Source organism: Bacillus rossius, chromosome 2 (assembly GCF_032445375.1).
Source record: "Bacillus rossius redtenbacheri isolate Brsri chromosome 2, Brsri_v3, whole genome shotgun sequence".
Taxonomy (NCBI): Eukaryota; Metazoa; Arthropoda; class Insecta; order Phasmatodea; family Bacillidae; genus Bacillus; species Bacillus rossius.
The window spans coordinates 92,375,705-92,519,883 of record NC_086331.1 but is presented as its reverse complement, the minus strand read 5'-3'; the positions used below and the strand labels follow the sequence as shown (position 1 = coordinate 92,519,883).

The following is a 144,179-nucleotide window of genomic DNA, read 5'->3' as shown; positions in this document are numbered from 1 at the left end:
CCGAAAACGTGGTCAAAAATACAAAAACCAATGTTATGTCATACAAACTTCATTATAGGGGTTTTTGAGGTCGCTGATTACGAATTTAATGTTAAAATCAATGAATTAATGGCCGTTCATCATATAGAGGCTAAAATAACAAAAAATACATATAATTTGTAGTCTATAATATGCATATTAAATGTTTGTAATTTTATTGAAAATTGCTCATCATGGTAAATAACATTTTGTATGTAACAGATATCTCATTCCCATTTATTGTTACAGTCAGTGGAATAAGTGATTCAATTTGCTGCTCGATATAGTTTTTTTCTCTTACAATGCATTCAGTGTTTTCATGGAGAAACTGCAGTCTGATTGGCCTTCAAAACCTGGGAGATGAAGGCCTCTGATTCTTCCATATAATAATTACGTCGCGACATTTCAGTTCAGAAGAAACAAGTTGCAATGGTACAAAAGACGTTAAGAACACATTTGCATCCGAATCAGAATCGTTCTTGAATCTTTGCTTGTACTCACTGTGTCCCGAGCTCCCATCACATTCTCATTCACAAATTAAACTTAATGCACGCACATCGTCGGGATGTAAACTTTGTATCACTTCTTCTTGGACTAGTGAAATACTTTGACAGGTGTGATCTAACAGACTTTGAAACTTCACTTCTGCACTTTTCTCAGTAACTGTGATACTCGTACGCGGTAGACAACACCTCGATTTCGCTTCCCTTACTGCTTCATAGCTGGGATACAATTTGCAGTTGTGTTTTCGCGCTGTTGATCTAATTACACTGTATTGATGCCTACTCAATTTAGCTTCAACAATTGTAGACAAAGCCTCATCTGCAGATATTGTCTTCTCGACTTGCATACTATATAACGCTTCCGATATTTCGAAGCTCTTGTTGGGGTAGTTGTGGTTATGTCTTTTACTATGTTGGCAGCATTTATATTACCAGACGAACGAAGGCTCATTTGAGTGGCATAAGACAACATCGACATGTCTACATTTGTACGTAGTTGCTCTGTTCCCCTTCGTTTCGTTCGTTCACTACTTGAACAAAATTCCACGGAAGGGCATCCACGTTTCTTTGCCGACTCTCCAGAACTGGGATTACTTACCGGAATACAAATGTTCTTGCTGAGCCATGCTTTATTTCTATTCAGAAAATAGTCAATGTTTCTTGAAGATTATTTCCATTTAGTGTTTAGCTTAGAAAAAAAAACCTGGACTAAGCAGGCCTTGCACTCGCAGGTATTGTTATAATGCAACCCCGTTTCTCGGACAACACTTTCTGTAGGTGTTCCAGACTAGTTCTTATATCTGAAGTTAAGAAGCCCTTCAGCATCAAGAATAGTTCCCTCCTAGTATATGCCAGTTCTTCTTCTCCTGATCCTAAAATGAAAATTTTGCATGACTGCAATGCAATGGCACTTATTAAAATAATTGGGTGGGTAAAAAAGTTCAGATCGGGGAAAGAGGGAAATTGGTTTGCAGTAATAGAGTCCTTTCTTGGATTTTTTTCTGAATGAATAGAGTAACATAGATTAAAAACAATTTGGAATATTAAAAACATATTATTCACAAATTATTAATACAATTTTGGAGTACACGTCACAGAGCCTAAATTTTTTCAGCCTAAAATTAGGCTGGATGTATTTTAGGCTGAGTGACTGTAGGCTGAGTGACTATAGGCTATGTTACTTTAGGCTGGATGTATTTTAGGCTGAATGACTTTAGGCTGTACGACTTTAGGCTGAGTGACTTTAGGCTTAACGATTTTAGGCTGTGTGACTGTAGGCTGAGTTATTTTAGGCTGAATGACTTTAGGCTGTACGACTTTAGGCTGAGCGACTTTATGCTGAATGACTTTAGGCAGAACAAAATTCTGATCTTGGCTGTTAATGTATGTGAGCGGTTGTATTTTTAGGCTGAACGATTTTAGGCTGAATAAATTTAGGCTGAGGGACGGTTCTGATACGCAATGGCATAAAAGTTTAAGTTTTGTGCGCTTCGCATCTCATGTAGTAACATATTTTATTCCTAGGTGGCAGCACTGATACGATATATCGTAGAGGACGGTAGTGTCAGATTTCACCTGAAGATGGTGCCATGAGCACTACATTTTCGACCTTTTCATTCAGCGGCAATAACAGCTAAAGCCACAAAAATTAAACTTAAATGTATAATGAATTGGCAAGGCGAACACAACAAATATGTTGCAAATACTAAAAAGAATAATAGTAGTAATACGTTGAGAATTGCCATAGCGTTATGAAAATGTAATAATAATAAACAAAACATTTCACTTAATTGGTAGAGGTCGATTCTAAATGAATGTGTGCATTAATTACAAAAATAATCTATAACCTATTTTTAATAAATAAAAAAAAACATTTTGGCAGGTCAGTTATTTGTAGACTCAGTGCTATTTTGTGCCAAAAAATTAAAACCATACTGAACGGCTTGAAATTGTGTTAACAGACACATTTAGAATAAATTGTGGACGTTATATCCACCACGCTACCATTTGACACTGGCGTCCTTTTCTTTCTTAATATGTTTTGTATGTGTACCTATAATTCAAAGTTTTGTAATTATTCTATGACATGTTTAACAACAATTTTTCTTGAAGAATTGCACTAATAAGTTTTAGGGTTCGCATTGGTATATTGTAGGAAGATGTAACTTTCTTGCGACGCGATATGTGTGTCATATTACAATAATATTAAATTATTTTGAATAATTGTGAAGTGTGTGCATTTTGCATGGTTTTTTGCAGTTCAAGTTCAACAATGTCAGAAAATTTGTTATCTGTGAGATTTCTTGAGTACACGTCACTGAGCGTCAGTCTAAGAATACAACTTAAGATGGTACAATAATCACTGCAATACGAAATAATTAGCAACTAGACACATTTAATAATAAATTTAATAAGTCTTGTGGCAAGAAAATTCAATAACAATGTTCTTGTCACCATATCACATAATGTTTAAATAAAATAATGAAAGACTTTACGTCCAAGGAATGAACATTGGCTATCATAAACCACACATATAACAGACACAATTACCATTAAAATTGCATAGCTTTGTAGAGCTTTACAATAAATTCTTCACTGGGACTTTTACTTTTGTGAATAGTACCTACTTGAATTAGTCCCTGGGTAAATCAGTAAATAGATCAACTGAAATTCATTTCTCGGGACCTCTGGGCTAGTACATTTTAAGATATATTCGATTATACGTCAAGCACGAGTTCAGGAATACCAGTAACGTTTGAGCGATGACGTGAATTAAACTCACATATTTTAGTACAAAATACACTTCCGAAAAGTATGGGTCGACAATTTGACTAAACGAATTTTCCATATAAACAATATAGCAGATGGCAGAGAGTACGAGAGAGTGCAGCAAGTATATAGCATCGCTTTCTCTGGTACTCTCGCTCTTTCGCACTCTCTCAGCGCATTATCGAGACGGCCAGAATGCTCTGTACGATGAATAAATATCGTAGAAACCTGAGCACGACAGAGCACTCTAAACCAATTGAGACACGACCTGACACACGCCCTAATATATGCAATTTGCTTGCTCACTAAATAATTGACAAACTATCCGGTCATTATCAAGTTGTTATATAGTCATTAATATAATATTGTTTATCGTACTACCAAGCAATGTTATATTTATATGCACTTTTCATATTATCACATTTAGAAAACGCAGATTTTTTTTTTTTACATGTATAACCCCCAGTCTTTTCGTTCTTACAGCTGCAGCTTTTTGTGAAAAAAAAAATTGTTAACATGTTTACCACGTGATTTCTCATACTATGCAGCCCTGCCATATTCAGTAATTTATTTGGTTTGTTGTTAGTTAACAAATTTCGGTTCAACGTAGCTGGAGGAATGTTAGCTCTACTATGTAAATAGCTAATACTGGCCGTGCATGCTACCCTTGATAGCAACCCAGAGGTATGCGAGTCAGGCACCGGCCTAGCGTGGTAGATAACCTGCAGAAAACGAAGAAACGTAATACATCAACGTAACAATTTATTTACAGTAGCCTATGTGACGAGAGGCCGCGGTTGGTTACAGGATACTGCGCTCATCTTCTGGCACGTTTTGTTGTTGCCTGCCTTACATTAACGTTTTCTATATATCAATGATCAACGAATACTACACTAAAATAGTCTTGATTTTGCTTTGCTTAGCTGTTATCAACATCAAACAACTGTACTCCATCCCATACTTTTACGTTTCCGAAATCTTGTAGAATTATATAGGCTGTAATATATATTAATCTTGTAGAAATTATATATATACATAAATAAAATTAATCATTTACAGACAAATGCGTACTAAGAAATGCTGTAAACGTAAAAAAATACTACACTCATTGTCAGTGGCCTGCGCGTAGACGTGCGAGGCACTCAGTACGGATGTATAGCGTTTGTGCGCCTGAAGACCTCGAATATGCTAAATAATTCTAGCCGGTTGCTTTCAAAACAGTAAGACAATACTTGTTACTCCCCTACCACTTCGTTTTCTCCATAAATAATGTTTAGTAGTAGATTCTTGACCTGTTAGTGAAACGGTTTTCGGTTTTATATTTGTGTGATTTTACCAACGTCTGTATCATTTCGACGGCGCGACTTTAACAACATCTTAAATTTTTATTATAATTTTTAAAATTTATGTTTCTTTTAATAAGCAATTATACATTAAATGTTGTCACATTGCATTTCCTTTCATCTATCAATAACGGTATCTTCTATTTTTACATAAATACTGCCAACAGTATACACATGAAGCCACCACCTACCGTGCTTTTATGAACACGATGGCATGGCACTTTCCATCAGAATTATAAATGATCATACAGTTTTGTAGGAGCAGAAAATTTATAGTGTGTTAACTTGGTTTGACAAGCAATAACGATGTCACAAATCTATGCTTGTACTGTACAAATGAAACGATATTCTATACTTCAAAAAGCTTAAAAAAATTTCCATAACTCTGACTTAATTTGCAGTTCAACAGAATTCTGTCAAAAAATCGTTTTATATTCACTATGATAGTAATAATGGGAGCAGAGATAAACATAACAGTTACAATAATATAATTGCACACAAACCATGTTCTAATGAGAAAAACAATATTTATTAATTTCGTTTAATATATTGATTTATTTTGCTGTTTGCTACAAAACACGTGGACAATAAGTTACATGAACGACAAAAGAGTTACCACGAATTCAATCGTATCCTGTATCTAAGCAACAATTACTCACTTTTTTAAATTGATACCTTCTGAATAACGATTTTTTTTCTCTCGTGATGTATTTCAAGGCCATCTTTTTATTTACTTCGTATTTATATGCAAAGTGATGTGGTAATTTATCCAGTTCCTAGACAGTATCATTATATATACACGCAGAATAAAAATTTAAATAGTCACATAATTTGCCTTGGGCTTTAAAAAAAAAACTAAAGGTTTACTAGGAATTCCCCCGGTCAAGCTGTTATGTAGAATTTCTGCTGTATTGACTAGCTGTCAAAGGGAGGAATGGCCGGGGACCCAGACGTTATTCCCGACTTTTACTGGCTTTAAGCATGGCAACATGGTAGGTCGCGAAATAAGTTGTAGATCTCATTGCACCCTTGACATTGCCAACACGCCCCAGCGGAATTTTCCGAAGATGGCAGGTACCTAACGCCGTTAATGTTTCAAAAATGCCGAAAAACTAATAGCGTCACATACACATGCCATCACAAATAGGAAATAACAAGTATCCATCATACATTATTAATGGCAGGGATTCGGGAAGTTGCAAATCATTCAAAATACTAATCCCGGACTTCACAGCTCTATAACTGGCGTAATTGGTGCCATAACAAAATTTAAGTATGGTACACAAAGCATAGAGGTAATATACATGTGGATGATATCAAGACAACTTTTTATCAAAATGTTAACATAGTTGTGTCGTAGTAAAAAATATTTAACATAAAAAAAAATTACGTAAATAGGATAATAATGAAAATCGAGAAATTTGAAAATTTTACATGTAGCATTACGTTCATAAAAATAAATATTTCAGAGCGTACGATCTAAGTCATGGTTTCGTTTAAGTAATGCTATTAATAGCGATATAAATACAACATATTTTTACAATAAAAACCCCCATTTAAAGTGTCAAAAAATCCGCAATTATACAAATGAAAACTTACTCGAAAAACTGAGAAACAGATTTGTGATATGTAAGCGATTAATCAGTGCTTACAATAAGAAGTTTATATTAAATGCATTTGCAGGCAACACATTCTTTGTTCTACTGTTCATTTTTGATTTTCTTCATTAAGAGATTCTGTTAAGAGAAGAAAAACAAAGAAATTTCACTTCTATGCGGTCCATCGTTTGCCATATTAAAAAGGAACACAGTCTGTCGCCCAAGGTACTCACTTGCTATCATGTCGGAATTTTTATATGTAGGCTACGATAAGTATAATAGTAATGCCTAAAAGATAACAGTACGACAAATAATATTGTTTTAAAAATTTAGTGTACAGTCGTACTAAAATAGAACTATGGCCAATACCATAAAAACTCGTCCACGTACCAAAGTTTTCGTACAGTATATACGCTGTCATGCTCTTTACCTTGTTACCGAATTTGTGATAAACTTTAATATTTGTTAGTGTGTTACGATTATGTTTATAATTCCTTTATAATAAAATTTAATATTTACACGTTCTTTTATTGAGTCACCCCTATATTATTATGTCTGTGTAAAAACGTGGAAAAATTTCACAAATAAATTGTGCAAAGCTTGTGTTCACAGTTCGATATTGACTGCTTCCAACGTTATTATTTTAGGTTTAAGAAAATATAGCTGCTAAATACAAATGTTTAGTGATTTTTATATATGGTATATTATTCTGAAGTGTCTCGTGTCATTATTTCTTCGGCTCGAATTTAATCCTATTTCATGCATGCAAACATATGAGCACATGCTGCTTATCATCATTCTGTGGGTTCCCCAATCCCTTACCAGATGTCAGACATTTTGCTTTGCATCTCGAGAGTTAGGTTTCGAGAATAGTTCCAACACTGCTTCCTAGATAGCACTACAATCACTGAGCGATTGTAATAAAAAATAACGGTTTTACAGCAGTCAGATACTTAAAACATAAGACTTAAACATTTTAGGCTGAACAACTTTAGGCTGAACGACGTTAGGCTGAGTGACTTTAGGCTGAGTGACTTTAGGCTGAACGACTTTAGGCTGAGTGACTTTAGGCTAAGCGACTTTATGCTGAATGATTTTAGGCTTTACGACTTTAGGCTGAATGATTTTAGGCTAAGTGACTTTAGGCTGAACGATTTTAGGCTGTGTGACTTTAGGCTGAATGATTTTAGGCTGAATGACTTTAGGCTGAGTGACTTTAGGCTGAGTGATTTTAGGCTTAATGACTTTAGGCTGTGTGACTTTAGGCTGAATAGTGTTTCAGAGAGGGTATTAGGCTGAACGATTTTAGGCTAAGTGGTGGCAGTCCCAATTTTGTTGAATATAATTACAATAGTGTAATAAAATGCACTGATATTTTTATGCAATTCTGTTATAGTGAAAAAAGAAAATACCAAAGAAATAGTCAACAAAATTCTACCATAATTAAGATGTAAAAAATTGTTCATTACATTGGGTTGTTTTTGGTGAATTCTTTTGCAAGTTCTTGTTCAGTGCTTATTTGCGTTGGCAACAGTAGACCCTTAGGAATAATGTCTTATTCGCGGGATTGATTCTTGGTTATGGTCGATCCGGAATTTCTTAAGGGGGATATCGTCGCCTGAGAATTGGAGTGTTCTATGTCCATTGAAGTAGGAACTGAGATATAAGCATTTGAAAGTTCAAATAACTATGAATAGCATGACAAAGAGCAAAATAATATTGGTCTTAAATTAAGAACAAACATTTTTATGTACGTAGACGTGTGTGGATATAGTACAAATGAATACTAATATTAATTACGTGTCCATAGCATAAAAAACCTAAAAAGTGGACATGGAACACTCCAATACTCATGCGGCGATATGTAACTGACTTGGCCCTAGAAGAGCTAGTTTTCTCGGAGTTCTTCCCATTTCACTGTTGTATTCCATTCATGCTTCGATTCTACCCCAAATCACAGTCACTGGCACCGAAGACCTAGGCTGTTAAACATCGCTCAAATTTTTCAATTATTGCCATTTCTTTCATCCCATCATTGCATACAGTCTCGTGAACTAATTTAGGAAGTTTCTTCATCTCATTAGATAGCAATCATTGAATTGTAAACCAACACAAAACATAAACTTAATAAATTCCTTATGGGTTTGTGTGTGCCCACCTATCATATACTATTAATGATTATTTTACAGCTGGAAAATCTAAAACAATTGTCCTTCTTAGTGAACAACTTTGAAGGACTTTAGATTTGTTTCTTACCAGAAGTAAAAAATTCCGTATCAATAAAAAATCTCACTATACCAGCACTACATTTGGTTTTCATCAAAGATTTCTGAAAGGCTAGACCACCACTAGTAAACTTCTCCAGACTTTAACAGACATCGATGACGATGTCGAGAATGAACTGACAATAAGTGAAGCTTATGAAGGAATAAGAAAAAAGGCATCTGGTATTGGACGGGCTATGCACATTGTTGACAATGATGCGTCGGCTTAGACCCGCCATAGCCTCAGGGAGTCGCCACCAGTGCAGCAATGAAGGAAAAAATATCGTACACAAAGGGTAGCACATATTAGCAGCTAGTTATTAAAAATTCGTATTACTAAAACAATAAACTAAACGCTCTATTTTGAAAGAAAGGTGCATAATGTGGCATGCCCAACTAAAAGCCTCGATGTAATATGATAAAACTAAATTTTCATTATGTTCGCAAAGAAGCTTTAGAAAATAAAACAAAAAAACATTACAGCTTTATATATAACAACATAAGACAGCGATATAGACGCCATATCTCCAGGAATTGCATCCATTTTTCAGAACTAAAAAATATCAATTTTTACGGCCGCGACATTCACTTTAGTACAGCATGGAATTATCTTCAACATAGTTAGGGCAGCCCAACGCACTCGACCCTCACTTGTCAACTGCCGTGAAACCTCAGGATGTGGGAATTTATTATTGCCATATCCGGTTTCCAATGCAGGGATGATCTAACATTACTACCACATCGCCAGTTTGGTCGGGATTTTAAGTTCGAAATTTGCATTTTGACCACGTTTTCGGGCAAATCTCCCACTGTGCGGCGTGACGAACCATCATGCTGCGCTAGTGAAACAGTGCCCCTACACAGCAGGATACTAGCCGTCCTGCAAACATTCGGCCTCTCGTAACAGTGAACATTATGTAGTTGGATGGATAGTTTTATTTAAACCAGATTTATATAATGTTAATTTTTATCAATTTTTTCATGTTTTTATAATATAAGATTTACTAAATAAAGATTTAAAATGATCCTTTAGAATGAATACTATACCAAATATGTAATTGAATAAAGTCTCACTGTATTAAGTAAACCAAATTATTCACAAAAATATAAATATATTCAATAATCTAAGTTACTAAAATTACATTTTAGTCAATGATGTCAGATTTGCAAGGCTTACTATTTATAACAACTTCTTTATTCAAAATTACTGATGGAATTTCTAAAAATTGAAGAAATTTAAACTTTCTCAGAGCACATTTTTGGATTGAATAGGTAGCAAATTAATAATTTTTTAGCAAATATTTCTTTGGCAGACATGATGTCAAAATTGCGGACATGACATAATTCAAAATGGTGGCCAGGGTCAAGGTCGCGATGTCACCGTAACAAAAAGTGCAACATTGGGTGTGAGGTGCTCATTGCAAGATGGCGGGCATGATGTTATATTAAAGATGGTGGAATCCATCACGTGGAAATTCAAAATGGCGGATGTGATGTCATTCAAATAGTGACCCTGTTTTTGTAATTGAGTTTTTACAGCTTTGTCGGGGTAATTCCATGTTGGAATTGATGTATGCATGTTCTGCTCTGCCTGTAAATCCTATTGATAGAATATTTGCTCTTGCCTGAATATTCCCAGCTCTCTGTTACCTTTCTTAATGGTAAAAGCAAACACTTATTTTTGGTCTCTATCTTCGTAGCAAGTTTCTCTTAGACTTCTAATAACCACTCGGTCCTTACTATGTATAGGTAAAGTTTTTATAAAGCTAGGTGTAATTTTAAAAAAAAAACTAACTAGTCCATAGCTGTATATTAATGTTCACACCACATGCGCAAACGTGGCCCATAGTTGCATTATTTTGAATTAACTTAAGCCACTGAAATTTCACATTTAATTTGACATTTTCTGCTAGTGTAATTAAGTATTTTAAGCATGATTCTCCTACGACAGCTGACCAGCAGCTTGTAAACACGATTTTTTTTTTTAATTTTATGATAGGATATGCAAAATTTTAGTGAATTATATTTAAGTAATGTGATAATGTTTTTATTAAATTTTTTGTATATCTATTGCAGGAAATATAGATAATTATAATTATGTATTTTTAAAACAGTAAATAACTGAGCAACATAATATAATATCTCAACAATTTGTTACTACTCTATGTTAGTTAAATTAAATGGTAAAACTAAAAAGTTAACCTATTCTAGGCTTTTGCTCCATGCTTCCAAAATATAAATAAAATATATTAATTTCCCTTATATGTGCATGACCATTCTCTCATGCACACGATACTATATTTGTAAATATGTAGGTTCGAAATCATGGCAGTTAAACCTTGTCCCCATATTCTATGTTACTGTTATTTTTTCAATATTGAATCCACCTTAATGCTTTAAACATCCCCCTTTTCTCATTTTTGAGAACCTTATTTTGCAAAACAAAGCCAAATTTTTTTAGAATGGCACAAAGAATGGAGGGGTTGCGCAGTGAACCTGTTTTCCCCTGTTTCTCCTTGAACCTCCCTGGAGATGGTTTTCGTGCAAATAACCATTATAACTTGTGGCAACAACATTAAAACAAAATATTCTTATGCCCTTAAATTCCATAAGTATGAATTTCTAATAGCTTGTGTGCATCTTATTTAATTGTTGAACAAAGTGGTAAAAACAACACAGTACTTTAGTTACACCAACAACTTGTGTTTGTTGTGTACATTTGGTTCATGTTAGCATGCTCAAAGAGCAATGTTTCACGACGAGAAGGAATCCCAGGCAGCATCTTTGGGATTACTTCAATCCGTCTCCGACCATCTATGAAGAAAGTCTCACAGCATATGCAACTATGTGGAACAATCTTTGTTCATACTGTTCTGGTGAAAGTTTTCAATCTTTTTGTTGTGCTCTGCCCACATCTGATTACTTTATTTATTTATTTATTTATTTATGAAGTTAACATCTGTTGACATCAAAGTGATATTAGTTACAGATAGAAAGATACATCACCATAAGTCGGGGAAATTAAGGAAGGAATCATTTCCTATTAAATTCCTGTTCAGTGTGATGTGTTATCATATTTACTGACCTCAATAAGACACATTCCCGTGAAGTGACATCAGATCCAAATTGAAAGAGAAGTATGCAGGTCTAGGAGTAAACAAATCTTTGTACTTCTCATGTACTTTCAGGTTAATAAATGTCATTATTTTGAAAACTGTTTTGAAGGTTATATTTGAAAGAACGCTTTAATACTCTAAAGATATCATTAAATATTTTTCATTTTATGTCTGAACATGTTTGTAATGACATTTTGACAAGCATATCCACTTATACTGATTGTAACGTACGAAATTAAGTTAGAAACTTTGAGTAGATTGCTGTAAATTCATGTGGTTGTTATTTAGTGTAAAAATGTACTATCTTAAAAATCAAAGTTTTTGCTGGGATGATAAATTTATTTATTAAAAAAATATTTTAACAACCTAGTTAGCTGGCTACCATTTATTGATGCCAAAAATTATATTCGTCTGAACTGCTCTAGTACACGAGCAAGTGAAGTATGCGAGGTCACAAGTATATAGTTGTGTACTGAATTCCAACATGGTTTTAGTCCCTAAATTATTTACTCAATAGCTGAAAACTATTCATCATGTAAAATATTTATTTCACAATCAACTTTTTATTTTATGTCATTTATAAAAAGATCTTAAATATATGCCAATGAATTTAATTGTTTGTTCATTTTTAGTAAAATATAGGATAACATACTTAAGAGAGATTATTAAATAGTTATTTTAAGATATTTTTGGTAAAAAAATGCTGAATGTTAATTTGCAAAATAATGACTATGCTTTAACCCGAAATAACATAATCTTCAATATTTGTAAAAATATGCATAGCATTAAAACATTTCAAAATATATGTAGTTTTGATGCAGTTTAACAAAATGTTTGGACCATACAATGTGTAGACACAAGATTTTTTTGTAATAAGCTTGTAGTTCTGATTATAAATTCTCTGAAATTCTTTGAAAAGGTAAATTTGATCTATGGTCTTAATCAAAATTTTCCCATGGAAAACATATTTTGTCAGCCAATCAGAGTAAAGCATGCAAAGTGGGGCAAACCACTGTTCGTTTTTACAGCGTAAATATTTTGCAACATAACATTTTGTGATATTCAGTTAAAAAAAGTTTTTGGGTTAAGAGCTTCTTAAAATTTAATAAATACAAAATTTTTAAATAAAAAAAACTTAGTTTTATAATTATCTTTGGAAATGTATACATATCAACGAAATGTTAGTTGTATGTCTGACAACCTATTTTTATTAAATAACTGGAAGGGACACATTTGCCAGCTTTGCTTCTTTTTTCCATGTAGAGATGGGGGTGAGAAAATTTAACTTCATATTTTTCCAGAAAATATATTTATTTTTTCATATCTAATGTATATTAACATATTATAAGATTGTCTTACATTTATTTCACTATAATTTCTTTTCTGCATATTTGCACTGTTTGAATTAAAAATAGTGGTCAACATGAATTGTGCCAGTGAAATTGAGATGCACTTAAGAATGAAAATAAAAACTTTCTATGCTCTAGCTAAGAAAATGCGAGGGATTCAGTACCAGTGGTAATTTGACAAGTATTAATTCCAATTGCATTCACAATTTTGAGTACACAAAATGCATCACTTGAGGCATACATTCATATTGAACTGGTCGGTGGAACACATCTTAATATCTGGGAACAATTAAAGCGTGCTTATACCCCAAAATATAAAATACAAGAATCATCCTACATTCCAGGCGGTTATTAAACCAGTGAAAGAGCCTTAAGAACAATCGGAAAGTATTACAAGAATGATTAAAATATGGCTCATGAAACAAAGTGTGCTCACTTAATAGTAAACACCTAGAAGCAAACTATTTAAAATGGAACTCCAATAAAATTCTTAATAATAATTACTTCCATTCTCTATTGACGAAGAATCTATAAACATTAAGTTGGAAATTATTAGGGAAAAATGAGCACATCTAAAAATCTTTTTAAAAGGATTAAAAGGCTTAAGTTATTATTGCTAAAGCAACACTCCATGACTAAAGGGGTTGTATACGAGGTCCAAACTCACCTTATATAATTGTACTCCAAGGAAGCAAATAGTTTAAAGCAAATAGTTTACTAGTGTAGAGTGCTCACTGGTGGGTTGTCCTTGTGTGGGAGTCATCCCATCCAGGCACTTGTTCGACTCCAAACTACTGGACCTTACGACTCGCTGCAGTGTTGTAAACACGAGCGCCTTGGCCCACTTGCCGACTTGGTCGATGCGTTCGCGAACTCACTGACGACTCCTCCCTCTGTTCTCCAGGATGGCTGCCTCGTCCTGGTACCTTGCCATCTCAGACTTAGCACACAGCATAGGAAATAACAGAAGTCCCTTAAGTCTTACTGGTCATTAAAAACTAATTTCTGGGAGGCATTATCTTTATCTTTCAGTGGCAGTCACAAATACAGCCATAGAAAAATTCTTTCTCTGATTAAAAGTACCGCGATAATTCCTATCTGCCAAAACAAACCTCACTATCGACCCCTTGCTGCCATGTTAATAAATGATTCCTACTTCAAGTTTCAACTTCAACTCGCTACAGGAGTTGCTCTTAAAACTTGCTGGACAAGTTCAACTTTGTGAGATGTCAAACTAAAAGCCGGCCTCCTACAAAGTCTATTATCAAATCTTGAAAATGATGTAGCTTATACTCGAAGATGACATGGAAAGGCGAGGCAAGCAGCGTGACGTCACTGGAGATAGCAGGCGATGCCGTTGAGGTATAGCTTCTCCTTCGATTGTCGGGTAGCTTCTCTTTCGCTCTGAGCTGGAAGGTTTATATACCCCTCCAACCAACGGACTTAAACAACCAGAAAATTCTCAACAAGGCTCGCCTCGAGGCCACACACTTCCAGCCAATAAAGCTGTTAAATGCTCTAGGCTATTCTTTACAAACCCAGCTCGAGCTTAGCTGGTGCATAACTACAAGGCGTTTGTCCGCGCTCCCACTTGGGAGTTTGCAGTGAAGCGTGCCAACATGGATTAACCAAAGCAGAACCGGGAAAAAACATGAGTTGTTATGGGATGTATCAGGTGGATAAAAACCCACCTGTAGCAAGTATTTAACTAATATTTATTCTCTAGGTATCACAGACTGTTTACAATATCTGTAAAATGTAGAGCTACTATATTTTAGTAATAAAAATTGAAAACATTATAACTTAAAAAGTAGATTTAAAGCTGTAGAGAACTAAACTGCATATTTTCCTGGAAAATGTTATTTTTTTCTATCTCCAACGTAGATTTAGATAATTTAAAATTGTCTGATATTGTGGCAGTGAAAGCAGATTTAAAAAATAGTTTTAAAATTTAAATAAAAGGTAAGGATTAGCTGGAAAAATTTCCAGTAATTTTACCGGAAATTTTCCTCAAAACTACTTTTCCAGAAAGCTAATAATATCTCTTAGCTTCATGTAGGTTAAACCAAATTTTGGAAATGCCATAACCTGCAAAATTTTAGTGAGTTTGTGAAAATTTTAAAATTAATAAAAAAGTTAAAATTGATGTTCCTTATTATATTACAAAAATTAACTTTTGGAAAAGTCCAATGAATAAAAGAAACATCCTCCTAACCATTTTACTTTCAGAGAAAACATGTCACATTTTAATGTTATACATGTAACTTTTACATAGAAAGGTTTTACATGTAGCATTCTATGGTTCAGCACATTTTGTAATCCGGCACCAATCAAACCGCTCAGTGTTCACATTTTTTCGGGCTGATTCCGGCTGTTGACCTTTGCGACCAGGTCAGATTGCTGTGCTGCCAGCATTTTTAATTCGCTCTGAGTTTATCGTTACTGTCTGTTTTCATTTTAGTAGGGTTTTCTGTTTACATTTAAAGTTTGATGAGTATATTTCCTTTATAATATTTCAAAGAACCAATACTCAATCGTTATTTTTCTTTCAGTAGAGCAACTTATTACAACTTGTGTTTTAAATACCTTTGTATGTACTGTATATTAATATTTTTATTCCTGTTACAACTATATAGATATTTGTTTAATAATCAGGCAAAATCACTAATTGTGCATGGCGGTGTTCCCGAAAGTGCCAGATTAAAATAAATAAAAACCCTAATTTGAGTTGGAAAGCGCCTTTCTATACATTTTTCATTGTTAATTTTTTGTGTAAAATTTAAATCATAACATTTGTTAGTTTTAAATTATCTATAATGTCATTATTTTTTCAACTGTGCTGTTTCCTCAATAGCAATTTTTTTTTTTTTTCAGAGATGAGTTCGTCCTGAACACAGAATGGCATGAAGCCATAGTTTCTGTTACTATTGGCACAGCATGGATATTTTCACTTGTAAGTGGTTGGTTAACAGGTAAGAAGCTAAGTATATAGCTCATTTTTTGTGGTATTTATTAGGTTGTTGCTGTAGTAGACAGTAAATTGAAAGCTGTAGAATGATTTTGTGATCCCCATTTAAATTTTTTTCCGGACTTTAATATTACAATCTAGTTATATAAAGTTCCCTGTTTTTTTTAAAAAAAAAAAAGACAATGTTTTTACAAAGTAAGAAAACAATTAGATAACTAAAATTTGTATATTTATTACAAGTAGGCTTAATAATATGAATAATTTATTTAAATTATGTGACACAAAATCTTTTATTAACTAATATTCTTCCAGAAATTTAAAATATTACTAGGACCTACAGCTGCAAAACAATCACTTATGTGCAGTTTCAGTAATAACCTTTAATGGCTGATTTATTATTTTATGTCAGATTGTCACTTCTAAAATAAAGCTAAATTGAACTGACTATAAAATGTTCTATACAAATTATAATTTATACTCACACTACTAGCATTCATTAAGGAAATTAATAGATTATATTTTCTTGCAAACCTGTCAATAACACAATCTACATCCACTGGAATGTCTCCATGTGTGTGTAGAAGTACGAGGCTTGTGAACCAATCGTCTGAAATTTGTGACCACACCTAAGGTTTTGGTCTTTGAGAAACTCATCTTCAATTTTGTTTTGTTGATTGGAGAGCCGCAATGATGTGAAACAAATGATGGCTAATCCTTGTCGCAGACACTCTGGGCTTGAATTACATTTCTGGAACATCTGTTGCTTCAACAAACTCACTACACTGTTTGTTCCAGAGAGAAAATTTGCCCCTAAGAATTTTAGGTTGAACTTCCTTATTGACTTCTTGTATTCTTGCTTTGTTTTCTCTTGCCTTAAGGCAAAAAGGGTAGATTAAAAACATGAAAGGTAGAGGGTTGAAAACTCTCTTTAACATCAGTTAAAATATACAATAAAGGTACTATAAAGTAAGCCTGAAGGTCACTTGTTTACTTTTATGTTCTATCAGGTAATTTGTGCAATTTGTTTGGCAAACACAGAAGTGAGGAAAAAATATCTCCGTGCCACACGATACTACGAATGCTGTTACAAAGCACTGTTGATAGTGCATATGCTTTTCCAGCAGTAACAAGGTCACATAGTTCCAAATTAGCTGAAGCTAGGTGGAGTGGCGTCGACCTAACTCCACCAAGCGCGTATCAAAAACACAGAGAAAATGATCGGGTTCCTAAAATTAGGAATGAAGGCAAGTTCTAAGTAGTGTTGAACACATGAGTACCAAAAATATAAGCTTCTTTATTACGTGAGTATAAATGCAAATATAATCTAATATTTAGAATCAAACACAATAAATACAAGTATGCATATGAAAGCACGCAGGTACATTAAGTGGCAAACATAGGTAAATCAGAATCCTTGATTCGCATACAAGCACTGCGGACCAATGACGTTAAAGCCGACAAAGAAACTATTTTCTTTAATGCCAAATTAATACAAGCCAAAAGAGTACAATGCAATAATAATTTAAATGATTTGGGTAAGTACAGCCCGCGGCAATAAAGGGGCAATAAATACATTTAAAACACAAGCCTTACAAGGCAAACAACAGCGACGCGTCGCTATAACAAGAAAGATAAAACAATGGTAGCAAAATAGACGGCATAAAGGCTAGGCTCTTGGTGAACGGCGTTATAACATGCTAAAGGTACTGAGCGTACTCGGCGTGAAAAGCAAAGAAGTAAATAATGACCCATCATTGAGCTGAAGGCTCCAAGCGAACTGTAACAATTTTCGTTAAGGGTCAAACAGGATTACGGCGCGCCCACCACACGCAAGCAAGAATCTGGAAGATTAATCATCATCGCCGAGTACGTACCACATGGAGAGCCCAGCCAGCCAAACCAAGGCCGCACTACCCGCTAGGGAGTGCTGGTGAAGAGGCGGGGAGGAAAACTAAGGGGAAGGAAGGGGAAGTTGGAAGGGGAAGACCTACTTGGAGAAAGGTGAAGAGGGGAAAGGAGGGGAAGGAGTGCTAGGACGTGCAAGGGAAAGGTGTCAACTGCTTCATGGCATACAAAGTAGATAATATTTTAGGCAGATCTACACCGCACTGGATTACTCTGTCGTGATGTTTTACCAATCTTTTTTTACGAAAAAACTTGATAACTTACCCTTAACTTCAGTAAAATAACAATGTTTTTCTGCCAAAAAGGAGGAAAGAGTGAAATTATTTCCTTCTTGTTTCCATTTGAATTCATTATAAGACGCACCTCACTACATTTAAAAATAAGGTAATTGAGAGAATGGTTATAGCACATAGTCCTCAAAACATTTTTAGATTCTTCCCGAAATCCAGCAACTGCCCATTGCAGAAATATTCTTTGGGACATTAAAAAAATCAGTGGGTGCAAGGGAGTGGATGGAAATGACTTCAGCAAGTTGATAGCAGTGGATGTTGGAAGCCATGAAACACAAAGAGATGACATTTGATGGCCATTACCAAGCAAGACTCTGGGTTTGATGTGGAAGGGAGTGCGACGCAGATGGGTGAAGAGAGAAGCTTCATTAGATGAATGAGCTTCTTAGTTTTATGTAATGGTTGTTTTAGGCAGGGGGAAATTCTCCATTAATGCAATGCAGGCTCACAGCAACGTCCACCATGTTTCTTACTTGCAAAAAGTCTGGGTTTGACCCCCGGATCCCTAATGTTATTGATAATATAATATAGCTTATAGCCTCTCCTCGATAAATGTACTATCCAACTATGAAAGAATTTTTCAAATCGGACCAGTGGTTCCTGAGATTAGCGCGTTCAAACAAACAAACAAACTCTTCAGCTTTATAATATTAGTATAGATTAATAATAAGTTTAACAGGTTATGGGCCCAGTAACTCATTGAAACAGATAAACAGTCGGCCTGTTAATGTTAAAGTCGTGGCCGGTATTGTAAGCTGTAGTTGCGAAACAGTTTCGAGTGTGTACGAGCCTGAAAGCATGGCAACTAGTATCAGTACAACTTCATATCCACAGTTAACAGACACCAATTTTAAAAACTGGAAATACTGTGTTCTGTGCCTATTGGACGAAAAGGGAATAAAGTGGATTGTGAATCAAGAAGTGGACAAATGTACGGCTGATTCGACCAAGAAAGAAGAGGCTGAAGCTGTAAACAGGCGAGCTATGAATATCATTATAAACTGCGTGAGTGATCGTCATATTGATTTTGTTCAAGACTGTGAAACTGCCTGGGGTATGTTGACCGCCCTCAGTAACGTCTTCGAAAGAAAAAGCACTATTTCAAAGTTGCTTGTGCGGAAAAAGTTGTTAAGCCTTAAATGTACGACTTCTCTTCAGGATCATTTTAATATGTTTGACAACTTAGTCAGGGACCTGGAAGGGATGGGCTCAAAGCTCGAGCAAGATGATATTGTGTGCCATTTGTTATTAACATTACCTGAGAAATATGAGAAAGTAATTACGGTTCTGGAAACGATGGACACAGATTTGACTTTGGATTTTGTGAAATCGAGATTGTTGGATGCTGAATTGAAATTGAACCATATGCAGACAAGTGAGGTAGGTGAGAGCTCATTTATTACACGATTTAACAATAGATCTAAACATAAGAGGTGTTTTGAGTGTGGTGAAACTGGACACTTTATAGCAGACTGTCCAAGATGCTATAAAGGTAATTATAAATCATCTGGGCGAAATCTTAACATCTTGCGGGACCGAGGTTATGGAAGACACCCGAGTCGTGGGCATGAAAATAGAGATGGCTACACAAGTAGAAGTAACTATCTATGCTACTATGATGGAGAAGGTCAAACCAAAGAAGTTTCGTTTGTGGCAACTAGTGAAGAGACTGTGTTGTGTAGTGAAGAAACGCATGAAATTCAGTTTGTACTAGACTTGGGATGTACAGATCATATAGTTGGTATGCACGTGAAAAATCATATGTCAAAGGTTAAGGAACTCAAGCAGCCGGTAAATATCAGAGTTGCAAATGGCGAAGAGTTGATGGCGACACAGGTAGGAACCCTTATGCTTCACAAGAATGGGTTAGTCATAAAAATAGAAGCACTTATTGTCCCTAACCTGACAATGAACCTACTATCTGTTGTGAAGATTGTAAAGTCTGGAAAAAGGGTGATCTTTCATGAAAATGTGGCAGAAATAATAGATGATAGTGATCTGAAAATTCCTTGTGAGTTGGCTGGGAAACTGTATGTCATAAGTTTCTCACTTAGGGAAGCTGAAAAGTGTACCCTGGCAGAAGTAGAGGACCTGTGGCACCGGAGGCTCGGACATTTGAACCGCAAGAGCTTGACGTCAATGGGCCTGCCAACTTCAAACAAAGTGTGTGACTCATGTTGCCAAGGAAAAGCGGAGGGACAACCATTTCCTCATGTCAAGGTACCAAGGTCTCACAGAATTGGAGAACTCCTGCATACTGATGTGGGGGGCCAGTAACTCCTCCAACAAAGGATGGCGAGAGGTACTATCAAACTATTATTGACGATTATTCACATTTTGTTGTTGTGTACTTGCTTGCAGACAAATCGGAGGCAGGAGAAAATTTGATAAAGTATATCAACCAGTTGAATTCTCAGCTTGGGAGAGGTTCTGTCAGTCGTGTGCGATATGACAATGGGGTGAGTTCACATCCAATGAACTAAAATCCTTTTGTTCAGACAAAGGTGTGAGATTAGAGTACACAGCCTCGTATAGTCCACAGAGCAATGGAGTAAGTGAGAGGATGAACAAGACTCTATTTAACAAAGTTAGAAGCATGTTCGTTGAGACTAACTTGCCAAAATTTCTGTGGGGCGAAGCAATCAGAACAGCTGCATACCAGATTAATCGGTCACCTACAACAGTGCTGAGGGGGGGGGGGGGGTATTCCAGCTGGTGTGTATTATGGAAGAATTGATCTGTCTAAGTTAAGAATTTTTGGTGCAAAGGCCTAGGCTGTCAAGTTGCCACAGACAGGGAAATTGGAATCAAGAGCAACACCTGTGAGGATGGTCAGATATAGTCCGAACGGATTCCGGCTGTGGGACCCAGTAACAAATCGTGTAGGAGTGTCACGAGATGTTACATTTGATGAGACAGACATGGTTTTTCAGGAAGTAACTGTTGATCCTAACCTAATAGTTAGTATGGAAGAAACTGATGGATGTGAGGAAAATGTGGACCTGGATGAAAGTGAAGATATTAGAGGATTTGACAACAATTCACTGAGAACGACTATGAGCAACCTACCAGAAAGACAAAGGAGGACCACGTCACTACCAAGAAGACTGGGTGAATATGAATCGTATAGTGCGTATTGCTTGATGACTGGTGACCCAACTACATTCTCTGAAGCAGTTGAAACAGGAAATGGCTGGGAAAAAGCAGTAGAAGTCTAGCTTGATGCTCACAATAAATTCCATACCTGGGAACCTGCCAAGTTACCAGAGGGAGTTAAACCTATTGACACAAAATGGATATTCCAGACAAAACAAAATGGTCTCAAAAAGGCAAGATTGGTGGCACGTGGTTTTCAAGAAAATTGTGACTACGATGTGTATTCTCCAGTAGCAAAGATGACAACGATCAGGGCATTGTTATTGTTTGCACAGCAAAAGAACTTTGAACTGAGGCAATTGTATATTCCACTGCCTTCCTCAATGGAGAACTAAATCAAGACATTTACACTAAGAAACCAGAAGGGGTTGCATGTGATGCTGACGTATTAAAGCTGAAGAGAGCACTGTATGGTCTTAAAGGAGCTCCAAGATGTTGGAATGAGAGGTTTCACATATTTGCGACAGTCAGGATTGGAACGTTCTGCTAGTGATGCCTGTTGTTATCTCAAGAAAGACTTGCATTTAATTGTGTTTGTAGATGATATTTTACTTGTTGGTACCATTGAAGAAATAGAGAAATCTGTATGTCACCTGAAAGATGAATTTAATGCCAAAGATTTGGGAAACTTACATTCATTTTTGGGCATGGAAATTATAAATGATGGGACAAAAATCACAATATCTCAAAGATATCTGATTGCAAATATCCTTCAGAAATTCAACATGGAAAAATGCAAGGGGATGCAAATACCAGTGTCACATGATGCAATCCCACACCCAACGGGAGAGAATGTGAATGTACCCTACAGGCAGCTTATTGGATGTTTAATGTATGTGTGTATGGTGAGTAGGCCGGATATTATGTTTGCAACATCATTTCTAAGCAGATTTCTTGACAGACCAACCAACTGTATATGGAACGCAGCGAAGCGAATTCTACGGTACCTGAGTATCACCAAAGACCATGGTTTAGTGTTTAAGAGAAATCAGCATGAGAATCTGGTGGCATACACGGATGCTGATTGGGCAGGAGATAAGCAAGACCGAAAGAGTACCAGTGGATCAGCAGTGTTCTTCGCAGGAAACCTCGTGTCTTGGCAGTCTTCATAACAGCAGACTGTAGCACTGTCGACCGCAGAGGCAGAGTATGTTGCAGCAGCTCAGACAACATGTGAAATTCTTCATCTTGATGGTCTACTGAAAAACATCTCATCTAGTGTTTCTGTGCCTGTGTTATATTGTGATAATCAAAGTGCTATACATATGATAAACAATCATGAAAACTCAAAAAGGTCGAAACACATTGACATTAGAGTAAATTTTATTAAAGATGTTGTGTCAAAGAATCAACTTGTTGTGGAGTATGTGAGATCGGAGGATAATGTCGCAGATATGTTCACAAAGGCATTGTCTGTACAAAAATTCATAATGTTTAGAAATATGCTATCTGTTGTGCCCATTGATTGAAAGTTGTTCTGTACTTCCTTCCTGTTTACTTAGGGGCAATTTAAAGTGTAAAAAAAAAAACTTAAAATTGAAGGGGGATGTAGAGAATTAACCTTTGTTTGTGTTGTCAGCACTGGAATTTGTTTGTTTGTAGTTGGAACGAGTCAAGGAAATGGCGGACATAAATGTGGGTATATTGTGTTACCAGGGTGTTTTATTTAACCATTAATAATAAGTTTAACATAAATGTGCTAAAGAACTTCTTAAAATTATGGAATTAAATTTGTTGAGTATATAACTCTCTAAAATAACTCTCTAAAATAGGAATGTTTATGTGACTAAGTTCACAAGTGTAAATGTTATATTTTCAAAGACTTTTAAATGGTTTTTTCTGAGTCCTGCTAAATATTCATAGAAAATTGAACTAACAGATCAACCAGACTTCAGAGTTCCATTTTAAATACATTTATTGTAAAAAATATTTTATCAGAGAAATTACATTAGAGTTTTGATTTAGCTTACAGTTAGTGACTTACGAAGGTGCTTCTTAGCCTAGTAAACTAAAATGAATGTAGTAAAATTTATCTTCAAGGACGGGAAGATGAAGAGCTATAAAGTAATTTATCTTGTTTGGAAACTTCATTACCTTCACGTGAGATAAGTGAAGTTTGTCAGTTACGTAATTTATTTTTTCTCTTATTCGTACTGCTGGGGTTGAACTGCATAACAAACAGATTTTTTGTTTTCCTTTACATGACTTTTGTTACAGTTATGAAGGTGCTGTTTTGTGGTTAGAGTTTCTCACTTTGACCTGCGTTGGGGTTAAGTTTTCCCCAAGGTTACTCTTGGTTACATTATTAAAATCATCTGTGTTACTCTGCACTTGGGTAGAGTGGTTATGAAACCAAGGTTGCCTTAAGCTGAGGCCACACAGAAAGCTACGCTCTGTTCACGATGTTCACTATGTTAGCTGCACTAGGTGGCTAGACAGGATAGTCTAGTTTACAATGTCGGAGAGATGCATGCCATGGGATTCGAGTGATGATTTCGATGATGATAATGTTCTGCTGGCTCTCACAGTACATAAACGTAAAAATTAATTGGTTCATAAATTTAATATAACAAAAGAATTTGATGAATTTAATTATTTGATGAATCATTTGCTTGTAAAGATGAAACCAAATTCATGAATTATTTCAGGATAAATTGAACTTAGTTTGATAGCAGTCCCTTGGAATTAAATCTCAGGCATTGTCCTGCATATCCTGCCTTCTATATTCTTCCATAAATTTATTCCAAAAACATGGATATTTTCATAATATTTCAATTAACTTTTCCATTCAATTGACTATTTAAAGAACAATACTGAGAGAAATTAAACTTCATAAAAAGCAAACACAGAAGTACAGCCATGCAAAAACAGATGAGTTTGTTTATTTGCGCATGCGCGAAATTAACAACTTTTAGAAAAATAACAGAACTAAACACCTGGCGATGTTGCGAACATAGCGAACATAGCTTTGTGTGGCCAGTGACACATGAGATGCAGCTGGCTACATTTTGCTTGCGTAATAAACATCGCGAGCACAGTGCCTTGTGTGGCCTGAGCTTTATTGTTTACCTATATCTTGCCAACTTTTTTGCGGCTTACTTGCAAATGAAAATAGATAGCTGACTCTTTGTATGACTGGTGATTTACTTGTACAGTCTTTTGATTCGTGAAGTGATCTTTGTTGCAAGTGTGGAATGACTGTTTTGTGATTTAAGGGTGTATGTCCCGTTCCAGGTCATGATTTTAGATTTATATTAATTACTGATAAACTTTTAGACATTTTCAATCGTTTAACTTTCACGAAATGAAAAGTATATATAGTTGCATACTTTTTGCATAATTAGCTGCCAAAGTTACATTTTTAACCTTTTTGGGTTGTACAAATAAGGAGAATTTAATTTATTGCAGAACTGAAACTTTTTAGGATTAACTGCAATGCCACTGGCTACTTCAAGAAATGGTTTGCATTTATATCACAAAAACTCATTTCATGTTTCTTGGCTGTCAAGATCATAAAAATTTTGAGAATTTTGAAATGTCAGGTAAAATTAATTAATATTTTCTGAAAGAAATGTAAACCATTTCTTGAAGTAGCCAGTGGCATTGCAGTTATTCCTAAAAAGTTTCAGTTCTGCAATAAATTAAATTCTCCTTATTTGTACAACCCAAAAAGGTTAAAAATGTAACTTTGGCAGCTAATTATGCAAAAAGTATGCAACTATATATATTTTTCATTTCGTGAAAGTTAAACGATTGAAAATGTCTAAAAGTTGATCAGTGATTAATATAAATCTAAAATAATGACCTGGAACGGGACATACGCCCTTAACACTATTTATTTATTGCCAATTTATATTTTTTATAATTTTCAGTTTGAATTATTTAAATTTTTATTTTGTTTTTATAAAATTTTCTGCTTCATTTTTAAATTTAACACATTCTCTTTAAATTCCACTATCAAGGCATCTAATTTCTGATACTTTTTGTGTTTGTGATTTAAAAAAAAATATATTTCATATAAATGTTCTTGTTTTGATTTTGGATGCATTTGTAGTTTTCCCATGTATATTTTTTTAGTATTTATTTTAGTAAATTTGTTACATTAAGAGACAGTTGAAATCCATATTAGTTTTCACGCTCTTTGGAATATTCTTTTGTGTCAACTGTAATTTGATGCTGTTTGATTCTTATGTTTAACCGGAGTTCCTTGTATTGCCTGGAGTAGTCATTGTTTTGTCAGCTGGCATATTTTCACCTTCGAAAATTGCACACGTAAATGTAAAAAGGAGAGTTAATTTGAGTATGAAGGTCAAGATGAGTCGGCAAAAGCTTGTCCAGAAGGACACTTTAAACCCAAGTTTCCCATGTCACATTTGATCTTTCATAAACTCAGCTTAGACAATGGTTCAAGACAACTGAAGGGGACACATGCTTTTTTTGACTTGTGATTTTATTCCTTTTGCCAGTCTTGTCAACAGTCTAATCCACAAAGTAGATTTTTGTATAAAACGGCAAACACCTCTTACTAGCATTGAGAGAAGTATCAGAGTGGTAAATGGTTTGGATTAATGAGCTCAGTTAAAACAATTTTTTTTTAATCTGTGAAGAATGATAATTTTAAATATTTTGAATTTTCAAAATTTAAGATCTACTTTTCCTGACACAGTGTTAAAACATTGTTTATTATTTTAGGAATCTATGGCAGTTGCTGGAATTGAACACTGTTTTCATAGTTTTAAATTAACAAAGTTTTATATTTGACCTGCTATAATTTATGAAGAAACCTGTGGAATATACTTCTCAGTTTTAAATCACCCAAGTCTTAAATTTGCTCTGCTATAAAAAATCTGTCATCTTTGGTGATGTTCTTATTGACATAGCTTACAAGATTTATATTTATTCATCTGTAATTAAATTTTCCCATGCCCAAACCAGAAAATAAAACTTTTATGTGGAACAAACTATATGCCACACTATAGTAAACTAACATTCTGTTTTTAATATTATCATCCTAATTTGTTGTTTATTATGAAGAGAAATCGCCTAAGCTGTTAACCTGAAGTAATTTTGGACCCATTGAGTGTTGTGTGTAATTGAAATTTTTACTTATTTGTTTTCCATTTTTTTATGTACTTCAAAAGGTTAAATTGTTTGGGGTGAGGTGGTTTTTTCCTCCTGCTAGAGTGGGGCTAAATTTGACATGTATTGTTTATAGCAATTTGATTTAATTTTTTCCTAAGTCTTTTCTTCATTTCCTTTAATTAACACTGATGCATTTACAATTTTGTGAGTATAGACCAGTAGTAAGACTAGCATTTATTAAAAAGTTCTGAAACAGTACACTTCATAATGGTGTCACCTGAAGTGCTCACAATGTGCACAGTTACGGGCAATTTGTGTCATCAACTTTTTTCGTATCGCCGAATGCGATTGGCTTTAAAAAGCACTTTTTTTTTCATCCCTGGTTTGTAATAAGCACTATTATCCTATACATTTTTTATTAACTTTGGACTAGTGAGTTTGTATTACTTTTAACATTGTAACCAAAACTGACTATAAAAATTGCAAATAAAAATAACCCTTAAATATCTGTTATATTAAACATTATGTATTATTCTATACTAAATTTTAAGGTAATGCATCTTATACAATACATCCACCACTGCCAAATCTTTATTCAAATTTATCTCTTTGCCAACAGGCATTAAAGTCTTTTACAGTCTGTTGCCTCTGTGAACATTATAACTTTTTTTCTTATCTTTGAAAAATTATATTATAGAATCAAGTGTAAAACACTATTACAAATTATTTTGTTTGTGATCTCAGACCTAAGTACCATAATAAAGCCTACATGCTAGAAATGCTCTCTGAGATCCAATACATTATACTGATGGCTCTATTTTAATATTTGTTTCACTTCTCTTCTAAATCATTGTTATTCTAAATCTGTTATATCAATTTTATCTATCCGGCATCTCACTTTATTTTCTCAAGTAGGTTTTTAAAATTTTGTTTGCCGGTTTACTAGGCCTATCGCATCCTACACCTGCTGGTGGGGCTGCCACCTATAGGCTGCTAGGTAAGCCTGAGGTACAAGCAGTTTAGCAGGCATTCAAGATGCCTCGTCCATGCCTGCTACTATCTGACTGTGAGCCTTGCCGATGGCATTCCCTCCCACCATGCTGAGTTTCCAGTAGCATTTCCTACATTGGGGGCCCCAACACCCTCCTACAGGGTCTCCTTCGCCCGAGGCCGTTGGACACTGTAGGGAGTAGGGTTATTTACCGCCGCCCGACACTGGGCATTGAGTTGTTGGCTGTACGGTCTACTCCTTTACCCTATTAGGTAACCCTGGCCAGACATCTAGTAATGATATTCCTGGATGTGGAGAAGGCATATGACAGTGTGAAAAGACAGTGTGTTTGGCAGGCTATAGAAGAAGCTGGGATTAAGAAAGAGTTAATAAGTAGAGTGAAGAGTTGTATAACGAAAACGGTAGCAGTGTGAGAACTAGAAGAGGGATGACGAAGTGGTTTAAATAAGCCAACTGAGTGAAGCAGGGTAGGGCTTTTTTTAACTTCATTGCCCTTATGACCATGCACTAAAGAATTATTATGAGAATTTTTTTTTGTAAAGAATGTATTGTATTGTGTATTAGAAAAGATTTTAATTGTTGAAGATAATGTACGACTTCTCCTTAATCAGTATATCTATAAATAACTACATACTTATCATGTAATTGGCAGGGAATGTTAGTACTCTTATCAGTTTTGCTGTGAACTGATGAAACCTAAGGAGATTAAAAAAAACTAAATTTGAAACCATTGTTTGCTCACCAAAGCACAATGATTCTATTTACTACTAGTTTATTTTTCTTTCACACCATTTTACTGATTTGAAGTCCACACAGGACCACTTAATGTACAGGGTATCTTGCCCCGATTTTTTTAAGTAAAGCAATAGAAAGCATTGTTTATCCTTGCCACAAAGCATAATTATTTTTGCTCTTTAAAAAACTATTCAAATTAAATTGTAAGTGGAGGAGTCACAGACTGGAATTTAGTAGAATGAGATTGGTTTGGACTGCTGGCTTCTTTAATAAAATAAATTCCATGAATTGATGTTTTGGAAGTGGCCATCATGAATCAATATGGTTTCATTCTTGACATAGAAGGACTGGTATTGCATATAAGGAGGAGGTGCCTGTTATGATGAAACTGTTTTAATTCCAGCCAGCAACTTGAATACAGGGAGAGCCCTAGGGGATACATGATCTATGTAATCAAGCCAGATATATATCTATAGGGCTGGAGAAACTCCTGATTTCTGAAAGCATTCTTAAGTTTAGTGAGATTGCATCAGTAAGGGTGCCCAACCTCTATTTAAAAAACAAAAGCTTGAAAGCATGGAGAAACAATACCTAATTTTAAGCCAGTCCTTTGAGTAGCCCAGAGTGAAGCTTTTTTTTACCTATTGGGCACACTGGGCAGTCATTACACCCAAAATATAATAGTTACTAAACAGATCTCAAGAGAACCTTGTACCAGAAGAAATGAAAGAAGTTACTGCTTTCCTGTGAAGTAACCAAAATGTATTCTTCCTGGGCGATATTGACTTTGGAAGAACAAGACTGGTCTTCCATTGTTTCAGCACAGGCACTGCAGAACCATCCGGAAATCATCACAGCGCTACCTTTAGCAAAATGAGAAGCGCCAGGGAAGATGATTACAGAAATGATAAAGAGTGGTTTAATAGTCATCAGCGAGTCGTTGGGCTTCCCCAGTTCTCATAGTGAAGAAAGATGGCAAACTGCTCTGTGTGGACCACCATGAGCTGAATGATAACACAAAAAAGACAGCTACCCACTTTCTCGCATCAATGTTACCCTTGACACACTTGCTGGCATCAGGTGGTTCTCAATGTTGAACTAGAAGAGTGGCTTCTGACAAGTGGAGCTACATTCAGAGGATAAACAGAAGACTGCTTTCTCAACAGGGAGTGGATTGTTCCAGTTTAATGTTCTACCATTCAGGTTATGTAATGCTTCTGTAACTTTGAGAGACTGATGGAAATTATGTTGCATGGCTTGACTTGGAAAACATGCTGAGTTTACCTTGATAACATTATTGTGGTGGAAGCATCTACAAAATCTCTAGGAAGTGTATAACAGGCCTCCCCATGTGCAACAGAAGTGTTTCTTGTTCCAGCGTGAAATGACATTTCTTAGTTTTATGGTGTCCAAGATAGGGTCCGAACAGACCCTGAGAAGATTAGTGTATCAAGGAGTGGCCTGAATTTTAATATAAACATGAGATGAGAATTTTTTTTGGGTCTTTATAAATACTATATAGGTGGTTGTTACCTAGGTTCATAGTTATTGCCAAGCCTTTACACCAGCTGACTGAGGAAAAGAGACAGTTTCTGTGGACTTCAGAATGTGATACTGCCTTTCAAGATCTTAAGAAGGCACTGTGTTCTATGCCCATTCTCACCTACCTACACCAGCATTGAGAGTATTATCCTTGATATAAACAGATGGAAGCTGAATTGAGTTGGGCTCTGTACTCTACCAGTTTCAAGAAGAACAGGATACTTCAACAAAGTTTACATATTCACTGATCAAAAGGCTAGGAAAGCTTATGTACGCTAATATTATAAAGAGGAAAGATTTGTTTGTTTGTTTGTTTGTATTGAATAGGCTCCAAAACTACTGGACCGATTTGAAAAATTCTTTTTCCATTAGAAGCCGACATTATCCCTGATCAACATAGGCTACTTTTTACTGCGTTATTTATTAACCACATTATTTAAGCAACATATTTTAATTTTTCTATCCCTGATGAACATAGGCTACTTTTTACCGTGTTATTTATTAACCACATTTTTAAGCATCATATTTTAATTTTTCTATCTTTGTAATTCAGTAACTAGCAACTGTCCGTCATCGTGGTGTCTCTCTTGACGCTCGCGTTCCCACCACCGCCTGCCTCTGCTCCCGCGCCCCGCCCACACCCCGCTCGGCTAGCTAGGCAGCGTCACTGCGGTGCGGGAGGGGAGTCAATGTCACAAAATAAAGTGCCGCGCGGTCGGCTCCCTACGCAGCGGTTGTGTGCGATTTCGTATATTTTTCCTTGAAAATATTTTGAATTTTTTATAATTTTTCAATCACCACTTCATATACAGGCTAATTCCTGTTCAACATGTAAACAAATAATTTAGTATTAGTTGATGTAGTATTTAGTTTTCTTTATCATTTTAAAATGCCCAAAAGATCAAGATCTCAACTTTTTAGAAATAGTTTACAGGCTAGGGCAATAAAAATACGTCGTGGTAGAGAATCTCCATCAGAAACTGGAAATTGTCTTGCAAGTCAGAGAGAATACGCGTCGCAATCGCGTGCAAGAGAGTCAAATATTGAGCGTTCACAATGGCTTGCTGAACAAAATTTGCGAACGTCTCAAGTCCGCGCGCGAGAGTCGAGTATCGAGCGTTTGCAGCGGCTTGAAGAACAAAATATTAGAAACAAGTCCCAAGGTCAAACCTTCGAATTAGTAGGGATCGACCTACGAAAGGAATGTTTTACTCATGGCCAATTGTATGTGGGCCTATCACGAGTTGGATCTGCTGATAATCAATTTATTTTGCTGCCACAAAATAAAACAACGTCAAATATTGTTTACAGGGAAGCTCTAACCCAATAAATTTAATGATATATGATTTGTAATTAAGTAGTTAAGTATGATATAGCAATAAATTAGTCAATATTAAAAATACCTAATTGAAATAGTAACAAAAATTATTTTAATATCCTAGCTTTTATTTAGGTATCTCTTTTTTAGTAACCTCCTATGCAAAAATAAGGGTGTATATGTGGTGTATATATGTATATGTATCTAAATAAAAAATGTGAAAATATACATAAATCAACAAAAAAACATAAAAATACATAAAACAAAAAAAATTTAGAGAATAAAATCGTTGTATAGAATAGTAGCTGCATACAAATAATAAAATAATCATCAAATTTATTATATCGAAACCTTCTAATATACTCTTTTTTAGTAACCTCCAGTGCAAAAAGAAGGTTGTATGTATTATGTAAATAATTAAAAAAAAAAAGAAATAATATATAAAACAACAAAAGAAAAATTCAAATATAACAAAAATATATGTACTGTAGATACGTGCATAACTCTGAACGACTGCAACAAATGTTATATTTTTTTAAATGGGTACACCAACCGTGCGAAGCCGGGCCGGGCAGCTATATTCAATACATTAAGTGTTCCCGACGCGGACAAAGTCGCGGGTTTCAGCTATGTAAATTTTTTGCGAATCAATTTTCACAATGAAGTACTATTTGTAACGATTGAATAAATCCCACGCGAACAAAGTCGCGTGCCACGGCTAGTTGGTCATAATTGGATTCCTTGAGGATGGTGGATGGGTTTGTTGAAGATGGCATGGGAGAGCCTAAATGGAAAAGTGGGGTTACCATGCAACTGCTCCCCCCAAGGAGCCTAGAGCTGGAAGTGTTGGAAATAAATACATGATTGGACCTCTGGTGTTCACTTAAGAACGAACATGACACTAGTACACATTTCAGTGCTACTACTGGTGTCAGTGCTACTTCTTGGTGTAGACAGTGGGAAATATGCTCAACTAGTAGAAAAGGACCACAGTACCAAAGTTGTGGAAAAATGAGAACTTACAATGTGGGAACTCCAATTGAGATAATAGCAATTGACATTGCTGAACCATTTCCAAAGAATTAAGATGGTAACCGGTACAATTATGGTGGGAATGGATTATTTAGGCTTACTGTGTTATATAGCTTTAACAGTTAGAAATTGTTAATGCTGTAATAAATGAATGTGTTCATTTTTTCCAACATTTATTATATAGATATACACATATACTCTGTTTATTTGGCCTATATTATGCACATTAATGCATTTGTGAAACTACAGATTTTGAAACATTGCCTGAGCATTTATAAAAAAAAGTGCATTTGATGAACATGAAGTGCACCTCTGCAAATTTATCAAGTATCAGAAACATAATACACCCTCTACTGAAAACTATTGCACCTCGTTCTGTGCCGTGTTTTGTAAAATATAATTTAATACTCTGTGTGAACAATTTAAGAACATACATGTTTTATAAAAATGAAAGCCATGATAAAATTTTGTTTATAAACAAGTGGTGCATTAGCCATATAAAATCAAAATTTTATATAATAGTTTTAAATTTAATTGCAATATAAAATTACAAAATATGAATTTGTATTTGGCATCATTGTAGTCTTTTGTATAGGACATGAAAGTTTCGGATTTTTTTAATCATACAGTGATTTTTGTATCACAGGCTATTTAGTACAATAGAAGTGTTTCTAGGCAGTATGCTGAAATGGTTGCAAGCCTGCCACACACAACTGAATGCACCACAGTAAAACATGTCAGCCGAATGAGTTCACCGTGTAATGATTACTGCGTGTCGAGGTTGACAATCAGCAACGACTGCGTACAAAGATGTGGCAATGTTGCTCAATTTTCTTTTGTCCTCAGCCATATATAAATTTAATGGATGGACATACACACACAACTCACTGTATTTAAGTTGAGGTACTTCGTACATAAATTATGAATTTTCTTGTTTCCCCACAATTGTTCCAAAAAATTTTGAAGAAAGATATGTGGCATCAATGAATTTTTTAAAATCTACATTTAAAAGGTAATTTTGCTACAATAATTACTTTTTTTCTGAAAAAAAAAAAAAAATCCTTTTTCTTTAAAAAAAAAAAGCCTAGGATGTTAGTAAACTACTGAAACAATATTTTTGTGTAACTTCTTTACACATAACCTCAAAAACCAATACAAAATCTCCACCAGGTAGTTTTATTGTGAACTACAAAATGTTTATAAATGCTCAAATTTTTAGCAATTAACACAACAAAACTAAAGTCCATGAAAGAGAGGAGAAGCTGTTTTGTGTTTGCTGGAGTGCAACTGGACCGCCCTAACAACCGATAGCTGAGGCTAACAAGCAGGGCTGATGATTATAATCAAGGCAGTATCTCAACAGGGCAGCATCTCAACAGGGCAGCATCTCAACATGGCGGCATCACCCCTCTACACTTAAATTAATAAGAAAAAGCATGAGAAATTCTCAATAAGCATACTATCCATGCAACTTACTCTGTTAATGTATCAATGTATAAATTTCACAAATATCAAAATCCAAGTAAATGACAATAAAACTCTGCCCACAGACATGAAATTTGGCTGCGGGGGCAGAGCTTAAGTTTTTCGATTAGTGCTGGTTGGTGGACCGGGAGCTTTAGGTCACTGAACAGGCTCCTCGAGGGACAGTTTATGGAGTGGAAAAGGATCTCGATACTGCCTCAAAGGCGTACTGATGCATCTAGCTTTCGAAGGGTCACGACACTTCCTAATATTAGTTTATTAAATAATAATTTGTTCCAGTGATTCATGATGAATGTTAATGGTAAATGAATAATTATTATGTTAAATAATGATAAATCGAACCTCTAGCAGCAAAGTTTTGTAAGTGGCCATTTTTTAATTCAATTATTGATTCATTTGTCTGATCTCGCAACCAGTATTGTGTTTTTACCCTGTCCTAGCTGAAGCACAAAGTAAAGCATGTCAAAGGACGTAATTGCTGTCATTCCTGAGAAAAGGGCAGGTTACAATTAACAACCACGTTGTTATAGCCAGTAATTCCCTTTACCTACCATAACTGTGGCACAGGAAAGAAAACAAAATGATTTATATGGTAGTGAATGGGAAGGGGAATGGCTATGAAATTTCCAGGATCCTTCACTCATAACTAATTTTTATACATAGTATTCTTAACGGTCCTAATGGATATCAGGTTTTTGGGGGTTTGTAGCTCCACCACTCGTCTTTAGCCTATGTAGGGCAGGAAGGGAGATGAGTCCTTTTCAGTAATACATGAAGAGGTTAACCATAAATGCAATAAGAACTGTCTTCAGGGGTCAGTTAGTAATTAGTTGTCATTAACAATAATGTAAGGGTATTAACATAAAGTTTATGAATGATATTGTGCAGTGACATTGGACATATGAAAAAAATAAATATTAGAGAGAACCATATCTGACCCTAGCAGGGATATGACGTTAAATTAACAAACATTTTCGTTGACCAAGGTAATTTATTGGTTCCGAACCGCATCCAAAGGAACGCTTCTGTTCACTATGCTTGTGTTGTCATTTACAGGGTTACCAACTTCCATTTCTCAGGCTTCATTTCTCACAGGTGCATTAAATTGAAATCTTATCTTGTTGGTTTTTATGTTAACTTTCCTTTTAATGATTTTTCTAGGTCTTTAAATAAAGTTGTAAAAGTTTGAAGAGAGAAGCCCTTCTGAAGTTTCTATGTTCCACATTGACCTACTGACTTTCAGCTTAGTGCGGTATATTATTCTGCTGGTCGCTCATCGGTTGTAATTTCTTCATGTGGCCATGTCGAGTTGCTTCCCTCATACTGAGTCCTATCCTGACTTATTACCCTGGCTTATGAAGCCAGCTCCTGACAATGTTTTATTTATCTACCTAAATGGTGGTTTTCTTGTGTGCCATTTTTAAGGTTCAATTCTTGCTGATTGGCTGCCTGTTCACTCCCTCCCTTTACTTGCGTCCATTCTTGCTTCCTACATCACTATTCATTCTCTCTCTGCTCTGCTGACCTGATAATTCTCCGTTCCCAGCTGTTTTCAAGTTTACTGTTGCTCGTCGTGCAAGGCAAACACACCTGTTTTTGTGCTGGGCAATGTTATGCTGTTAGTGTCCTTGTAAACTGTTTTCAGCTGACTGGCTGTTTCATAAAGGCTTTTTACTGGCTGCCTCGTTCCCTACCGCATATACACCCAAAATTCACCGAACCATTTCGATAAAACAAAAAAGCATCTCCCAGGTCTCTGATATTATTATGTTATTTATCTGGAATTTTTAGGGCCATATCAATATTTTTACACACATTTACAAACACAAGTTCACTTGCTTATACAAACATATTTTGAATCACATATGGACACACACAAAATAAAATCTTTCCATATTTCATATTTATTAGACGAAATTCAGCTTGAATTGGGGCATCCAGTCCTCAAGCTCCTCCTTGAGTTTGCCTGTTTCTTACATATGTTTGCAGATAATGTTTTCATGCATTTATAATATGATGGACAAAGCCAGCTTTTGGTACTTGAATAAATTATCCTGGGGCTGGACTAAATTATTCATGCTCCTTTTTTCTTTTTTTGGAAAGTGATGCTATAATTCCTAGGCTATAAAAATAAAAACTATCTTTGTTTACAACTTTGATAGCTTCATTGTCATGTGTAAAAAAAAAAGTATAGATTTTATATTGAATTTTGAGAGCAGTTGTGGGTTTCACTCATATCTGCTACAATTGTGTGTGTGTGTAAGGTGTAATCTAAAATTTATTGTGATAAAAATGATTATATTTTAGTATTCATTTTCACCAGATTACACTAAAAATTTAATGTATTGAAATGCTCTGTATTTCATAATTTTTTACATTAGTTTTGAGAATAAATATATTTAAGTATCTTTAGGATATAATTTTAATAGATTAATTTTTTTCCTTTTAGATAAATATGGACGGAAACCTGTTATTCTCTTTGCCAGCCTTGTTTTCACAGCTGGTTCTCTGATAATGGGCTTGGCCAATGGGAAGGAGATGCTTCTTGTGGGACGTGCAGTTGTTGGCATGGGAATAGGTAAGTTTTTATTTGTATTTTTTTAATGTTCTTTATAGTTCTGTGAAAAAATTACTACTTGAAACTTTATTTAATCTAAAGTTCTGAAAAGTGTTTTGTGTTATGAGTAAAGGAATAAATTTTCATTCAAAATTTAATTTGTAATTTTTTAAAATTTAATAATGACTTAATTTTTCATTATATAAAGAAGAAAGTAATACTCTGTTATTGTATCTTTTTTTTTTCTATAACAGTATAACTGTCTAGTCTTAAGTGTAAACTCTTCAACTATTTTTATAAAACAACAATTTTTTCAACAATTTATTCAACAATTTTTATAAAATTTTAGCATTTCCTGTATTTTGAGCCAAGAAGATTTATCTGTTGCATATTCAGTGCCTTCATTCAGGGCAATTTTCATGTGTAACCTTGTTCTAATTTAGCCTCAGGATGTGAGCAATAACTGTAATTGAGCAATTCACTGTACTTCATAAAATGTGTACAGAATAGCTAATGAATTTTTAAATCCTCAGCTGAGGCACTTTTTAAAGTTTTATGTCACAGTCAAAATCACATCAGTATACTTGAATGTTACAAAATATAAATTGGATGATTAAAAAATATTCAAATAAATTATATGTGACACAAAAATACTATAGGGATTAATTGAAGTTTTTGGGAATCAAATAAAGCTGACATCATTATTATAAAAGCATCACTATTTCAAGAGCTCAATGTAATTAATTTACAGAAACTAATAATATGTATTTTGAGGTAGCATTAAAAATAGCTTTATTATTAACATCAGCCAGCTAGCTTGAAGGTACCTTAAAACAATGCAGTCCATATTAGCACCAGTATAAATTTTTTTTCATTGATAACACAAGTCTACAAAAAAGTTTTTTGAATTTTGATTTTATGAAAGTGGCTTATCTTTATGTGTTTGGGTGTGCTGAAACCGAAAATGAAATCAGTTTTTCTCCATCATGTGCAGTTTTTTTTCAAAACCATATAACATAATAGCAGTTGTATAGCATGCATGCATGCATGCATGCATGCATGCATGCATGCATACATACATACATACATACATACATACATACATACATGAATAAATTCGCTTGTGTCAGATTGTGTTTGTTTATAATTATAATTAATTTAATTGATAAATTAAATGATAAATAAGGGAGTAAAAAATTAAATAAATAAATATAAATAAACATAAATAAAAAATAAGATGTATTTCGTTAACTTGTATTTGGGTCATTTCATGTCAAATCACCTAATTAAAATACACTATCCTGCTTCAATGACACAGATTTTGTTCAAATTTTTTTTATACATACATACTTATAACATGAGTAAATGTGAATTATTTTAGAATTTTTAAATTAAAACTGGAAGAATGAAAATTTTCGAAACTTTCAGTTTTTGAGCGAATAATGTTCTCTGACGATCTTCACCAGTACACTTAAATTACTATAAAACCCACAATTTTCGTGCTATCTAGCTCATTTAAATTGCAAATAAAAGCTAATATTCTATACTTTGTAGATGTGGACAGAGAAGCAACAAATTCCATCACAAAAATTTTACACTGAGCATGGAATACAATTTTAAGCTATTTTGCACCTTTGCTCGCTCAATACCATAACTCAACAACCACAATGAGCACTAGCTTGAAAATTTATTTTTACATACACATTAGCATTAGGTAACTAACTATGTTTGAAAAATGAAAAGGGTGTTTTTTGCGGTTTTTAAATAATGTTTTTTTAATGTATCTTACCAAGGTAATACAGTATATGAAACACTATTGTGTTGCTTTAAAATACATATGGCCCAAATTTTAAGAGTTTAAACTTCCTTAATCTTGTAATTTACTTTATCAGGAATGTTTAATTTTATTTACAATATTAAATACAAGCAATTTATTATATATTTTTTTATTTTTATCAATCTATCCTTAGACTTTTAATTTAATTATGTTCATGCACATTTCACGCCTTTAATACTTTTCCATGCATAAAATGTATTAAGCTTTTATTTTTAACTAGCTAATGCACTATTATAAAGTATTTTTTAATCAACTTTGTGACTTCCAATCTCATATGCAAATCAGTATAACCTGGTTTATTCTAAAAAAAAAAAAATTTTTTTGAACGTATTGTAATGTTGGTCTAGCATTAATTTGTGAATGAGCTGCTACTACATCACAATTCAGTAATATGTGAGAGGGAATGATGTGTTTCCATATATCTGAGTCACCCAGTGATCCTTCACTTTTATCTCTAGCTGTGCTGGCTCTCTCCTGCTGGCTAAGCAGAAAACATATGATAACTTTGCTGATAAGTAAACTGCTGCCTTCTTGCCCAATACTAACTTGTCTTTCACTGGCTTCTAATGTGAATAGGTTGTATGTCCAGAAGTTATGAGTTTCAGAGTCTTAACGGAGTATTTCACAGTTTTCTAGTTGCTGCGCACAGTAGTTTAAAATAATGAACAAGTGCTCAGTTGGCCTGCATCTCCAAGAAGACTGCTCACCTCACACAGAGTGTAAACAAAAATGTTTTATGTGCTTTTCTGAATTTGGTGAAAGAGAACAGGAACTTTTAAGGTTAGGAACAAATTGTCACAATACATATTGAAAACATATGTTACCAACATAGGTGTACATTTCTTACAACATTTGAAGATCGCCATAGAATTTGTTGTGACCCATTTAAAAAACACAAAAAAAAAAATGTTAGAAACGGTCTCAAGGGTGTTTCAGTTTCATTTTCAAAAAAATATCAGACCACGGTGAAACTTTTACCAGGCACCAAACTTTGTATAACCTGTAGAAAATTAGTAGTGTCTGCGACTAGCAGCAGTGATAACAGTGTTTCAGACAGTGACTATGAACCAGATACCCCTTCTCGGGTCCTGGAAAAACTGAATGAAAGTTGTAAACTAAATGGTTCTTCTCCAGTAAAAGTTACTAAATGGAAGCAGGAGGAAAGAAGTGCATACTTGAAAAGTAAGGCTCAGCGTTTATCAGCTAGTTTTGCAGAAATAGCAAGTAAAGCTTTTCCCATTGAAGACTCTGTAAACACTGCCAGTGATTCAAGCATACAGTGTAGTACTAATATTATAAAGCTGAACAGTTTGTTTGTTTGTTTGTTTGTTTGTTTGTTTGTTTGTTTGAATGCGCTAATCTCAGGAACCACTGGTCCGATTTGAAAAATTCTTTCAGTGTTGGATAGTACCTACATTTATCGAGGAAGGCTATAGGCTATATTATATTATCAATAACATTAGGGATCCTTACTAAAAGTCCAATTTAGAATCAAATGCGTTGGAGGGGGTTAGATACAACATGCAGTACACATATGAAGTGTGTGTTGACAATGCCGCAGGCGCTAGAAGTTTATTTCCTATTGCCTATTAACATTGTTGCCACGCACTAGATGCCTTATCATTCTTAATTTTTCCATACAAGTAAAAAACACCCGTGTGATATTAACAACGAAGCTATCAGTACCCTCATAAGAGTTCAATTAGTATTTAAATACTTTTTATCACTTTAAATCGCAAATCTAAACTATTGTTTTTTTTCCTCTCTCTGTGTTTAATTTGTTTTTTTTTCTTTAACTAGAATTATTTTTATTATTTTTAATTAATTTTCATTTTTCGGACCATCAATAATTTTCCTCTCCCGTTACAATTCTGACAAGGACTTGTGTGTGTGTGTGTGTGTGTGTGTGTGTATATAAAGCGAAATACCACTCACTGACTCACTCATCACGAAATCTCTTAAACTATACACCCGATTGACTTGAAATTTAGCATAGTTACTCATTTTCTGATGTAGACGCTCACTAAGAACGGATTCTGCGGAAATCCGATCCCAAGGGGAGTTTCGGGGGCGTAATATATCAAAATTTCCAGTTTTTGGTAGGAAATCACCATGGCAACGTCTGTTGCTTTGTTGATGCTTCATTCGTCTCTATGGCAACGACTATTTCATTGTTAGTGCAGTCCTCATCACCGTTGAAATTTTGCGGGTACTTTAAATATCAAAAATTGCCCTTTTTTTCAAGTATATATATTTTACAGACTTGAAACTTCACAGTAATGTTCATGTAACGCAGGATGACATTTTCCGAAAATTAGATCCCATGGGTGGTTAAAACCAGGCAACAGTGGGTACTTTGTCTGCATGAGAACAGGATTTTGCATTGTTCATGCCTTCTGCGTCTCCATGGCAACGGGCATTGCGCGGCAGTGGCGTACCCACAAGGAGGGGCATGTATAATGAGCGGCGCAAGAGTGATCTCCCTGTAGACTGCCGTAGCGAAGTACAGGTACATCAGTTGTACGTTGCGTGCACGAGTCGGGAAACCATCGGTGCTATTCATTTTCTCTCCGGTACATTATACAGCATTGTAATAAATTTTCATTGAATTTTTTTTCATTTACCATTACTGTAAATGGGAGATGTGGCTTAATTTTTTTCCACTAGTATAGCCGTGCTAAGTCGGGTCGGGCAACTATTACCACTTAACCACAAGTAATAAGGGAGTAAGTACACTCTGCTGATGAGCAAAGAGATCATACATATTTTTAGGAAAAGAACATTTTAAAAACAAAAATAACATCACCAACAAAGTTTTAGAATTATTTGTGTAAAAATTTGCCAACAAAAATATTTGTGCATTGTATTTCTGTTGACACAAACTATCAATATGATTTTGTAGGTGTCAGTAACCACACAGATATTTTATCATAATATGTATTATTGATGTTTTCCCAGGCTACAACCTCCTGTGAACCCGATGTGCCCTTCCCCTTATTGCCCTGTTACTCCCCATTTAACCATCACCCTCTATCTCTGTCAGCTTTTTGAACCTCCCAATGCATGTGCATGTGATGTCACAATCCCGCCACCGCAAAAGGCTTGTGAATGGCATTGCAATGCACCCCTATAAGCACAAATAACACACATCATAATGTATTATTTTATTTTACTTTTTTACACCCCAGGGTATAGACAATTTCAAGTAATGAAATAATGACTGAGCTACGTCACGAGCAAACATTTTCGGATGCACGCTCTTGAAAGTGTAGTTTATGAACTTAAATTAAATGAGTGGGAATTAGTAAATAATTTTTACCAAGGTCTTTGTATTAATTTAAGAAATGTTTAAAGCGTTTATCTTATTCAACCACATCCAGTTTCACCTTCCACCTGACAGTTTTTTCGTTTAGAGACCAGATGCCTTCCTACAACCATTGTGCGGTGCACCTACTCCAGTTTCGCTCGACTTTCACCTGGCTAGGAAGCATCCACACCTTGGTGACTTTATCTTTTGCAGTAACTGATCTGGTAGCATCTGTTGCCTGATTTAACTTTTAACATTTTTGTTCATCCTCGAGACCTACTTCGAGTGGCAGATTGCATTAACTAATTATTTTAATTCCATTACATATCTTTGACACATACAATTTTAATTCTATCCCAGTTGACTTGTTGTCCTGGGCCCCACTTAAGACGATTCTGTCCCATTGGCATTTTTAACAGTTAGTCTTTTGCTTTAAGAATATGCCTATGTAAAGGGCCATGTTAAATAAACCATCTAGTTAGTAGGTATCTCAAAATATAATTTCCAGCGACCACGTGTTGGACTTTGTAGGGATTAAGGCATGTCGGATGCCTGTTAGAGCCCACTGACGTGGTAAGGTGCAAGTAATTATTGCGTGCCTTCTCCGAGGCTGCTCATTCAGAAATTTGCGTCTTACTGTATCTGGGTGACGTTATGGGCGTGTGTGTACAGACAACTAGCTGGGTCCTGCTCTTGGCAGATGACTTGCCTGTAATTCACTGAAATATACGTACCCTTGGTGTAGGAATAGCAATCCAAACAACCAACCTAGCATTATGAAACTGCATGTTTGGGCAAGTTTCAAGCATGTTCCAAGTAAATTATAATATTTGCAGTTTCTTTAAAACAATTTGTTTACAGTAAACACACTACTTCATAAAGTGCTATGCTTTTAAGTGTGTTTTTGTAAATAAATTTTTTCGTGAGTCAGTTTACAGCTAAATTTTAAAAAAACCGGACCCATAAACATGACATTGAAGTAATTTTTGCTCTGAGTTTTGATCATTATTAATGAATTTGGGTTTTTTTTAGTAGGTTTTCTCAGAGTCATTGTTTCTTGTACCGACATAAGTGGTATAGTTTTGTGTGAACTTTTTGCAGCTCTTTTATATCATTAAGCACTTTCATAGCATGTCAAGTCTTGTTTGATTAAAATTTAAATTAAAGCACTAAAAATATTTTTTGAAATAAATTATATGTATTTGTTTAAATAAAAGTAGTCTAGTAACCTATAATAAGCAGTATTACAGAATATTGAATTTGTTGAGTATACTGTACATCTGCTTTACAGGTTTGGTTAGCATGGCTGTTCCAGTGTATATTGCAGAAAGTGCAATGGCTGAAGACCGGGGTCGACTAGTTACTATCAATAACTTGTTCATAACTGGTGGACAGTTTTTGGCATCAGTCATTTGTGGAGGATTCAGCACAGTTCCAGATGGCTGGAGGTAATTAGGTTAACAAATTCTTATCCGGTTGAACATTTATGTTCATTGATAGCCATATAGTAAAATAGTAACTAGTGCTACGATTGGCTCATTTTTGAAATTGGGTTTTAAGCTTGTGTGTGATTGGTTGTGGGTGACACGTGACCATCTTCCTCCTTCGTGGATGGAGGTAGTCAGGTTGGAAGTTAGTCATTTTTTTATCGTGGTGCCGAATGGTTGTTTTCGGGCTATGGCTCAAAAATTAAAATACTTATGTAGTGTGAAAATTAAATTTTGCGATTGCTGTCCAGGTCGGTGCCGATTTATAAACATTTGTGGACATATTACTCTAGAATTAGTTGACTGCAGTCGTTGGTGTTAAGCCCAAACGAAGCAAACGTGAGTCGTTTCGTCGTCGTCCAAGTATGCAAGTATTTTCATCGGACATTTCAGTCCAATTTTCATGTAAATTTTCTTTCTGGAAGCAATGAATCTTTGTTTTTGCTATGTGTTGTGAATTATTTGGAACAGTGTTGTGATTGGAAGATGGCGGCCTTTGTGCTTAAGTGCATTTTCATTAAAGGATAATAAAAAGAAGTAACAATCAGTCTTTGTTCTTGAGAGACTTTATTTTCATCATAAATCATTTAGAGCAACGTTTTTATGATATTTGAACAGTATATGTATCTGTAATTCAGACCAATTTGGAGCTAGCTGGGAGGTCTGGGTTGTGACATGGTGCCCAATGTCGGGTTCCAATTGTAAGAAGTCACAATTGTACCCGGCTAAGACGACTATTATTTGCACAAACCAAAACACTTAACGAAACCTGATGATTATTGTCGGTAGTATGGTGTAGAATGTTGTTAATGACTGTTTATTGTTCACAATAATTACCAATTAAAAATCTCCAAAATGAATTTCCACTTTTATTCTTATCGATGACAAAATCAATACATGTTCTTTACTCGATCACTTCGGCAGAAAACACGCATGTTCGCCGATTGTTACTCACTCTGTGCCTTCACGAAATAGTCCTTAGCGACTCCGTCGTCTAAGTACTCAGATACACGGGAAATAAATCCCGGTGTGCTAGCGGACCACCCAGGCCTACACCGCATGTCTGGGGCCTACAAATGCTAGTCCGAAATTATATAAAAAAACAAAAGATTGATGTTTAGCTGCGGCACGGCCCCAGCCACAAGACGTGAAAATGTCCTTTCTTATAATCACTTTCTTATAAGCACTAAGAACATTTCAGTTAGCTGGGGACTTCCCCGAAATACGTACTGCCTTAAGATTGGCAACAACATGTATTCTGACAATTATTATTTAGTGATTCCTCTCTTTGAGGGCTTCCCCTCTCTCAGTCACATGTCTCTGTCCTTCTCCCACACCTTCCATCTCTTTTTAATTTTACACAGAATTCAGGGATTCCCGTCAGATATTCTCACAGTCTGGGCTAACATCTGACTCTCTTACACCGTTTGCAATAACTAATCGTCTTTCAGCGCCGCTTTGTCGCCGCACGTCTTTATTTCTCTCTACCCACAATATTCACTGTCTTAAAACCACTATAAAACACACGTAAAATTATTATTATAAAAAGAACACTTAAATGCAAAAAAATACTTAAATTCAATAAAACACTGAAATTCTTACTTACATGAACAATAATCAAGCCAGAAAAGTGAAAACCAATAAAATTATTGTTAAGAGGCTTTTCAAAATAAAATACTTAAACATTAAATTTATTTACAAGAATATTACCAAGCCTAAAATACAAGTATGAAAATCTAAGTCACTATGACCTTGAAGACTATACAGCTGATATATTGCATTACTGAGAAAAAATATTTAATATTTTTTTAAAAATGTCTTCTGTAACTGGGAAGGCAGGGTCTTGCAACCTTATAATAAACTTTCAAATCAAGCATCATAATTATTAGAGATTATTTAACACACTATAAGTGCTCCAAAGCAAATATTTACAACAAAATGTAATTCATTATGTGTTTGCATAGGTACATGGGAACCATAGCACAGTACACGAATATATTTAGCCGGTCACAAAAAGGCAAGGTGACAAGATTCCTAGTGCTCCTAGGCAATCACACAAGAGTATAGAGGGTACAACAAACAATGCAATATGAGTACAGTTTTAATATTAAAATGAATATACAATCATCATAAATGATCCATGGAGTGAACCAGACATAGCAAATTATTACAGGCGGTGCATCCAGAGAGGTAAATTTTAAGCTACTTCTCAAATAACATGTTAAATGGGCCTCTAATTAGTCCCCAATACATATTTAATTTATGTAAGTACAAAAAGAGTTAAATTTAAGCCAAGAAACACTAACTCTCACAAATCATCAAACACGAGCAATTTTGAACTAATTCTGACTAGCAGGCGGAACAAGACATATTTTACATTATAAACTTGTGGGCACGTGACACGCCCCAACATACAAGAAGCACAACCTAAAGATCATTCTCCAATAAAGACGTAAATTCAAACACTGTGCAGAGAAAGGAAATTATTAAACCTGGACATAATTTATTAGGTGGCAGACCAAATGGGAATTTTGAAACAAATTAAAACTTAGCAATAAGCAGTTACATTATGTGGTATGGCCACCCCATATCCAATACCAATAAAGGAATATTACTTACATTAGTTTGTGGGTTGTGGAAAGTTCGTGACCATGGAGCCTAATTACTTTGACTATCAAAATCTAATTCAGACTGAGGCTGCAGCCAGGGTGCAATCCACATTTATTCCCTGCCTGAGCATGCAGTGCACAGGCACAGAGGCTTAAAAGGGGAAGGCACTAGCAAAAGAAAAAAAAACTGTGACGTTAGAGGGGAAGATTGGCACGTGCCCAGTGTCTTTACAGAAGCACTGACGAGTCCGTTGCAAGTTCCCCTACTCTTTTCTGTCCGTGCCAAGAGAAAAAGAAATAATTTAAATTAACAAAAAAGTCAAATTAAGAAAAAAATTGTCATCAGCTCATCACTTATGGCAGTTTTCCAGAACCATAAATATTTCCCCTACTTGATCCTTTTTAAGATTACTGAGACTGTATGGCTTATTCCTGACGGTCAGTATCTACTTATAAAACAGTTGTACTGTTTTGTCTGGGCTATAAACAACCAGAGAAGGGAACATGTACATAATGGGATGTAAGCACTGAAATATAAAAGTAGGCTGAAAGTCGCATCATTTCACAATTGACGGATGAGCTACAAGTAGCCTTGGGCCTAGGATCAGAAATTAAATTATCTAATTTTTTCCTTCAGACTCCTGTCGGCATTCTGTCAATCCAATCTAATTGCTGCATTTGTTTCATAGTTGTGTAACATGGCTTTATATATTGTTTCATATTTTGAGAAATTATTAAAATAAAATTTTAGATTGATTAAATAGGAAATTTAAGAGACCAGCAAAATTTTTTGAATATTCACAGTTGCTAAATACAAAAGTTTGAATATATATGTTCTACTGTATTAAATTTATTGATCCATCTGCTTTCTTCTTTTGGCAGGCTGTGAATATTCAGCCAGCACTGAATAACATAATTTGAGTACTTAAAATTATGGCCATTAATTTTTCACAAAAAGATTTCAAGAATAACATTTTCTTAAATTACTATAACAATTATTGTATTTTGTGATAGGTTGAATTTCTTTTAGACAATTGTCTACTGTCAACACACGAATCATAACAATTTAGTGCAGGAGAAAAATCATCCCAAATGGCTTGGTCAAATAAGGCATTGGCTTCTCTTGTAGACTTACCAATTACAAGGCAAAAACCACTGGAGGAGCATACCTCAATGCAGTTTACTAAGCATTCAGATTGTTTTGTGAAAATTACCTGCCCCTCCTTAAAATATATCTTACAATTGTAGTAAAACTAGTTACTCCTTATTTATTTATAGTAACTGATGACAATCTACTATATTCGTTAGCAATGATAGCTAAGTTAACTACATTTATTGTTATTCATTCACACAAAATATCCTACCACTTTTGCTTCAGCTTTTAATGTCCTTTATATTTAAGTTTCATTCTTGGAGCTGAGTGTATGCTGGTTATACATTTTTCTTGTTTAAAGAATAATAAAATAAATTTTCAAAATAATCTTTCCTCTTAAAGTGAAATATTTTCCAATTAAAATTTATTATGAAAGTAATTAGTACATAATTTTTTTGTAGGTACATGCTGGGTTTAGCTGCTGTTCCCGCTTGCATCCAGTTTTTTGGATTTCTTGGCATGCCAGAAACTCCACGATGGCTTGTATCACACAACAAGTAAGTTTTAAATTTAATAATGTTTGAATTTGTGCCAAAATAAGATGACAATTTATTTAATTTTTGTTTGCATGTTTTTCTTTTAAATTATGTCTTCTTTTGTGTACTGAAGTTAATACTTATTTTTCAGATATATATCAGACATATTGTTTCGATACTGATTTATGTTGTTGCAACGTAGAAAACAGTCATTCACTCCAGAAAATAAACATTGCTGGAGGTCATTAATGCTGCCTGCACATTTTTGTATGCTGAACTTTACAAAAATCTTATTGTGTAAATATAGATACTTTTACAGGTTTCCTATAGTCAACTGTGGAAAAAATAAATTCATTGATTTATTGAGTTAATTTTCTTATTACAAAACACTTAAACAAAAATTAATATTAACATCTAAAACTAAAGCCAACTAATCAGTTATTGTTGAAACAAAACCTTGCCAATGACTACCACTAACATTTAAACTTCAGTGGTTCCTTCAAACTTTATGATGAAGTTATATATTTAATGAACTTCAATATCAAACAAAGAGAGCTAAAACAATAAACTTAGTACAAAAATATATCCATTCTACAATTGACCAGTCCTGTCTGTAGCCTAGTTCTGCATTGCAGTTCAGGGTTTCATTATGCGGAGATACCTTCTTTACATATCACCTTCCTTCACTGCTCCACTATGTGTGACCTCTTAACAACTAACTTGAATCCAATATCTACTTTTATCATAAGTTTTGTCATGCCTTTTGAAGTAAAACCTTCTCCAGTAATCATAACACTGAAGAAATTTTGGGCACTCAGGCCTCGCTGTAAAAATACAACTTGTTGCGGTTGACACTCCCGGTGTCACACCACCACAAGTTAGACACCCGTCTGGGAACAGCCTTCAACACTCCAATCTTGTTTATCTTTTTTAAATTATTATTTTGCACGCTGCTCCGAAAAACAAGTGCCCCAAAATTCATAAATAAATTATTCAAAAGGTTTTTAGAAAAGGAAGAGATCAGATTAATAGTATTTAAAATGAAAAGAACGTAATTACTCGAAATGTGAAAAACTTTAATGAGACCATTTGCGCATGAGCATGGTAAGGAATTTAATTTACGACCAAATATCAAAAAAATTACAATTATATCTAAAACCATTTGCCCTATAAAGTTACAGAGGCTTTTAATATAGCCACGTTTTAATATATACCAATAAATAATAAATACTGCAATAAACGCATAAATAAATTCAGACATTGATACAAAAACCGTTCTAAAATATATATATATATGTATAAATAATAAATTACAATACTATTCAAATAAAAGTTAGTAAAAATTAATGTCTCTCTAAAACATCTTGATTACACCCGGGTGATTTTATTTTACGGCGCTTCATGGCATGCTTGATGGAAGGTCCGGTAAAAATGAGTACGAGGACGCAACATACACTCGACGTGGGAATTAGGGTCTTTTGGCAAAAATCATTTTTAAATTGTTCACTGTTATGGTGGGCAAAGTTTATATCAACGCCCCGGGGTTACAGGGGCAAAAGTTCGGAGTCGGAATCACTTACTTGGATTAAACGTTGTACGTCGCATCCCACCCCGGACCTCCTGGCCCGGAGTTTAGCCGGCTGTACTTTAGCACACATGCTAAAAGCTTCATTAACGAAAAATGTAGCGTAGACTCTTCATCCCCTTGGCAGCACCCGCCACAATCTAAGTATTTGCCGAAGTTCAATATATGTCAGCTGATTTATGTTAAAAAATATTCACGAGTCCCCGCCGGCCCAATACCACGAGCCATCACCCGCGCTCGTCACGCCCGAAGCGCATACACGTCCACCACGGCGATCAGCTGACGACTCCCTCTTACAGCTCATTCCGTCCCTCTTGACGTATTTACCCCACCACCTTATTGCCTTAGAACAGTCCATTTCAATCTTCACGGGGGGGGGGGGGGGGAGCGTCGTACACCGTATTATGATTCAAAGTCCAAAACGATATAATTAAATATCAAGAAACTAAACCATTTAAAAAAACATAATATAAAAACATATTAAAAAATAAGATTAACAAAACTTATAAGAGACCAATACTTATAAAAAAAGAAAAAGGGCAAATACTAAAACTAAAATTACGTCACAGCCATAATTCAACATTAATTAAAATAAATATAAAATCAAGTGGCCATGCCACCTATGGCCACAAATCTCCCCGGCCAAAAAAATTTAAAAATAGTAACTAAAATACATAATCTTACAACTACCTATGTTCCACGTAAGTCTAGAACACTTAAAGCAACATATAATAAGGCAAGTATGAAAATTAGAGTTCGAAAGGAGAGTATTAGAAACAGTCTCAACAGTCTCAAGGCACAATTAAGATGCTTCACAAGATAGAACAACACGTAATTAGAACACACTCGTGGAACAGGTACAACTATGGAAAACTTAAATCAGTAAACTAAACAAAATTTAATAAACTTTTCCTAAACTTACATACTCATTACAAAAAACTAGGTATTATCTAGTTTAAGTAGCTATCCCACCAGATAACCTTATTTGTTATTTTGGTCATCCATTTTTTCTACGGCCTCTTTATTATTCAACCATTTAAAACACCTATTTTTAAATGCCCTCTTTTGCCACAAAATTCACATTTGATAATTTTCAATTTCTCATGACATTCTCTCGCTAAGTGTCCTAACTTATCACACTTAAAGCATTTAACATAGTTTTTATAACTATTCCTATCGCCTCCATCCCTGGGCCTTTGCGCGTGTTCTCGTCCATTAGACGTCTTGCTACTACCAAGACCTTCATACTCTTCCTGCGCACTCTTTACATTATCTACTTCTATAGCCCAACCAGCTAATTCATTAACATCTTTGGGTATCTCAATAAATGAACACTCCCTTCTCACTTGGGGACACATGTTCTCCATTATTAAACTAATAAGCTCCTTCTCTGACAGCTTTACCCCAAAAATCTTAACATGCCGTAAAATATCTTGTACAAAATTACTCGTGCTTTCAAGCGGCCTCTGAAACCGCCACACGTATTTATGAAGCCACATCTGTTTTGCCCGCCGGGAACACAAATTCTCCCACAACATATCCTTTATTTTCTCCCAACTCCAATTATCAGATAATCCCTTAGCTAATATTTCACGTGCCATGCCTGAACATTTTCCCATCACACATTTAATCAAGTTGTGATCTTTAATTACAAATTGAGAATCTTTTAATTGCTCAATCGCTAGGCAAAATTCAATTAATTCCTCCGCGCGTCCAGAAGTCAATCCCGGGATATGATCAATACTTTCTAAAAAACATTTTTTCTCTACTTGAAAAACTAGATCCTTTTCCCCTACGCTTTCCCCATTATCTTCACCAACTTTACCGCCCTTAATGTGATTGCTCAATTTCTTTCTTAACATATCGATATCCTCGTCTTCACTAAAAGCTACCCCAGCCGCCTTCAAATTTACTGCCACCTCCTCCTTACGGAGTTTGTAAATCCAGGAGGTCGCCATGCTCATACACAAAATAGTCGCAAACACTATTAAAAATCTGCTCTTCCCAGCAGAGTGGCGCACTTTTCATATCGCGCATAGCCAAAAATACGCAAAATTTACTAAAACCATCTACCAGTATAAGTAAGCAATTATTCCCTTTCATAGACCTGGGTAAGGGACCAAAAACATCAATATACGCCCTTTCCCATGGTCGAGTAATTTTCTCCACGGAGTATTTTCCCACTTTAGTGTTACGTGGCTGTTTGGCCAACTGACAAAGTTCGCATTGTCTCACATACTGCTCCACGTCAGACCGCATCCCAGGCCAATAAAATTTGGCCGAAATTTTTTCAAAAGTCTTTTCAATGCCCCCATGAGCCCCTACTACGGAGTCATGAAAATATCTAATGACCATATTAATTAATCCTCTCGGCACATAAACTAACCTTTTTCCATTTTTTATGAAATACACTTTATCTTTAATAACCTGAAAATCTTGAAATTTAGGTTCATGAATACCCGCTCGGATCTCACTAATTTCCGGGTCCTTACTTTGCCATTCCTTCAAATCTACAAAACATTCGGGAAACTCTCCCAACACGTTACAAACTACCATATCCTCAGCTTCACTACTCCCATCTAATTCATCCACCTCACTATATTCTTTCTCAGCCTGAAAATCTTGAGGATCATACATTCTGGATAACGCGTCGGCAACGACATTTTCATTACCTTTTACGTGTCTGATTTGGAACTTAAAACGGGTTAGGAGCATTATCCACCGCCCTATTTTCCCTAATTGGCGGGGGTGGGAAAATAACCATGTAAGCGCCTGGTTGTCGGTACAAAGCTCGAACTCGGCATGTTCCAAAAAATTTTCAAAACGTTCTACAGCGAAAATACAGGCCAAGGCCTCTTTCTCATACACGCTATATTTACGTTCATGCCGATTAAGGGTACGACTGACGTACATCACCGGCTGCAAGCCTTTAGGACCTTCCTGTAATAACACCCCGCCCAATGCTAAACTAGACGCATCCACCTGCACAATAAATTTTTTGTCAAAGTCTGGCAACGAGAGTATTGGGGGTTCCGAAAGGGCTTTCTTTAGTTCCTTAAATGCTCTATCTTGCTCCTCTCCCCATACAAAAGCTACACCTTTTTTCTTGAGATGATTTAAGGATGCACAAATTTCCGCATAATTCGGAATAAATCTACGAAAAAACCCTACCATTCCCAAGAAACGCATAACCCCTTTTACGTTCTTAGGGGGAGGAAAACGCACGATCGGTGCCACTTTCAAGGGGTCCAGTTCTAACTTCCCATTTCCTACCACAAACCCGAGAAAATGTATTTGGTTTTTGGCCCAACAAACTTTGTCAGGATTAATGGTAAATCCCACAGATCGTAATTTTTCCAACACTACCCTCACGTGTTCGACATGCTCCTCTAAGGACTCTGAATAGATACCGATATCATCAAGAAAACTAAGCACAAATTTAAACTGCTCTTCATTCAAAATTTTCCCCAGAATACGTGATAGGCATTGAGCACCAAAATTTACCCCAAAGGGGACTCGTTTCCACTCGTAATGACCCCAGGGGGTGACGAACCCCGTGTACTTACGACTGGATTCGTGCAACATACACTGATGGAAAGCTGAATTCAGGTCCAAAACCGTAAAAAATTTAGCCTTGCTCAAATATTGCAATAGAACTTCTATTTTCGGCATGGGATGGGGATCTAATAGCACCTTCTGGTTCAACAATCTATAGTCCAGCACAAGCCTATATTCCCCTGGCCTTTTCTTCTTTACTAAAAATGCGGGAGAGGCATACGGTGAGTCAGAATGCGTAATAATGTCCTGTTCGAGTAAATCTCGAATAATACCCTTAAAAGCCTTCATTTTCGGGGGAGCACACTGGTATGGGGCACATTTTATTGGCACTTCATCGTTTACTTTAATGACATATGGGGCCAACTCACATTTCCCTATCCGAGTAGTAATAACATCCTTAAATTCCTCTATTACCTGCTGTATCTTGTCGGCCTCTCTTTCACTTAACCTTTCCCGTGCCTCTTCTATCCCCCCACACACCATCTTTTTTGTCTTAGGTTTTTCTAGCATTATTTGATGTCGAGGTTCAAAACCAAAATTCAATTTTCTCTGTTTACAATCGATAATAGCCTTAGTATCACTCAGGAAATCCATACCTAAAATTAAATCAAATATCAAATTAGGTATCACGTAAAATTTTCGGTCCCAGGAAAATTTTTCAACTTTTATGTGCAAAATAATGCTTGATTTACTTTCATATATTTTACCATCCGCCAGTTGAATTTTTAAGTGACAGGGGTTCACTTTTCTCTTCCCTAATCCTTTTTTTATTTTCATGCATTCATCCGCGAATTTTTGATTCACAAAACTTTGACTGGCTCCCGTATCGATTAGGCTAGTAACCTTCCTATCACCCACTTCAACCTTCATACAAAAATTATTGATATTTCGCATTACCATTAGTCTGTGTTTTTCCTTAAACCTATATTTCTTATCACGCGATTTTATCCTACACCAATTCGCGAGATGTCCCTCTTGCCCACAATATCCACATATTCTCGGCCCTCCATCTCTTTGGTTACAATTCCGGCTTAAATGCCCAAATTTCTCACAAGAAAAACATACTTTATGCTCAACCTTCGCTCCCTTACGTGGCCTTAAATTATCTGCATCATTTTTATTATCTTTAATTATACAACATTTAATAAAATCATTTTTTCTTTGCCTTAACTCGTAACCCGGAACCCTCTTCTCTTGTTTACATTGCCGCACATGATGCCCTGGTACATGGCATCGGTAACATGTTCGCGTAATTACCTTTTTCTGAAAATCCTCCCTCTCGCACTCAGCAGTATCATTTTTTATACCCTCAACACCCTCTCTCTTATTATCGACGCGCGCGGTCCTTTCGTACTCTACCCGCGCGAACATTAAATTATCCACTTTCGCGGCCCACTCTAATAATTCACCTACCCTTTCAGGTCTCTTTAGGAATGAACACTCCCTACGAACTTCGGGATTCATATTCTCCAAAATTAAACTCACTACTTCTCCCTCCAAAAAATTATCTTCAAAAATTTTCGCATATTGCAAAATTTCCTGCACGTAACTACCCATTGACTCATCCCTTCTTTGAAACCGATTCACATATTGATGGATTATCCCGTATTTAACCCGTCTAAGACACAGGTTATCCCAAAGTAAACCCTTAACCTCTTTCCAACCTAAATTTTACGCGAGTCCGCGCGCGATAATAGTCCGCCCCACACCGGCGCATTTACCAACTATGCATTTAAAAAGGCTGGTCGCGCTCGTAAAAATGCGCAATTGCAACAATTCCTCTACGCCTTTACAAAATTCTAGCAATTCCATGGGACCACCCTTCTGCAAAAAAGGCAACGAGTCAATCTCTTTAATTAATTGGTTAGCTTCTACTTGACTCACCACATCCCTTTCTTTTGTGCAAACAGGCTGAATATTGTCGCGTCCCCCATGTAAATTTTCTTTTATCATTTCTATTAATTTGAGCCGTAGTATCTCTACGTCATCATCGTCTTCGACCACTACTCCTGCCGCTTCTAAATTAGCCATAATTCCGCCCCACTCAAGTTCATATACCCAATTTACTTCCCAGCAGAGTGGCGCACTTTGTTGCGGTTGACACTCCCGGTGTCACACCACCACAAGTTAGACACCCGTCTGGGAACAGCCTTCAACACTCCAATCTTGTTTATCTTTTTTAAATTATTATTTTGCACGCTGCTTCGAAAAACGAGTGCCCCAAAATTCATAAATAAATTATTCAAAAGGTTTTTAGAAAAGGAAGAGATCAGATTAATAGTATTTAAAATGAAAAGAACGTAATTACTCGAAATGTGAAAAACTTTAATGAGACCATTTGCGCATGAGCATGGTAAGGAATTTAATTTACGACCAAATATCAAAAAAATTACAATTATATCTAAAACCATTTGCCCTATAAAGTTACAGAGGCTTTTAATATAGCCACGTTTTAATATATACCAATAAATAATAAATACTGCAATAAACACATAAATAAATTCAGACATTGATACAAAAACCGTTCTAAAAATATATATATATGTATAAATAATAAATTACAATACTATTCAAATAAAAGTTAGTAAAAATTAATGTCTCTCTAAAACATCTTGATTACACCCGGGTGATTTTATTTTACGGCGCCTCATGGCATGCTTGATGGAAGGTCCGGTAAAAATGAGTACGAGGACGCAACATACACTCGACGTGGGAATTAGGGTCTTTTGGCAAAAATCATTTTTAAATTGTTCACTGTTATGGTGGGCAAAGTTTATATCAACGCCCCGGGGTTACAGGGGCAAAAGTTCGGAGTCGGAATCACTTACTTGGATTAAACGTTGTACGTCGCATCCCACCCCGGACCTCCTGGCCCGGAGTTTAGCCGGCTGTACTTTAGCACACATGCTAAAAGCTTCATTAACGAAAAATGTAGCGTAGACTCTTCATCCCCTTGGCAGCACCCGCCACAATCTAAGTATTTGCCGAAGTTCAATATATGTCAGCTGATTTATGTTAAAAAATATTCACGAGTCCCCACCGGCCCAATACCACGAGCCATCACCCGCGCTCGTCACGCCCGAAGCGCATACACGTCCACCACGGCGATCAGCTGACGACTCCCTCTTACAGTTCATTCCGTGCCTCTTGACGTATTTCCCCCACCACCTTATTGCCTTGGAACAGTCCATTTCAATCTTCACGGGGGGGGGGGGGGGGGGGGAGTGTCGTACACCGTATTATGATTCAAAGTCCAAAAGATATAATTAAATATCAAGAAACTAAACCATTTAAAAAAACATAATATAAAAACATATTAAAAAATAAGATTAACAAAACTTATAAGAGACCAATACTTATAAAAAAAGAAAAAGGGCAAATACTAAAACTAAAATTACGTCACAGCCATAATTCAACATTAATTAAAATAAATATAAAATCAAGTGGCCATGCCACCTATGGCCACAAACTGTGTTCCCATTTACTATACTTGTTGGTTATTGCAAGTATATATTTCTCTCTAACTGTGCAGTGTTATTTTGAAAATGTTCTTGGAATAAATAGAAAATATTACACGGTTTTGATTATTTTTTAAAATTCTATTCCCCTGAAATAAGTATCTTACCTGACGGTGATGAAAAGGGTTGCATTAAGATACCACTCTGGAATAATAAATTTTACTGAAGGTTTATAAAAGAAAACTTGCCTTCTGAATGACCATAAATTGATGCATAATAAACGAAGTCTAACACTGTATATCAGATAAACAGACAAACTCTTTACTTTTTCAAAACAAAAACTTAACTAAAAATCTAAAAATGTCTCCCAATAATTTATTTGTTCTAAATATTATTCCAAGATTACACAAAGCATAGACTGAAAATGATGGGGGAAAAAAAAGGGATTCTCCCCTTGCCTTGTAAGTTGTAACATATTGGCTCTCTTGGCTAGCAATGATCCAACAGTCACAAAAACATTGGAAACAATAGAAGACAGTTTTAAATTATTGATGTTGCTATCGCACGGGATTGCTGTTACTTAAACGTGACGTGATTGTTTGCCTGGGGTGCCACCACATGTATTACTTAACATGTGAACCCAACTACTATTTCAGAGTCATGATGTGGCCCGTGTGTGACTTGGCTCACAACCCCCTATATTACTTGCAATCTAACCTGCCAGCCCGTTCTAAGCGGCGGGCACTCTTTCACACTCCACACAAATGATGGTCGCCAGTGGTCTCTTAGGGCGTCCCACACACCCGGTTTCTGCATAGGTGTTACACGTGGTCAGCGGATGAAAGATACATGGCATCTGGTAAAAGTATTTATTGCTCACATTGCTTAATCAGGCAAGCATTTGCAAATTCTACACGTTAAGTTAAACTGAGAAAGATGCCAACGGCAAATCGTCCGTATTAGGTGCGTGACAGGACACCATGTGATCTGGCTTAGAAGGAAGTATCTAAGTGTTACTTAAAATGTCCCGTGGACTTAAAATATTTAGTTAAAGCAATCCACTACCCAGAGTAGTCCTTGCAGAAGAACGAAAAGGTTTATAAAAATTACTATGTATGGCTGATATTAAATGATCAGTTAAGAAACATGGTGAGGTCAATGAGGTGCAGAAGACGCGTCCTATCCCGGTAGTGATCTGAAGAGACTGGGGCTTGAGTCAGGATGTCATGGGGACAGGAAGCTTCGGATTTGCTGTTAGGCAACGAACAATGACATGGAGGAACAAAGTAGTGAAGGAAAGCCCTTACAGCTCTTTAACACTTACAGTAAACTCCCTATTATCCGCGGGGCGTATTATCTGCGCATGCTACGAAAAAATAAAGCACATATGTAAATCTATATTTTATTACAAGTTAGCAAATTTGAACTCTACTGACGAGTGTATTGTGTGCAGTATACAGTAAAACGCCACAGGCCTTCTCGGAACTCGTGCAGTAGGTTGGCATGCGTTGCTATTTTTGTCTCTGTCGCACTTTGTTTCTAGTCGTATGGTTGAGCACTTTTATGTTTACATTACTGAAATGTATTGTATGTTAATTATTCAGTAAATTACTAAAATTTTAGCAACATTAAAAATATTTTACTGTTAATTCTAACTTTTAATGTACATAAATGTTTAGATTTTTAAGTTTAAATTAATGTTTACTTTTTTGTTTACCATTTTCGGCTCTTTTGCGGATTATCCGCGATTTTCGCTATCCGCGGTGGCCCTGCCACTTAATTTCGCGGATAATCGGGAGTGTACTGTATTTAAATATATTTTCCCTGAATTAACAGTACATAAAAAATTTACTAATTTCTACTTGAGTTCAAAAAATAGTCGGCCCACGTCCAGTAGTAGTGAAACCTGCCGCGCATGGCGCTGCTCAGTCCTTGTGTCTAACCTGTGAACATAAACACACTAGGGAACTGTAAAAGAAAAGATAAAGAATGACAATTAATTATTTAAATGCACCTCTTGCAGGGCGGACAAACAAAAGCACACACACGCACATGTACTCAATGGCGGGCGATTTGAATGGAGGGCGATGGTGGGAGAAGAAAGGGTATGAAGCAGCGAGGCACTTCGGGCTTAAGGGAGGGCGTAGACCTGGACAACGTCAGTGTTGATGATTCTACTGGAATTTATGATGACTTTTAATTTAAAATAAAATTTTTATGTCATAATTGCTGAAATTTATTCCCATCAAAGCACTGGTACACCACCACTACTCACCTAAATTGTGCACACCTGTCATTTCTCCTGCAAAAATTACTCAGTTTTTTGCAGATGACAATTCTGTACAAAAAGACTACCATCTTCCCCTGTAAGTCCGCCTGTGATCCAACATGCACTTGTCACATGCTTCACTGTGTCGTCAGTACACGAGATCAGTCAGCTGGCCAGAATCAGCTGACTGAGCTCCACTGCCTGTAACGTACCAACTGCCAGCCCTCCCGTGCTACACAAGCTTCGGCCATGAATGGCCGGTATGCCAGCAAGCATTTGGCTCACGTGAAAAAAAAAAAAAAACAATCTTTCAAATGTGATATTTTTAATGATAAGAAAACATGAACTTCAAATAACCACTGAATGGTGATGCTGTAATAACATTCTTTGCTAGTCTTAGCTAGCGATGACAATTCCATGAGTACAAAAAAATATCTTTTGAAATCTTCAAAACTTCTTTTGTTGAAAACTTATAAATCAGTGCATTTAAAACTGTTGCTATGTTTTATTTTCCTTCATTAGATGTTACTGCTTAAAACATGATTTTGATGCTTTTTTTCATCAATCATAAGTATGTTTCTCTAATATGCATAACTAGTTTATTGCCAAAAGACAGTTTTGATAGTATATGTAGGCCTAAGTAATTTTATAGCAGCAGTCTCTCTCCATTTTTTTTTTACTTGACGTGTCTAGTGTCTAGCAGTAATTTCTTTGTGTGTTTTGTCTATGCTTGTGCCCAGCAAGGTTTTGCCTGGCTTATACAAATTTCATTGACAACTCTCTACCACAACAACCACATATAAGAATTTCCAAATAACTTCTGATGAAACATTCATGAACCAATCCTATGATTTGAATTTAAAGAATTCTTTCTTAATACAAGCATTATTAGTTACAAAAAGGTATTTTGGTGCCTTAAGCTTATATAGTTAACTAACTGTATTCAGCATGAATTTTATTCCATTTTTTCATGATTTTTCATGATTTTTCATCATTTAAAGGGGATTAGTCCCCAACAACTGAAAAATTTTTTTGCTTGGATTTGCATTTAGAGTTTATCATCAATTTAATAGTAATACTTATTTTCAGCCTGTTTGCTAGGTTTAAATGTGTGTTCTTGTAATTTATTATATTTTATTTGCTTTTCAGTACTGTTGTATGGCTCTAGAGTGTAATGTTATTTGAATGTTCTAGAGTGTAGTGTCTTTTGTCTGACATTTGTGGTTAAAAATACATTCTCACAATAAGGTTTACCGTCTGTGGAAAAAAAAAAAAACATGTTACAGCTTAATACGTAATGACAGGTATTTTCAAAATTCTGCACAGAGAAAATAACTGACTATTTCATCAGAGCAGATACACCTGTCATAATTATTAATATTAATTAATAAATAATTTATCACACCAGTTCATGAAAGTATACTCCAATAATTGGCCAACGCTAGGTCTGTGTGATTTAGATGTCGAGCCGTGAAATGTGATATAAGTTGTACTGCAAGCAAGCTGTGGCTTAAGTTTTGAAAAACTGTGATGGTGGGACCTAATGTTCTTTAACAAACTACACCATAAAGAATTGAAAAAAGCTCACCTTTGCATTTGCACTGCTGTTTGTACTGTGAGTAAGAATTTATTGCATGAGAAAGTATTTTGGTAGCAGTACGTAGTCAGTTATAGAATGTTATTTCATTATTTGATTTCCAAAAATCTGACCACAAATGGAATAACAATGAAAATTCCTTTCAATTTTCTAGGAAAAGTCAAAATTATAAAGAAATTGGAGCTGGAATCTTTGAAGTTAATATTCAGACACTGTAAATGAGATTAAAATCATAATTTTATACATAATTCAGATTTCTTTAATTTATTTACATTTTTAATTTTGATGGATAAATTTTTAGAATTTAACATTATATTCTCTTGGGAGTTGGAAAGATATTTCTGTTTAATTTGTAATTTAATATGCTACCGTCTGTTCCCTGAAGGTTTACCTTCACTTTAGTCTTTCGTTTATTACAATGATACCTCAGTTACAAAAGTTATAACTGAAGTTTTGGCAACATGTAATCTCGGTGATGACGAGTACCCAAACACACTGGACAGTAGACACCCTTAAATGGTTTCCTGAACTTTTTTTAAAACCATCCTTTTCCCTCCACTTCGTCTTGTGTTGATCCAAAGGGGAGACTGGAAAATAAATATATATTTTGACATTAAATGTATTTGAAGCTCAACGTACTCTTTCTCAGTAAACAAGAAAATGTGTTTTACATTATTTAATATTTAATTGACGAGTTCATCACATCAGCATAGTAATAAGACTAGTTTTTGTCTGAGAGTTTGAAATTTATTCCTGGGAATAACAAATACAGTAAGTCCTCTATTTACGTCATACCGATTTACGTCGTTTCGGATTAACGTCGCTAATGTTTGAGTACTCATGTTTCAATTTAAGTTGTCGCAGATTCACAATAACGTCGTTTACAATGACCGTAAATCTTTATTTTAACCAAAACACCGTATATAATTCGTTTATATTTCTTTGTTTCCTTCGGTAGTTAATTTATGCTATGTAGCGTAAAGGCCGGGCTACATTCGCAATAGCACGCAAACAGCACACAGATAGCACACACGCACAGAGATAGCACAGAGCTTGATGCTACATTCGCGCACAACACAACACAAAAGAATACCGGAAGCATTCAAAAAAGTTTTTTAAATGTATAACTTCCGTTAACAATTTTGATCACTGAAGTTGGAATAAGTGACGTTTGTTTAGATTCGTGTGTTGTTATTGTGGTACGGTTTTCGTTAAACCCAGAAATATTTTAAGTATGTACTTCAAAGTTTACATACAAAAAACCATAAGCACTCAAAAATACATATCACTGTTTATTTCAAATCCGGCTTCTATAACACATTCATACACGGACTTCCAAGCATTTAATTTAGCCTCTTCATTTTTTGTATCCTGCGTATCCCCTGTCATACAAAATATTTCTACTTTCTATTACAGCTATCAAATGAGCCTTCCATTTTTATGTTATCGTGCATTTGAAAACAATAACAAACTACTCAAGTCAACAGCACCAATACTTTCGTGACAATTGTTCTTTTATAAGCCCACTAGAGTAGTACTTAAACTGTTTGCTGATTGGCTACCACCAGGGTCGCGCACAGAAAATAACCTAAAAGTTAAAAGTTAACGAACTTTCTGTGCGCCGATCCTGTGCTATTTTTCTGTGCGCATGCTATTTGCCAATGTAGCAGCTCATATCTAATAGTGTATGTTGAACTTCTGTGCGTCTGTGCTGTTTGCGTGCTATTGCGAATGTAGCCCGGGCTTAAGCTACACGTTCACCGCCTTATCTTATCATACATCATGAGGGACGCTTCCTGCTCTTACGTACAGTATGTACTATATATCTGTTTTTATATTTCAATCAATAAAGGTAATAAAGCAGCTGGTTAAATAACCATTCTATAAAGCTGAGAAGTACTATTCTCCGTTCACTCTTAGCTGAGTTCTGAAACAAACAAACACCGCCGTATCACTGCGCCGCGTCAGCAAGTGATACGCTGAATTCATCTGGCGCGCCAAGCACTAGTTGCAACACACACACTTCAGTACAGTCGGTGCTAATAAAATAACGGAGACGTAATATAACAGGAAGCACCGTAGCACTTTGTTCAGCGTAGGTGGTTCATTTGCGAAGAAAAAACTATGCAATTTACGCCTAATAACCGTCTTCACAAAATCATCACAAGTTTTTATAACAGGATACTCAAGTTTCCTTTTCTTCCCGGAAGATGTTGACGTCGTACCTCCGTGCCTCTGGGTTAAAGCCCGGATCACAGCCCTGTCCGCAGCGCGCTGCGGCTTTGGGAATGACGTCACTTCCGCTCCGTGCGCGCGAGAGCAGTGCGCCGCGTCCTGGTCTCCAGTCCCGTGCGAGCCACCTTCGAGGCTAGACGCGGCCGCGAGACGCTCCATAAACTCGCCGCTATTATCGCTTTTGGATTCTGTTCTATAGTGTGTATAATCTCTTTTTTATCGTTTTCTTTACCGTGTGCGTGAGTGTTGTTTTGTATCTGGCGTGTCCGCGGGCCAAAACACGTGGACTAACACAACTAGCCTGCACCGCACATTTCTCCAGCGCGCGAGACGTCCCTCGGCAGCTACACGGGCCGGACGGTCCACCCCTGCCTCCCCGCAGGAGGCTGCTCTACGCGAGAGAGCTGGCGCCGGGCAACACTAGAAAACGGCCGAGCGACGTCCGCCACGTCTCCACGCATTCTACGGAGACGGGTACGCGACATTTGGCGCCCGTATGTGTGGCGAACTGCAAGTCCACAGGAGAGCGCGTGCAGTGCGGGAAAAGAGTGTACAGTGAGTGATCAGACAGCGTGAAAATCCACCTGGGACAATGGATGGATTCACTTATTCACCTAGACAGTACTTCTGATCTCATCAACGCGAGGACGCAACCATTCCTTTCCCACGTTTTCAACACCTATCAGTTTCACGGTTCAGCTGATAACGCATCGCCGTCTCCCGTCCCGCAACCGGATTATATTTCCCGTCGATTCACCACCACCCCCCTCCAACGGGATAACGCACCGTGGTACCCCCTCCTTTTTCACCCTTTCGCCGTTCTGCCATCGGTGATCTTCGGGGCGCGCCGGCGGTGTTCGGGCGGGCGCGGTGATAGCCTGCGCGGGCAGGCTGCGCAGACGGAGCGGCCACGTGGGCCCCGTGTTTGTAAACAATGCTGCCGCGCGGGTTGACAGTTACGTGCGCGACGTGTCAGCTACCGAAAGGAATGGACCTTGTGACAGGAGAGTGGCAGTGTCGGAACACGTGTACGTGCGCGCCACTGAGGCGCAGTGAGGTGAAGACAGAAACTGCTGAGGGTGTGTTGTTATGGGACAGGGATACATCATCAGAGCAGATGCATAGGGTAGCCCCGAACACAGCGAGTGCCGTGTACCGGAAAAAAGGGGGATGTGACGAGTGTAGAGGTTGCTCGGGCAACCGCGTCGGGTCGATGTTACCGAACCAGAATCCACCGTCGCCGAACCTAATTGACTGGGACACACCTACGAACTCGGCAGCGCCGCCAGTCGCGTACGCTGTGTGGGTTGCCACAGGGGCTGGGCGTATAGTGCTGCCAGAGTTTAGCGGGCTCGTGCACGAAGACCCACGGGAGTTTGTGCGGTGGTGTGAGAGGCGCATGTTACAGTGCAGTGTGCCGGTAGAGGAGTGGACTCAGCGCACAAGCGAACAGTTGCGTGGTCGAGCTCGTGAGTGGTGGACTCTATGGGGGCGATACGATATGCAGTGGCGGGAGTTCTCCACGCGTCTCATGCAGCGATTTGATGACCGCCAGGCAGTCTTGAGCTGCAAGGCCCGTTTCTACGGCGAGGCGCAGAGGGACACGGAATCGGTGGAGAGATTCCTGGCGGGCAAGTTGCAGCTATATCGTCGCATAGCCCCAGGGGAAGCGCCGGAGCAAGCGTTGCCGGACGTGACCGCGTTAGTGCGGGAAGAATTACAACCCTTCCTCAGGCCGTATTGCAACGGGTCTGTTGAAGAATATGTGCGACAGGCCGTAGCCACGGAGGGCAACCTGCAGCGCCTTCTGGGGCGACGGACAACTATGACCACTCCCGGACGAGAGCCCAGACACGAGTACAGAGCGCCCGCTCTCCCAGAGGGAGACATGCAGCTCGAACGTCCACGGCAGATGGTAGCACGGGCAATCGAAGGCCCACCGAGTGGCAGACGACAGACCACCGCACCAGAGTGGCGGAACGCGGGGAATCGGCGGGACGGAGGCCGACCACCCCAGTGTCGCCTTGGATGCCCGCAGGACACGTTCCATTGGCACCAGGACTGCCCAAGACAACAACAACAACAACTGGCGGGAAACGGGCAGCAGGGGGTGTAGGACCAACAGTTCTGCCCCCCACACCACCTAACCTCCTTCCCGAAGCCAAGGCCGAGACACACATAACACTGGGACAGCTCACCACCCCTGACGACCGGCTGATGCGGGTACCCGTCACTCTGAACGGGAGACCGACGGCTGCTCTCGTAGATACAGGTGCGAGCCACGTGTTCGTGGCCCAACACTTGGTGCCGCCAGCGGACGTCACACCGAGACGCTGTGCACTGCGTCTGGCCACGAGCACCGGAGTCGGGACAGCCATCGGGGACGCCATCATAACGGTGAGTGTGAGGGAGCTGGTTACCCAGACGGCAGCAGTTGTAGTAGAGGGACTCAGGGAGGACCTAGTGCTGGGACAGCCTTGGTTGGTAGAGCATGACACAGTGATAGCGCCGGCCTCTGGGCTAGTGAATGTTGGCAAACATGAGCGCCTGGCAGTGTATGCACTAGGTAGAGCACCACCTCCCCCGAGAGAGCCCACGAAGTTAGAAGATGTGGACAATGATGTACCCCCAGAGTATCAGGATGCATTCAGGCGGCTCATAAGGGAAAGGCAGAGCATCTTCGCCACTGCCGACCCACTCAGGCGCACAACGGTGACAGAACACCGAATCCCCACTATGCACGACCAACCAGTGTATGAGGCCCCCAGGGGATATGGTTTCCGCGAGCAACGGGTGATACGTGAGCAAGTGCACGAAATGTTGCGAGATGGTGTCATTGAACCCTCCAACAGCGCATACAACTCACGCATCGTCCTTGCTGCCAAGAAGGATGGGACCATGCGCTTCTGTGTGGACTTCCGTCCCCTGAATAGTGTCACCATTAGTTCTCCACCACCGCAGATCAGTGTGGACGAGGCCTTGGCAGGCCTGGGCAATGCGACCCTTGACTTACGTTCGGGGTATTGGCAGGTGCCAATACACCCAGGTGACAGAGAAAAGACTGCGTTCACGGTGCCCGATGGTAGACGATTTCAGTTCTGTGCCATGCCCTTCGGGCTCAAGTGCGCGCCGGCCACATTTCAAGCTATGATGGCCCGCGTACTGGAAGGGTACATTGGCCAGTTCGTGACAGCCTACCTCGACGACGTGATTGTGTACTCCAAGACCTGGGAGGACCATGTGCAGCACTTGTCCCTGGTCCTGGAGCGGCTCCAGATGCACCACTTGACCTGTGCCACACAGAAGTGTCACATTGGACGGAGAGAGGTGGAGTTTTTGGGGCATGTGGTGGATGCTGAGGGAAATCGTCCGCACCCGATGCACCTGGCGAAAATTGCAGAAGCTGAACCCCCTAGAACCCGCAAGCAGTTGCAGAAGCTCTTGGGCCTCGCCAACTGGCTGCGGAACTATATCCCGCAGTTCTCCACGCTCACTGCCCCTCTGACAGATCTTTTGTCACCACGACAGCGATACCACTGGACACCGGCTGCACAGCAGGCGCTGGACAGCTTGAAGGCGGCTTTTCTCCGATGCCACACTCTGTCACGGATAAACCCCGAGAGGACGCTGTACGTGCAGACGGATGCGAGCGCCGAGGGGGTGGGCGCGGTGCTATATCAACGAGACGAAAATGGGGACAGGTGCATAATCGACTACGCCAGTGCCAAGTTCGGCCGCGCGGAACGGAATTACCACAGCAATGAACAGGAGTGCCTGGCTGTGGTATGGGCACTGAAGAAATACCGTCCCCACCTCGAGGGTAGGCAATTTGTATTGCGCACGGACAACCAATGCCTCACATGGTTGCGGACCCTCCAGGGGCGGAAAAGCAAACTCGTGAGGTGGGCGCTGTTTCTACAGTCGTTCGACTTCGTTATGGAGCACGTTCCAGGAGTAGAAAACGAGCTGCCGGATGCCCTGTCACGGGACCCTGAGGAGGGATCGTGCCTGAAGGACGAGGTATCTTGGGACGAGATACTGCCACCTGGCCGTGAGACGGATCACCACCACCCAAGGGACCCAACCTGCCGCCTGCTTGCTCTAGGTGTAGACGACGACCCGCCTCCTGTGGACATGGTCGAGCTGAAACGTCGGGTGCACAATGCCCAACGCACCTCTCAGGATGCTGAGCGCAGACGCGCGAAGCAAATAGCGGAACCATGTGAGACCTGGACTACGAGGGACGGTGTGCTCTACATACGAGGACTGGGACCCGATCAGGAGTGGCGCACCTATGTCCCACCGGAGGCACGTGAAGCGGTGCTGCGCTTTATGCATGATCACGACCTGGCCGGACACCCTGGGGCAGACCAAACACGGCGGGCGGTCGGTCAGCACTACCACTGGCCCGGCATGGCCCGGGACGTGCGGGAGTACGTGAGGACTTGTGAGATGTGCCAAGAGCGGAAAGCGCGGCGGAGCGACGGGATGGAGCAACAACAGCCTCGCATTCCCACTACCCCTTTCCAGTCCGTCGCGCTGGATGTCATGGGGCCATATCCCCGCACAGCCCGGGGCAAGAGATTCCTGGTGGTAGTGACCGATCTCTTTACCCGTTGGGTAGAAGCTTACCCCACCAGCAATGTACGGGCCAACACCATTGGGACAATATTGCAAACGGAATTCTTCCCACGTTGGGGCTACCCGAGAGACCTGCTGACGGACAATGCCAGCCAATTCGTCGGGAGGCAGTGGCGGGAGATGTGCAACTCGTGGCACGTCGAACACCGGACCACACCTGCCTACCACCCCCGAGCCAACCCGACGGAAAGGCGAAACCAAGAGTTGAAAGTCCAGATGCGCATAAGGCTGGGTAGCGACCATACTAAGTGGGACAACCATCTTGCAGAGGCTCTGTTTTGTATCCGTCGCAGAACCAATGCAGCCACAGGAATGACCCCGGCGGAAATGGTCCAAGGCCACAATTTGCCCTTGCCAGGAGAATGGACAGCCCACGGGGTAGCCGATGAAGAAGAAGATCCAGAGGAGCGCCGTCAACGGCGAGAGGCAGAAATGACAACAGCGCTCGAACACCAGAGGGCCTATACTCGCCAGATAACACCGCAGACGACCCGAATGCCACCGGAACTCCAACCTGGAGAACTGGTATACGTGCGCACGCAGCCTCTGTCCAGCGCGCCGAAGAACTACAGTGCCGGGTTGAGCCCCAGATGGTCGGGACCACACCCGATCCTTAAACGGCTAAGTAGGAGCACCTACCTAGTCCGCCTTGATGGACGGCGGGCGCGAAAAGTGCACCGAGACACCATACGGAGAACATCAGTCCCAGGAGAAAATTTGGTCTCTGAGGATGTCACCCTGGTAGAAGTGGACGAAACGCCTACTTCCGACGACTCGATCACACCCCGAGGCATGCGGGGCCTGTTCCATGCCACCCCCAGCCCCGAAACAGCGACCCTGGTAACAGCAGGAAGCTCGGCCACAAGTCCGAGGCGACGCCGTCGGAGACGCACGACGCGGACACAGATCGATGACGTCACCGGGATGCCAGAGGCGGGCGCCGATGCGGCGGGCGAACAACCTCTGGTGACCGAACCGGACGAGGAGGAGGCAGCTGAGCCACTCTCCCCCACCCGAGGTGGATGGGGACATGGTGCCTCCCTCGCCGATGCAGAGTTCAGAGTCACAGTCGAGGAGCCGGCTGAGACGACCCCGAGACGCAACCGGCGACGTCGGCGAGCCCCACGTTACTTGGCAGACTATGTCACAGGCTCGGAGCTGGACGCGTTTGTGTACGACTACCCGGCGAGTACGGGGCGAGAAAGGCGGCCCTAACTCCAACGACCGCCGTGGGAGAGGGCGTCCCGATCCTGCTGCCTCGGGTGGAAGCACCGACGGCATTGACCCGGGCTTATCCAGGGGGGGGCATCTGACGTCGTACCTCCGTGCCTCTGGGTTAAAGCCCGGATCACAGCCCTGTCCGCAGCGCGCTGCGGCTTTGGGAATGACGTCACTTCCGCTCCGTGCGCGCGAGAGCAGTGCGCCGGCGTCCTGGTCTCCAGTCCCGTGCGAGCCACCTTTGAGGCTAGACGCGGCCGCGAGACGCTCCATAAACTCGCCGCTATTATCGCTTTTGGATTCTGTTCTATAGTGTGTATAATCTCTTTTTTATCGTTTTCTTTACCGTGTGCGTGAGTGTTGTTTTGTATCTGGCGTGTCCGCGGGCCAAAACACGTGGACTAACACAACTAGCCTGCACCGCACATTTCTCCAGCGCGTGAGACGTCCCTCGGCAGCTACACGGGCCGGACGGTCCACCCCTGCCTCCCCGCAGGAGGCTGCTCTACGCGAGAGAGCTGGCGCCGGGCAACACTAGAAAACGGCCGAGCGACGTCCGCCACGTCTCCACGCATTCTACGGAGACGGGTACGCGACAATGTTAATGTCCCGGTGTCCTGTAATTATTTCCTTGCACGAAGCACACTGCTCTTCGAAACACGCCTAAATTCCGCAGTTAAACTCGCGATATCGTTCACACGACAATCCGGATATTTGTCTGAAAATGTTTTAAAAACATTCAACACAATAGTTTTCTGTGCACTTTTCAAAGGCTTTCCCGTTATGTGTTTTACAACACTCGGTCCGACGTCAGCCATAACAAACCGTGCGCGCGCGAATCCGAAATGCAACTGTTGCGCCGGGCATCAACTGTACACTGTACAGTACTTTTTGTCTATGCCACCGTACACACGGCGTCTGCTAACATAATTGTAAGTACATACTTGCTGACACATTAAACTGTATTGGAAATTAATGATGAATCGCTATAATGCTATATATCAACAATTGTTATAAAAAAGACAGTGTAAAAATACTTACAAATGGTACGTAACCAAGGGACTATTTCTTGCGCACGAATAATGTGCGCGGCGGCCGGCAGCCAATGAAATTGTTTGTTTACAAGAGGCTTTGTTTATTCCAAAACTCAGGTAAGAGTGAACGGAGAATAGTTGGACTTGTTTCCCACGCTGTCGGTTGTCATTTGCTGATAAAATTGCCCGTTGTCACGTCTGTATGCCAGCGCTTCCGGCCGACCCTGGGCCGTGGCCGGCCGGTGGCATGAAACATGGCTCATTTTGCGTCGTTTCTATTTACGTCGCGGTTTTCAGGAACGTAACCCCGACGTAAACCGAGGACTTACTGTACAGAGGAAACCTCAACAGTGATGTGCATGCCCAGAAAATAAAAGAAATAATCTGTGAAAAATTTCAGATTTTGAATATTTGTACAGTGGTATGATTGAAATAATCTTGTAGCTTTTTGGCACACAGAAATGTTGAATTTAAAGTCCAAAGTTAAATATTAAATATAGAATATAATTCAATAAATTTATGATATACAATAGAACCCTGTTATAATAACATTTTTCAAGGGTGCAAAATGAAAATATATATATATATTTTTTTTTAAGCAATGAAACGTTATAAGCAGGAACTATCAATTTAACACTTGTCAGTGTTTGAACCATTTACCAATGAACTCATCAAGCTATGTAAATAAATATAATGTTAAAACCACTCATGGGTACACTTGATGCTCGAATTTGTTTAACCAAGCCAACAATTTTTCTTCTAATTTATCATGCTTCTAGTTTCTCTTTTATTTGTCCTTAAAGACACACTGCCACATTTATGTAAAATAGTATCATGATTTGTGATGATTACGTTAAGTGTTGAAATGCCTATGTCCAATTCCTTCACTTGGAAATGTGTTTTTTTGGGATTCCTAGATAAATATTAATTAATTCAACTATCAGCAATAGAAAATGCTTTTTTTTTTCCATTGCAGAGAGATGACAAACTGAAAACACACCAGAATGGCAAGAAAAGGAAGGATTTGTTATTTTTTCTCAAGACAAGGGTGCCAATAGACACGTAACTGTGAATGTTATGTACTTTCGTTCGATATATTGAATACACAGCATTAGCCAGCACTAACGTGTATCACTAGTGTTCTGGCTCACTTACATTTGGTTTTTGCGTACAATCCTATTTGAACAATTTAATCTACATCTATGGTATCACAGTGATTGTAAAGTAAATGGTTTCACATTTTAAACTTAACAAATGGGATAAGTGTTGGATTAGTTTGCATTTATTGAATTTAAGAAAGCAAAAATTGTAAGCAGGAAATTCACCATTCATGAAATAATATGTTGTCCTTAATGGAGGAAATATAGAGACTTAAAAATATTATGTTATAAGCAGGAAAACATTATAAGCAGAAACATTATAACAGGGTTCTACTGTAAGTTGTTTCACCTCTGTCATGGAAATAAAAATTTGATTTGCATAAAAATGAAGGTCCAACATAAAAGACATATAATTAAATGAAATGTTTTTGCTTACTCCTTTTGTTTTAAGACTATGTGTTTACAAAAAGTTTAGCGGAATTACTTGGATCACTGCGGCGACCCGAGCATCACCGAAAGCACCGTACTGCAGTAGTGCTATGGTCGCTGGGACCAAAGCAACCTGGCGCAACATTTGTTACACACAATATTGATGGACAAAGATTTAGCGAATTGAGAGTTTTACTTGTTTAGGGATTGCTGCAAACATATTAAGTTTATCTCATTTAGTTAATTTGAGTAAGATTTATATTACACTTTTCTCTGCTGATATTTTTTAGTTAATTTGTTTCAAACTGGTCAGCAAGAATAACCGTAGTAATAATAATTATTATTTGTGCTAATATCTATAAATTAATACTAGTTTGGCTTTTTTCTTCTAATAAAGCACAACCTCACATTGAGGATGAGGTATGATATTGTGAAAATTATAAAAATATGATTCAAAAAAGTAAATGTAATTTTACAGAAAATTAGTAACCTATTAAATTAATAACAGAATGGCTAAATATTAACTAAACATTATTGATGCATAATATAGCCAGAGCTGCCAACCATTACGGATTTTCCGTAATTATTACGGATTTTAACCCCGAATTACGGAATTACGGAACATCGCAAGTTTATTACGGAAACGAGGCTTTGTGCTGCATGGTAACGGAAAAATTTACGTTTCTGCTGTGCGTGTTTCGTGAACGCTGTTTGAATACTTCGCTTGGTTGCTCAAATAACGGAACTAGTAAGTGTGCGCATGTACGATGTACTGTCGAAATAAGTAAATTAATTCTCGTGTTCTCAAATAATAATAGGATGGCATTACGTCCGTTGTACGATACAACTAGTACATATCCTCGGACTTATCGTTTGAAGGCTACTTACATCACGATAATGTTTTTACGGTACTTTGGCTAACCTGTGTTGTATTAATTTATTTCTTGAAAGCCATTTTTTTCATCATAGTGTTTTTGTCCGGTTTTTGTCGTGTCTACAGACGTGAATTTTTTTTATTTTTTTTCGATAGTGTTGTGTTCTTCAGTGCCGGTTGTAGAAATGAAGCGTGTGACAGAATAATGTGCATCTGGGGGAAAAAACACGCAAGACTTCAGAACTTTCCACTTAAATATTCAAAAGAATGGCCATGATTGTCGTTTTCAAATGTTTGGAACGCCACGGTTTTGTAATGTATGCGCGTGTGACTTTTCGATTGCACATGGTGAAAGGGATGACTGTAGACGGCATATTGAATCAAAGAAACATGCAGAACATTTTAAAGCCGTGACTAGCAATAAATCTATATCTTCGTTTTTTCGCTACATCTGAAGAAACGAAAGTAACGAACGCAGTTATTGTTTACAAGTCCTTGTGTTTGTCTTGTTTGTTTACATGACATTTCTTATCGAACCAGGATAAAAGAAGCAAATAAAAAGACATTTGTTTTAAAGTTTAACTTTGAATACATTGAATTGAAGATTCAAAATATCCAGTAAAATTATTAATATTTCTTACATATTCAGATGATTGTATTGTTCAAATAGATTTTTTTATGTATTAATTTGCATTGTATTCATATTTTTCTTTTTCTTTTGCATATTATTGTCGTTGTTTTATCTTGTGAGTGTGTTATAATGCCCCAGGAAAAATTTATCGTGCATGATTTACGCGTACTTTTTTCATATACCTAATTGCCATTACTGATGGGTGTGATTTGAGGTTGGCAGCTCTGTATAGCTTATGTTTACTCTATTTGTAAAACTCATTGGTTTTATCCTGGCTATGAGATGAAATGATAAACAAAGGACTAATGATTCTTATAGGGCCAGTGTAGGTATACCAGGGGGAACCCAAAAAATGCCAAATTTTTGTCATAAAAAATTTATTTGATACCTTTTTAAAAAATTCTTTCAGTCACCTTCAAAGTCTTCAAAGTACTCTCCATTAGATGCAATGCACTGGTTAAGTCTTTTTTCCCACTGTTTGAAGCACCTCTGGAACTCTTCAACTTTGATATCCTCCAGGTCCCTTATTGAAGCTGTTTTTACCATCTCTACATCATCAAAATGCTTCCCTTTTAGATTTTTCTCCATTCTCAGGAACAGGAAAAAGTCACAAGGGGCTAGGTCTGGAAAATATGGAGGGTGGGGAATTACAGACCTCTCCTAAAAGGCCAAATAGAGTTTCACTTGTAAGGGCGTTGTCGTGATGAAGGAACCAGTCACCTGATCGCTTAAGTTCCGGGCGTTTCCTTCGCACATCCTCTCGCAAACATCTTAAAACTTCTAAGTAAAAGTTCTGGTTAGCAGTCTGGCCAGGGGAAATGAATTCTCGGTGCACAATTCCACGAACATCAAAAAAGACAGTGATCATCGTCTTAACATTCGACCTCACTTGTCTTGCTTTTTTTTTGGTCTGGGGGATTTGGGAGTCTTCCACTGGCTTGATGCTTGCTTGGTTTCTGGGTCATACCCGTAACACCAACTTTCATCACCTGTAATGACTTAGGGCAAAAAATTTGGTTCACTTTCTATCTCTTTTTTCAAGTCCTGGCTCAAATTCAATCAAATGTTTTTTCGATCCTGTTTGAGAAGGCGAGGAACAAATTTAGCAGAAACCAGTTTCATTTGCAAATCCTCAGTCAAAATCCAGTATAAAAGTTCTCAGAGCTCCATAAGAACAAGATTTCATCTGCTTTGGACAAAAACAGAGTTGTTGTCAATCTCTCAAGCAAACATCTAGATGAAGCTTCTGTTTGTCTTTCAGCCAAAGGCATGAACTTCGCAGTCGCACCTAAGGCAATTCCCACAAAAGATATCGTCTGTCGAGTAGAAGATACCATTAGTCGCCTGCCTCCAAACACAGCTTATGAGCCAAACACAGCTTATGAGATTTGCTCGGGAACAACAAGAGTACTTCGCAATGCCAAGCCTCCCACACAAAACATCAGCAGGGAAGAAAGAAATGCACTGAAAGACCTTCGCAGTGACAAAGATGTTGTGATTCTAAAGGCAGACAAGGGAAATGCGACTTTGGTCATGAATACTTCAGATTATGAAGCCAAGATCTGTAAACTTCTTGCCGAACCTACATATGCATCAGTCAAGAAAAATCCTCTAAAACAAATAGAATCAACCACAAAGAAACTGGTTACTGAATCAAGCTTAGACGAAAACTGTAAGAAACATCTAATTGTCAAAAATGCCAGAACCCCGACATTCTATGGGTTTCCGAAGATATATAAGAAGGACATTCCTCTTCGCGTAATAGTGAGTGCAATCGGCTCTCCTACCCATGCACTAGCCAGATACTTGAATGGATTAATCCAACCTTTACTATCCACTCTAGCTTCTCATGTCGAAATTCCTCACATTTCATTCCTATTCTTAAACAACTTTCTCTTCAACCAACAGATCTCCTGGTCAGCTCTGATGTGGTTTCACTCTTCACTAAAGTGCCTGTCCTTGAAGCCCTTCAAATTCTCCTCATACACCTAGGAGAAGACAATCTGAGCAGAGACATAGTGAAGCTCACTGAACACTGTTTCTTCAACCTTCTCATTCAAGGGGCAGATCTACAAGCAACAGGAAGGCACTGCTATGGGCTCGCCTCTCTCTCCCCTATTAGCTAACATCTTTATGAGGAGAAAGCAATAAGTACCAGCCAGCTTAAACACAAGTGCTGGTACAGGTATCTTGATGACACCTTTGTTATTTGGAGCCATGGTAAAGATAAGCTACAAGACTTTCTAAAACACCTGAACAGCATCCATCCGAACATACAATTCACCGTGGAGGTGGAAGTAGAAGGAAAATGGCCTTTTCTGGATGTCTTGGCCACAAGAGAGGATAATCACATCGGCCACAGTGTTTACAGAAAGCCAACCCACACAGACAGGTATCTACAGGCAAGTTCACACCACCCTAAATCTCAGAAGAGAACAGTCAACTCAACTTTGGTAAACAGAGCTCGAGCCATTTTTGAAGAAGACAATATTGGGGAAGAAATGAAACATCTTACAAGTGCTCTTCAAGCGAATGGTTATTCAAAGCCATAAATAAGGAAAACCATGAAACCACCTCGACAGCAAAAAAAAGAACATCTTCTTATAAAGCCTTCATTCCTTATGTCAAAGGAATTTCTGACCGATTGGCAAGGATTCTTTGGAACCATGAAATTTATACAGTTCTCAAACCCATAAACAAGATCGAGAGGTCTCTGACATCAGTGAAAGACAAAACTCTTGCCGAAAACCTAGCCGGTGTGTACAAGATTCCATGTTCCTGTGGCTAGGTATATATAGGACAAACTGGCAGACGAATAATCACAAGGGTTAAAGAACACATCAGTGACTACAAACATGAAAACCCACGATCATCTGTAGCAGACCACTCCATTTTAAACCAGACACAGCATTGATTTCGACCAATTCCACACCATATCCAACATCCGACAATACAAGAAAAGATACATTCTAGAATCAGTAGAAATATTAAAACACTCAGCAAACATTAATAAACTCTTTAGAAATCCTCAAAACATAGCTCCACATCCAACATCAGACAGATTGCTCCTGATTGGCAAAACAGCCCAGCCAACCAGAAGAAAGGAAGGCTCTGATTGGCCCACAGCTGCAGCCAATCAAGAAGCACCTTCCCCTCAGGCGAGAGTATATAAAGGCAGGATAACTTGTAAGAACCTCAGTAGGTAATTGCTCCCTGATGATGGTGACTGTAATGTCGACTGAAACGTCGGTGAATTATTCGCCAAGGATGCAGCTACAACCCAGAAGCCAAGCTACTTCAGACAATGGCCGTGAAAGCCTGCGAACATAATAAAATGGGAATAGTACTTTAACAATTGGTATTTAACAGAAGCAGCAATGTGTTATCATTTTATCATTTAATCTTAGTTTCTTTTTTATGTGTATTTCATTTGGTAATTTTGTTTAGTAAATAGTTACAAAATAATTTTATAGTTATAAATAAAACATTTTTCACTGGAGAAAAGTGATTTAAATAAATCTTACTTGCATGAGTACAACTCAAATTTTCTCAATCATATAAGTCAAATGTTTTTGCAGCATTACCTAAACAAATAAAAGTCTCAATTTGTTAAAAAATTTGGCCATCCTGATTGCATGTAATGAATGTTGTGCACGTTTACTGCAGTGAAAACTACCAGAGCACCGTTGCAGTATGGTACTCTCTGTGTTGCTCTGACTGTTTGGTCTGAAAGCAAAATAAATGAACAAAAACATTTATTCAGATGATTTTCATGTTGGGCCTTACCTTTTTATGTAAATATTTTTATTTCTGTGACCGAGGTAAAAAAATGAATTTCATATTTTTTGTCAATTTATGTTTTATCTGGAATACTAAACATTGGGGTAATTTTCAACATAGTTGGATACAAAAAAGTTTCTAAATAAATTTAGTTGATATATTGAGAGTCTACGGTAGTAGCCATGTTGACAGTAACCATTTTAATGGAACACTGTAAGACAGGTCATCAACCTTAAATTTTATGCGTGATGCACCAGGGCAATGGTGGTAAACCTTTGGTAAGTTATTAATCATTTTTGACTCTCACTGTGCAAAAATTAAGCTTTGAACAATTTTCTACAGGTTTGTGCTTTTTTGCATCTTGGTTTCTTGGTTGAGCAGAACATACAAGTCTGTGTGTGGAATGGTTCTCATAAATTACGACAATCGGTGTGAGAATGAGGATCAAGGGGTGGAGGGAGAAGATTTATCTTCGGGGTGTGTTTCCTTCTGTCCGCTTCCAAGAAAACTATGGAGTGTTCATATGTGTAGTGTAGGAATGTTGTTGGGAGTTGTTGGCAACTATGAATGTGAATGATGGCCATCGGACGAAATGCATAACAGTTTCGACGAGGCATGTATATTTTGTCAAGATGGTATCGCTTGGACGTATGGAAGAGTTTGATGAACATTCGAATGATATTGTCTCATATTTGATGTGGTTGCAACACAACTTGGATGCCCATTCAGTACCGGAAAAGAAGCAAGTGGCTGTGTTATTGTCAGTGATTGGGGAACAGGTGTTTGGCATTTTACGGGATTTAGTGGCCCCGGACGATTCGGGCTCTAAAAGTTTCGGTCAGTTGAAAGGAGTGCTTAAAAACCATTACAGTCCTAAGACATTGGTAATTTCTGAAAGACTTAAATTTCTTGTACGGGTACAGAATGAAAACAAGTTAATTGCTGAGTTATCATTCGCTCTTCATCATTAAGCATTTAGCTGCAACCTGCAATTTTGGTGCATTTTTGCCGTAAGCTTTACGTGATTGTTTTGTTAGTAGAATAAGAAGGCCACAACATCCAGCAGAAGTTAATAGAAGAAGAATATACTTTGGAACAAGCTTATGCCTTGGCTTCGACTTTGGAACAGCAGAAAAATAGAGAAAGCTATTTCAACTTTCTCCAGTAGAATCTGATTTAAGGGGAAAATATGTGTGTAAAGTGCGAGTTCAGCATAAAACAATTTCTGTTTATATGAAGCCTCAATTTGCAGGAGGGGGTTTGAAGGATTGTTTTCATTATGGTAGTAGGGACCACTTGGCAGCAACATTCTAGTGGTAGTACTGAAAGCGAATGGAGACATAGGTTATGTGCTGATTTCAAACCCATGTTTAATCCTCAAATGGAGCTCACACTGCAGCTTTTGCCATATGTGAAGATATTTTGGCATCCTTGGAAAATGGTCAAGTGTTTTATGTGTTAGAATTATCAAATGTGTACCAACATTTTGTTATGCCATTTCAAGAAATCAACAAAAAATAAATATCTTCAGTTCAAACTCACATTTTCCACCTTTCTCCAAAATTACATCGCTGATGAAATAATGTTAATCTCCTGCATCATCTGTCCCAGCTGTTTGCCACCCACGGCTCAACGTTTTTACTGTTCCCCCATTCCTCCATCTTACCTTCCCAAAGGGCAAACAAGTGGCTGCAGGGAAGGTGGGATGGGTGCTGTAAAACTGCTGAATGGAGCCACGCCACTCATCACTCACAAACAGCCTGCTACCGTTCAAACATGCAGAAAATCCTGCCAGACTTATGTATCTCAGCTTTTCATTTCCACTTGCAAGGCTACCAAAGTTGCAGATAACTGCATGAGGCCTACTCAAAATTAATTAAGTTGGTTGTGCTCAGCTAGTCATTTATGCTTATTTTTTACACCTGAGATGCTCTTAATTGTTATTTTACAGTTTGATTAAACTTCCAAGATTTATATCTGTTGAAGCAAATTAATATCACTATAAATTATTCTTCAACTTTACTTTAAGATGTACTTCACACTCTCAGTGCTAAGATACAATCTCCAATGACACGGATGCAAATAGATGTATTGGACCCCGATTCGTAACACAGTAACACAATTGGATGAATGCGGGGATGGACGCATATGGATACACACGACGATGCTGGTCAACTCCTAATTTGCCATGTACGTGAATTCATATGACCAATAGATGCTCAATATTAAGCGGCGATGGTGGTCATTTCTGTTTATATTTTAAATACATCAAATAAATAATGATTTTGGCTACAAGAATGTGTAAACAACACTAGTTCTATCTTTATATTTGGTTTAAATTTTATTATTTAACCTATGCATATTTTGATAAGTGTTTTTCCTCATCCCTCAGAGTTTTTTCAAATATGTGTATTCACATTAGGTGGCCATCATATTTGTAATTTTAAATTTTTATAACTTTCTTTGTCTTTCTTAAAAATTTCCCAATTTTTACTGCATGCAATGCCTTTTTAAATAAAATTTTAGGTTAACACGCTCCTAGCTTGGTTATAGCTGTTTTGATTCAAAATATTTACAAAAGTTTTGCATATATTCATGGGTTGTCATTGACTACATTACCATTCGTTGTGAAACTAGCAGATGAACAGCAAACGGTAAAACACTTGTACTTCCAGGATCTGTTTCCGTATTCTTGCATATCCGTGTCATTGAAGATCCCCACTTGAAACCTATTCTGTACTCTGTGATGGAAAGGGGCCTTTTTTTGTATAACAAATTTAGAATTTTTTCATTGGAGGTCAAATTTTATTCGGAAGACACATCATTAACAAAATAGTTTTTATCTTTTAATATTTTTAGCAAAGCTTTACAAAATGTACGGACATTTAAAGTTTTCAGGCCAACAATTGTTACTAAAGGAAATAAAAAATTTCAAATATCATGGTTACACAACATAAATATATTCAAAACTGTCTTAGTGACAAGAGCATAACCCTGTTAGGATTTACATATTGTTACGGCCGTCGACTTACTCTTATCGGTGTCGACCGTAAAGATGGAAATGAAGGGAATATGTACATGAAAAGTTGATAATGAAATGAATCGTGAAGGATGATGGGGAAAGGGAATGGAAGTGAATCTACCGGTATCGTCTGTGTTCCTGATATTGTGACGGCCCTGTCAGGATTATCAGGTTCTGGGGGCGGTTCCACCACTCGTGTTTTTCCTTAAACAGTCCTTAAGGTAGGGTGACGAGTCCCTAGTTACAAAACATTTTAAATAAAGAGGTTAAGGGTGAACGTTTCCACAAGAACAGGTTTATTTCAGCAGTTTCAACTAACAGTTTATTCAACACATATATCAATTCTCTACTTTCTGTGTCTTTAAAAGTACCTTCGATTACTAACACATAATTACTGAACCATAGTCGTGCCTACCAGGGATACTGTTGTTAATAAATACACCATGCTGTCGGCCATTCCCTAGAGCTTATTCTTAACCTCATTTGTCTCGTGATTCGTTACCAACTGTTGCCGACTAATTTATCCCAAGTTACGTGACGGTTTACTTTAACTTAATTACATTAATAATGTTTACCGAATTATTGTTAACGTGCATATTTTTAGTTTTTGAAATGAGAGAGAGAGCGATACCAACTATTACAAGTTACATGGGCATAAGGCCGTTGTGCTGCTGTCTAGTGTTAAACCATCGTCGCATCGTGGCTGGTCACTCACCAATCGTCGTCTCGGCGGTGGAGTAGCAAGGCTTCCCACTGACTCTGTGACTCTGACTTCCCGAATAAAATCTCCCGGTATAAGAAGCCCATCCTGACCCATTTGCGTCTGTTGTTAATAACATAAACTGTTCCGCTTCGGCGCCGCTTCTGACGTCATTACACACTCCCCCTCCTTCCCTGTTCTGTGCTTATGACCGAGTTTCGCTGCGCTGTGACCAAGGTCGCGCCAGCTGAGCGCTGTTTGTTTCCGCGGCCGTGTTATGCTATCGTTTGCAAACATTGTGTCCGCAACTCTCGCTTCACCTGTCCTTCAATGTTTCCTGCTGTGTTTGTCATTTCCTCATCGTGTCCCGCTGGTCCTGATCGTCTGGCTAGCTATTAAAAGAACAAAAAAGCTTTCACTGGTATCCTACAGTATTTAAGGCCGTTACAATATGAACAACAATAATAAACCACAGCAAAAGGATAGAACACTATAATAGATGGGAACAACACAAATGACAACATTGTTAGAGGTCACATGCTTAACTGTTTTATTTCATATATATACTTGTGCATGTACGCACACCTGATGGTAATGAGCCTAACTATTGCAGACTGTTTACAATGTGTCTTGACACCCTTTTTAAATTTCAAGTCTAAAACCTTTATGTAGTATAAAGTAAATATAGAACAAGATAGAGGTATAAAGGTTCCTTATTTGACACACAACACTATGTATGACATGTACCGTAGAAAAGATTGGAAATTGTACATGCCATTACACTCTAGGTTTACGCAGTAGCACACATTAACACAAACAGAGAATATATCTTAACATACCAAACTTAGTAGAATCTAAAGTTTTAGTAAATATAACAGCAACATTTTTGTAGAATCTACATAATCCAACATTTATCATCTGCTTGTGACAATATTTTTCAGAAAATGAAATTGCATGTCAGTATGCTTGGAATGCTTTGTATTTTCATAGTTTTTAATCGTGTGAATTGCTCCTTGATTTTATACCATTAACTCTCACTTCACATCCCCTGTTTCACCACAAACTCTGACAAAAGCCCTTTCAAGTAGAATAATTCTGATGCTGCTAAGGTACATGAGGTGTATTCTGCCTTTACTGAGCCCAGTGCAACAACTTGGTGTTTCTTTGAGCTCCACGACACCAAGTTCCCACAGTGAAATGACGCTCTTGCAATCTGTTTAGTCACCTCCCCAATCTGCATTTTCATACTACGTGATGACCTGAGAGCACAGTTCTGGATGTTTCTGGTACACCAAAGTTTTTTTGATGGTTCCCTGTATCCACCGAAGCACCTTCTTAGCTGCATTCCATAACAGATAGTTGGTTTATCCAGAAAGCAGCTCAAATACGATGTAGCAAATGCTATGTCTGGCCTGCTAATTTGAGATGGGTAGATCAAGCTACCCATAAGCTCTCAATAGGGAACATCCACAACAGTTCTTTGCTTTGTCATTTATACAGTAATTTTATGCTAACCTATTTCCATCCTATTTCCATCCTATTTCCAGATGTTTTCTCTTCTGTCACAATGAAACAGTGCAGGTCTCATAGGTCATTGGCACTTACTCATCTTAGTCGTGTAGATATATTTCTTCTATTCTTGCTGTCTCACCTAACAGCAAGATGTCATCCATCCATACGACCAATCACAAACTGTCTCCAATATATAAACAGACATCAAAGTTGGACCTCCTCAGGTTGTTTTCTGTTGCAAACTGATAGAATTTTTGGTTTCAACAGCATGGTGACTCACAAAGCCCATACAAAGCACAGTAAAGTTTCAGGACTTTCGTTTTTTTTATTAACTACTTTTGGTTTAAATATGTGCACATCACTGTCTATTGTCCCATTCAAAGTTTCTGTTGGAAAATCTATTTGTTTTATAGTCCAATCTTTCTGTAGCGAGGAGGACAAAGCAAGTCTGATAGTGGGCGTTTTTGCTACAGGTGCATACACTTGTTCACTTCTGCCTGTCTGAAAACCTTTGCCAGCACCTAGCCTTCTTGGTTCCATCTTTTTTCAATTGGTTCAATTTTTTTTTGGTAGATAAGCTGTAGTCCATGTCTGGAATTTTTTGTGTGCTAGTTCTTTCTGAATTGCATTTCTCCATTCCTCACTTTCTTGTACTGCTTCTTCATAAGTCTCATCTCCAAGCAGTAGGCAACATATAGTTCATAATTTTCTAGATGTCTTTGTTTTATTATGACACAGGGCTGGAAATATAATTTGAAGGCTCAGGATTTGATTATGCTTACTGCCTAATTTTGCCTCAGTGTTTCGTCTGCAGAAGAAGGTGTTTCTTTATTTTCTAATTCTTAATTATCTTTTTTAGTTGTTTTTTTCTTTGCCAAATATAACAATTGGTGTGACCTGTTTTTCATCTCTCCTGTACATCAGTCTCGTCAAATGTTACATCTCTTGATACCTGCACACAATCTGTTACAGGGTCCCATACCCTATAGCCATTTGGACTATAATCAACCATCCTTGTCTGTTTGGCTCTTGGATCCATCTTGTCTTTCTGAGGCAGTTTCATTGCCCATGATTTAGCACTAAAGATTTTCATTTTTGCAAGGTCCACCTTCCCAAGAAAAGTTCTACAGGGATTTTTCCTTCAAGTGCTGCAGTTGGAGAACAATTATGTTGGTATGCTGCAGTGCGTATAGCTTCACCCCACAGATGTTTTAGTATATTTGTTTCTACAAACTTTTACCTCACTTTGTCAAGTGGTGCCTTATTCATTCTCTCACTAACGTATTTATTTGAGGGTAATAAGGTTCTGTATATTCCAACTGGACACAATTCTCAAAACAAAATTACTTGAATTGTGCTGAATAACCCCCCCCCCCCCCCCCCCCCCCCCCGATCTCCCCGTTGTCACATCCTATACGACTTGCACCATTTGTTTCAAACTGGGATTATAGTCGTTTAATGTAATTGATTACATTTTCTGCAGCCTCTGCTTTAGTGTTGACAAAATACACAACATAGAAATATGAGTACTCATCTGTGATTGTCTGGTAGTTTCGCTCACCATTATGTGTAGCAGTTGAGATAGGCCCCCCTACATCTCTATGTAGTAGCTCTCCAATCCTGTAAGACCTTGGTGAGGTACTTCTTAGAAAAGGTTGTCTGCTAGCTTTTCCTTGATGACGAGTATCGCACACTTTGCTTGATGATGGCAGTCTCATTAACCTCAAACTATGGTGGTTCGGGGAGGTCAAGTCTTCTGTGCCACAGGTCTTTGCCATTTATGTACTAAACAACACTTTTCCTCTACCCGTAAGAGAAATTTTACCATACAATTTCCCATATTTACTACACAAAAATTTCAGGCCACTATCATGTACTATTTCTGCACTTTTGGCACTGAAGAATGCCTTTTTTCCTGATTTAATCACTATTTTTACAGATAACAAAATTAATATAAGGTTTGGCAGAATAAATTTCTTCCATATTTATCTTCATGTCATCCTTATAAAGTTATGCAGTTCATTTTTTTTAATTACAATCAACTCTCCTCCATTTGTGACTCTTATCCTGATTGTATCTTTAATGTCTGTAATATCTTTCATATGTGATAGCAAATCTGGCATGACCAGATGATCTGTGCAACCAGGATCTAGAACAAACTTGATTTCTTCCACACTTCCATTTTCACTTATTAGCGCTGCCTCTTCTGTCTTGGTTGTAGCAACAAATGAAATTTCCATCTAATTAGAACAAACTCAAGCGATATCAGTTGCCTCCATGATAATTTATCTCTGATTTCTGCTTCTGTGACTTATTTACTCTATCAAAAAATTCATTTCTTGTGTTGGGGTGATACTCCACTTTGGGGCAGTATGCAATCAAATGATAAGTACCACCATAAACAAAACATTTTTGGAATTGCTTAGATGCAATGAATGAAAATTCCTACTCGTATAATCTTATTGTAGATGGTTCAGCTTTAAATCTTCATCAAGAAGTCTCGACTTAACAAAGTCTAATGTTAAGTTTGTATCCATCATTTCCAGCAGTGTGATAACGTTTTCATAATGTTTGGAAAGTGTAACAGATGACACACTTTGTCATCTTGCTCAGGTGTAGATCCCATCCCCTCTAAATCACTTATCAAATTTGTTGAAATGCTCCTGCAGAGATGTATTGCACTTCAATGTTAGCAATTTCTTTATTATCAATAGCTTTGAGATAGTACTCTTCCTCTTCAAAAATATTATTTATAGCAATCAACTTGTCCGCGGTTGTTATAGCATCCTTAACATAGCCTATATGACGATCTGTAACACAGCTTTCTTATCTGCTGTTTTTGCCCTCTCAAGATCATTTCCTATAAACTTTATAGCTTTACTTCTAAATTCACAATCCTTCTCATGTCTTTTTCATCAAGCAAAGACAAAACTCGGAACTTTCATTTCTTAAAATTTGTGTCCGTAGTTCTGGATAAGGTGTAGAAGGACCTGCCTCCATTTTTCAAACACTTACAAATACCCTTTTTTTTCCTGGGCGTTACGTTCGGCACATCATACAATTTTAATTTCCTGATCACATCTCACATAAACATTGACACTTCCTTAATTTCTAGAACACATTTTTCCTCAGTACCAAAACCTTATATAGTTTATATATTTTAAATGGGAACAATTATAATGATAACATCATTATACGTCACATGCAGGGCTGATTTATATCATACATACATACACTTGGGTCACAGACCAAACTAATGGCAGACTGTTTACTATATGTCGACATACTAGTCCTGTACAGCAGTTTTTTAGTGGAAACAATTTTTAACTTATTTATTAAAAACATAAACAAACAAACAAACAAACATGGCTACCACCGCAGCTAAATGCTGAACTGTTATTGGTCTGACGAATTCACATAAACGTATAAATTGGGATTTGACCAGTTTATTCTGTGTAATACTTACACTTCCATATTTGTGTTCTTTTCCATGATTTACTTTTGGATTTATTTTAAAGATTTCCTATGTTTAAAACATTTATATTTTATTAACAAATTGTCAAACTTTATGTGAGAAGCCACTAAATGACCATATTAAATGTTACAACAATGTCTATTTATATGCTTTGTTAAGCCTATGTATCACATGTTCATTAGCTAGCAGATTATTTGCAGTTTTATATTATATGATGCCAAAATTGCAATGATTAAGTTTAATATTTCTTATGTGTGTTACCTTAATCTTCCTTTAGTAAACTGTTATGACCAAGCATTCACTACGAAGAATATGTTACAGTTCATCCCTTCGAACATGTAGTTTTTTTTTGCCAGAAATGTGTCATTTGTTAGCATAAATAATAAATTTAATTTTTAGTATCCATCTACAGTTGTATAGAACATTGAATGACTGTTTAATAGGTGAGTTAAGCTAATGAATAATCACTATTCTTATTGTTTTACAGGCTTGAACAAGCTGAGGAAGCCTTAAGGATAACCAGGGGTGATGGTGTGAACATTCAAGATGAACTGGAGGCAATTAAAGCTGCCTGTAGAGAACAAGCTGTGGAAGTGAGTCAAAGAGAAGCAAATGGTTCTAAGCACTCCGTGTGGCTCCAAGTTTTCACCACATCGTACACAAGACGTGCCCTCTTTCTGGGAGTTTTGTTGCAGTCTGCCCAACAGCTTTCAGGAATAAACACTGTAATGTAAGTTACGTTTTCTTACAGTTATCTTTCACTATTCAGTATTAATTTCCACCATAATCATGTAAATGCAAATGAAGTAATTTGTGTATAATTTTATTTCAACTAAGACAAAAAAGATTAGTATTTATGGCAGGGATTTACTGTAGTATCTTAGAGATAGGCATTGGCAAAGCAAATAAATATATATGGTCACTTGTAAGAGAGGTTAAATTTGCGGTAGTACAGTTTACAAATTAATGAGTTGTTACTAAAATTCTTTAATAAAGATAATAAGTACTTTTAAGTTATTCATTATGGAAATTAAATAAACTGCTATCTATTTTATCATGGATGCTGAAGGCTTAGAGAAGAAAATGCTTTGATAGGTCAGCCTGCTTGATTAGCTAAAATTGTACAGTACGTAGAGTTTTCTGTGCTAGCAAAGGACTGGCTTTGTATGCACATCATATATTGGAAATCTCCAATTGTAGGGATACAAATACATATATTTATGTACAACTTGAAGAAAAGAAAGGCTAGTACAAATGAGGCATATTTTACCACTCATGGTCAATCCATATCATATCAACTAGTGGATGTTGCTGACATATTTCATTTAATTTTTATTTATGAATTTTATTTTTTTAATATATGTGGAAGTACAAACTTTTTCCCCCCCAAATTTTTATCTCCAACACTTGGGTTTCTAGCGGTCATTTTGTTTGGATGGCTGTGTAATTTTTGACGTTTTCAAAGTTCAACGATAAGTTAAATAACTATTTTATTTATTAAGATAAATACTTAAAATGGAAACCATCTAAATCTATATTAAACAATCTACTATTCATGTTATTACCAAAAATTTATTAGGTTTTAAGGAAGTAACCTAAGACTCAATTTGAAAAAAATTAACTTTATACTAAGTTTTTCATATAAGTTATGGGGGAAAAAAACACATCAAATATTATTTTCCCACAAAAAATAATATAGACCACTAGATCCTATTGGAATTTTATACCATTTACATCCATCTGAGGGCATACATAGCTGCTCACCCGAGGCTGTTTATAGTGTGCGCCACCACGTGAGTTGGCACGTGGACCCGGCTGAGGCTCTCTGTCAAGGCGTTACGTGGCCCGTGTGAGGCGAGATATCAGCTTTCTTATTACCAAGCGTATTTAATCAAGACCTAGCCTGCTCTAGGCGTCGCGCACGCCACACTTATCAACACACACTAGAACTACGACGATTAGAGACACATGGCTACATGTCTCCGGTGTCTCCGCGAACGTCTGGTCTCGGTCGATGATGAAGAGGAACTGGGGCGAGCAGCGCTCTGCACGCAGACAACAGGCAGCTTCCTGCCGAACCAAAACCGTTACTCGATTCTGCGAACCCGTGCCAAGGGTTAGTTTAAGAAAGACACAAAACATTCTTATAATTTCTACTATCCCTCATTCGAGCTCAAAACCTTAAACCATCAGCTACTTTTTATATAACATTTGAATTAGGACTAGCTTCGGCCGAGTTCGAGTCCACTCGGGTCCGCCTGGCAATGTCTTTGTTAACTAAACCTAATAACTTAAATACTAATTACATACAGCACTAATTAGGTTTGCTGGAACACATAGCACTTGACTCATTATAAAAAGGTTTACAATAATTATTGTTATTAATTTATGGGGAACATCGCACTGCCTCTAAGCTCCCTCTTGCGGTAGTCCGTGGTGCGCAGTTTAAACACACGCACATCTACGTACGTCAGCGGTACAAATGCCAGAAAGGAGGCGTAAGGGACAATGGAGTTCGACCAGGCTTATGAGGTGAAGCCCCGGCTGACGTTACATCTTTAGTTTTACGATCCTTCAGATATTGAGATTTGACTCAAATTCCATATTTTAAAATTGGTATATCTCAAAAGGGACTGACCCTAGAAAACTAAAATTTTATTTTTGTTCTTTGCTAACTAGTACCTAATCAACATAAAAAAATAAAGAAAATGCACAAATATTTATGCTGGAAAACTAGTGAATTATGCATATTACTAAAGTATGTTGAGAATACAGCAAAAATTGTGAAAACAATTTAATTATTGGTTAAGGCTAGTAAAAAGAAATATTTCAACTAAACAAAATTAAGTATGTACCATAAACATTACCATAAGTATACTAAATGTCTATTTATTTATATTTTGTACCGTACCCACCAACAGTTGAGGAACTTTTAGGTGGGCACAACATATAACAATCAAACATATACAAACAAGCAAACAAACAATCAAACAGACTTACAAAATAAAAACAGAATGAAAAGAAAAAAAAAATATATATATATATATATATACTAGGAACAGAATGCAGGCACTACCTGTAGGTAAGCTCTGCTTGCAGGCAGACACCACAAGCAGGTAGGCAGCATATTCAGGCAGATACCAAAAGCATGCAGGTGCTACAGACAGATGGGTCAGAGACAAAAAATAACAACTGAACACACATTTAATAACAAAAAATAGGATAAGATATATAAGAACTTTATGGTAAGTATAGAAAAAAATAAAGGTATATTGAATTGTATGTAAAAAATAATTGTATATTAATAGTTCCTTTAATGAATTAGTTGATCATTATTAATATTTTTGTTATTTATAAATATATACACACAAAAATATACAGACTTGTGCACACCATATTAAACGAGCATCCCTACACTAACAAATTCTTAAGTAAACACAAACATTTTTACATACACACACACATATATACTGTAGGGCCGCGACGTCTTGGCGTGTCGTTTTGCGGGGAAGCGGGGAAAAGTAAATGAGAGGGGAAGCAGCTGCGCGCGCACATCAGCCGCTATGCGGTTCATAGCAAAAACATCAGGCGCCACACTCTCAGTCTGAAGTGAACAATGGAGCCCGACGCAGGACGTTCAAGATACAATAAAGTAATACATAGTGGGGAGAGGGAAATTATAAGTAGTGTAATCCAGTGTTGTGATGAAGAAGCTGCCAACAAATGTCTGCTAGTACCTCTAACAAATGCAACCGAAAGAGCTGAGCGATACACAGGTATAAGCCAAAGATCAGTTTCGCGCATCCGAAAACACAACAGAGAACGCCAAATAAAAAACAAACAACAACATTATAAGTTTTTCAACGCATTCCCCGTAATTTCAGCCGCGGTTTGTTTGTTTTGCATTTGGCAATTTTCCAAACTTTCTGCACCGCTTGTTAGAATATTTTTTATCTACAAGTGTAGCCGATATTGCTACACATTATATTGCATTATATTACATAATATTATATTACATTATATACATTATATATTGCATTATATATTTTATGATATATATGATTTTATGATATATATTAATGTATATTATATTAATACATTATTTATTTACAATTTATATGTTTATATTTACATATATATATATATATATATATATATATATATATATATATGTATATATATATATCACTCCTTTATTTGACCGTTAAACAGCCTCTCATGTTTAATTATTCATTTCAAGACAAAAAAAAACTGGGAAACGTTTGTTGTCAGTTGATGACTTTGATAGAAGAGTGATCAGAGACACTAGCCACGAATTTTATGCAGTAAAAAAACGACAAGGAAACTATTGCCAGTTTTGAAAGAAAGAATCGGATGGAGTTACGGAAAGACATCGCTGCGTAAAATACTCATAGAAATGGGTTTTGTGTGGAGAAGAAGCCAAAATAAGCGAATGCTTCTTCTCGAAAGATCTGACGTTGTTGCTTGGCGATAACGGTAGCTGACTCAGATGAAACAGTGCAGGGAGGCTGGGAAGAATATATTTGACATGGATGAATCCTGGGTTGACACTAATTTAACCTTTCAGAAATGTTGGCAAAAGAAAGGTGACGTTGAAGGTGTAGGTAATGGCAACAGGAAATGCAGCGCACAGACTGATAGTTTTAAGCGTTGGTTCTAGGCAGGGCTTCCTTCCTGGAGCCTCTCTTGTTTATAAAGCAAGCACAACAACAGGAGACTATAAAATACGCGAGGATGGTTTGTTATAAATATGGTTTTCGGCCCCCTCGAAATGACTAAAACGGTTCTTTCAGAGTGCTGTTATGGAAAAAATACCAACCCGTGTGCATAAAAGTGGTAAGGTTCTTGAAGTGCGTGAAAGTGTCACGTCGACCGTCTTCACATTTCAGCCAAACCAAATTGGAAAGAAAGCATCAGCGAGGGAGTTCCATGCAAGTCTTGATTAATTGTGTTTCCTACAGCAACCCACAGTTACAAATTTAGTTCTTAACTTTAAAGAATTGTATAGCTAAGTTTAACTATGTTTAACTAAGCTGCCCAGTCAAGCAAATGGTGCACTACCTTTAAATAATAAATTACCGTAAAGCATTATCGCATCTTTGTATCATTAAGATCTGCGCTGTGTTGCACCGTACGTGAGATTGTTCTCGACCAATGTTTTCGGAACGGCATGGAGACTTCCAGGCCGTTGTTATCTGCGGAGCAGACAAGGAGGGACGTGTCGATTACAAGGTCGCTGAGCTCTAGGGAGTCAACCCGCCAAGACGTCGCGGCCCTACTATATATGTTTGTGTGTGTAAATTTTTGCCTGTTTGATTATCAAATAAATGTAAATATTTGTCAAGTTAGTTAAAATCAGATATTAATCTATTATCAATTGAACAAACAATATATTGTAGACAACTATCAAATTATGGTACTCTAAGGCCAGTATTATCTAGTAAATTATGTAAATATAGTAAGTAATTAATTATTTTTTAAACCAAAATACTAACCACATTTGTCATTTAATCCCTATGCTGCTAATTATGGGGATGAATGGAAGAATTAAAATCTTGTAAAACCTATAGCTGGTGCGTCACTTAATTTAACATGACTTGATGTAAGTTTTTGGACATACGCCATTGCTAAGCACTTTTTCTGTAGAAGAAAACTAAAAAATACCCAAAAGACAAAAAAACACAAATTAAGCAAAAAATTGCTGTTGTCAACAGGATATAAACACCACGTAATATTCAATAACAGGAATATGGTCAACAAACAAAGAAAAACAAAGAAAAATGGACTAAGAGAACGAAAAAAAAACCACAAATGATGACAGCACAAAAATATTGAACCCAAAAAAATTCAGCAGAACAGTTGAAACGAGACAAAAACACGACAAAACGAAAAGACGAAACAAACAAAATAGTTTTTTCAAAACAGAAACAAGCGACGTTTTGGGAACTGCTATCTGCTTCCGTCCTCAGGCAGAGAGATGCACATGGTACGAAAAACACAGGTGCGACTGAGTAGGGGGTGGAAAAAATGAGACATTAGAGGTTCGGTGCGAGATGGGAAATTCCGTTGGCTCACCTGAAGCCTACGCTCACAATATGCAAAATAATTGGCAAGTGTATGGCCGGTGTCTTTACACACATTTGTTGCAAGATGTGTGCTTCCTGACATAGTGTTGCTGAACGTAGGCGCACAGCTGAACAGGAGGATGCGAGTGCTCCTTAAGGGCACAGCGATTAATGCACCCAGACATCACAGGCAGAAAATCAGACATTTTTTTCTGCCAAGAGACTATTCTCTAAATCACCGCCCCATCTACGTAAACCATCCACATTCTTTTTGGAGGGGGGGGGGGGGGGGGGGAAGCATGGCACAATGCTGTATTACCAAAGGAGAAATGTTACTCAAAATAGTTTGAACTAGTTCAGGCTAAAAAATGCCCAACTCTAGTGCCTCAACATAGGAAGCCACTTTGTTAATGAACTGAACCACCGGCTTGTTAAGGCCTCTGAAATCTACATACTAGATTGCACTTACAGGTATCCAACACCCCCGCTGAAAAGGCTAAACATACGTACTGCCACATTTACTAAGGAGTGCTTTAAGGAACTCCTCCTCGCCGACTAAGTTTTACTTGGCAATGCGGGTGGCCTCAATTAAAAAATCGAGGATGCCATCTGAGCAAGGCAGTGTCTTTAATGATGAAAAAATAATTAAGGTTAAAGTATTTTACTAACAGGGTGACTCTCATAGTCTGGAATTTGCCTCAGCTGGTCCTCGGGCAAAGCCTGCCATGAATTCTGCAAGAACAGTAAATTCTCTTTGCTAATACGATTCTCCGCATGCCATGACTCCCAGCAACTTGCCTCGGGCTGACCTTCTGCCCAGACCACTGTGCATCCAGTCTCATCCTATCGTAGCTGGCAAGGAGATAAGGCTCTACGAACTGTAAATTAAATTATATTATAAGACCAGTAATTTTTCTTGCTCCATAGCAATTATCAATGTGTCTTGGACATTAGGCTCTCAAAAATGTATAAAAGTAAACCAAAACATGAGCAAAAACATTTTTATAAATTTCAAAATTTTTAATTATAAAATTTTATAATGTAATTGGCTAATATCAAAAATTGTAATAGGGACAATATAGGAAACTCGTAAGAAATACTTGAGACAAGTGGTGTCAGCAAACCTGGCGGCGTGGAGTGTAACAATATTTATTAATATTGTGATTTAAGTGCGTGAAAGTAATGCCATCTAGCGGCGTGGAGTGAAAATAGCTTTAAAGTAATGCAGTAATTTTCTCTCGCTTTGCTTGTGCCGATAATGCGCCATTTCGACACCATTATTTCTAATAATAAAAATTAAATTATTTCCTAAATTTATTTTTTTTATCTAAACTTATATGACCAGTTTTTAAAAAACTTCTTCGGCCCAGTGTACGGCCAGACCCATGCTTCTTCGGTGTAGTGCACTCCTCCCCTTTTTTTTTCCTGACTCGACAATCACAGTTTTCTCCAGCTAGTCTTAGCCAAGCAGCCGGCTTCATATTTTTCCCGCTTGGAGCCATGCCCCGGGTGTTGGTAGAGAACACCATCGTATCGCAAAATGCTTGTGGAAGGCAACCTGCCACCCACCACTCCCTCCAAGTAACAGCCTGACATCGGCGAGATTCGCGAGCCACGCTGCTCGTGTTCCCTACTGTCCAAGCACGTCAGTGGCTCCGATGGAAGCCCTTTCCCACCAGGGTAAGCATTTCTCTCCAGCACCCCTCGCCCCTCCCTTGCCAAAGGTGTTGGGAGCCAACGACCCCCGATGACCCGGACTGCCCGTTCGAGCGCGATTGGTCGCTATCAAGAGGCGCGACGTTTGAACGGTCTCGCACTCGAGGCCAACAGTCCCTTATGCCCGCTAAATCTAGCGAGAGCGGCTATAACTAACGGGCAGCTTCCCCCTTCTCTCCGCCAGAGCGCAGCACGGCTCTCTCCCACCCGAGCAATGCCTAAACGATCGACTCGGCTTCTAGTCGAGTGGTCGGCCCTTACCTGTAGTTACCTCGCGACTCGCCAGAGCGAGCTTGAGATACCACCCCCTCCCCCTGGGATAGGCGGAGGAGCGGGTTTTAACTACGCGTCCCGGCGCCATTTTTAGAGATTCCACGGGCAGCACTCGAGAGAGACGTTTCGACTTCGCATCCAGAGCCAAAGCTAGAGAATAAGAATCGGGAACCGTTTCGCTACAGCATGTAGTCGGCTCTCGGCATAGGAAGAATGGCTCTCTATTAAATTTTAAGTCTTGGCTGCCCAGAATAGTTTAGTTTTCATTTTTTTTGTCAACTTCTTTATATCCACAATGACTACTGCGATCTTCCGCGACGCGCGTCACCTGAACTACTTTAAGGACCGCCCTGTCCGACTACACCCCGCAGCTTCGTTAAGTTTGTTCTTCAAGGTCCCACACACACACCTCCCTTTTAATCTTTCTCCTGGGCTGAACTCCACCCAGCATCAGCTGTCTGTTAACCAAATTGGAACTTTTGGTTACAGACGGGGTCCAAGAATTAGATTCAAGATTTTGGACGAAATTTCACCGCCAAAATTAGCAGTTCGTGATTGGGCTCGTGGAGTCACAAGGTTCCTCCCCACTCCGGTCGACATACAAGTTACTTCCTCTGGACTCTAATCCCAGAAACGTCCGGTGCCAAGACCGCCAGTTTTCAGGACATCGTAATTGGTTAAATTCATTTTAAAAGCAAATTAAAAATGTAATTATCTTTCTTTTGAGCCTGCAAGCTCACGTAAAACCAGGGTCAAGTTTAAGAGATATGGTGGTTTTTCTTTTATATGTATTTTTCGCCCCGGGGCTCCCTTCTGTTTGTAATTAATGTATTTTAATACATGTTTGCTTAAAGATAAAAAAAAAAGGTAAAGAAAAGGCTAAGTAAATAATTTTAGTATAAAAGTGCAGTTATATAAATCAAACTAGCATTTTTTTATTTTATTACTATTCATCCTCGATCCACATAGCCTCCTAGAGTTCCTAGTAGGTTATAAGTAAATTCCTTTGTACGACATCTGGACGCCTCTGTGATAATTGTTGTGTTTTTTGTTTGTGGGCTGACGCTTCCAAGGCCTTATTTTTTTTACTTATTGATTTAAGAGTGTTTATGTGCTCCCCAGCGTAATTTACACGCCAATGAGTTTCCCATATTGTTATACTATGATATTTGTTAATATTATACTAAGTAACATAAGGAAGGTATCATAACATGGCCGGCCGCCCCCTGTAGATAAATCCATGTTTGTTTTACTGATAAACCTAATTTTTATAACCAAAAGGTAATGTAATAGTTGTTATTGTAATATTATTTTTTTCCTTCCACCCCTTAAGGACATCACAGTAAATAAAAAAAAGACAAAATGGAATAGATATGTGTAGTTATTTGTTTTTCTCAATCGAGTACCTAGTCACATTTTATGTAGTGACCAAGCCAATAATTCAAAGATCCATGATATACATAATTAACCAGAAGGTTTCTACCCAGTTAACTAAATTATATGGCACACCTTAAACTATTTTAAGTAGTTTATTACTATTAACTGCTCAACATGCACTTTCAAGGTATTTTATTTTATTGTATAAATTCTTCTAAGAGGAGCTCAAGGAACTATGTGTCAAGTGGTTTATTTTGTTATAGTTTTATGCAATAATTGTACGTAAAATTTTAGAAGTATATTTTTATAAGCATAAGTTATGGGCAATTTCATTAGTTGTCACATTTACTGTAAGCTTCTTGCCAGTTGCATCTTGCCTTACTGACCTTAATTCTATTTTCATTAACGAACCTCACCGTGCTGTTAACCATTTTTGGGAGTCCACCTTTACCATTTAGTGAATGAATAAGCTGAGAAAGTAATTCCCTTTATAATTATTGATTTCCTTTAGGGATAATTTTTTTTTTAATTTCCTTGCATGCCTATATATTCACAGCTATCCTGCGTGGTTTAGTTTTATGACTGTTTGACCATTATATAGCTCTAGTTTAAACAGACTATGTTTTTTTTATTAGGTTTTGAACCCCCATCACCCCTTTTTCGGTTTTGTTTACCTTTTGCCAGCATGCTTGTGCGTGCGCTGCTCCGTGTCAGAGCTACAAACCACCTCCATCCCCTTCTCCCATATCCCAGGCATCTGACCACGAGTACCAACCTCTTTCAGGCTGAGCAATTTCTACTCTGATAGCCGTACCCACTTGCCTATTGCACCCCCCCCCCCCCCCCCCCTTTTCCCCTAAAGTCTTGTGATGTCAAGATCCTGACTCTCCCTCGTTTTCTGGGCCACCAGCCATCGCCACGTCATACGCCGTTTGCAGATGCGATAAATCTCTGTGTCCCTGCATGTGCCTGCACCCCCTCAGTGTGTTGGTAAACACAAGTGCACAGCACCCATGTTTCTACCGCTGAAGTGCTCCTTTGACAATGTTTATATTTGGTACCAATCCCTCCCTATGGACCTGCGCACATAACTTTTCCCCCGATCTACCAACCCCCTTTCCACATTATGGACTACAGCCGCACGTTGAGCAACACCAGGTCTGCCAACTTATTCCCCTTCTCCTTTCCAGGACATCCCCTTGCCTGGGCATTGGTCCATGCTTTTCAGGCGGGCCAGCAGTGTTATGTCACAAGTACTTCCAGGCAATTATCTCTGCATGACATGCCGGTCACCTTCCTATACTTGGCCGTCAGCAATGCCTAACTCACAAGTCTTCCTCCACTCATGTATTCCCTTCAGTGTTTACTGGAAACTTTTAACCTATTAATAGGCAAGGAATCTTTTTTTACTTTCATTTACTGCTGTGTGTTTACTTTTGTTTGCTGTCATCCTTTGAGCGCTGTCGCCGTGTTTTTGTTTGTTGGTTTTTTAGGCCCGCCCTATTTCTCTGCAGATCCGCGCATTGTTATTTTACGCCAATTTTAAGGCCATGTCCAGACCGAACCCCCATCTTTCCTATGCTGTCATGGGCGCTGCAATTTTGACAGTGCCGCCAACATTTGTCACCCACCTTCCTCTTTCTTCTGGTACGCAACCCCGTTAAGTCCTAATGTGGACGTAATTAGCAACTGATTCCATAAGGGCCCTATAGTTAAGCCACACATAGGGTAGACAAAAGATATAAAAATATCAGACGGTATTGACTAGAATGAATAAAGCGTAAATGTTACAAGAGAATAAAAGTTCAAGGCTCATCTACTACGTACTTATGCATAGCTTTGGGCAAAAACCTAAATATTAACTGTAAAATGCCCTTCATCAACCACTTAATGAAAACATTGAGTAATATATGACCATAGGCCCAAGGCTAAAGCAATGGGTGAAGACCCACACGGACAAAGAATGTAGGGCAAGAGAAGTGACATACTGATGCCACAAACCCAAGTCAAACAGGAAAAAAGCCAATGCGGGCATGTGTTATGCATGCAACACCAAACAAGAAAAGACAAAATTACAATTTCCAAAAAACAAGAGAGACTAGATTGCAAAAGGCCCTAATAAGCCTCGATGGGTCATATAGAATCCTAGAAACTCTAGTTATTTCATTTAAAGAATATGCGCACTCGGGGCACATACTCACCCGACGTGACCTCACCACTGTTCGTTCATAGTAGCACAACGCACAATCAAAGAATTAAGATAAGAAATTACATTACAAACCAACATAAAACTTTGAAGTTGGTTCAAGAAAGTTTGTCACCAGAAGTCACATTGAGAGTGTGCTGCAGCCATGCACATCAGTTAATATTAACGAATGCTGGCGCCTACTGTGGGTTATGTCAGGACGATGTTCCTGCTGCTGTTGTCCATTCCTAAGTCACTCTTACATTACTAGTCAAGCAATCTGCAGGAGATGAAGCTAAGCAAAAGATGAACAGAATGATTCCCCCAGTCACACAACACTAAATACTCCAGGCTTACGCCATAGCGCAAGCGCACAAAAAAAGGAATGCGGAAGGTATGAGAATACATACAAAAAAAAGTGGGAGGGAAGACGAGAGTAAGAAACGACATTGGCGGGTGCACTAAGTTCTAACAGAAGTTGCGATCGCTGCAAATCTTTTTACACAACATAGACAGTTTATTATAGAGATAATTAACAAATAATAATTAAAACTCATTGAATCTTTAAAATGGAATAATTAAAACTGGTACTTCATAAAATTAAACAAATTCTCAAAAAACTTGTTACTCCTCAGAACTTCAACATTTTTGGATTAAAAAATGTTAAGTTTTTCAATCATATGCCTACAATAACACAATTTAGTTATAATAAAAATATACAACCTGTGATGTCAGATCTCACCAGCTAGCAATGATCCAACAGCCACGGTTTATGAAAACAGTGGTAAAGTAATTTACTACTCTGAATTTTGGGTTATATTGCTGATTAAATTAGAGTTCTTAAAATAGTTTTTTTTTATTTCTTCACTTAAAAGTGGTTACCAAATTACATATTAATACAGTTCTAGATGGTTCTTCTTAGAGAATACAAACTTTGTCGCTCGATAACTAATTTCACTATTTATCGGCACAGAAGACAATATTTAAACTGACTGACATAGAAAGTCTCTAGTCAGAATTTGTTTGCCTAGGTACAGCCAGGGTTATCCTGATATGTGGGACAAAAACTATTGCCCTGGTGCCTGTAGCCGAAATTTCTAGTTCTGGCTCTGACCAGCAGTCATTAAATCTTCCCATCAGGAATTCACCTCATGATATTTTGTGAGCCGTCGAACATGCGACAGGATGGTACGGAAATGAAGTAGTGACTGGTTGAACAATGTGATAACTTTCCCTTATAAAGGGGAGATGGCGGTCACGTATTCCAACTGACCAGTCATAGCACAGTGATGTAGTACAAAGTGAACTCCACAAAACTAATAAATACAATACTGTTTTCATGATGTTCTGAGTGGTCACAAAAATACTTGTGTGCCATAGAACGCATACCTATAGGAATTTCCAAATTACAATATTGTAAGAAACATGAGCAACTAACAAAAAATAATCTTAAACAAAGACATTACCATTCCACTGCCTGCTCATCTGAAGAATTTCTTAACATTACTGGGATGCCAGAAAGATTTTAAAGATGTTCTAGAATCACAGAACAATGCCAATACTAAAATGTAACAAAACATCAATTAAGACTTCTTATAATCAAAATACCTCAGTTGCATGTACTTGGTACTAGATGAAACATGATCATTAAAATAAATCATAACCCTGATTATCTGCACTAATAAACTAGCATAAATCATTTAATAAAGTCTTAACAGTTTTATGAGGAGGCAGAGTTATTGTACTATTACAAACCATGTGGTTAAAATTTTAAAAAATGTTCACTCCCAAAATGTGTTTCTTTGTATCAAATCTTACTATATGTAGCCTGTGAACATGTGGCTCCATGGGATTTCAGTTTTACAAAAAAATAAAATAAAATTTCCACAACAACCAAGAATAATCCCATACCTAAACTCTTATTGACAAGTACTAAAAGGGAGATGATAGACACATACTAAACAACTTACAAACTACTCTTCCTAATGGGTTTATGATTGTTTAGCTAGGTTAGTTCATTTTCTTTACAATTTAAGCTGCACATCTTCAAACATAGACTAACTGATCATAGCTGCACTCCAACTGTTTAATTTCTCAGCAACTAAACTCTTGCTGAAATGTCTTTGCACATTAGGAAAACTTTCTTTTTGCTGCTTGACCATTCTGATGGTCTCAGAGGATCATCAATTACCCTTCTGTCAGGCTTGACCGGTATGCATGGATTTGGAAGTTATAAGCAACATCCCCCCTTTGGCTGAGTGAGTATCAGACTGGAATATGCATCCACATACATAATATTAGTGTGCATGCACGTGAACAAATTTCTGCCAATTATCTGCCCTGATCTCGAAGCTTCTGCAAATGGTCTTTAATTCCTCAAATGCTTCTCAAAAAAATTAAATTTACACTCTTCTAATATTAAAAACAATTAGAATTGCTTTCAAAAAAATACTGTATTAGGTAATATTAAGAAAAGATTATTCTTTTATTATTAACAGTACATCACATTGTTACATATATGTAGCATGCCAGAAATTGTTTACCGTACTGGTAAATATATGTTACTGGGCATTCTGCACTAGTCCTATGGTCAGTCTTTTTACAAAAGTGAACTGTTGCTGTATTACAGGCATATTGACCAACCATTGGTATCAAATGGTATGAGGAGCATTCTGATCTTCATACTAACTGTCATTACAATTAATAGTTTGTCACATTTCGAAAGTTATTATGGTGCAAAATCAAGAGCTACTTGCCCTTGTTATGTTAGAGGCCATGTTGTCTGTCAGTGCTATGCCATATCCAACCTTGGTGAGCACTCACTCTGCTCTGGTACACCCAGTATAGGAAAATTTACAAAGCTAAAAACTCCTTCAATGATCCACCAAGGTCTTTTCTGTGATGCTTATATGCACTATGTTCAGTAGTTGTATCTATTTTACATAAGTGTATTCTAATAAAATGCATTCACTCAATGTGCATTTGTGACTGGTACAGTGTGTTATAAGTTTGGACTAAATTGTTTTTTTTGGTAAGTATTTTAAATGGCAAGTTCTATGCTATTTTTAGAGATGACAAGTTTTTAATTTAGGGTTTGTGCTTGTCTAGTTGGCTCAGATTCTATGAATGCTCTAGCAGCCTTAAGATTTGACTATTTTCCTTGTCCAATCTCTCTGATGTGAGAGAAATAAAAAGGTGTGAGGAAAGTCTTCAAAGTAGTCATTTTATGGGTACCCCATCACTCGATGCAGCTGATAAAGCAGTAAAGAAAGCCTTCACAGTTCCACTTTTTAAGATATAATATACTCTTTGGAAGTATTATAGGCCACATGATAAAAAAAACTGAGATGCTTAGCAAAAGGAGTTTTATAATTGTCCTCACACCATTTCTAAATTTGGTCAATGTTAAATTTCTTGTTGGCTTACCCGCAGAGAAGAACTGGTCCCGACTGTGCTCTGAATTGGGCATACCTTTGTGGCCCATGGATAGTTGATGCACAATGAAACCCAGCCCAACTATCTCATACCTTTACCTGCCACTCTCACACTTTGTTGGAGTGCCCACAAACAGAGCTGCAACACTTTCAAGATGCCAGCAGGCTATGGCAACATTGTTGTGATGGAGTTGTGTCTGTGAGTGGTGCACTTCATTTTAAGCATGGCAGGCCTTTTAATTTTGTTGTGGTGTGCTGTCATTTATGCATGTACATTGGGTTTTGTGATTTTAGGCATTTTTCAACCTTACATCTTTGTAATGGTAGGGTGTTGATTTTAACCTTTTACTGACTTGGGTTTTGCAAGTTTACCGTTATTTTATCTAGAGATGTTATACTTTCATTAGACTTTTAACCTGAGAGTTTTTATACATTCCTGCATGGGTAATGGCCTCAGCAGATGACTTGAGTAGCCCTCCCTCTGATGAACTGCATCATGTAACGGCAATGGAAAGGAAAAACTTAAGGGAACAAACAGTTGCTTTTCACTACCTGCAGCTTGCTGGTTGCCGTGGTTCAATTTTATGTCTTGCTGTTCCATAATTACTTACAGGTTTGTGTTCATAGTGTTTGCTATACTACGTCATTACCTACTGTTAATCTTAATTTTTTATGGTGCATATTATTCTGAAAGTCCATAAACCACTACTAATGGTACTTGTGTATTTTTAATGTTCAGAACAAAACAGAGTTTATTTCTAAGCTCAATTTCTGTGTACCTGATTGGAAAATCACATATTTATTTGTAATGTGACATTCCTACCAATGGCTTGATGCTTTAGTTGGTAGATACTATACAAAAACACTAATATAAACAACATACACATATAAAAGAAAAATACAGAAATGGGTACAAGTACATGAATGTATGGCAACACAAAACAACACAACTCAACACAAATAACTATACACAAGTTAATAAGTTGTTAAAAAATATATATAGCCTATATATATAGATGAATAATTGAATTAATGAATTTTATTAAGGGATAGTAAAGCACTTTTTACTGTTATTTTTATAGCTAACAAAGAAAGGCAACTGTCATACTTATTGAAGTTTTTAATGATTAATGTATAAGTTGGCTGCAATGTAATCGAAGGATTCTCGTTTTGTGCTTTATCGCCATGTTTTTTTATGTGTGTGTAATGATGGTCTTGCATAACATATTGTGTATTACAAACCATTAATGCATTGACTGAAGATTTTAACAGGTTATGAGCCCAGTATGTTAAAATTATGTGTGCTACGAAACATGCTATCACTTTTTTTTGAGGAATAGTATTTATTTAATATCTGTGTCTTATGTCAGCAACAGAGTTTAGCAAAAAAGAAGTGTTTATAAGTTTTGTTTCCTTGTCTTCTAATTAACTAGTACGAAGATTTTGGTGTTGCAGCTTAAATTATGGTTCCTGCACTGATAAGGCTCATGAGAACTTTGATAAACAATAAAGAAGAGGCCTTGTTTTGATATGGCAAGTTCAGTAACTTTACTGCTATTCAAGAAGCTAGATGGCACTATGCCACTTTTTGATTAAATTTCATGGCACAAGTCATTTCAATTTTTGTTTCTTATAATACTTCACAGGACCTTTTATTTTAATTTATCCGGGCCTCTGGCCTGATAATTTCTTTCCTTGGACTGGCCTAAGTGGTGCAGTTCGTCCACTGCCTTCATGAACCTGCAGGACTTCCTGTTCAGATGCTTGCATTAGCAGCGTACACCAATAGCTTACACCCTATCACCACTATGGGTGTAGAATCAGCGCTCTTTAGTTACGTACTGTACGATAAAGTGGCTGCAGTTAGAGATATCACGGCCTGGCTCATCTTGCTCGTAAACATCAGCACCTGCCACCAGTGTATCAATGCCTAAGATCATGTGCGTTTGATTACAGTGTGCCTCCTTTGCTGGCTCATGTGGAGTTGGCAGTTTCTGCATGCCTCCTCCCCCCTTTTTTTTCTTTGTACTTCAGGCACTTTCGTAGCCAGAATTCTCTTTCCTCCCCCGGGCCCTAATGTCGCTCGCCATATTGTTATGCCCCCCCCCCCCCCTACTTTTTTTCCCGACAGGACTGGCGGCCTTTACCTCCTAGCATGGGCAAACAAACTGAAAATTCCTGTTGTTTGTGCTGTTTATTTATTCTTTGTTGGATGCCTCTTGCATACAGTCTAATCCAAAACCAGAAAGTTAGGTTAATTTTTTAGTTAAAAGGATAACTTTATGATTTAGTATGTGACTAAGCCACCTAATCTATGATCCACAATAACTATACAACAGAAGCTTGAATATGTTCAACTAAATTTAATTGACACAAACTGAGCTCCCTCTCTGGTCCTTAAAATTGTTTGAATAACTTACTCAATTTTGCCAGGTCAGCACTCACTTCCAAAGCTTTTGTATTTGTAAAACTGTTAACTTAAGAGGAGTTCATGATTATGTGTTAAGATGATGGGTACGAGCGTAGTTGTTTTGGTTATTCATAGATGATAGAATGGTAGCATTTAGCGTTGTTTGATTTTTTTGGATTTGTTTATAAGTGTCACAGCACGAGTATTTACAACAACTGAAAATTCATGATGAAACTGTATTTGGTTCATGAAGACTTGTAGTATTACATTTTTCCAGGTGACTGTGCAACACAGAACATTGATGCCAAGAAAGATCAAAAAGCAAGAGCTAAAATTTGTTTAATGGTGCAGCCTCATTGCTTAATACATGTGCAATCATCGAAAACATCACGTAAAGTTTGGGATAGTCTTAAAAATGTGTATGAGGTTAAAGGACTAATGAAGATGCTGAGCCTGCTGCGAAAATGGTTTGGAGTTAGACTAGACTGTTACAGAAACATGCAGGAATATCTATCTGAAATTATGTCACTTAGACAAAAGCTAGCAGATATTTATGTTGAGTTTATAGCTTTTATATGTTGTGGCCTCCCATCTGAGTATGACCATATGGTGATGGCTTTGGAGAGCTCAGGAGCTGAGATAATGAGTGAATTTGTAAAATGCAAGCTTTTACAAGAGGACATCAAACATTCTGTAGGAGACAGGCATTTTTATGATACTTATTTATTCAGCAAAAAAGGTGAATTTGCTCCAAAAGTGTCAGGTGGAACAGTTGTCAATAAACCCCAATTCAAGACAGTCTTTAGATTCTTCAGTTACAATGAATTTGGCCACAGGGCACATGATTGCCCCAACAATCAGGCTAAGGGTGAATCACGAGATGACCATTTGCTGCTAACAGCATTATCTACAAATGGACGTAAGGGCAACTGTTATGTTTATTCAGGAACTAGCAAGCATATGACACAAGACATATTGCATGGATTGGCTGGAAGATTATCATGGGTTAACTGGACAAGAAGTCACATGCACGAACAAAGAAAAATTATGTATTCTATGTGAAGGAAATGTCTGTATGAATATTAATGGTTACCCCAAGATGATCAAAGATGTCTAAAATGTGCCTTATTTGTCAACAAATCTGTTGTCAGTGCTATGTTTAAGAGATGTATGCTGGTTACCTTTTCTTCACAGGGTTGCAAAGTGTTATCAGGAAAAGGATTACGAATTTGTGGAGAAGTAACGGTGACTGCTACAGAAACTAATAGAATTTACTGACTTGCCATGTTTCCAGAGAAGGTCCACCTCGTGGTGTAGATTGGGACACTTAAGTGAGCAAAATTTAAGACTGTTGAAACATGAAACATGGCATGGCCACAGGTATAATGTATTGTTACAAACGTGAGCAAGGCCGCGTCACGCGCAGGTTCAGAGCTAGCTGGGCTGACATCACATGCCGTCTCAACATGAGATGTGCCGTGCGCACCTGGGTCGCCGCTTCCCCTCCCTTCTTCCCTCTGCTACCCGCGCGGTGCTGTTAGCTTGATATGACACCTGACAGCTGGGGAGTCTCGCGCGCCACCTGGCAGCTGCCGACACGTGTTTCGAGAGATTTCTGCCGTCGGGTCGGTGCGAAATGACGCGACTGGCCCCAGCCGCACTTGTGAATTCGAGAAGGCGCCTGGGCTGATATATAAGACGGGGACACCGGCCTCAGCGTCAGGGAGAGTTCAGTCGGGAGTTCTCCCGTGGCAGATTTCCCGGGGCGATAGTGACGCGGGTGCTGCGGAGTGGCAAAGTCCTTGGACGAAGGTTCCAGGGCAGGGAGTGAGTCAGTGAGAGTTCAGTCGAGAGTTCTCCCGCTGCGGAGTTTCCGGGGCGATAGTGCCGCGGGTGCGGCAGATTGGCGAAGTCCTTGGACGAAGGTTCCAGGGCAGGGAGTGAATGAGTGAGTGAGTGAGTGAGTGAGTGAGTGAGTGAGTGGAGTAGGTAGTTTTCCCGTGGCGGAGTTTCCGGGTGATAGAGCGGCGAAGTCCTTGGACGAAGGTTCCAGGGCAGAGAGTTCAGTTCCGGGCGATAGTGTCGCGGGCGCGACGGAGTCCCGAGCGAAGTTCCGAGCAAGGCGTCGAGCGGATCCTCGGCGAAGGCAAGTGCGTCGGCAGCGGTGGAGTGCGGCGACGGAGTCCCGCGGCGGAGATCCACGAGGGGTGCTGCGGCGAGAGTTGCGCCAGAGGTGCGGCTCAGTGAGGTGTGCGGATTGTAAGAAATGAGTGACTGGGGAAGCAACATTTTTTTAAAGTGTAATTGATTATTTGGCATTTTAGAAGATTATTTGTAAGTGACATAAGTAGTGGCAATAAATAAAACTGTGTACGTAGTGATAAAATCTTTAATTGGGCTATCCTTTACGAATCCTGTAAATCGTAACAGTATTCGCTTGGAATGGTGGAACATTGCATCCCTTGCCTGAAAGACAAGTAGTCAAAAAACCTCTTGATACCAGTGGAGCAAAACGAGCCTCACTAAAGCTAGGACTTGTGTACACTGATTTGTGTGGACCAAGGGAAGGGACAACTCTGAATGGTTCTCTATCAACTGACATTCATAAATAATTTAACCAGAAATACTTTCATATACTTTTCTAAAATCAAAAAAGGAAGTTTGAAAGCAAAATTATAGAACTCATGGCCTTATTGGAAAATCAGACAGGAATGACAATCATAGTCCTTCGATCTGATAATGGGAAAGAATACACCAATCCCTCACTTAGCATGACTAATGCATTCCTAAAAATGTTCGTGTTATTTGAAATAGCGTATTCTAAAGCATTAGTCTCCATAATTAGCAAGGCTAATTTACTTAATGTGTTCCAAAATGTGTAGGGAAATATTTTTTACGTAATATAAATGTATAGAATAACACTCAACAATAAATATGCTACACCATTTATCTTAATAAGCCTAACATCTAATACTTTGTATGACAAATACGACACCGCGTAACGGGTGAGGGGTGGTTTTGTACTTATCATCAGTCGGTTGGTTGGCTGGCCCACCCGGGCGTGACCTTCAGCTCATGTCGTGTACCTTTCCATGAACTTTCCAAACCGTCCTTTATTGGCAGTGAAACCGATATTACTGTCCTGATATTTAGATTGTTATTTTTTAAAAATTAAAGTGCTTATTCACGTATCCGCTTGGTTCACACCAATCCTGTCAGACCCATGATTTTTTTTTTCATTGCACCATTCATTTAACAACCTTTTTCATGTAAATCATCTGTTCATTTCTGTTTGGTATCTAATGTCAAATATAATCCTGTTAGTACAACCAACAGTATCAGACTTACATGAATATTTGTTGAAGTCCTTATTTAGTGTGATTGTATGCACAATTGACTTGCTTTAAACTAAAGTGTGACCAACATAAGTGTGGCTCTCATGATATTCTGCACATTATAATATTCCTAGTTTAATCTCAAATACTTGAACACAATGCATTACGCTCTCACTTGGAAGCCATGATTTCAATATGATTCCAGCTGCAGGTGCTTGCACATATACAGTTACTGGCAGATGAACAAGCAGACGTTGCTTTGTGTTTGTGCATGCGAGTTCCCTGCCACTGGCTGGACTGAAGTTCATCACGGCCCGGTCTGTAGCCGGGTGACAATGGTACAGCCCGGCGACATACGCATGGAGGTAAAAACATTTGGTCCTTTACACTTCATAGCCGCAACTTAACTTGCCATACCTGATGTTTGTACAACAGCCAACAGTGTAGTCATCGTACGCAACTCTTCCTTCCTCGTATAGCTAACTGTATGCCATGGTACATCTGTTGTTTACTGAGCTGAAGCAGACTTTGTGGCGTTATGCTCGACTTGTTTTTTTGCCTGTGCTGATTTTGTGTTAACTGAAATTTACAGACGTGCTATTCAAGACTGGGGCAGTAAAATTAACATTGCACTAAATAAATTGCGCAGTTCGAAGACATGCTAAGTGAGGGATTGGTGTATGTGAATCACACAATGTGAAATATCTTTACGACAAATGGCATAAGGAACCAGTTACTGTAGAATACACTACAGAACAAAATAATGTGGCTGATAGAGCAAACAGTTGAGCAGGCTCGCACTATGTTGCAAGATACTAGCCTAGGAAATGAATATTGGGCTCAGGCAGTCGGCACGGCTATCTAACTGAAAAGCAGGTTGTCTACCAGTGCATTGAAAGACATGAAGCTCTAGGAATCATGGACAGGCGAGAAGATAAATTTGAGTCATCTGAAAGCATTTGGCTGCAATGCTTTTGTGCATATTTCTTAACTACAGCGCGGCCGTGAGTTCATTGCTGTCGAACATGTCTCACGCGTGCTCCGGGATCAGTATGTTTACCGTAATGCTCTCATTAATAGTAAAATGAAGTATTAACAATTAACTCCCTGTTTAATGGTCAACCTGATTTTTTGGGGTTTAAGCTCCCCCTTAATAATGATTATACAATAGAACTAGTACGTGACGCTCATTTGAAAATATTTAGGTCACCATCTAAAAAAAGACCTCCAAAGCTGCAGAAACTCACGAACATTCTTCGTGGGAAGTTATCAAGCCTGAAGTCTCAAATATGGACGAATTAATAAATGTTGTTAAATCACTTTGCGTTAAAATTGACAAACTGAAGAGTGAAAATTTTGTTCTCAAAACTCAACTTGTGGGCTCTCGAGCCGAAACCTCTGAGATCAAACAAGAGCTGTTCCAGTTCAAGCAAAGTTTGAATATCAAAAGATAGTTTGACAATTCTTATAGTCAAGCATTGAAAACAGTAAGATAGCCAACCATATTGAAGCACTGGGCGTGTCTGGGCACAGTTGTGCATCTACTGATCTACTTCTGCCGTGTGAATCGCGCAACATCGTGCAGTCTAACAACCACCACCACCAACTTTCTGACCAAGAAGGTTTCACAACAGTGCAACTCGTGCATAAGTCACGCTCTAACGAAAATGCAGACAACAAACATGAGCACGAACAAGAAAGAAAAAAAAACTCCAATGAGAGTTGGCATAAGAAACACAGCCACTCTTAAAACAATATCAAAACCTATCTATAAAAAGACCAAAGCTCTGTTTGTCACACAATTCAATCCAACCGTGAAAGAACAAGAAATTATCGACTACTTCTCCAATGAACCAAAAATGTCCCAAGTCAAAGTGACAAACTGCAAACAAAATAAGACTCATACGCAACCTTTCAAGTTGCTGTCCTAGAGGAAGACTTTAACAGGATTAACAACATAGTAATCTGACAGAGCGGTTGTCTTATTAGCCCCTACTATGGGAAACTCTATCCAGAGCAAATAGCCAACAACGTAATCACCACAGAGGAGCCTGTCATTACCACTAGACCCACATCTATTCCTTCCACGGACAACGTGACTGAATTCTTCTTCAATCCAGATGCCAGGAGGAGCATCTCAATTATAATTCAGTACAACCAAACACTAAGGATTGGATAATCTCATATCAAAACGTCAGAGGACTAAGAAGAAAATATAATGAATTCTATGAAAATCTTATAATCTCCCAATATATCACCTGTCTCACTGAAATCTGGTTCAATGAATATAATTTTCAGAAATGACAGGAATCCATAACTCACAAACAAGCTAAGATGTGGAGGTGTTTTAATTGCTATTAATAAATTTAAACTCACAATAGCAAAACCCATATATAACTATTACTCCCCTGGAATTAAGCTATATGATTAAAAATCAAAATGTCATTTTTTTAAATCTCTTAACACTTGGTTTAATTTACTTCCCCCCTGATTTGACTGCAAATGCCTACTTAGAATATTTTTAGACCTTACAAGACAAACTCGTTACATGTATACAAGGTGTGGCTATTAAATAACAGAACTGATGCTGCTCCCAGTAAACTGCGAGCATGCCATGATATGTTAGAACATGACTGTGTGTGATGGTCCTTCCCCCACCCTGGGCTCGCTAAACAAGCCAGCAGGTTGTAATACCCCAAGTGTCTTAAAGAATAATTAAATAAGTAGTTAAAAAGATTTGGAAACTCTGAATACTGGGGCCCAGAATTAATAGCTATAAAAGTCAACATCAGAGGCGACACTAGGAGTAAACAAAGAAAATTTAGAGACTCCCTACGAACACTTGGGAGAAAAAGGATCGTTATTATTTATTAAATAAATAAAAACAACTGTTACGTCTATAGACTTCCTTATTTTATTAATCATTGTTCTTTCTTTTTTATAGATTAAATTTTCCTTAGTAACGTCTGTTTTTCATTGATAAGTGATCTTATTTACATTCCTCACAATTACACTTATTTACTAATTGAACTTATTTACTATCGGGCCGGCCCTGAATGCTTAACAAAAATTACAATATTTAAAAACATGAATGAAATTAACATTGGTAACTTTACAGGTTGTACTTATAGTCCTTGCAAAACATTATATAAATTTCGTCTCCTCGAACTGCTTTTACTGTCCGCTGTCTTAACTGGGTTACACTATTTTTTTTTGAGTTCGTGAATAGAATAATAGAATTATGCGGGTATCACCCGCGGCTGTAGGTAGACGGTGATCGAGGTAGTAGGTCTAAAGATGGATTCTGCTCAGGAACCGACTCCAGAGGTTCTGGCAGAGGATTTTGGCTGCCCCAAACTTGGAACCCTGTCTGAAACACAGGTCCAAATTCCAAAGAATTAGACCTGTTTCCAGACAGTATACTTAAACGGCACAAAAGGCCAATAGAGGGAAATAAAGGGGGGGATGACGTCAAGACTTACCAAAACAGGGTGTTGGTCCTGGCGCTCAGGAGAGGGCGTCTCGTCTCCGAAAACCCGAACCACGATTCGCGGTAGCCACGGAAGTCATCATGATTAATTTAAAAAAAAATATAAAAAAAAATACTAAGTTTCTCTACTTTCAACTAAACTACTGACTGGTTAATAATTTTAGATAGGGACTCCATCCCTCTAGTCTGAGAAGACTACATAATATACGATGCAATGTCGATGATTCGCCGAAGATCGCAGATACAAATGGTACCAGTCAGTCAGGAGGCGCGCACCGAAGTAAGTCCAGAGCGGGATATCACCAGAATATCATAAGCGCGGGGTCTCTAGAGAATGGGAGGGGGGGTAGGCTCTGAGCCGAAAATTACCGAGTGCACCCGAAGGTGTCCGGCATAAAAAAAATTAGATCTTACTGGAGTGACTGCGCGACTGAGGCGCTATCTTTTGGTGGCGAGAAGAAGTACTAATAAATCGACTAGTGACCGACGAGAGTGTCAAGCTAGGGGGTAATGGAGTAACCAGTGGTGCCACCTAGCGGCCTGAGACATAAGGGGGAGAGAGGTTGTCGTTACCTCCGCGCGAGCGCTGGTGTCGGCGCTGCCGACGCCCACAAGTGGCGTTAGTGACCACAGCCGTCGCTAGGTGCCATTAAAGTCCAGAATCGTAACTGCGGCTGTCAAGCCTGAGATGGCCTTGACTTCGGTTAACGTACCCGAGCGGTCGTCGCTCCTAGCTTCTCTTCTGAGAAGAAAGGGTGGGTGAGCAGGAGGGGGATGGCTTCAAAAAACGCATGGTCTGTGGGACGCAAGGCCCACGGGATCCTCCTGTCGTGTCTTGCTGCTAGTGAACCTTATACCGATTCGTGACTGAGTTAGCAGGGCTCAGCACTGCTTCACAAGCTGCTCTAGGCAAAAGAGGTCCCGCGAAGAAATAAAGTTACCGGCCCTCGACGTGCCTGGAGGCGGGAGAAATATTAGCCAGAATGCTAGCCTAGCATGAGGCTGGGAAAGAAAATCAGCTCGCCTCTGAGAACAGAGGCTGAGGGCCTGGCCGTAAAGAAAATAAGATGAGTAAAAAAAATAAATTTCCAAAAATATTTAAGCTTACAAAATTTTAAATAAAACGTGCCTAAATCCCTAATACATGGCACAAGGTCGCTCAGGTTGACTGTAGCAGTTGATTGAATTAGTCTACGCACTATTGACGCATTGGAAAAATGCCAAGTGGTCAGACGGAGCAACAGGTTAACCTCAATTTTCTTGTTAAACTAGGGAAAACTGCCACAGAAGCTTATGCAATATTGAAAGAAGTCTACAGGAATGAATGTTTATCTTTCACACAAGTTTTTGAGTGGTTTAAAAGTTTTAAAGAAGGGCGTGAAACGACCGAAGACGATCGGCGCCCAGGACGGCTCTCAACGTCAAAAACTGACAAAAGCATTGAACAAATTGGTAAATTTATCCATGCTGACCATCGTCTGAGCATCCGAGGGCTTTCTGAAATAACAGGAATCTACAAAGAAAGTGTTGAACAGATTTTGCATAAATCATTTAAGGGCGGGTACAGACTAGAACATTTCAACGGACAGAACATTGTTCGCGAACATGTTTGCAACCAATGTGGACGGGAAAACGAACATTTCCCCGTAACAAAAAATGTTCGGTTGTTTGTTCGGTTGCGATCCGATATTTGTCGGTTTTTGCCAGTCACATCAAAGGATGTTCGCCGTGGCTCGGATAACAGTCTGGACGTCGCTGCGAACACTTCCTGCGAACATTCAGTTGTCGACGTGGAGCGGTGTTGTCTTCACGGAGTTAGTAGCGGCGCGTGACTCTTTTGTTATATGAGAATGGAGTGGTCCAAGGAAGATCAAATAAAACTGATAGATTTGTATAAACAACAAACAGTGATATGGGACCCAAACAATGTTAATCATTTCAACAAAATTAGAAAACAAGACGCGTGGGAAGAAATCGGGGCCGAAATGGACAGAGATGTGGACGAATGTAAGAAGAAAATGGAGAGTTTGCTATCAGCATTAAGAAGGGAGAGGAAGAAAATGAAAGACACTGCTGGAACTGGAAAAGGTGGGTTCATTTCAGTTTTATTTTGTAAAGTGGATTCTTTTAAAACATTAGTACATTTTGATTACGTAAACAAAATTTTAAGTCGCACAAATTGTTCTACAAACAGTAATTTGTTACAGGAACTGACGAAATGTACAGAAGTTCCTGGTTCGCTTTCGAAAGTCTACGTTTCTTGCTGGACAAAAATAAACCAAGAAAGACAATTTCGACGGTAAGTACAAGTTGCTTGGTACCAAACGTTCATACTAAGCATATTCATCTTGCCACGTTACTTTCCCTTCTCGTGTAAAATACTCCGCCAACTCTTCCCTTACGTCAAGTACCGCATTCTTTGATCTGCGGGGAACCCTTGTAACTGGCAACAACGAACCCATATCTGTACCATCATCCCTCCAACGCCCGTGTATTACGTCTCCCGCTTCTTCATTATCAAATGTTCCCGGGGGTGTGTAAACTGTAGCAGATTCTGGTCTTTTTCTCAAGAAATTGTGAAGCAAGGCAACAGTCATTACAACTCGCTCAGCATTTTGTGGTTCTAAGAGAAGAGGTTTCCTCAGCACGCGAAAAACTGAAGATGCAATGCCGAACACGTTTTCCACAACCCTGCGAGTACTGCACAACCTGTAGTTAAAAATCCGTTCCTTTGTCCCTTTACAATGATAACCAGCATATACCTTCATAAGGTTGCCCGACAAAGGAAATGCTTCATCCCCAATAAAAAAATATGGGATATCTGTGTTTCTGTTCCTCAATGGGGCGGCGGGAGGAAGATGCAATGAGTTTGATGCAATCCTTTTGCCCAGCTCAGAATTTGCAAATACGCCACCATCCGATATTCGGCCTTGGCATCCCACATCTACAAATAAGAAATTGTAATTGGCATCTACCAAAGCAAAAAGTACTATACTGAAAAATCCTTTGTAGTTTATGTACTCGCTTCCACTATTCATAGGTGACTGTAATACAACGTGTTTACCGTCGAGCGCGCCTACACAATGTGGGAAATGCCACTTGCTTTCAAATTCTCTTGCTACTGCCGCCCATTCTTCTTCAGTAGTAGGAATCTGTAACAGATATATTCAGAACCACATGTAACGACCGGTTGTTATAATTCTCCTTTGACATTTATCCCATTTATTTCATTTACTTGTTTATGTTTCTGCCTAACTCAGTGGCAACTAGTCCAATGAAGGGGACGCAGAAACATTATTATACACACGTATTTGACTTGAAATTTTGCAAAATGCAAGAATTACTGTTGTGTGGTGTAATAACCATTTAAACGATGTAGCTATAAAACCAGTGAAACATTATTTGGCTCAAACGATAATTTATTTATAATTACTTATTATGACATTTTTCAGATGCGAGTAGAAAGCGAAGAGAGAGACGTAGAATGTGGTGCAGTTGGAGAATCAGCACAGGAAACTGTACCGAAAAAGAAGAAGCAGCGAGTCGAAGATGCACGTCTGGACAAAGCCTTTCATATATTGTCGTCCACCGCGAGTCAGCTTAACGATGAGTGCCAACATTTTGGAAATTTGGTCGCATCTAAGTTGAGACAGTACAACGTTGATACTAGATGTACAATTGAAAATGACATTATGGGTATTTTCCTTCGCGCTAACAGGGGTTTCTACAATAACACTCAGAATTTTATACAACCACACTATCCATGTCATTTTCCATCGGACAACTCTGTCATGCAGTCAAACACTGTATTGTCCAACCCTACAACCCCGTGTCCTTCAGCAGGATCACCTACCTTGACGTCTGATGATGATGATTTCATTATTCACGATCTCTTATAAAATATTTTTGTTTTAATTACAGTGCTCCTAATGATTTGTAACACAGTGTAAACAACTTTGTCATTTCTTATAAATAAATGTAGAAAATTACGTTAATAAATCTTTCAATTACACAGTACCGCAGAATAAGTCAATACTTACCTTAATGTAATCCTCAAGTCCTTCGATGAGAGCAGAACACACTTCAGGAATAACTGTGCTGATAGTCTGTTTTGAAATTTTAAATACATACTGAAGGCTGGTATACGAATCACCAGTTGCTAAAAAACGTAATGTCAATGCCAGTCTTTCTGTAATTGGAATTGCTTTTCTGAACGACGTATCTCTCTTACCAATTTTCGCTCCTATCAAATTGATCAACCACTCAAAATCTGATGGGTGCATTCTTGTAAAGTTCTTGTAAAGACCACTGACTGACTGAAAACTTAAGTCTGCCAACAAGTTCGAGCCACTATATGTTGTCCTACTTTCATACAGTTTTGTAATCCACCAACGGCGAGATTTCCTTCGCTTTTTAACCGCATAGTGAATGTAAATATATACAGCTGCTGCTACTTGCGCCTGTGTACTCATCGTGCCACTGCTAAGTACGGAATGGGTCACAGGGAACACACCTCGAACAATGTTCGCAAACAATGTTCTTTCGAAATCTGAACACTGTTCGTAAAATGTGTCGAACACTGTTCGCTGTTCTGTTCGCTAAAATGTTCTAGTCTGTACCCGCCTTAACATGCGGAAGGTTTGCGCAAAAATGGTGCTGAAACTCCTCACTCCCGAGCAAAAGGAATCAAGACAGAACATTTGTACTGACATTCTAAACAACATCACCACTAATCCAGATTTGTTAGACAATGTGATTACTTGTGATTAATCGTGGTTTTTTACTTACGATCCCAAAACAGAGGCAATCCATGAATTGGAAGAGCCCAAGCTCGCCAAGGAAAAAAACAAAACAATGATGATTTTCTTTTTTGGCATTTGTGGCATTGTCTACATTCACTGGGTACGCGAGGGTCAGATGGTCAGTCAACATTTCTACATCGAGTTTCTGACGCCTACATGAGCGTGTGAGAAGACGAAGACCAAGTACTGGATCCTTCACCAAGACAATGCACCAGCCCATTCTGCCTTGTCTGTGAAAGCGTTCCTCTCAAAATACGGCATCACTGTGTTGGAACATCCACCGTACTTGCCCGACCTTGCCCCCTGTGACTTTTTTCTATTTCCATTGCGACGGAGGTCCTCAACCAGCTGACAGAAGAGGACTTCCAGGACTGCTTTCAACAATGGAAACGTCGTATGGAGCGGTGTAGGGATCACCAAGGGGAGTACATTGAAGGCGATAAAACTTCTGCTGTAATTGGTTATGAATAAAAAGTGTTACGACTTCAGTTTGGTTATTTAATAGCCATACCTCGTAGAAGTAATGATACTTGGTTATTTTAACGTTCCTGGCATTGATTGGGCTAACAATCTCACTGATAACATCGTACATACACACATGAAATCAAAGGTTCAATACCTTCTTAATTTTACTACTAGCCTCGGGTTAAAGCGTTGCAATAAAATTCAACTATCAAAAAATCTTTTAGATCTTTGTTTTTAAAATATTTTCCAGTGTACTGTAACTCATGCAAATGATGTGCTTATCAAAGAAGACCTGTATCATCCTGCTTTGAATATGAATGTTATAATAGACTGTTTCTCGTTCAAAAACAAATCAGATTCTATGTTTTGAAATTACAAAATCGGTAATTTTTTTGCTCTCTACAATTCTATTAAAAATTATGACTGGTCCGGTTTTTATCAATCTTCTGATGTGATCGATCTTGCTGAATAAAACTAATAATTGTGTGTTTGAAAAAATTAATGAATTTATACCAACTACAACAAAAAAGGCTACCAAATATCTTCTTTGGTTTTCTAAACAGTTAATTCGTGCACGAAAATCCAAGAAACACTTTCACAAATTATAGAAAAGAACCAACATCATGTATTATATTATCTTTGAAAGATTTGTGCAATGGGAGTGCATGACTTAATGTAAGTTTTTGGACATACGCCATTGCCATTTAGCAATGGTGTATGTCCAAAAACTTACATCAAGTCATCATGTATTATTTCGCTTAATTTTCTCATCACCGTAATCAAGTAAAAATTTTAATCAAGCATGATAAAATTCATTGAACTCAGACAATTAATAACATCAAATTAAACACTAAACATTTTTGGAGGTATGTTAAAATAATGAAAAATGCCTACTATGAACAACACACTCTAAAAGTGAAAGGTGTTATATCTAGTGATCCAACTGTGTTATAGAATGTATTTGCATAGTACATTTCTAGTGTCTATGTCTACTAGTTGTAAACCCAACACTGACTTATGCCTACAGACTATACCTTTAACTTCCGTCTCTGAAAGTAAGTTTACTTTGGGGAATCAAGGCCCTAAAATCCTTCAAATCAACTGGTCCTGATGGTCCTAATTTTATTTTGAAAGTTTGCACCCATATACTAGCACCACTTTTGCAACATATCTGTAATTCTAGTTTGAAATTGCAAGTTTACCCCAGCAAATGGAAAATATCCAAGTTGATCCCTACTCACAAAAATGGAACCAAACTAAATGCTTCAAATTACCAATCAATTTCTTTACTTAATGACTTTTCTAAAATTTTCGAAAAAATTATATTCAAAATTCTTAACTTCCAAATTAGTAATACCCTATCTTGTAATCAACATGGCTTCAGATCTGTTATGTCCACTTCCATTAATCTAATTACTTTTCATAATCCCATCTATGATGCAGTAACAAAGAGGGGACAGGCTGACACCTGTTATTTCAATCTAGCAAAGGCCTTTGAACTGTTAATCATTCGTTGCTACTTGCCAAGTTATCTAATTATGGTTTATTCAGTCATTTTGTAAACTGGTTTTCCAGCTATCTCAAAAATTGGTATTTTTTTGTATCAATCAATAATCATAACTCAGCATTATTCAATTATAATTCTGATGTTCTTCAGGGAGGTACTTTATCACCCCTGCTTTTTAATATTTTTATTAATGATGTTACAGAGGTACTTAATCACATAACTGGAATTCTCTTTGCTGATGACATTAAAATTTATAGGAATATTATAACTAATAATGACTGCTTGTTAATTCAAAACATTATTAATTTAATCAATCAATTGTGCAAAACAAATATGGCCAACCAAAAAAACCAAAATAATAACTTTTTCCAGGAAATATCACCCTTTCAAATTTGACTACAATTTATAAAACACCTTAATCTCTAAAACTGCCTTTTTTATTTTTCCACAAGCATCTAGGTTATTTGTACTCAACGTCTGGTAGAACCTTTGCTTTAATTAAATATATTACTTTCTATGCTAGCAATTCTGATTCTATTTTTTCTCTTTACTTTGCACTGATAAGATCCAAATTAGATTACTACTCAATCGTTTGGAATAATATCATATTGTCTGATAGCAAAAATCTAGAAAAAATTCCAAATAAAATAATTGGATTAATTAATATAAATAAATTTCCTTATACTTATTTGACTCTCCTTTCTGATCGCAGAGCTTATCTAGATGCTCTTTTTGTACTTAATTGTTATAGCTTCAAAATTAAATGTCAATATTTAATAAAAAACATTGGTTTGATAATTCCCCAGTTTCACAGCCATTTACAATCAACGCTGTATACATTTCAAAACAACAATGACCTTATCTACTGACTTATTACAATTTTAATAAACAGGATTTAAAATCTTTTATTTGAGAAATTCTTTTACTTTACCGTTCATATTCTTTTCCACCTATTGTGTTCAATTTGTATTGCATTCAATTAATTTTTGTATTATTGTTTTCGATAAATAAGTAATTGATAAGTTTGAAAATATATATAATTAATTGTATTCTTAGTCTAGTTTATCATTTGTTATGGCCTGTTTATTATTTTTTAATTTATTCTATCCCTATGATCTATTAAATGTGTAGTATATGTTTATTTTATATCCTTTCTGCTGTTGTGATAGTTGTATATATTCGTAATTATCTTGTCCTGTTTTGGTTGCTGCAAGTTAACAGCACTCCCTCACGTGTGTTGGCCAGGGGTGAATGCGCCTACCTGCTGTGGTCCCCATCTCTGATAGTGCTGCCTGCTCTTGGTGCCGACAGAGTGTTGTCCGCGCACTTGCTGCGACTATGTATGTGTCGTTTAGTGTCGTGCCCACCACTGAAGCCCTCAGTTTTTGGTGGGCATGTGACAATGTGATGGTAAATAAATAAATGATTAAATAAATAAAAGTGGAAATATGCTTTTTGTGGGCTATTTTGAGTATATAAAAGGATACAGGTTTTTAAATCCCAGGAATCTCAAATTCTTAAAGCTCGGGATTTAGTTTCCGTTGAAGAGAAAATAAAGTATATTGTGGGGCAGAACAGTTACAAAATGGCAGCATGAATGTTTGACTTCAAAAGGAAGTTTCAGAATCTGTAGTGTCACATGTACATTCAAAAGGTAAACCTGAGGAGAAACAGGTAACAGGAAGCGTGAGTGAAGATATCTTAGGTTTTCCTTCACCAACCCAATCAGAAATGATGAAACACTTGAAAGACAATACCAGTGAGAAAGAAATGCCTGACAGCATTTAATGACATGGTGACATCTTGCAATGTGTGATACTAATGAGCCTTCGTTTGTGGAATATGCACTTTCAGGTGGTCTTAAATGAAAATGGCTGTTAGCAATGCAAGAAGAGTATGGCTTCAATTCTGAAAAATGATTTTGATGATTTGATTGATCATCCTCTGAATAAAAGGGTGGTAAAAACAAATGTGTGTTCAAAGTTTAGCAAGGGATGGATAGTAATGCAAGTCGCTATAATGCCCACCTTGTTGCCAAGGCATTCTTGCAAGAACCTGGTGTGGGTTACAAGGAACTATTTGCACCCATTGTCAACTCCACCATCAGGATTTTTCTGGCTTTGGCTGCAGAGAGAGAATCGGACATTGATCATCTTGATGTCTCAACAAATTTCCTCAATTGTGACCTTGAGGAGGAGGTGCTCATGGAAAAGCCTGAACATTTTTCAGCCAATAGTCTGGAAAATAAGGTATGTCTACTTAAAAAGGCTGTGTATGGGCTAAAACATGCAAGGTTAGTGAGAAAGGATTGTTTCTGTATATGTCTATGACTTAGTTCTTTCTAATAATAAGTTGGAGAAAGCCAGCTTCAAGAATAAAATAATGAGTAGATTCAAATATAGAGACTTTGGGGAAACAAATACTGCCTTGAGATGAGAATTCAACATGACAGGAACAAGGAAGAAATTTATGTGGACCAACATTAATACTTGCTTGAAGTGTTGGACAAGTATGGAACGTCAGACTGTGACCCAGTCAATACACCTATAGATGTGAATCACAAACTTAGTAGAAAGCTTAAGAATTGCAATGAACCAAGGTTTTTTAAATTTTATATATCAAAGTTTGATAGGCTCATTTATGTATTTGGCAGTACACACCACCAGACATTGCAAACTTTGTCAGTGTGCTCAGTCAGTTTAATACAAAATTCGGTGAAGAACATTGGACAAGTGCCAAACGATGCACTGTGTTCAGAAGAACTGGACACACTGTTTCATTTGTGGATGCCAACTGGGTTAATGATGAGCAAAACAGGAAATCGTACTGTGCTGCCAATTAGCATTTTTGGACACAATTTTAAATTAGAATTTTGAACCATAATTTTACCAGTAATTTCGCAGCTAAAACTCGAACTTTTTCCGCTCTCTGCACACTCCCACTAAATCTTTGTCAGGCTAGCCTCCCCATTCTGCTTCCAGCGCTAGATCTGATTTTTGCCGAGTCTTTGCGAGCCAGCATGTGTCTCGTCTTAACCCCGCTTTGATGCATGCCCGTCGCCTGTAATTCTCCCCTGAGCCGTGATCAAGACGGCCTATCCCTGCCTTTTTCCCAGGGCCCTGTTTTTCTTGGAGATCTCCTGAGGCAAGCACCTCAAGGCACATTCGCGAGTCGTTGTACCAAACCCTCAGTCACGTCTCAGGGCTCAGTAGAGCCTCGTTCCCACTGTCATCACAGTTTCCACCCCCTTTCCTTTCCAGGCTTTTCTGGGAACACTGACCAGAGCACTGACCGGTCCTTAACCCCAGGCAGGGGCAACCTGTCTCAAGGTCTGAACACCAGTGTCCAGACGTACTGTCTTTGCCTTCTTGTGGCAAAGTTAGCAACTCCTCCAAGCAGTGGTCAAGCTCAGCCTGCCACCTGGCAACTCACGCCACAAATAGTGCCCTGTAGTTCTTTTGCGAGCCGCCAGATAGCTACACCAGTCTCTTCCATAAGCCCCCTTGTATTAGCAGAGCACTCGTGTGAGCTGCACAAAGTCAATTTGTGTTCTGTTTCTGCCACAACCCAAGAGATGGTGCTCCGCCCGACAACATTGAGATATCAAGGCAGGTGTTTCTTTGCCATCCACTTGGAAAACTTTGGAACCTTTCGGCCTTTTGAAACTTAAAGATCCACCAGTTACACAAGTCATCAAGAGAGAGTGAAGTGTGACAAAATGGTAGCAGAGCCGGTGGTTTCAATTGTAGGCAGGGTGTGATTTTGTCTATAAGTAATCCCAGAAATATAACAAAACAAAAAATATTTTAAATTTTTTTTGGCTATATATATAAAATTTTTTGGCTATATATATATATATTTTTTGTACGAATTTTAAAGCTGGCACTATTTGTTTTTAGTAACAAGACTATTTGTAACTTTTCCAGTGTAAAATCTCAATGTGATACTCAGTTAAGTTTTTCGCGAGATGTCTTTTCAGTTCCGCCTCTTGTGGGCTGTAGCCGGCCTTCAACACGTCACCTGCGCGCAGCCACGCGTGAGCGTTATCAGTCACGCACAAGGCCCACTCTACCCGAGGGTCTAAACTTGGACCTTACTCCCAAGCATCCGCCTCACTTCGTACCGCAGCAAGGCTTCAGTGCCTACAGACTCCACGCCCTGTTTGCTTCACGCATTTCCTATACTCTAGTGACTACTACAAAAGCCATCACTGGCCTAACCTCGCTTCCTGGTAGAACATTCTCTTCTTTGAACTTTGATGAATCCTGCAATGCCGCAAAGTGACTTGTCATTTTAAAGAACAATGCACAAACGGAATTAAATGTGCAGGGCGGCACAATCGCATGCGAGCAATGAACTGAGCTGCTGACATGATAACTGCACAACGTTGGCCACTTCTACAAAGCTTTTAAACTAAATTTCCAAATATATATTTTCTTACAATGCAAACATAAATATTTATTTTTATAGTCATAACCACAAAATTACCAAAACTTAAAAGTAAACATACATGTTTGTAGAAAGTTTAACTTAGTAGATTCTATTTGGTTATCACCATTATCTGCTTAAAAAAAACTTTTTCCAGGGAAAAAAGACTGAAATTTTTGTATTCATCATGCTTTTCACTAGTTATAGTTGAAATCAAATGAAAGTTTTTTTAATAGTATGTGTACTTTTATTTACAAACTACAGTAAAATTAATAACCTTTAATGAGATTCCTTGCTATGCTTTGAGCAAAGAATCCCATTTGCAATTTACATAGATGCTACTATTGATCTTATCTATACTGTATTTGTTGTCGATTTTCAACGTGAGAATTGCAGGAGTGCTTTCAAGTTCTCTATAGCGTGTAGAATATAACAAAAATTGTTTCATATTATCTTCCTAGGTCCGAATTCAGAGTCGTCTTCTGAAAGTGCAGTCTACTCTCATTCACCTGGCAGCCTCTCCACCTCTTGTACTTCATAAACGCCTTTCGAGTGACTGCCAGTTGTTAGCCTGTTCCCCTCCGCTTTTGGTAGAGATCTGGCAACACTGCACATTTACTCTGATGAACTGCTCACAGGGGGAGGGCACGACATGAGAAATTCACCTCGGATGGGACTTGGTGTATTAGTAGTGTACCTTTAGGCTGTTTAACCCGTAAAATGTTATAAAGCGCACTGGCCAGCCGATTCCGAGAAAAAACGTGAGTTAAGTTTCGCTCTGACCAATGACGCAGCGGCCTAGGTGGTAACGTACTTGTCGACTGCCCAGACGCTTTGGTTTCATTTCTTCCTGATGGGCACTTTTTTAAAATAATTTAATTTTTTTTTTCAAATTTAATCTACTGTTAACAAATATTAATAATTTAAACATACATAATTTTTAAATATTAGATACAGTACACTCCCTATTTAACGCGGTTGTCGGGGGACATAACTTTTACCCGCGTTGTTGCATAACAGCGATGTTTCGATGTGACCAAGGTCAAAAGGCATAAAACACCGCCTGTGTTCTAATAGGTCGGCAAGCACGCACAGTATAGACGGCCCGCCTTTGTGCGGACTTTGCATCCGCAGTTTTCACTAAACGCGGGTGAAAAAATAAAAATAATAAATTGTAAATATAAATATTAAATGTTAAATTTTATTTTTTATTTTTCTGCATGCCGCGCACAGTTTGTCGCACGGCCTACGAGCGCGCCACACGCCGCCATACACACGTGCGGCACACAAGCTGCTGCCAGTCTCGTGGTGTCAGCCACAGTATCTGCTTCGTCTGAGTGTCCGTAACAAAGTAAGTGCAGTGTGTGCGGTTACACACGATTTTGTGGTCAAAGTCTTCTAAATAGAAAGGTCATAGTAATACTTCAAACCGAATATGAATCGCAAAGTACCTAGTTTGATTGACAAAATAAAAATTCTAGATTTACGTACTTACAAATAGCGTGTCTTTTGCAGAAGTATGCAGCAGATACGTGAAAAACTATTCTAGCATTCGTACAATATAAAATAAAGAATCGTCTATCGTGTAAAGTGGTTAAACTTTGTTATCCATGCTTACAGTAAATTATAAATGGTCACATGTGGGATACAAAAATTGCGCCAAAATAATTTTAGCGCAATCAGTGGCGCCGTATTAAAAAGTCTGTTAAACGTTGTCTTTACTTATTCCATCAAACGCTTTGTCGAGTTGCTGAGTGTGTGTGGCTCGGATCGGCAAGTGTTATATTCCCCAGCCTCTGGTTAAAGGTCGGGAGGCCGCTACACATAAACATATCCGGGGCTTGTTTACTACCTCACGGCAAAAGTGGTACAGTATGGTTCACGTAAGTATTGGACCACTGAGAATTCCTCGGCAAAGATTAAAATTACGCTAGCTGATTTACTTTATTATTTAATGTTAAAACATTATACCAAAGTAAAAAGATGAACGTGTATAATACAACGAATAATATTACGTCTGTAGGTTCAAGTTGTAACAAAACATTTATATGTCTCCGCTTGTCAACACACGTGACCACGAGAAGTGTGCAGACGGAAATGAGTGAACTACTCAAGGTCACCAGACTTCCCCCCTTTCGGCTTAATCGCCCCTCTCATCACTGGCGCTTATATTCCACTCCTCCCGTCTACCGCTCTACCCGGGTGTCTTGGTCGCATATTCTCGGCTCGCCTCTCCCCTCCAAGCGCTTGCCGTCAACCAAACCTATCCAAAATCAATCCCCAGCCGAGTCACGCTGGATAATGTCGCTGGACGGTAGGCTTTATCGGGTCCCCTGTCCGATGCTTTATTTGTGGGTTAAAAAAAATGTTAAGAACTAATGTTTCAGAAAATAACACTGGTCTGGATTGGATCATAATTTGAAAACACTACAAGATAGAGGAATAATGTACGGAGATATCTTGTTTAAAATTTCACTGCGGACATTTTCTACGCCTAGGCTTTTTTCTGCCCGATGCTTAGTTTGTGAGTTACAACGCAAAATTATCCTAATCGGCTGTCAATCATTTATTCCATTATTATTACAGTAGAAACTCGTTAATCCGTGACGCGCTAATTCGGGAATCGGATAATCCGGGACGATTTAAAAGTGCAGAAAAAAAAAGAGAAGTAAAAATTGTCAGCGCTTAAAATTAACGTCACGCGGGCCGGCGGCCGGCAAACACTACAAGCCATCGCGTGGACCGCCAAACTCTGCAACGCTGTTTGTACCGACCCTTTGTGTCGCCCCCCTTTCAGCTGTCACATTTGTCACTCTTTAAACTTGAGGGGGGTGTCCTGACTTCTGCTTCCCGTCTCCCTTTGTTTGTTTCCACCCGCCAACGCACGGCAGGCGCCTGGCGAGTGACGTGTCTGGCTGGCATTCGGCTGTACAAGGGCGAGGGGGGAGGGTGAAAGGTCAGCACGATCTTAACTTTCTCTCTTCGGCTGTTGTAAATGACCCTGAACTAATGGCTAGGCAGTGCCGTATTTTTTTAAGCCGAGACTAATTCGAAGACGGTCTTTACCGTGAACGGATTATCCGGGTTTATTACTTTTTTTTTTACAGGATTTTAATTAGCCGGGCATCGGCGGGTCCCAATTAACACGAATAATGGAGAGTTTACTATTTTTTATCCATCTGCTGCCATGGCGCAGTAAGCCTCGGTATATGTTACGTCACATGACCTTGGCCTTAACCCAGCTGCACGCCGGTATCTGAGAAGCTTGACAAGACCTTCCGGGCTTTAATCGCTAGTCCGTGAAATTCGGTAATCCGTGATTATCTCGGTCCCGACCATCACGAATTAACGAGGTTCTACTGTGTTATTATTATTATTATTAATTTCTGATTGGGGGACATGGTTTGACCCGCGATATACCCGATTCCGCGATCTATCGGGGCGCGGTATACCGGGAGTTTACTGTATTACTTTAAATTAAAATTACAGTAACTTTTCAATCTTTAAAATATAAAATAATCATGGGTGTAATAAAATGGTTGTAATAATTTGAATATTAATTAAAAAAATTTGTTTTTATTAATACATTTTATTCAAATATTTTTCTTTACAAAAAAAGACACTCCAAACAAAAATTTTTTGTTATTTTGCACAACTAAAAAGGATTATTTTTTACACGAAAAACGTTATTAAAGTTGATCTGTTTAAAAACATACTTTATTCATTCAAGAATAAACTGACTGGTTTGTTCAGAGTTTTCGGGAAAATAAGAATAATCAAACTGTAGACAATTTATGTACAAAAGTGGGATAAGCAAAAGAATTTAACATTTTTAATAGAAACCATCGAAACTGATAGAAATGCAACTGCTCGGGTCAGGTCAAAACTAGTTTCAACAGAATATTTTGTAATTGTTTAAATTAAATATTTTGTAACTTTTATTTTTATTTTAATGACATGAGTTATTATAAATGTTTATAACCATTATTTTCACGCCGGTCCATTATGATCTTATATTTGAAAGATATTGAAAGCTGAATCTTGCTACTACAGGCCCCACGACAATGGGTGCCACTGAAAGTAAAACTTTATGCTTTATGGCCCATTGTGGTAGCCACTGTAATAAACCTCCTTGCTATTGTATTGATATGTTCTCACGGGGTTCTTGGCGCCTACCCTCGTTGCAGTAAATACCAGGACCGCTACTGCTGGATGGTCTGCCCAGACTGATAGTCCAGCTAGCACGTCACTGCCCTGGGTTACTGTATGGAGAGTAATTATAAAAAGGAAATTTTGTGGTGTTACGTGAATAGTGAAAATTTGCATATAAATGAAATAATAATAATTGAAAAACATATGATTTTAATGGTTCTTAAATATTGGTGTGAAGTTACGTTTAAAATGAGATTAATTGAGAACAACCAAGGTGTCAAATCTAGGTGTCGGAAATTAGATGCAAATGACGTCACTAGAACACGTTGAATATCCTGCCGGGTCTAGCTATACGTTGTCGGAGGCTTGAGGCTCTCTTCACAGGACCTCCAGGTGGTCTGCTGCTACACTGGAACTCTGGATGCTGTAATTCTATAATTAGCGAACTACAGAGGTGCTGAGGTCGCCGGGTATCAGCTGAAGACTCGACATCCCTCTCGTCCTGGAAAGTCTGGTTTAATTCTGGATTGGTCTCACCAATCTTCGTGGTCGAATCTCAGCTGGCGCTGCCCTCAGATGTCTGGAACCACTACGAGACGAAAACGGGACCGACGCGGAAGTTGGCACTCGAAGTCGCCGATACTCCCTATCTAGGATTTATTTAATCCAGATACAATTCTCTCAACTCGTAGAGAGGAGAATTCTAAGCAGGACACGATCGCGGATGACGCGAAATCTTCTATTTCTCGGGCGGCAACCAAGGCTTTGGTTCGCCCCAGCCCGAGAAACGTCTTCTTTCCGCAAGATGGCGATGGCGTCTCCCTTCTTCCTCCTTATATCTATTTACTGGCAGTCCCTAGCAACCAAGGAGCTATCGATATCAGCAAACAGAATAAGCTGCATAGTGAAATAAAAACGTGGATGTTGGAGTGTAAAAGAATCGAACTAAGACCAAATGAATAAAGTTTCCAAGGAATAATTCTTAGAAGACCCTGAAGTAGAAAGTGTGTCGTCTATGGTAATAAGATGTGTCATATTTGTTATGCCTTGGTTGTCCTCTTTACAATCAAAACAATTGAATACATAATATTCGCTCATGGAATATACAATTAATATTACAATCATAATAAAAATAATAATATATAACTGTAAACAGTTGTACTGGTTACAATATGTTATAAATAAACAAAATATTTATATTTAAATTATTCATATTTATCAACATAAGATTTAGTTTGAAAAAAATTTTAATTTAAAAAAAGTGACTTATCAGTGACAATGGAAACCCGAGCATCTGGGCCACAGTGAAATTTAAATAGTACATATGTTGTGGTTAAATTTTCAAAGGCTTTTTTTCTCAGAATTGGCTGGCTAATATGCTTTTTAAAATGTGTTCCCCACGTATCAAAATATAATGCATGGATTTTAAAACTTTCGAAGTATTCACTAAACTTGTCCATATGATTTATTAATCCCTCCAAACTTACTTTTATCGCTACACCACACATACGTTACCTGTTCAATCTTTATGAGTGAAATGATTTTTATCCTACCAGTTTTTTTCCAAACAGATTTTACAGAAATTCAGATTATGGTTCTGCAATGCTGCAAATATAATTTGTACATTTCATATGCTTTTATGAAAACGGTTTAGTGGAAACTTATGTATTAAAAACGTCAACTGTCTTGTCAACTTTTAACTGAACAAGCATTCAAATGAGCTGCTGTCCACATTCACTTTCAAGTGGTTGCTTTCCTCCTCCAGCAGTCAACCAACCATCAAAAGACGTCTCTACAGAGCAGTTTACATTAAAAAGCCTTTCAGTGAGTGAATAACCGTCAAAAGATTACTCTGAATTTAGCTGTTAGTTTTCTAAAATAAAATGTAAATTTTAAAATAAATCCTTAAGTGGATAGTATGCCAAGCCTGTGTAAATCAGAACAACATTGGCTCTAAGAGTTCAAATCTCGTAGCTCAGTATTTAATTTTTTTGCAAAGGTGAAATATTATGTGCGCAGTTATTAATGATAAAACTACTTACACATGTTTATTTTTTGAAAAAAAAAATTCCAAATATCTAATTGAAAATTTAAAAAAATATTGCAATATTTTATTCTTTTTACAGAAGTATAGAATTTTGAAAGTGGTTTTTAAAATATTTTCGATGAGAAAAAACTAGAATTCAATTAAGCGAAGACCAAATGTAAGAAGGAACTACACTCGCATGAAACTAAATCGACTCAGCCCTCCAGTGTGCACAAAAAGTTGTACTTTTTGAAAGTCTAATGTTTTTATTTTACAATGAGTAGAGGTGGGTTGCAGAGTTTCAACCTGCTACTTTGTAACTGATACATGCCTGTTTCAAGTACTGCAAACGAGTACACTATTCAAGTATCAAGTACTTTTGTATCAGTTTAGAATTCGTCTGGAACAACACCACGGCCAATGTGCGCAGAACCCGATCGCAGATGACGATCACTAGGGCGGAGCTTGTGAAAGGGGAGGGAGCGGCACGACAAATAAGGGATAAAAAAGGGAAAGAATGTAGGGGTGGAAGCGCAGGGGAAGGAGGAGAACCCTAAGATGTACATCAAGTTCTGTCCCTGCCCGAACACACCCGAATATTCACTTTCGGCCAACCTCTGGTTTATTTATATATATATATATATTTATATTTCTCTGTTTATTTTAATGTAGCTATACTAACCTACATAACCGTCCATAGTGTTTTAAAGTGTTTTAATGTAGCTAACCTAACCGACCACTTTTAATATTTGAATTCATTTATCCTGCGCAAAAATAAAACAAATCCCGAGGTTGGCCGAAGGTGAATATTCGGGCGTGTTCGGGCAGGGACAGAGCTTGATGTACATCTTACGCTTCTCATCACAGTACGCTCAGTGCGCAGTGCATGCTCCTTGCAAAGATTGAAGACTCCGATTATGAAAGGCGTGGAAAGAGAACACCGATACCTTTTTTCGACTACGAAGAATGTAGAATGAGAAAACTGATACCTTTTTACGACTACGAAGAATGTAGATTGAGAAAACTGATAACTTTTTACAAATAACGTGGAAAGAGAAAACTGATAACTTTTTACGCTGGTGATGACGGCACGAAGGATGTGTAACCTGTAATGAGAATGCTGATACCTTGTTGCTTCCTGGAACCCCTACTGCTGTAGCTGATACAGAAGTATCAGCTACTTGTAACTAGTACATTACTGTATCAGTAACAGGTTGGAACAGATACCGACAGATAACTGATAACAACCCACCTCTAACAATGACACCATTATCATGAACATGTCTTCAGGTATTTTTAAATTTATAATGCATTTTGAATAAAAATGCAAGCAAATTGCAGGACTATGAAAAATAATATGCAGATATTTAAAATTAAATTACAACAAACATTCAAGCAAAACAAAAAAACTTTGTCTATAAATACTTTGTATTACCTCCTCTTGCCTTTATAATGGTTGCATGCGGTTCCTCATAGACTTATTAAGGTTTTGACAAAGTCTTGGGGGATCCCACTCCACTCCTCCTCCAGAGCAGTCTTGAACTCGTTCTTAGATGGTGCCAGATTTCTGGCTCCGACCCTCCGTTTGAGCCCCTCCCATAAATGCTCAATCATATTCATGTCGGGACTGAGGCTGGCCACTCAATTGTCTCCAGACCAACCTTCTCCATGAAATGCCGAGTAGTACGTGCTGTATGACACCGGGCATCAACATGAAGTGTTCCCCTATATATTCTGCATAGGGCACAGCTTGATTCAGGAGAATGTCCTTGATGTATCGTTCAGCAGTCAACCCCCTTCCCCCTCCAGTCTCCACCAGGTATGAAAAGAAGATATGTTTTTTCCTCAAGAGATATGCCAGCCCACATCATGCAGGAACTGCTGCCGGACGAGGATGTTTCAGCAAAACAGAACCATGAAAATCGCTCTCCTGTATGCCGGTAAACCTGGCCTCTTTTATCATTACATTGGAGACACATTCTGCTCTCATCAGTGAACAGGATGGGCCGCCATTGCTTGATGCTCCAATTGATGTGTGCCCAAGCAAATTCGAGTTGTACTTGGCGCTGACATGTGATCAATTTTGGGCCTCTATATCTGGCCATCTTGGAGTGAGGTTGGCTTTCTTCAAGCATCTTCTGACTGTCCATTGACTAACAGCTACTCCTCGAACGTATCTCATTTCCTGTTACACATGGATGCCCGTGAGATGGCTATTTCGCAGTGAAGTTAAGACGATAAAGTGATCTTCCCTCTTGGATATGCACGTGTGCCGGCTGGTATGTGACCTCCGAGTGAAACCTTTTGAATACTCTGATGAGCGACTTCTCATTGACTGCAGCCTGCTTACAACAAAGCAACAACTTGTGAGGCTTCTTCTGGTGTAGTATCAATGGTTTTGCGAAAACAATGAAAGAAACATGCATAAATGTGTTCAGGTCAATGTCTGATAAGCGACTAATGAGAAATGTCGGTCAAATTGGGGTTATTGCGGCACGCAACTCGTGGTTACTGACAGAGAACATTTTGCTACGCTTACGTTCAAATCACGTTAATTTGAAAAGATTGTACAAATTGTAATGATAAAGGAGTCCTTGTAAAGATAAAAAATTAAGCTGTCAAAAATAAAATGTTTTTTGAAAAAAATACACCTTTTTTTGTGCACTGGAGGGGTGAGTCAATTTAGTTTCCCACGAGTGTGTATTTATAATGGCTTACTGATCCCAAAAAAATGTTATTTAAGGGGCCCGCCTACCTGGGCACACATACGGTGTGCAGAGCTTCAGGAAAAACAACGCGATTTCAAAACTACTCAAGATATCCGAGTGGGGCCTATTTACGAATAGCATTTAAGAGTTCGCTGAGGACCGAAAAGTACTTTTAATTTCGGATTAAGTTTTTAAACTGTATTTTTAGAAGCGTTAAAATGCCTAAAACGCGTGTTTTCAGAGTAATTTTTAGGCATAAAACAATCAGTACAGATTCTTGAAAGCACTTAAGGGGCTTGCATAACACCTTTATCTTCATTTCCCCGCCATAAAATGTTACAGTCACCGCTTAAATTTCACAGTTATCCTGTGACGACGAGACGAATGCGCGCCAGTTCAGAGACTTGCGCTTAGAGGCTATACCGCGCTGGAAGCACCAGCGTGCGTCGCGCTTATCATCCCGCCTCACTAACACACATTTACCCCTGACGAGGCGGGCCCCTTAACTTGGCTCACACAGTATTATTAATTTTCTACGTGATATTTGCTGAGAACCAATTTTTGACGTGATAACGTCTAATAAATTGATGAATGCCGGCTGCACGCACGAAAAAGTGTCCCGTTACGTACATTGTTCTGTTACGCTGTGTCCCGTTACACTAATAAATTGACTAAAAAATTATGGTTATTCATATAATTGATGATAGATTCATAATTATATTTAAACTTCATAGCTAAATGCCAGTTTTTAAAATTAATTACAAGTCATCTACACGTAAACTGTTTCGTCGACTGTTTATAAAGTGAAGTGAAAAGTTAATGTGGTTTTCATTGCTTATTACAACAACATTTTCGGCAATAAAGGTTAATTATTCTTGCATTTTAAAAATCTGATTACTAGTATAATTTCAATTATTTATTCTTTTATTATTAAAATAAAAATTATTCAATTTTGTTCATAAAAGTAGGCAATCATTTCATCAATGTTTTGTTATGACGTTGTCACGTTAAACTATCGTCCATAAACCGACTTTACAGACAACCAATTTTTTAAACAATTCTTCACTTTGATATTTTTATTCCACTTATTTTTATTTTGGATGTTTTAAATAAAAGGTATTATGGTTCAATAATACCATAGAATAATTTATATGTTCAAATTAACAGTCTTATTTTATTTACCTTATGAAATAATGTCATTGCATGATACACTTACTTAAATTTGCCCAAAATCATCCCATGTATGCCAATAGCCATTACAAACAAAACAAATAATCACAAAAAAAAATGCCATCTTTGTTATTTTCATGCTGTGGGTTCATGCAAGTTTCCGATTTCTTCCAAATTCCATTTTTTTTATAGAATAATGTTTCACAAAGTTATGATACTTGATGGATAACAATTCACATTGATGTATAATCTATGAATTATTGGGATAACTAGTAATTATTTTGCAACTTTGAATTCATAATAAGTGATACTTGAATGAGCATTTATAGGTGAAACAAAACTGTTGTAATCTATAATTAGATACTTATTTGGCAAACAAGTAGTGCGTGTTCGTTAAATTTTACTTATACAAGTGATGAATTCATAATATTTCATTTAAACAAGTGTTTCTTGATAAAGTAACATTTGAAAAGTACAAATTATTTGTCAAAGTTCGTACTGAAGTAATGATATAAGTAGCAGCTTAATACTGTTCTTAATACTAATGCATTGTAACTATATTTCCAGCATGTTTGTTAATTGTATTATTTCTGGTGGGCTTTTGAATAGCTACTAGACCTACCAGGCTCAACATTTTCCATTCCACACAAAACTTTTTCTGCTGTTCCTCACCTTATGAAGCAAGGGATGTGGCCATGATGGTGTGCAATAGTGATAGTTTTGTGTGTTTAGAAGCCATTGTAATAAACACATGAACTTAAGGATCCTTGTAAACCCATTGCATTTTCATTATTACTTGAATTTATTGCTTTTGGTCAGGACAGAATTAGAGGTTCAATATAATAAAGTGTTCATGAAACTGATGGTGATGTGATCATGATTAAGTGCTTAACTGTAAGTGTATCTAAACTTAATCATTCAATGGTTTTCTTTCATATCATGGTTTAAGTGTTAATTTTTACTACCAAATTTCTTGGCTAGGCTTTTTTTTTAGTGCATTTTATTTGCATGAATAAATAATGTAATTTTTTATCACTTTTATGTTAATTTGCTTTACAAAATTGTTTTACCATATTTTGTATTTCTCATTTTTTTACAGGCTCACAGAATTTCTCACAAAGTTTGAGAAATAATTTTACTTAAAAAATTTGATTTATGCAACACAATATTTTTTTAAATTTAAATATTACATGTATTGTAACGGGTAAGAAAATTTAAAGCAGGGGGATACATGACTCAACACAACATTTTTAGTTTTGCAATAATTCATTTAGGGGAAAATTGAAGTAACTCAGCTAAAACATCTTTAATCGGTAGAAATAGAGCACGTGAGAAGATGTTTCAAATACTTTATCAAAACAAATATTACCATGAGAACAGTGGCGTAGCGTGGGTGGGGCGGAGGGGGCGGCCCGCCCCGGGCGGCAGCCCGCGGGGGCGGGTCGCCGGTGAAGCGGGCTGAGATCTGATCTATGATTCATTCATTACATGTGTCAGACACACTATAATGTTACATTTTTATCTCAAATTTTGCGCACCAACTATTTTTTAATATTTATTTAAAATAAAAACTGTGAAATCACTGACAGAGCTCTTTATAACGTTTGTTTGTTTACATACGAACGGCAACATCGCATCACGCCGCGCCGCCCGGCGCGCGCGAGCCGAGTTGAGCGGCACTCCTTATTATGTTAATTACTCATACAAAATCTTTTGTTTCACGCGTCGGCCCGTGTCGATGCCTCTCTTTCGCACTCATTGAATTTAGTACTACGCATTGTACTGTAAAGTTTGACCTTAACCCAGGGCAAACCAAACAACTTCCGCAAACCGGGACACAGTAAAACTCCTATATTGCCCCATACCGCAAGCGCAGGTAAACCCAAACAAATATTAAAACCCAAACTAATAGCAGGCTTAAAAAATACTAATAAGGTTGCGAACAGTGAGAGGAGGCAGCAAGTTAAAAAGACGCAAAATTTATATGACAACATTTAATAAATATATATATATCATAAAATCATTTCATCACAAATCGGCGCATCCATCATAAAATACATACCCTATTACTACTTAAAAAAATAGCTATATAATAATACTAAAAAAATACTTTAACAATTCCCCCAAAAAATTATAATTTGATCATATACTTCGGAGCTCCGAAAATTAAATATAATTACCAAAAAGGCATTAAAAATATATAAGAACATATTAAAACAAATACAAATACAAATATAGATACGCACCGGGCGTATCACCGCTGTAAATACCAATTAACATAGGCGAAATCTAGCAAAAAATTGACACACCTTAACATGCAAATAAATATACCAAAAATTTAGCAAATTACAAATTATGGGTTTACAAGCCCTTCTCAGTTAAGTCATTTTCTAACGGTCGACGCCTTTTTTCTTCTAGGTCTGGCAGGGATTGGGTGAAACACGCTGAACGTAAAATCCCAGTTTCAGTTTTATTAGTCCGTTAATTTAAATCCCAAAAATCCACAAATTATAGTTTCGCACCAGGGGTCAAAGGGGTCAATGGGGCAGTGGCACGGCTGGCACTTACTTGCTTTTTGACGTCGTGATGTCCGGTCACCACATACATTCGTTTGCTCACGAGTGTTTTTAATGGCAAACCCTTGCCATTATACGTTACCGTAGCTGCAGGTAATTGTACGGATATGACGAATCCTTCGCCATACCGTCTTGGAGTTTATTTCGGCGCACATAATTCATCCTTGGAAAATCCTCGCGATATTCACACACGCCTCACCAACCACTCGCGTTCATCGTACCAAAGCGTTCTAAATTATATAAATGAACCCCGTTCATATTCAAAAAGGAACAATCGTATACAGTTACTTCGATGTGGAACCATCACCATGGCCAACCCGCGTTTTACTTCACGTGCGCGCCCGCCTGGGCCTACCAGGCGACTCCGCTCGCCCGTCTCCCCTGACGTCACACAATCAGCTGTTCTACTCGCGCGCCGTCTAGCGCAGCGATTACCAACATATTCGGTAGTGTCCTCGAACTTTCCAGACTAATTTAATAACTTAAAATATTAAACTTAAAAATAATAAGACTAAACAAGAATTACAAATTTCTTTTTTAAAACAACATATAACAAACTTAAATCCAAAATAACTCGTATTACCAGGGCATCCGAAAGATTAATAAAATACGTTAACCATTTCTGCCAACATGAACATTATCAAAGGTAGCAGCTGTAGCACACATGCTACAGTACTGATCTTTGTTTTAGTGCATCGTGAAATACCGTTACGCAATCACGCTTTACTCGTATGTTTGTTTCGCGAGAGTTTCGGATACGGAACGAAAGTCATTTTGATTGTGTTTCGATCTTTTAAATACTGTTGAATCTTCTAAAACTAAACATTTAGAACTTTACCCAATCTTTGAACTAGTTTTTGAAAATGAAAAGAGTCAAAGAAAGCGGTGCGGAATTTCGCAAAAAAAAAAAAAGGCTAAGAAAGAAACAGATGCGAAGAAGTCTCAAGGTGCATTATTGAAATATTTTAGTTCCAGTTCTGGTTCGAAAGCCACGTTAACGTCTTCGGTGGCATCCTGCAACAGCGGAAGTGATTCCAGTGTAAGTAGGTATATGATTCCTCCATCTAGAATCATGCATGGCCTAGAATTACTCCAGTTATTTATTATTATTATTTATTTATTGTTTACAAAAGTTACAACATTTCTTACATTAGTCTTGCAAAACCTATTCACCTAGGTTTGTCTGCGAGTACGGAGTCACACTCGTTCATTAAATCTTATTTTATAATACTTTTAAAATTGCTCTAATAGCTGTTTGAACATTGATAATTGTTTAAAAAGTATGGAGTATATTAACATAAATTACATTGAGTTAAGGTACATATTTTTAAGTTTACGACTGAATTTTGTCCTACTACTTGAATTTAAAACTTCAACAGGGGATGTTTTGTAAATCTAGTAGTAGTCTAAGAATATTTTTTGTTTTGTTTTTGGATAACTTGATTATTTATGGTACCTGTCATACAAAGAAAACATAATTTTTCATTTAGTTAAAAAATGGCACCAACGATTTTTCTCAAATTTCTCGTCATTTTATCTTTTAATAACATCTATAACATGGCTTACTCAGTCAGTTTTTACCGGGAAACTCTAAAAAAGGTAGCTGCCATACAAAATCAATTTTTTTTGTAAATTTTCCTATAAGCCCGGCAAACCGCGCCGTCACCAAAACTACTTTTGTTTTGTGATAGATAAAATACTTATTTGAAATATGAACGTGTCCTCCGGCCAATATTCATGGGAAATTCATAACTTATTTTACAGGTACAAGAAGAAGACGTACCTGCCGTCGCAGTTGGAAGTAGTTCTGGTCCCACCACAGAGCAGGGTCAAGACGAAGTCGACTCATCAAAAGTACCTCAAGCATCTAGTCATAAACCTGCAGAAAAAGTGAATGTTGCTAAAGAAGACATAATTGAAATCGTGCCTTCTGCTCCTGCCGAAATCAAAGATGTGAATCTCGACGATGTAGGTTGCTGGCCTTCTCCTATGACCGACGAAGTAAGAACGCTTCTAGTACGTCACGGATCTGACTCAGTACAGCACATATATTCCAAATTTGCCGATGTTGTTCGCTCAGGGACTTCAACGAAAGGTGGTACCCGAAAACTAACCAAAGAGTGGTTCTACAAACCATTATCTAACGGCGAAAAGGTTCTCCAAACATGGATGGTGTACTCGCCTTTGAAGCAATCCTTGTATTGTTTTTCTTGCAAGCTGTTTGGCAATTCCAGCTCTAACTTCGCATCTGAAGAAGGATTCAACAAATGGTGGAAGCTAAATCCAAGAATAGGAGACCATGAAAATAGCCTGGGCCATGAACAGAGCTTCTTGAAATGGAAGGAGTTGGAAGTTTGCCTGAACTGTAAAGCAACCATCGATCAGAAACAACAAGAAGTTTTTGAAAGTGAGGAGAAGAAGTGGAGGGATGTACTGTACAGGTTGCTGAATATTATCCAGTTCTTAGCCAAACAGAATCTGGCCTTCAGAGGACATCGAGAAGACATTATACTCTCTGCGCTTTGAAAACCCTCTTAGTGGAAAGTAGAGACCGTTTCGTGCAAGAAGCAATTGACTTTGCTAAGACTCTCTGCAAAAAAACTCGGAATCTAACTCTAAACGAGAAGAATTCGCAGGTAAAAACGCATGCATGGCAATGAATCTTCTGAAGATGCAGCTTTGTCTCACGAACAGGAAATCCGTCGAGAGATTATCGCATCATTCGACAAGATCATTCAAGAAATGACGACTCGATTCCAGCAAATTCAAGAAATATCGGACAAGTTCGGATTTTTGATGCCAGCGAAACTTTTGGACAGCAAGTTCGAGTGTGATCTTTCCCATGTATTAGAAGACATCGACAAGGACGAGTTTCAGATGGAGCGGAAGCGTCTTCAGCAGTTTGTTGTTGTTGCCTGTTCTGAATCAGAGGAAGATATAAGTGGTAGAGGACCACTGGAGCTCCTCCAGTTCATTCAAAAACTGAATCTCGGAATTTCGGTTCCAAATATAGTCTTCTTGATTCGTATATATTTGACTTTGGCGATTAGTGTTGCAAGTTGTGAGAGAAGTTTTTCGAAGTTGAAGCTAATAAAAAATTACCTCAGATCTACTATGAGCTCCGCTAGACTATCAAACTTGGCTATATTGTCGATTGAACAAGAATTGGCTGCTAATATTGATTTTGACAAAGTTATTTCTGACTTCGCTGCTTATAAGGCCCGTAGAATCCGCTTGTAAAACCGCTCATCCTATTTTAACTTCAATAAAAGGTACCTCATTGCATGTGAAATTTAATTTTAACTAAGCACCTATAGAATGGGGGCGGCAAAATGGGTCTCCCGCCCCAGGCGCCGAGATGGCACGCTACGCCACTGCATGAGAATCTACAAGTTTCCACCCTATATATGATTTTTATTGTGAAAGTTGAACTAACATAAGGAATTAAACTGATTATAAATAACTTGATATGAAATTATAAAAATAAACACAATATTTAGCACTAAAATAACAAAATGCTTAAAATTAAGATAACTCAGTCTTTCTGTTTTTAGGATTAGTTGTTACCATAAAATAAGCCAAAATTTATAATTGAACCTGTGTGCTTAATCTTTACTTTTCCTTGTCCTTTTATTGAAATTACCTTAATTCTGACAATAATAATTAATATATCATTCCTCCTAACCTCCAGTTAGGGACATAATTTTGATTACATGCTGATCGACAGTACCTTGTGGAATTGACCAATCCAGCCCCAGTAGGCATCCCCGATGGAACCTTGACTTAACAGCCTCCTCCTCTGACCCAGAGGGACCGGCCTGTCCTAACAGTGCCATCCCCCTAAAACACAGATATGTGCCCTTTCAGAATGGTCCAGGGCCACCTGATCCAAATTTAGAAACCACTATCCAGGCCAGCCAATTAAGCTCCCTACTACCTGTGCACAGGGCCCCACCATGCTATTTTGCACACACCATCCAAAAATGCCGGCCGATATTGGCACACGCTACCGAGCCGAGACCAGACACTGGAATATCAGGAATCTACCCAACAGCTCACAAAGCATGCCGGCATGCTCTTGTTACTTGGTTGGGCAACCTACTCGGCAAACAAACAGAGTAGGTAACTCTCCTAAAATATGTCAAGTGGATTCTTAAAAATTTTAATTAGACTGCACTGGAAAATTTACAACCGTGATAGTATAGATCAGGGTTGGGAAAATACTTTTACATGAGGGTCAAATTAATACATATCTTAAAAGTTAATAAAATACAAACTAAATTTTCCTTCAAATATTTTCAATCAATGGTTTTATATGAAATTGTTTGGATTGCATACAAATGCAGATTTTGTATCAAAAAATATCTTGTTTGGCCAATTTGGAATAGGGTTTTTCTCGTGATACATTTTAATCACTACATAATATAAAACAGTCGCTTCCCGCTGTCTGTCCATCCCTATGTATGCTTAGATCTTTAAAACTTCGCAACAGATTTTGATGCGGTTTTTTTTTTGATAGATAGTGATTCAAGAGGAAGGTTTATATGTGTAAGACATGCATAATATAGTAGAGAAACGTTGATAATTTTAGAGGTTTCTAATGTGATGTCGTGAATAAATACTTTTTTTGCGCTTACATTGCAAACGCTGGCTGAACCCTACGAGATAGATCAAAATAATGTACTACAGTATTGTACACCTTAAAAAGGTCTACAAAAAAGTCAGCGATGGTATATGTCTATCTCTTAGGGATAACCCACAATAACCATTTTTTATCCTTTACTTTTTACGAGAAATAATAGCTTATTTACGAAGCGATTTTAAGTAATACAGCATTAATCCTTATCCAATTAAGTACCTAAATACATTGTGCATTTAATATAGCGGCTATATAATGTATATAATAGAGTGCACAATACTCACCGGATGTGGTACTGGAGATGATGTATTTACCGCATTTATACTAAAATTTCATTCCGGATTGAACCTGGATTGGAGTGAGGAATCTAGATTGAAATTTTACTTAAAACACTTTGTTGTGGACTGAAGTTGGAGTGAAGTGAGATAATCCACTCCACTTGTTGAGGTGGACTGGACTGAAGAATCTGGATTGAGATTTTACTTTAAACACGGACTGGAGTGAAAAGAAAACACGCACGAGCAAGCCGCCGTCATATTGCATTGTTTGTTATTGGTCTCGTTGCATTTCAGGCATAATTTGTGAAAATGGCAAAAAAAGAGCAGAGGAATGTGTGGACAGAGATGGAAGTAGAGTTATTGTTGGACGTAATAAACGCACCACAAAATTTTCAGTCCATGTTGACACCAACTTTGATCTTGTTTACATTTCAATCTGGATTGTGATATTTTCCATAAACACATTTCGTCAGTCTATGTTCGTTACACATTCACTCTGAGTTCACTCCACTCCAGGTTCAATCCGGATTGAAATTTTACTCTAAACGAGGTAATTGATTCCCCGAATTCCTCTTGATACCATCGGATATACCGTTCCAATTTAAACGCCTACAATTTCCGGTAAAGATATCTTTTGCAATGACCATTAATAAATTGCAGGGTCAAACTTTCAACGTTGCAGGGTTAGATTTGAGCGATGAGTGTTTTTCACATGGCCAATTATATGTCGCTCTTTCAAGAGTAACCTCTAAAGAAAACATGTTTGTATTGTCTAATGACAAAAAAGCTGTGAAAGTTGTATATAAACACATTCTGTAGTATATTTAGTATCAGCATTGCACCCGTTCGAAGCCGGGGCGGGTCGTTAGATATTTTATAATTGATAGTTTGATTCTCTTCCATTTCAAGTATAATTCAATTTTTGTGTAAATGTTAAATGTTTTAATACCAGTTTTATGAGCAGTTATACAGAACCCAATGACTGGAAATAATTTAGATAGAAATTGTGACTAAATTTCATACATTTTCAGAATATTGTTGCTTACCTGAGGCAAACACCCAGATAGCCAATGGCAAAATAAAATCCCTTTCCTAACTTTGTCTTGCGTTTAAACCCTGAGTCTTTCATTAAACTATCAGAATTTTGATACATATAGACATCCATACATTAATTATCATGCAAAAGAATATCTCATGACAAACTTTATTTTATTGCAAATATATTAATACTTTCATTAACTGTTTTATTTTGTTAGGTGGAAAACATAAAACATTTTTAAGATATACAAAATGATAATGAAAAATTGAGTAAAAAAAAATATTTAACTTAATTTATCCTTGTAGAATGCGATATGAAATTAATTATAATGATGACTATATTTATGAATATTGTTAATTTTGTGTGCACTAGGTGTGGCAGTGTTCCTGTAATTAGTTTGAGTTGTTTTTTTAACACTTTAAATTTAAAGGAAATCTACAGCCACAACTCTGCCAAAAATATCATTTATGTAATCTTTTTTAATTAACTTGTTGTCTTTTAGACTTTCCATAATGCAGTTATTTAAAGTTAAGTCAAAAGCAATTATGTACTGTCCTTTACATATTGTAATTATTGTTTAAGGCTACGGTAGTATCTGTAACAACTTAACAAGAGACATCTGGATAAATGTATTTTTACGTACATATTACAATTGCACTGTTAGCTCATGCAGGATCTGCTACCGGTGTCAAGGTTGCTAAGTTGTTTCCTTAAGTCCAGTTTTCTGAGCTAGAGTCCCAGGTAGGTAGAATGTATGACCTATTTTCAGTAAAAATCTAGTCTGCAAGCTGGCCCTTGATAGTTTCCTAATGTAAAGTTGATGTATCAAGAATCCAATAAAAACATAGAAATTAATGTTGGCTAATATGTAGGAAGCATTTTTACTATAGTATTAATGTAGATATTTTGGTCTTTATTTACAGGTATTATAGTGCAAGCATTATTCAGATGGCTGGAGTAAAAAGCTATTCGCTTGCTATTTGGTTGGCTGCAGCTACTGCTTCAGTTAATTTCTTCTGTACTTTTATTGGACTGGTTTTGGTGGATCGTATTGGTAGAAGGCCACTGACACTTTGGTCTTTGGGTGGTAAGCTATTTAAACATTTCCACAGCATGTTTTAATAAAAAAAATTACTAACTACTAGTTGAACTTATTGGTATTTGGTTTTTTTTTTTTTTTGTTTTACATTTAAATATATATTATACAATAATTGCATGTGCATGAATAAGTAATATGATAGTTAGCAAAAGATATTTGTGAAAGAAATTTTTACACACTTTCAGTTACCAACTAATCTCTAATTTTTACATTGTTAACAGTGAAATGTGTATATTGGTACCTTTACATAAATTATTTACACTAATTAACCAAGGGAAAAATGATTTTGAAATTACCTTTCTCTCATTGTGTGTGGGAGAAGGTAAGCAGACAGGTATATGGTGTAGGTCAGGTGTTGTAGGTGTTGAAATGTGCTATGATTTTTATACCAGCCAACTTTGCGGGTTGGTCTGTCACTGTCGGTTCCAAGCTTATGCGTGGTCACATGGTTGGCAATCTGATTGTCTGCACTTGGTCACAGTTGTAGCATTTACTTGTCATGCTCTGTAATTCCTCTAGTCCCACACTCGTCACTTGGTGCCGAGTCCCATTAGCTTCAAGCGCAAAGGTCCCTTGCATGTTCTTACATTCAGCTTTACTAAGTTAAGTATATGTTCACACAGTCACACTTAAATGTCAGCATCTATCAGATTTTGTACGTGGCCATGGCAGAGAGATACCAATTGACAAGGAGCCTAGTGGTATGCATCAGTTTTAAATAGGTTTTCATAACAGCCACTATTTCATGAAATAGATAATATTAGCTTAAAACCCCTGGCTTCGCTTGTGCAATTTCAGAGTATTGCTAAAATCTTACCATTGAAAGAAAAGTATGTGATTAATTCCAAACATTGTTTACTAAATAAAAGAGACAGTAAAATTGGCAGGTGCATAAAAAATTTATTTCATAAAAAAAAACTGTTAACTGTGATTTTTTTAAAGTGGATATGCATAAGCCTTTTTAATTTTTAGTAGATTAAGTATCTGATTTAAAACTTATGTTTTAGATTGTTAGAGAGTATACATTTTACCTTGAAATTATACTTAACTCCTTTTCATTTCATGAGATGGACAATTTAAAAGATTGTTAAATATGCACCTATTTCAATTTAACTGTGTTTATGCCATCGTTTATAGCGTTACACTAACACTTCCATTTACTATGGTTAAATTAATGCTTAGAATAATGAAATAATTTTATCTTAAATACCTCCAATTATTTAAGGATATTTGATACAATTGCATCTTGATTTGAAATGTAGAATACTGATATAAAATTTGTTATCCAATGTATTAGTTGATTCTTAGTTTGCTTAAATAAAATCCCAAAATATTTTACCCTTTTCCCCTTTTCCCCTTTTCCCACACAGATGCCAAAGTTAATATTCAGAACTAAGTAAATATGGCAATATCCGATAACCAAACAAAAACTAAACTCATCCTGTTTTTTTTTCTTCTTCTTTTTACAGTAGATGTTAATTCCAAAATAATTATAATAAACTTATATTAAGTTTAATTTTATCTACCCAATACTGATTTAATGGTTTTCATAACATTTTTATATTTTATTTTTTAAATAATATAACCCCTGTTACAACTTGAGGGATATTTCAGAAAACAATGAATAAGACAATGTAGCTGAAGCTATTTTTATTCATCATTTTCAATAACTTGAATTAAGTTTAATTTGATCATAAGTTACTATTTTTTAATGTTAAAACCATATTTATAATATTTCACCTTTTAAAAACTAGAACTTAAGTAAATTATAGATTAAATTTAGAGACATGACTTTCATAATAAAAATAATTGACAGTCTTTTCACCGCTTTTGCGGTCGAATATAGAAAAAATAGTAAAGGTTAAAACATGATATTAAATCATAATTTTGGACGTTATTCTTGCTCAGTTTTTCTCCTTCTTAATTTGCTTGGATATATGAATATTTACTGTAAAAGATAATTTGCCCCTGTTTCACTGCTTTTGGAGTTGAATATTGAAAAATAGTAAAAGTATTCTATGTAATTAATTATTTATGTTATTTATGCTAAGATTCTTACATCCAGCTATGTATTGCTATAAAGGTATGGATTTTTTATGATAAAACAAAACAAAACTTAATCCCTTTTCACACCCTTAAAAGATGAAATCTGGAAAACTTATAAAATACAATTTGTAACTCTATATGTTTAATGTTTATTTTTAATTTCTAATCCTTATATCTAGTAGATTCAGAAATATGCAATTTTTTTTAACCAAACTTAAGAACTTTACCGGCCTTAGGGGCGGAATCATGCAAAAAAGTTAAATAATTTAATACTTTATTATTTTTACCATTAATTTACATATAACTTAATTAATTTCGGAGATATTTCTTTTAATAAATAAAGACTTACCCTGTTTTGACCCCTATTGAAAGATGAATTTTTAATAAACTCAAAAAATAAGCAGTATGAACCTCTATCTAGATGCAAGTTTTTTTTATTTCTCCCTTTTACCAACATTAGTGTTCAAAGTTCTCTAACTGGTAAAATTGTGGTTGGCCATTTTCATATGTTTATTAGTGGTTCCAAAAATAATTTATTATGCTTAATTTATTTTAGAGATATAATTATGAATTTTATATCCATATTTACCTGTTTTCACCACTTATGGGTTCATTTTGAAAAATGTAAAAATTGGGTTGGTAGTTTTCATGTTTATTATTGGTCCCCAGTATATTTTATTATGCTTGATTAAATTCAATGTTATTTTATTTATCATAAAACCATATTCCCTTCTTTTTTACCTTTAAGGGTAGTTGGTAGTTTTTGTGTGTTTATTATTGGTCCTGTGTATGATTTGTTATGCTTGGTTAGCTTAGGAAATATAATAAATTATCTTCATTCCATATTTACCTCTTTTTCACCCGTTTTGGGTTATATTTCACAAATTTTCATTTGTGGTTGTTTATTTTCATATGGTTATTAGGTACCCAATATAAGTTAAATAATTTTTTTCAGTTCTGAGATATAATTATTAATCTTAAAAATTTACTTAACTAATTTTTTACCATTTATGGTCAGAATTTCAAAAAATATAAAATGTTATTGGTAGTTTTTGTATATTTATTATTTGTATCCAATGTTATTTATTATGCTTAATTAAATTCAGAGCTATAATTATTAACCTTAAAAGCATACTTACCTCTTTTTCAACCCATAGGGGCTGAATTTTGCTAAATATGAAAATTGTGGTTGGTAGTTTTCATATTGTTATTAATAGCATCCAAAATAATTTATTACTCTTAGTTTAATTTAGAGCTATAATTATTAATCTTAAAAACATACTTAGCCCTTCACAATTAGGGGTATAATTTTACAAAATATAAAAATTGTGGTTATTTGTATTCTTTTATTTATTATTGGTACCCAGTATCATTTATTATGCTTAATTAAGGCTAAGATCCATAGTTTTGCAGCCACCAGGGAAATTATTTCTCCCGTGAATATCATTGTTGGTAAACAAACGTAAAGCCATAGTTTTGTAAAGAAAGCTTTGAATTTTTAAAATACAATAAAAAAATGTTCTCAAAAAATATTTTTTTATTAATTTTTAATTAAGAAAATTTTAAAACTAAATATTGGGTATTTATAAAAACTGTACAAGGCTTTTGCTTTGAACACAATGTAATTTAAGTATCCTGAACCATTCTATGTCGCTTAAATGATTGTATACCGTACATAATTTAAGTTATTTAAGTTTTAAACTTGTTATTTAACGGACGCGTGTAGCTCGTGAAATGGACTAATTATGTGTGAGTTCAGCAATACGCTGCTAGACGGCAGGCACGATCAGTTTAGAGTTTGCCCTCTAGATGTCCCAACTATCGCAGAGGATTTCTGTACTGAATAAATTTCTTTGAAAAGATAGTCTACAAAACTGTTGTCGGTGACAGAAAGTCGTATTTTGAAGATAGAAATAAGCTAATCGACGAAAACTCTTCCATTTCCTTGAACTATATTGAACACTGAAACATTTATTTCCTAATATTTCACAGATTTGATTTTACGGTACTCTGTAGAATTAGTGTTAACATTTTATTCTCTATCATGGCAAAATTTATTGTGTTTGTATTAATAGTCATATTGCGTGAATCAAACGTGACCTATTATATAGGTAATATACTTTCAAAATATATTGTACGTAAGAAAACTAGGTAAACTATGTGGTTAGGAATCTGAAAGCTGTACTAGCAAAACTGTGCCATACCAATGTAGAAGTTGTACGCTTACAAGCGTGCAGTGTTTGCTAACACATTTTAATTATTTGGTTACAAAACCGCATGAATGTATTTTCTTTATTTTACTTTTTACAGCAACACGCATCCTCTTTTGCCCCATGGTCCACTCTGTGAGTATCAGGTCATGCAATATTTTGAATATTATTGTAATTTTGGCAATTTAAAATTTGTAATTTATGTGTAGTAAAATGATTTTTAATTTTTATAATTTAATTTTTTATAGTTTGTTGATTTTATAATGGTACCTATATACTTTCCTTTATTTCCTATAATAAACTCATCTTTTACTACTGGAATCTTTCCATAATATCTTCAAACTGCAAGAACTATTTCTCTGCATAAGAAAGGTAATAAATCCAATATATAAAATTTATCGCAATAATATTTGAACAATGTGTTAAAATTATATTTATGAAAATTATAAAATACTATCAAATTTACAACAGCTAGAAGCACTGAAACAGCTTTTGCTGATTTTTTTTTATAAAATATACCGATACAAGGCAATTGATAATGAATCAATAGGAATTTTTTGTAAAGCATCTAACACATTTGACACAATTAATCAAAATATAATGTTGAATAAAAAAAATAATTTTTCTGGGAATAATTTAAAAACACACAAATTATTACAGTTTTATCTTAATGACATGAAGCATATAGTACCCATTCTG

The 144,179-nt window shown here is 37.5% G+C and overlaps 1 protein-coding gene across 1 annotated transcript; it reads left to right on the top strand.

The window, feature by feature from the left end:
- The first annotated feature begins 109,906 nt into the window (after nt 1-109,906).
- Nucleotides 109,907-113,132, top strand: LOC134529464 (uncharacterized). Its single transcript, XM_063363594.1, has 3 exons — nt 109,907-110,423; nt 110,543-110,634; nt 111,788-113,132. The coding sequence occupies exons 1-3, from the start codon at nt 110,180-110,182 to the stop codon at nt 112,232-112,234; spliced, it is 783 nt and encodes a 260-aa protein (XP_063219664.1). The 5' UTR covers nt 109,907-110,179; the 3' UTR covers nt 112,235-113,132.
- Nucleotides 113,133-144,179: the final 31,047 nt, after the last annotated feature.

Coding starts and splice junctions, on each gene's coding strand:
- LOC134529464 (XM_063363594.1), top strand. CDS start 110,180: ATGAGAATGGAGTGGTCCAAGGAAGATCAAATAAAACTGATAGATTTG. Junction 110,424..110,542: donor CACTGCTGGAACTGGAAAAG/GTGGGTTCATTT, acceptor AATTTGTTACAG/GAACTGACGAAATGTACAGA. Junction 110,635..111,787: donor CAAGAAAGACAATTTCGACG/GTAAGTACAAGT, acceptor GACATTTTTCAG/ATGCGAGTAGAAAGCGAAGA.